Below are 120,976 nucleotides of genomic sequence, written 5' to 3' on the forward strand. Positions count from 1 at the left end.
ACTAGATATTGATCCGTGCGACCGCACGGGTATTAATTTTTAGTTTTTATTTATTTATACTAAATAATATATTTGTAATATTTGATCGTTTTATATTGACTAAGGTAGGGGTGAATATTTGGGTATCCATTCGAATTCGGTTAAAATTTATTCGGATTTGAGTTTTTTTGAGTTTAAAGATTCTAACTCTATTCGAGTATTTATAACCTTTGGTTCCGGTTTGATTCAGATCTTTGCGGATTTGGTAACCCGTTTAAACTATTTTTAAATTTTCAAAATTTATATATTTTTAAATTTCTCTAAATCTAAAGCCAAAGTACCTAAGTTAAAAATTAAAAATAGGTTTAACTTGAATATTTGGATGAAGAAATAAATATATATTTTAAGTATTTTTGATGTTTTGATTATTGTCTATCTACTTTAAATGTTAACTTTTGATTATTTTTTATATTTCAAATATTTTAAACAACTTATGATAACTTATATCTTATAGATTAATTTGAAAAATAACTAACATATTGAAGTATATAAATATGATTTAAATATATTCGAATATCCAAAATATTTCGTTCGGATAAGGTTTGGTTATGGTTCTCTAGATACCAAGTTTGGATATTATCTAGTTTCGGTTCAAATTTGCTAATACTTTTTCGTTCAGATTTTTTAAATGAAAAATTGATATTATAATTTCCAGAATTGTTTGTCTAATAAAAACATATATTTTTTTTTGAATTTGACATTGATTTAATGGAGAAGTTAATGAAGTATATTAAATTCAAATTTAATTTTGGAAATCACATTAATCTAAGTGGAAAAGACAAAACATTAAAATAGGAAGTATCATTCAATTGTGTATTTAATTTAAATATAATTTTGGAAAACACATTAATCTAAGTGGAAAAGACATCATTAAAATATGAAGTATTATTTAATGTCAGTGGCATATCATTGTAATTAAAGTGAAAACTAATGAGTATTTTATATGGGTACTTCTCTTTTAATAATATATATCTTATTAAAGTAGAAGTACTTTAAGCTTTTGTTTGGTAATAGAGATAGGAGTCTTTAAAAAAATTAATTTTGTTTGGTAATAAAGATAGTAGAGAATTTATATTTTCCTTATTTAAATGATAAATTTAAGTATTTAATGTCTTTTCCTAAATTAAATAATAGATTTCTTTAATAGAATGAATCTTAACCAAAATAAATTTCCTTATAGATTTTTTGTTAACATTATATTTTTCAATATTTATTAATAAAAATAATAAAATAAAAATCACACATCAAAATCAATTTATATATCATATAAATAAAATATAAAATATTTATTTATAAATTGTTAGTATAACACTTTTATAATATAAGTCCAATTATTTATAAATATTAGATTTTTATATGATAAATTGTGATATAATAGACGATTAAAATCACATAATATAATTATTTAAAGTAATAAATAAAAATTTTGTTTTAAAATGTTATACTAACAATTATGTAATACATATTAATTTACATATATATAGATATTATCATTAGAACCAAGAAAAAAATAAAGTGAAAGCAAATATTTATACGGCCACGGGTCAAACTATAAAAATAAAAAACAATGGCGTAAGAATTTTTTTTAACAAATTTATTTTAATTTCAAATATGTTTATATATTTTATTTATGTATAAATTATTTTATTTTTTATTAATAATGCTAAGATTTTGGAATTGGAAAAATTATGATCAATCTCTATATTATTTTAATTAGGAATTTAAAATTTATATCAAAATACTTTTTTAAATTTTTAATTTTTATTATAACTACAAATGTTAATTTTCAATCTAAATTTATGTTTAAATATTACAAATATATCATTTATAAATAAAAAATTAAAAACATAAAATAAATATTCGCCCGGTTGGGCGGGTCAAGATCTAGTAGATATTATGGCTTTACGAGGGTTGCCATTAATTTAGAAGACTAAACTACAGTAGTATAGATTTTAAAAAATCGGCGACAAATGTCGAAAAAAGATACTCAAAAAGGATTCAATTTTTTTCCCAAAAACAGAGTCCGGTGACTTGTATTTGCTCAAATGGTCAATAGTACTAATGAACTTAATTAATCAAACGAATTACCGTTTTATAAGTAATTTTAATTGGCGGGACGATCGAGTCATATGATTGAAGAATGAGCGCCTGGATGATACGTGGCGGTGGATGGAGTGATGGAAACACGTGATTGGCGGTGGGATTCTTCTTGCATGTGTCCCAACAGCTGTTGTTGAGCAAGTCTTTAGTTAAAAGTTAAAACTTAAAAGTAACTGTTTATACATACTAAAATTCGACATGGCCTGGATTCATTATATTTGCGTTCGTGTTTAGTTTCACCTCCACGCTCATAGCCGGCGCGTGTGTCCATTTCTACCCCCCGATCACTGGAGTTAGGCGGTATATAACGACGGGGAACGAACGAAGCTGAGAAGCGCCAACATTACAAATTTACTAATCACGACATAACTTCTACAGTGACACGGTTCAAAAAAAATTTCTTCAATTTTACAGTATGTCTTTCGGCCAGTAACCTTAAAACAAAACAAAAAAAACAAAATGATGAGGTAAATAGAAAAATAAGAATGAAGTATTTAAATCAACTCGAAAATTTGATGATGATGAAAAACTGCGATGGACATGAAAACTGACAAATTATACTTGTTTGTGTTTACCAAAACTAGATAAGAATGAAGTATAAGTGTTTACCTAAACTAGATTACCGATCTCTATCTTGTGCTCTTCTGATATGTTTTTGTAAAAGCTCTTTGCTAAGTCGTTTTGAGATCTTTGCCTCCTAGCAGCTTCTACAAATTCAGATTCACTCGTTATGATTCTCTAACACAGATTTCATGCAAAAGTTGCTCCAAAAAGTATGCAATAATAAGAAACAAGAAATCTTGAAAGGTATGTGCTGTCAACTAGTGACTAGCAAGTGGTTGGCATGTAGGCATATCAACAACAAAATTTAGTGTATAATAATCTTTTATGCGATATTGCTAATGTGTTTCAATCCAACATTTTTCAGAATACAAACTTCATGAGTTTCTTTTTCTTTTGGATAACATAAGCTACAAGCGTATAACATAATAGTGCAATGATATATACATATATGAACCACTTGATAATATTTATTTCCCAAATTCTTGGTGAAAGAGATATATAGTCACAGAGAACCTGTTCACAACCTCTGCTAGTTTGTGATTGTCAATTTTTCATAAAAGAATGCTATTTTATATAACATTTATTATCCGCTTATAGTTTGTTATAACCAATCGATGAAGAGAAGAATTTAAATACGTCACATTAAAGTTAAGATTGACAATGAGATGGAAAAGTTTATCCAACCAATCTAATTGGTCTTTATCTAGTTGATCACTAGGGCTCATTTCAAGATAAGTCTACAATCCGTGTAGCTAGTGGGCTCCAAAATTGAAATATCAACCACTGTCGTATGATCACATCAACGAAGCAAGTGGTAATGAAAAGATAATTGTGAATTAACATTTTGGGGATATCGGATCTCGTATGAATACTGGAGTAACTAATCTTTGTAGCACAGTTAAACCAAATTGTGTTTTGTTATCCAGATGATTGTATTCGGCTGATCATTTCACTATTGATTAGTTGAATATTTATAAGACGTATATACTCCCTCATTTGACGTAACTTTGTTTGTTGGATTACATAATCATTTTGTCTTTAGATCCACTGACCATAAAATGATTTGCAGTCCTAAGTATTGATATTGTAATCGGTCCGATGAATAGTGTCTCACCCCTGTCCATATATATTTATATATGAGTACATATTACAAAAATACTCCATCATCAATATTCATCTTGAAATCAATTTTCTTTCTCGCATTTATAAAGTTGGGTGTTTTAGCTGAGATATGTTGTCGAGGAGAATATCATGTTTTGGAGAATCACATAATGATAAATTAGTCTTGTTCATGCTTAGATAATGATGTTCTTTTTCTTCTTCTGAAACACAGATAATGATGTTCTTAATTATAGGGTTTAATTCAGATAAGTGATGTTCTCATAGTTAATTTACTAGTTATTTTGGTCCAACCTGCATGATTATGTGGTTTTTATATACAATGCTAGCTGCTAGCCGATATTGATCGTGCGCATAATGACCATTGTTATAAATCCAATATATGGAGCGTCATAGTTTGACAATAATAAAAAATGATGTATTGTATCATCTTTTTGAAGTTTACATTGCTTGCATCATTTTTTTTTGTTTGCATCATCTTTTTACATATTGGTAATGTGTTACAAACTTGCCACAACTTGTAGCTAGGTAGTTTAAATATCATAAAGTAAATGTAAATTTATGATTTGCTTAACAAACTGCTATATTATTATAGAATGGTAAAATTAAGTTGGAAGATATATAATCTCGTTTGTCAAAAAAAAGATATATAATCTCATTATCTAGAGCTCGCGCGAACCTTATTTAAGAGGAATTTTTTTTGACAATAATAATACAATAGTTTCCTGAACTGAGAAAAAAAAACTATGGATTAAAAAAAAAAGTCTGGAGTTTTCTCGTAAACATAGCATTAATATGACCAAGAACATGTTCGCATTTAAGAAAACATTAACTGGCCAGCTACGTACCAATATTAAATCGTTACACTATTAATTTAATGAACTTTTAACAAACCAATTAGACAGGTTTTGTTAATTGATTGGTCTATTATACAGGGAAATTTGTTTTTGAGTAGAATTGCTCCATGCTCAACAGCTATTGGTCGTTATATATCTACCTCTCATGAATGGATGATTATCCAATTACTGGTTCCCATCAGAAAATAATACAATCCATTACCTATTGTCTGTAAGAAAACTCTCCATTCAAGATATAAAGGGAGTAGCTAATATGTTTTAGGAAAAAAAATTGTTTCTTAAATATTCATATTATACATTTCAATGTATATAATAATATCTAAGTAAATTTCAAAGACATTAATAGTGTTTACTAAATTTTGATTGGCTAAAAATAGTTAAATACAAAAATAATGTATTTATTATCAAAAAATTACATATTTTTTTAATAAGTGGAAACTTTAGAATATACTCCTTCCGTTTCGAAGTAATATATATTCTAGAGTTTTCACACTTATTAAGAAAAAACGTAAATTTTTAATAAATACAATATTTTCGTGTTTAGCTATTTTCTATGATTTTTAACCAAATAAAAATCCAGTAAACACAATTAATATCTTTAAAATTTACAATTTGCCATTATTATATACATTGAAAATGTAAAATATGGATCTTTTAGAAACAAAAATTTTTTTAAAAAAATATGGATCATTTTGAAATGGAGGGAGTATATTATTTTGCAATGGGGAGAATTATACATTTATAAAGATGTGGAAGTTTTTTTTGTAAATCAAAAACATAAGGGCTAACTGGAAAAAAAACTTACATGAGGACAAAAGAATAGTTCATCGTTATTTCAAAGATATATGCAACTTGCAACACTGTATCTGTGAATATTATAGGAACATTCCATGTGGTCTGTTTCCAAGAAACATCAACTAAAATTATTATGTAGAGCCAGTAAAGCTAATCACATGATTATTACATATTCAACCAAAAATATATATATACACTTTATGATCCAACGATTACACGAGTTTGATTATTTTCTCCCCATTTGGCCATTTATTCGACTAGATCGGCTTAACTCATCATGGAAGGCTTTTTTTTTTAATTATTGTGTAAGATTTTGGTGTACCAAATTAAGATTCTAGGCAACTAAAAAAAGTTGTTTAGAAAATTGGACTTTTTTATTTTGTTGGCCAAAACTATATAACGTTATAAATCACAGAATTAGTTCAAACTTCATGTTGAATATGGGCTGCAGAGCTAGGTTTAATGGGTGTATATACAATTCCGGTTGAGACCAATTGGGCTCTAGGATTTACCTACTTTTTGAGTTTCTTATCATGCACAACTTTTTCTTTTGTCTAACAACTATATTACTTCAAATAGTCTTACATATTGCTAAAAAAGTTTCGAGCAGAAAGAAAAGCTGCTGTGACTAGTCCATAAGCAGCTATATTACAAAGCCGAGAAACATACATAAACGAGATAGAAGACAGGAACTACTCAACATGGCATGGAGGATTCCAGCTTGAAGAGAAATCACAGATTTGTTTCCTATGATTAACTTGATTAGACTTTTTGAATCTGATAAACAGACTACGTCAAACACCTTGTTCAATGGCAGTTTTTTTTTTTTTGAACTTTTGTTCAATGGCAGCTTGCAATCTAGCTTTAAGTGCCTTTGCTTCCGAAACGAGAACAGAGACCACAACATCACACGACAATGAGCCTTGGAGTACAGTAGATCCCGACGGGTCATAACAGATCCACCCCAAACCTCCTGCACCAGATGCACCATTCCAAGCAGCATCCGAATAACAAAGAAAAGAGTTTTGAGGTACCTGAGTTTGAGTAACCTTAGCGGAGCAGTCTTTAGACGAAACCAAATTGTGCTTTATATTAGCCTTCGAGTCTTGTCACTCTTTGGCATTTTTCACTCCTTTTAGAAACACCTCAGTTTCACTGACCGATGTTCAATTCAGGAACAGAGAAGAAGAAATTGCTAGTATACTATAGCTGTGGTCGATCCAGTGTCTTAAAATTGCTAACATTTGAGGGTGAAATCACAAAAGTAGCCGTATAATTAACACTATGGCCAAAACTTATCATCATTTGTATCCAGTATCGCCCCTGAGTGGAAGCGGTAGAAGCATTGGCGACTTAACATGATCGTATATAGTTCTAGAAGTAAGATACCGGCCATGTGTTTCAGTTCTTAATTGTAACCCATTACCACTTCAGTTGTTTTTAAAAACATTTTAGAACAAGATATATTCGTGTGTTTAGGAAACCTTACTGAAATAGAAAATAACTCATAGAGCTTATAATGCAAAAGACTAAAGAAAGAGAGAAGCTTTGTTTGTCTTCAAAAACTAAATCAAACATTTGATTTCATAAAATATCTAATGGAGGCTGCTTCTATGAGCAGCAAAGTTAACCAATAGATTACACACATTTATATATGAAATCTATCTTGCTATAACCCTATATACAATGAGCTAATGGGTTTGAATTACTTCTTGGGCTTGACTCTCTAATAGTTTTTTGGTGTGAATTATCAATTACCACTTCAGTTTCTCCACATGATCATATAGAGTTCTAGAAGTAACATATAAGAACATGTAATTCGTATTGAATGTGACAGGTAAGAGTCAACATAAGTTACCATATACAACGGTGCAGAAACATTTATAACTTGTGTAGAGGACCATATATAAGTGTCTGTAGTGTGGTCCTCGCGAAATTTAGTAATATAATTACAACGTTATGCATGTGATTCTGCATGCATGGACAGTTGTGCTGCTGTTAATTCATACGTACAACATAAATAAATACACACTCAGTGTACAACAGAAGCAACTAGACTTTTTCTGTTTCTCTCAGTATACAACAGTAACAACTAACAAGTAACAACTAACAACAATACTACTCCAAAACAAACTCCGGAACTTGATTTTAAGCTAGGAATATACTAGGGGACTAAGTTCAAAAAATATATATTCTAGGGCCGGACTATTATGGTTATTGGTGGGATTGGGACAAGTCACTTATAAACCCAAGGGACCTCCCATTTCTTCCCTTATATAAGGAATGTTTTCCCTTTCTTCCCTCTTCTTTCCTCTGTTTTGTGGTCCCCCCCTCTCTTAAGGGATCTCTTAAGGGATACTGATAATGTTACTCTTAATAGTTCCAATCGTATTTCAGAATTCCATGTATTTCAGTATTTGTCAATGTGGGTGGGGTCAATATAATTTATGAAAACTAGTTTAGTGTAATGTATGATGAAAAAATACGTACTGTCATTTTTTTGACTCCAGATATGCTAATTTCACATCTTAATTATTTATATGAAATCTTAAACTAGAGCAAAACGACTTTCTCTTACGGAGACAAACTCTATGCTAATTTCACATCTTAATTATTTATATGAAATCTTTTTTTTTTTGAACTTAAACTAGAGCAAAACGACTTTCTCTTACCTAGACAATCTCTATGTCATACATTGGTCAAGGGTTTATCATTACTAATTTAAAAAAAAAACATGTACAAAACACAAACACAAACATGGTCGCTGTTGAATATTCCGAAATCTTTTTTTTTGAAACTTAAACATTCCGAAATCTTCAAAATTTAAATATATGTACAAAAACAAATGTGATGACTTTTGAATATTCCGAAATATTCAAAATTTAACATATGTACAAAAACAAACATGGTGTGTTAACATTCCGAACTATTCGTATTTATTGCCTAGCTCATACGTATCTAGTTAATTAGCTGCAGCTAGTTTATTCGATATTGTAATATTTGAAGTGTATTTTTTATAATAGTACGCGTACGCATGTCGAAACACAACACTACAAGGAATAAAACAACATTTGTTACATAAATTGACGTTTTTCATTACACATATCAAGACTTTTCAACACATTACAACACAGCGAAGTTACTAATTTTAATACAACTTTTTCCACCCCGTAGACTTGATGATATTAGTTAATTATTGAAAGGTAAAACCGGAACAGAAAAATATGGATCGACTACAACCATAGTGCTACTCCCAACACAAGTATCACAAGAAAACTCATTGTAAAACGCTCTTGCCTTCCTTAATATATAGCTTATGGAACATTTCATGTACCAAAACAAGCTTAATTGAGCAACTTCACGTCTCAAATCTCCATATTCTGTTGTGATTACCGACTTACCGTCTTTGCGGTTGAGGTTGCACAGCTTCGCATGTTCTTGTTGACTCGTCTGCTCTTCTTTAACTGGCTGATCTTCCGTAAACAATACTGAATTAGCTAGAGGGGATAAGTTTTTAAGGTCATTATGATAAATTTCAGTAAGCGTTTTGCCAGGACAAGCATTGTTGAACATGTTATCGGTTATGGATTTTGATGGTCGGGGCTTGTTTTTGTTGCATTTACGAGGTTTTAGGGTTGTAATTGAGATTTTGGAGCGGTGGACTTGAGCGATGATGATGAATTTAGTAGCCATGAGAGTGTTTTTTTTCTTGATAAGTATGAGGCTGTTGAGTGTGCTTGCCAATGGTATGAAGTGATTGGTGTTGAATTGCTCTTTCGGTCCTTTATTAAGATATTTATATGCACACGTCTATACATACACATCATTCATGTATGGTATGTATATGTGTTAAACGTTTGGTGTAAATATTCTTTTTTCTAAACATTAAACCAAAAACCGTGATTTGTTGATGGGCATATCTTAAAAGGATAGAATCATGGTAAATAAAAAAATGATTGGTTTTGGTCTAAGCGTACAATGTTAATAAAGTGGCAATTTTGAGCTTTCGCAATCTTTGGTTGTGTATTACCTAACAATTTAAGAGGCAGAAACCTATAAAGAATACTAAAGTCCACAAATTGTGAAATATAAAATACGATAACTAGTTAACTACTTATATATAATATGATCATTACTAGTTCGAAATACGAACAGTAATTGGAGATTCTTGGACTACTCTCACATTTGGTTAATTACGTCTGGATTTTGATATGGTTCGAGTTCTAATAAAACATCATCTAAACTTTATACAATTTTAATTTTCTATTGTTTTCTTCTTTTCATTTTGCTTATCTAATTCAAAAATGTACATTTTAGAGTTAACACTTAACATAAAACGAGGAGTGAATCTTTGTTTCTTCATTTTCGACTCAAAAGTTAAGTCGAGTGTTTTCAGACTAAAGATTCAGTTTCCACGTCCGTACTGTACGGACGGGGTTTGATGTGTGATTTTACATTTCTACATGCTATATTACGCATATATGTTGAATCATGCATACATATGTGCATATTCTATTTAGACGGTAGATCATGTGGTCTATATTGCTGGATCTCAATAGGTGAAAAGGGGGACCATGAAAGCTGGATGAAAATGAAATGTACTTTCCATTGACAAATGACTTTACCTCTTCCATTTCACAAATTCTTTTTTACTATAAATGAATTTAATTATAGAATATATAGAATAATTCAATTCACACGTTATAACAGAAGAACCTAGAATCTATGGAACTTCGATACGGATATAGAAAGTATGGTCCATACCCACGTGCAAATTGTTTGGTATCTGTATGTTTCCTTTGTTCCTTTCACTAAAAAGGCCGGTGATCTTACGCATTGTTATGTTTCACAGATCCCAGCGTTTCGGGTAATCGACTCTCTCAAATTACCCCAAACTCGGATAAATTTTTTCAGTCGTCAAGACTCAAGTGTGTACAAATTACGTAACATCCGACCCATTGCGAGACTCCGTCTGATATTAACATTCCATAGCCGATTATTAACTCCTAAACTTTTAAAATAGTCGCTCATAATACAATTTCTTGGATAATGGCAAAACAACTTTAGTGACTGTGAGTACTATATATATATATATATATATATTTTTTTTTTTTTTCATGTATCCAATGCTCACTAACTTTCATATCATCTTTGTACACTGATTATATGAGTGGTTAAGTGAGTCTATTAGCTAAACTCAGACGCTTAAAAATGTATCAAGTAAAACTCGATCTAAACTCTCAATTAAGTAGAAGGAAGTGTTAAAAGTATCATGATTCCGTATCGTATTGTTTTTACATTTTCTCAAATCGATCTATGTTTAGGGTATTGATAAAGACAAAAGCATTAACAGTGGAGCAGAAATTTTTATTTCTTTTTTTAGAACACAATTCTTGTGTCTTTTCTACACTCTTTTATGTACATCTAAAATAGTAAATTTTCACCTCCGTGAAAGAAAAATAATGAATAAAAGTTGTGTATAAGATAAAAGAAACAAGAATGTTGTTGAATTAGTTTGATACCATTAGAAAGCGTTACCTTTAGAATAATCTCCATAGGCAAAAAATTATGTACATCTTGAGAAAACTTTCCGGTAACCATGGCCGGCAACGTATCTGGCTATAATTAGTTCTAAACTGCTCCGACGAAAACTGGCTTAGCTCTCTGAAGCACAAGGGGAAGAAAAACACAGAGAAATCAATACTTTCAGTCAAAACAGAGAGATTAAGGAAGACGAAATATAAGTGGAGTTTGAAGACGTGTTTACAATACTTTCAGTCAAACAGGAGATGTGAGGAAGTGACTTGCAGGAAGAGTTTAGGGAGATACAGAAGATCCGCCATTGATCAGTATCGAAGAATGAATGAAGCTGTCGTTGAGCCACGCCATGGGGGAGAGAGAGAGAGATTGTGCCGAAGGCGGAGGCGATTGGGCAAAACCCAGGGTTCAGGCTTGGGAGACGCGAACGAGATCGAGATAAATGGGCCTTCGAATGGAAGGCCCATTATAATAACATGTATATGATGTACCGAGTAAATGGGCTTAAATCTGGGAATTATAGCTCACAATGAATGAAATTTGTGTTCTTTTCCGTTTCAATCCTCCTACATGTGATTTGGGCTTTCACTCGGTTGTTGTTTTACTTTTCTGTAAATAAATGCAAATCATTGTTCATACAATTAGAATTCCATATCGACCTAATGTGATTGTGATGGAACCGTAGTTAGGATAATTTTTTTTTATGGATTTCTCAAATTTTTGAGAAACTCATATATTTTAATATTAATATATTTGTTTAGAGATTCAAGTTGTGAATTCTCCTTTGCCGATGCACTGACAATTCACACACTTGAGAAACTTTGTTTGAGAACCTGCAACAGATAAGAAAACATTGAATTTAAAATCACGTTGCTAAAAGCTTGTCAATAATTCGCCTTTGCCGATCACAAGTGTTCTACGGAAAACTATTTTACATGGATTTTTGAGAAAAGAAACTTTTCGTTTGACTTTAGAAATGTAACGGTGTGACATGACATGACATACCCCCACATTGTCGGTTTTAATCTAATCATGAAGAAAATAATGCTATCACCTTATGGAATGAACCTTTAGCATATGGTTCACGTGAAAACAAACTGACTCAGGGATCAGGCCAACTTGCAGTGTTGTCATTCGTACCTATGCGATGTATACTTTTTTGGTGTAAATGTTAAAATGCGATGCGATGTATACTTTATTAGACAACATGCTTTTGTCACAATGTTATCATACTGCCACTCGTTGTACTCTAATTAGTTCAATAATATCCATGGTTAAATTTTTTTTTTTGTATTCGACTGATGTTAGTTGTATATTTGCTCTTGTATATATGATAACTATGGAACATACTCGCGGTGAAAAGCTTTATTAGTAAGCTAGACGAAAATAATCGATCAACAACAAGAAAGCTGCAACTTCACAAGCTGCAATTCAACGTATATAAAAACTTCACATGCTGCATAGTTGTATTTTATTTTGTCGGCAAACTATTATATAATCTTATAAAGTTGTACAGTACAACAGTTCTATTTGTATAGGAGAAACAACATAATTTTGGAAATTATATCTTGCATGAATTTTTATTTGTGCCTTTTGATGAGCATTAAATTGTAACGAACTTATATTTTTTGGTAAAATAACGAACTTATATATTCAACGTATCTAGCATACATTAGCTTGATGTCTCCGATCTTGAAGTTTATGGGTGAATTTTGATGGCTACGAACATTTAAATGTAAAATTTCATTTTTCGTCTAAAATGAAGTAAACAAATATAGAATAAAAATACTTCAAGTTTATTCTATTTATTGTTTTATAATAGAATAAAAAAACTTATTTCATTTGTGAAGTAAACTTCGTTACGAAATAAAATATATATGAAGTTGGGTTGAATCACTTTTTATTCCATATTCTATTTTTTTCTAAGCGAAATTGGAAATATCCTAAACCTTGCATATAACATTTTTGAATCTTTTTTTTTTGAAAACAGGCTTTTAGAGTTTAATTAAAAATGTTTTTTTAAATGTGTTTAACACCTTTGAATCTTTTTTTTTTTGAGAAAATACCTTTGAATCTTCACAGTAAGGTTTTGGTTCTATCAATATTTAGGCTCTATAGTGGAGGTTGAACCCTTTATTGGACCGTATACGGTCCAACCAATTACAAATCTGTGCTTTCATGACACCCATCAATACAATTAAAACAGCAGACATTTTTCAGACATCCCCTTGATTTTTTAAACTATTTACAAGAGTGCCATTACCATTTAATTTTAATTAATAAGTTATAGAAATTAGTTATAACAACCAAATAAATAGCTGATATATAAAAATAAATTGCAGACCCCACCTTATTTATAATCGAAAATATATGGTAAGTTATAATATGTTAATTTTTTTGTATTTACTGTCCACCTCAGAATATATCAATTATTCTCAATATGTAATCCTAATTAAATGAATATTTGAGTACATATTTCTATAAGTATAATAATATTACTATAATAGTATACTTATTTGATATAATATTTACCAAACATTTAAAATAAATTTAATTTATTATTATATTCTTAGTAATAGTATTTTCCAAATTAAAAAAATAAAATCAACACCGGATTAATATTTATAAATATCTAAACAATTCCTATATCTTGGAGACATAAAAACTAAAACCAAATTAAAACCAAAATAAAAACCAAATGGATATCCAAATCAACAAAATAAAGTTTATATATTTTTAAAATGATAAAATTTAATTTTAAAATGATAAAATACTCTAAAACTACTATCTATAAACTGAACTACACGGAAAAAAAGATTTCCCTACTATTTTTATTCAAAAATTTTGAAATTATTTTTAATTTCTGCTAGGATAGAATCACCTGAATATTTTTTAGCCAAATATCTATTATATGATATAATATTTACCAAACATTTAAAATAAATTTAGTTTATTATTATGTTCTTAGTAATAGTATTTTCCAAATAAAAATAAAATAAAATCAACATCGGATTAATATTTATAATATCTAAACAAGTCCTATATCTTGGGGCAGAAAAACTACAACCAAATCAAAACCAAACTAAAAAACAAATGGATATCCAAATATTCAAAATACAGTCTGTATATTTTCAAAATATTTATTATATTTAATTTTAAAATGATAAAATATTCTAAAATACTATCTATAAACTGAACTACACAAAAACGGATTTCCCTACTATTTCTATCCAAAATATTTGAAATTATTTTTAATTTTATGCTAAAATAGAATCACCCGAATATTTTTTTTCCAAAGTATCTAAATTTATCCGACTTATCCATTATTTTTTTCTGAAATTTCAAAAAACATCATTTTACCCTAATTACTCTAAGTTATCCAAAAAAAAAAAGAACCGGGCCATAGTCGAATTGAACTCAAAATTTTAATGGTTTTCCAAACCAAACCGGAAACCAAATTAACCAAACCAAAATCAAATACAAATTCATAAATAACCGAACAATTCTTATATTTCTACCCAAAAGATGAATTTTCATACTATTTTTTATCCAAAATATTTAAAATTATTTTATTTTTCTGCTAGAATAGAATCACTCGATTACTCTTTAGCTAAAATATCTATATTTATCTGAATTATCCGTTATTTTTCCAAAAAATCGATCATTTTTACCCCAATTACTCTAAATTATCTAAAAACAAGAACCGGACCATAGTCGAATTGAACTCAAAATTTTAACGGGTTCTTAACATTGTTATTCGAACCAAACCGAAAACTAAGTTAACCAAACCAAAATCAAATTCAAATTCATAAATAACCGAACGATTCTTATATTTCTTGAATCAAGAAATGTAAATCAAACTGGAATGAATCTGAAAACAAAAAAATACAAATTAGAACCAAACCGAAAACCAAATGCGTACAAACATATTAGTAAGCAAATAAATAGGGTAATAAATATGTCAACAAAAATAATCCCGCGTTTTCTAAGCGCGGGTCAAAATATAGTCAATACAATTAAAACAGCAGCTTTTTTTGACATCTCCTTAGTTTTTGCGAAGTATTTACAAGAATACCACTCTCTTTTAATTTTAAATAAATAAATAGAGAAATTAGTTATAACTACCAAACATTAATCTGCTATTTCCTTAAATAAGTTATACATATATTTTTCATTCTATGATGTCATTGATAACACATCACTAAAAGAAAATACGTTACCTATATTTTCTCCCCTATATACTAACATATCTTATTACCATAATCTACTATCATTACCATTTAATAGAAACAGATTTTATGGTTTTCAAATATCGTAAAAGAAGTCAGAAACAAGAAGTCAAGTTGGCCGAACATTTAACTTACACCAACCCAACAATGTGTTAACTTTTTTTGTAAACCGTGTTAAAAGAAGTAAAAAAGACAAAAGCTAATAGAAACTAAATTAGTTGTACATTTATTTATATGAAAACACAATTCACTACGTACGACAAAGCCTATAAATACTAACATTTTGTACATAAACTAAATCACTAATTATTTTAGAAAAATAGATCTAAACGGGTTAAAAATTTTAAAAGGGATCAGTCAAAAAGAAAATGGATTTGAATAGGATGGATTTATCTATTATAACATTTGTGACAAAGTAACAAAGACATTTTTAAAAAAAAAGTTTATAGCGTAAAACATCCCGCACTTTAAAGTGCGGGTAAAAATCTAGTGATCCTTATAAAAACACAGCGAAATGTGTTTCCTTTGACTATAACTGTCTCGCCTGAGCTGTTTTTATATCGTTTCTTCTCTCTTTCTCATGTTACAATGAGTCTTATGAGCGGGATCTTGTCCGGATATCTAATATTAACGGGAGCCGCTTCAGACCACCTCTATAATTTCTCATATTCATTTCCCATGTTTTAAAGGGAAAAATTTATATATATTGTAGCTAGTGTATCTATCTTATTAAAACAGGAACATTACAACTTCTTCTAGGTGGATTTTTAAAGATGGACCTCATATATTTAAATTAAATGTCTCATTCTTTATATATAATACGTACCATAGTCTAACTTTGCATTGATGTATTTCCTTAAATACAATTCTTCTTTTTGTCCATATTCCATATATGATTTTTACATTTATTACATGTCGATTTAAATAAGATATATACTAAGAATACTAAAAAATATTAATCGTTCTATAATTACCCTATATAATTCATTTTAAATTGATCAGTATATTTTCATTGGCCATATTAATTTTATTAGTACGAATAATATTAGGTAAATAAGTCATAGACACATACATAAAGATATGACTATTCTTATAACTACGTTGGGCCTAATCTACTTTCTAAAACAAATAACACATAGCTTCCTATATTATATTGTATAGAATATAGTAATATTGTATAATATTATACTTATACAATAATACTAAAAACAAACCAAACTGAAATATAATATATATCGAAAATGCTTTGAACCATTACACACAAAATATATTAGACTTCAGAGATAAAATTCACTTTGATATTACGTAATAATTATTTTAAAAATTAAATTTCGTAATGTAAAAAAACATAAGTTTTATATAAAATTTTGCGTTACAATAAAAAGACACAACTCGCGCTTGCAAAATGTTATTTTTACATATGAAAGACAGTTTTGATATTGTTCTTTAAACACAAAATTGAATTATACAAACTCGATACTACATAAAACTAAACAATATAGAATACATTTTAAAAATAAAACCCGTGCGGGTGTGCATATGTTTATATAATATATAAATATATTATGTTACACATATTTTCATATAAATAATACCCCAATGTAAGTTTTGTATGATAAATGTTGAAAATACAAAATATATAGCACTATATATTTTAAATAATACAGAAAAAATCTACTTTACGTTATCATAAAATTTAAAAATCAAATTTAGTAATTAAACACATTGCTTATTTAAACACATTAGTACACATTGTTATTTATCAAAATTTTATATTAATACACATTGGCGATCATGTATAACATTTAGTAAAAACAAAAATAAAAAAATGACTCCCGCTCGGTCGAGCGGGTCATGATCTAGTTATTTTGTAAAGCAGAGATGCTCAACAATATCAGCTAGTGTGTTGTTGAATAGTTGCTCGCTTGGTCGACGATGAATCGGAGTCAGCTCCCAAAATCTCGCTGGATGAGCAAATGGTTGGCTTTTTCTCGTTTTTTTCATTATTTGTATATTTTACCATATAACATTTCCACATAAGTGAAAACTAAATAAAGACATCTAAGGAGACATTTAAAAAGATACAAATCATACAGTCAACATTTATTTGTTTATTTTAATATTAGTTTTGTCTTTGTTTTCTTATACTACATCACATATGTCATATCTTATTTATGGAGCAATGAATAAAATTATTTATTTCTCAATTTTTTTTTCTTTTTTGGAAATTTATTTTATCATCAATGTTCAGCAGTATGTCTATATACTATTGCCTACAGTTAATTATTTTGATGCTTTCTATATTTATGGGTCTTACTGGTAACATTTATTAAAGTGCATGTGTTAAACATTTGATATTATGAGTTGATACCACTATCCTTTATGACTTCTTAGTTTTTGTAAACCTATTTCACTACTGTTTATTTGCTCTTTTTCTCCTTATCATTTCTATCACCAACTGGATCCAATACAAAAATATCACACAGAAAAAGAAAAATATCAGTCAAATGTTAGTTTATAAAATTTGACTTGTCCACATTCATATTCACACTATTATATTTTTATTGAATTTATTTTTCCACATTCACGTTATTATTTAGTGTATATATATATACTATGTTATTAAATTACTATATTTACGTCAAAATAGTACTAAACGTTCATACTCTTTATCTTTATCTTACCGTTCGCCATCTTTAATCATCTCCGAAAGACACCGTTTGTCTTTAAAAACTTTTAAAAGCATGTCTTATTTTTAGAAAAATAAAAAGATCGCCACGTTGCAGAAGACTTGTATTTATTCTACTTTAAGAGCATCATTATCCCAAAGACCCATCTAGGAGTTCTTAATTTTTTTTTTAATACTTTTTAGTGGTAAATGTGAATTAGGAGACAGCACTGAGAGACCCTAATATTATTGTGCTCCAATGGGAGTCTCCTATTTAGGGGTTCTTAAAAAAATTAAACATTGATGTGATCAAATGTATCATCAATTGATTCATCTAAGGTGTTTTGAGAAGAAAATAAGACAACAAGAAAAAACCTAAAAAGTTTCACGGACATAAACCTAAAGAGTTTCACGTACAACAAGTATGTATCATCAATGGCACACGGACCTGCACTGCTTGTTGGCATGGTGAGGCAGTGACAAGTCTTGCTGCTCACAGACATAACCTAAAGAGTGAGAACACAAGAGTTGATGAGAATCAGTCTGTCAAAGAAAAAAGAACACAAGAGTTGATGAGAAGCAGAACGTACCTTCTTCCTGTTTCTGAACTGGATATAGCTGCACGGTTGCTGTTTCCTGCATTTGCTACCATTAGAGGTAGTACATCGCTCATATCCGTGTAGCCATCTCCACCAAAAACACCAACAGCAGTTTGCATTGTTCTACATATAAACCAAAACATTGATAAACAATGTTAACATCTTCAATATATTAGTGTAAGAGGAAGTCAATAGCACACTGGTACTAGTAACTCTAGTAAGTTCAACATCTACATAATAAACCCACATGAGATTAATATGAAAGATCGACAGATGTCTAAAAGGGTACCTCATGGAGACGAGATGACCAACTCGATCTTCCTGTGAAGTCCACTGGAACGAGGTGCTAAAAGAGGTGAATTCATGAAACGTATGAGACACTAGCAAACTGTGATATCTGTAACGAAACTACATGAAATTATAAAGTGATCGATATAAACAAAGACAGAGACATAAACTATCGCAAGAATGATTAACAAACAAAGACAGAGACATAACCGAGTTGAATCAGGAGACATAAAAAACACAAGAGACGCATGCAACACAACAAACAAATCAATATAAAAACGAATGATTCAGACACAAAAGGAAAAAAAACTTAGCTTTTTCTTTCGGTTTGATTTCGTCGAGGATAGTCACGGGCCGGAGAGAGAGGTGGAGTGAAACTTGATCTACGTGAGCGATCGTGGAGATCGAGAGGGAGGCGGAGTCGTCGAGGAGAGCGACGGAGACACGGATTCGTCGACGAGATCGAGAGAGAGAGAGAAGCGGAATCGTCGAGGAGAGCGAGGGAGACGCGGATTCGTCGACGAGAGAGAGGCGATGATTCCATCGATAGAGACTCCGGCTGATGCCGTCGACGAGAGGGAGATATCATCGTCGCCGAGAGGTCACCGTTTCGCTTTCGGGTTCGCCTTGAGAGAAAGAGAGAAGACGAGACGGTTGTGAGAGAGAGAGATGTTGAATGAATGACACGTGCCCCCTGAAACCCGTTTCTTGTGTGTCTTCATTAAGGGACGTATATTGCTTAATTAGCTAATTTTTATTTTTTTTTTAAACCAAAAAGACATAAATACGCGGATAGGAAACCGCGATAAAGATACTCTAATATTGCCAACAAGAAGAAATGATTTCTTAGTTTATTTGTGATAAATACACCGCCCAAACAGAAAGAGGTCACTCACACAAACACCTTGAGCTCTCTCTACCATACAAACAAAAGAAGCCAAAATCTCCAGCGGAGAGATTATGGCGGGACAGTCGCGAAAATGGATGATTCTGGTGGCGACGATTTGGATTCAGGCTTTCACCGGGACCAACTTCGATTTCTCGGCTTACTCTTCAGATTTGAAGTCGGTCTTGGAGATTTCGCAGGTGCAGCTTAACTACCTCGCCGTGGCTTCCGATCTTGGGAAGGTGTTCGGGTGGTCTTCGGGGCTTGCGCTGATGTACTTCCCGCTTTGGACGGTGCTCTTCGCGGCGGCGTCTATGGGATTCGTCGGTTATGGAGTACAGTGGCTCGTCATCACTAACTTCATCTCTTTGCCTTATATGATGGTAACCCACTCTTCTTTCTACTTTTCTTTTTGATGAGACTGCTTTTTATTCATTTTAAAATTATTTTATATCTTGCTGTTGTTGGCAACCACTACTTTATAATAATATAAAAAAGTTAGAAAGAAAATCATGATTCGGCATGATTCTTTACTATTTAGTCTTTCGTTTTTTTTTTTGACAAAATATTTAATCTTTCGTTATTCATAGAGAACTCGTGAAGAATGAAATAGAAAAGTTGAGATTTGTATAAACCAGAAACTATCTTCATTGTTGATAAATTAAATATTGGTTACTCAAAAAAAGAGAAGTTATATTATGAAACTGTGTGTTTTTTCTAAAAAAAAGTTCTTATCTACTACTCTCTTTTTTGAAACACTTCTTATCAATACTCTCTTTTATTGAGAAATACAAAATAAAAGTGCAGAGAATATAATATAGTCTACAAAAATTATCTTTTTTTTTTGAGAAAAGGCTTACAAAAATTATCTTCGTTGTTGTTTGTTGAGAAATTGGAATATAATATAGCCACTTCATAGTTAAATGTACAAGTGCATTTTAATATATACTGTAAATTACTATGAAATTTGATTATACAGTTTCAAAAAAAAAAGTTTGATTATATGATTTATTTTGTAAAATTATTAAATCTGATATGATAAAAGTTATCAAACTGCGATATTTTTTTCTGAAGTATAAGGCATTGTTCTCTCTCTCTAATCAGAAGTAGTTATGTGGAAAGTTTAGGGAATTTTATACTCCATCCATCTGTTTCTAAATGTAAGATGATTAAGATAATTTTTGATGTTTCAAAATATAAGATGTATTCAATAATTTATGTAATTTTTGACTTTATTAAAAACTGTGCAACCAATCATATATTGTAATATATTTTGTAATTGATTAGTTTAATTTTAAGTTATATTTCTATTGATATTTTCTAAAAAAAGTAACTTTCTTAATACTAGAGTTTTTACCCAAAAAATCTTAAATATTGAAATGGAAGGAGTATTTCTTTGACATGACTTTCTTGTTAGTTGCTATATATCTTAGTGTTATTCATATGTTCATACATATAATTTTGTCACAATTCACAAATGAGACTAAACCAAACCTTTTCGAGTCACAAACTGGGTGACAATTGATTGGTAGTTCATAATTGTTTCTTTTGTTTGTCGATTTATCTTATCTTTTTCCTTGGTAAATACATTTAACCTTTAGGAATTTCCATAAAACTTGCTGGTCCAACAAGTCTTCTCTTGGCATGTTCGGACGTGTTTCGTGGTTGATGGCTAATTGGGTATTTCGAAAATCTGCAACTATTTTATAATTTAAAATATGACGTCAAAAAAGGGAAATTTGTTTATGTATCCTTTATATAAAATTCTTATTGTCTATCATATATAGATATGCAAAAAAATGGCCACCGGATTTATTTATTAACTGTCATTTTCTGAGTAAGATGTTTGTGGTTGAGAAAAATCAACGAAGTAGATATACAAAAATTGAACGTGACGTGCTTAGTAGTTTAAAACTTTATGTTGTCTTTCACTTTATCAAATAAATTTTAGTAGTTATTTTGCATTTTTTTCTTATTTCTTGTCTCTGAAGAAACGTTGATTAAGTGTTGGCTTGCTTCTTTACAGGTGTTTCTCTGTTGCCTACTTGCTGGTCTAAGTATCTGTTGGTTCAATACAGTCTGTTTTGTGCTATGCATCAGCAACTTCCCTGCCAACCGAGCACTTGCTCTTTCCCTCACAGTAAGCTTCAACGGTGTAAGCGCTGCTTTGTACACTCTTGCTTACAACGCAATCAACCCAACCTCTCCAGAGCTGTACCTTCTCTTAAACGCTCTCATACCTCTCGTCGTTTCCTTCACTGCAATCATCCCGATCCTTCGCCAACCGCCTTTCGAGCCTCTTCCACCAGATGGAGTTCGCCGTGACTCTCTCATGTTTCTACTGCTCAACATTCTCGCCGCTCTAAACGGTGTTTACCTCCTTCTATTTGAGTCAAACTCCTCTGATATAACCTCTGCTCGTCTCCTCTTTGGTGGAGCAATCATTCTCTTGTTCCTCCCTTTATGTATCCCCGGTTTGGTCATCGCCCGTAACTGGTATGATCGCACCATCCACACGAGCTTCCGCCTAGAAGGTTCCGGTTTCATTCTTGTTGATCCTGATGAGCTTGAGTTGCATAAAGGGATGCTTGCACATGAAGCCAATAGAGAGAGCTACCAGTTGCTAAACGACGACGTTGTGCAAAACCTTGTTATTAAGACTACACCTCCAGAGGAAGGTGACACTGATGAGTCTTGTTGCAAGAAGCTTATCACAAGAGGCCAGCTTGAGATATTGGGAACTGAACATTCTTTGTCGCAGCTCTTACGCAGAGCTGACTTCTGGTTCTACTATATTGCGTATTTCTGCGGTGGAACTATCGGTCTTGTGTACAGCAACAACCTCGGACAGATTGCTCAGTCTTTAGGACAAAGCTCAAAGACCACAACTCTTGTCACACTTTATTCTTCTTTCTCATTCTTTGGAAGATTACTCTCTGCAACACCAGACTATATCCGAGCGTAAGTGCATTTGATTAGGCCTACTGAAATTTATTAATTTTCCGTATTTATTAATTTATCAAATATTAATTTACAGAGTCTATGGTTTGTTTGGTTTGGCGGGTTTTAATTTGGTTTAAGTTTTTCAGGAAGGTTTATTTTGCAAGAACCGGGTGGTTAGCTATCGCGCTTTTACCAACACCAATAGCTCTTTTCTTACTCGCATCATCAGGAACCGCGTCAGCATTACAAGCGGGAACAGCACTGATAGGTCTAAGCTCCGGGTTCATATTCGCAGCAGCGGTTTCCATCACATCAGAGCTTTTTGGACCGAACAGTGTTGGCGTTAACCACAACATCTTGATCACAAACATACCGATAGGATCGTTGATCTATGGATTCTTGGCTGCATTGGTCTATGACTCGCATGGTTTGACTGGGATCAGATCGATGAAAGATTCCGTCGTGTGTATGGGACGGGGTTGCTATTACTTGACCTTCGTGTGGTGGGGATGCTTGTCGGTTCTTGGACTTGCTTCGAGTCTTGTGTTGTATATTAGGACCAGAAGAGCTTATCAACGGTTTGAACAAGCTCGGATAAGTTCAAGCATTGATTCATAGATACTTGCCTCAGTCCCCAACGCTTGTGTATATCAGTAATTGTAGGACATACATTATACAGACGTATTAATGGATGGACTGTTATGGATTTTGGCTGATAATTTTGAACACTATTACAAATTATGAGAATTATGAAATCGACTGTTTATAATCGATAACTTTTAATTGTCGTACGAGGATTAACATTTGATACTTGCACTACAACATTAGTTTTATGTAAAACTACTTTTTGACGGTTCTATATTTGTACTATATTAGAGAGTTTACGCCAATGATTTACATTACTGATAAGAAATTGCATTTTAGATTTGAGCTTCAAACTTCTGGATATAAAGTACTATAATTAACCTTTAATCAAAGGCTTTTGGCTGATAAATTCAATAGCTATTTCTTTTACTCAATCTCGAGTTTATATAAAATAAATTAAAATTATTTTTCTCGAGAAAGCAATGTATTCAAATGAGCAATCTCGTGTAACCGTTAATTATGTAATTGGTTACATTATAAATACTCACTTTTTCATTACAGATAAATATATATTAAAATATTGATAAATCAAAGGCTTTTAGCCGATAAATTCAATAGCTATTTAAAAATGATTTTGCTCGAGAAAGCAATATATTTAAATGAGCAATCTCGTGTAGCCGTTAATTATGTAATTGGTTACATTATAAATACTCACTTGTTCATTACAGATAAATATATATATTAAATATTGATAAATCAAAGATACTCGAGTAATGAAAACTATACTTAACTAATTTAGGGGTAAATACAAAAGCTCTGATCCTTAATACAGAGGAAAAGCCTCTCATAAGCCAAAGCCATCTTACTCGCCGTAAACATCTCCGCCGCATACTCCTTACATTTACTCCCTCTCTCAGCCAACCTCTCCGCTCCTTCCGCCACCGCAACCTCCATAACCGCCGTCAAAGCCTCCACATTCGGCGCAAACATAAACCCAAACTCATCATTCACCACAATACTTCTCTTTATGCTCGCGTACCTCGACGCCATCACCGGTTTACCACTCAACATCGCTTCCATCAAAGTCAAATCAAGACCTTGTGGTCTAAGCGTTGGATTCACAAACAAATCGATCCCGTTGTAGAAACCCTTGAGCTCATTTGGGTTCAGAGATCCCAAAATAGTAACTTTCTCGCCTAAGTCCTTGTAACGTTGCTCCCATGGCCCTGATCCTGCTACCGCAAGGTGAACATTTGAATGTGTTTCGATTAGTTTTGCGAAAGCTTCGTAAAGAATAGGATGTCCCTTGTCTTTGACCAATCTCCCTGCGGCTCCTAAGACAATAGTCGATGAGTTTTCTTGTAACCCTAGTTTTGACCTAAACAGAGAACGTAGCCTCTTGTCTGATTTGAACCCATTTTCGTCGACTCCGTTGAGGATCACATGAACCCTTTTCTCCGGGATTTGGTAAACGTCTCTCAGCATTTCCCCGCAGCTATCGCTGATTGCGATGTGATGAGCGTAGTTGTGGAAGAATCTGATTTCATCTAGTATCTTGGGAAGGAAGGCACCGTATAGGCTTGCGTTGAAGCCTTGTGATCTTGGTTCGCCTGGTTTACGGATTAGGTCTTGGTAAATGCTCGATTGTAAGCTCTCTAATGCAATGCCGTGCCACGAGACGGCTAGGTTTGGAACCTCTCTGGCGATCCAGTGCGGTAAAGCCACGCTTTCCGTGTGGACCACGTCAAATGGTTCTTTTTTGTTTTCTTCTTGGTAAAGCTCCCATGCTTTGTTGTATCGCCATTTCCCTGGCTCAGCGTCGCCGTGAGAATGGATTGTAGGGTTTGTGGTTTTGTCGGAAGCTGGAGTGATTCTGTTGGTTTCAGGGGAAGGGTCTAAAGGAGAGGTGAAAACGTGGACATGGTGTCCACGGCGGGCTAAAGCGGTGTAGAGAGTGAAGGCATGGCGTTCCATACCGCCGGGATTGGGCCCGGTGGGCCATTTCCTGGAGAAAACCGCGAGTTTTAGGGTTTTGGGAGGAGGGTTGGTTAAGGAGAAAGCAAGGCGGTTCCATGCAAATTGGGCTGTTTGGAGATCGCCAGACCACGGTGGCTGGTTTGAGTCGGAGGAGGGGGAGACTGCGGCGGTTATGGAGGAGCAAGTAGAGGAGGTGCGGAGGAGGAAGAGAGCCGGTATGGTGAAGAGGACGGTGAAGAAAAGGAAAGTGCAAAGGCTGAAATGAGAGTTAGATTTCTTGAGTTTGGTTTGTGAAGCCATTGTTTGATCTGATGTTGTGTCCGTTTGTTCAACTAGATGATAGATAAAAGGCAAATTGTGATTCCTCATCTTTGACAAATCAATTACAAACTTACAATATAAGTAAAATGATAAAGTGGAAGTGATGGTCCAATAAAGTTAGATTCATTTTTATAACATTTTAATTTAGTGGTTTGGTAACGTCTAAATATGACCAAGAAAGAAACGTGGGCCTGGAGGCTTCAATCACCACTTTAGTTGTACATATGGGAAATGTTCATGTGACTTGTTGCGTGACATTTTTACACATAAACAATGTGAACACTCCTAATTATGATGCAAAGATTAAAATAATAATAGTATGGTATGTTGAGGAATTAAACATCTACCATACTATATAGGTCAATGGTCTAAAAACATTGTTAAGGTCCGAAGCAAAACTATTTAGTTAGTGTGTTTGGCCTCCACTTTTTGACTTTTTGATTGCGATATATTCATTTTTCTAATGCGGATTTGTTGGTATTTTACAACTCAAGCATTTGACTTTCTTAACTTTTAAGACTATACATTTCGTTGTATAGTATAAATCATGCATAGAATTAATGCATATGCGGTGGCAAATGAACTGATAATGCACTTGTATTGGAACTTTACTTCAAGGTTGATAGAATCTTATTAATTATTTTACATGCAAGAGATATTTTCGTAATAAGTTCACATTGGAACTTTACTTCAAGGCTCAATGAATCTTATCACAAGTCAAACTTTAGCTTTTACATTTTCAAGAATACTTCCCAAGAAAAAAAATCTGATTTGATATTGTTGTAGGGGTGAAACTCTTTTCCTGAGAAACATAACTCACAATAGAGATTCAGTTCTCCATTCTTGACATTTGCTTAAGATTAGCCATTTGAATATATATAATTTCTATACATTGTTTCTATAGTTCACTTGCAAAAGAGTTATCTTCTTTCCTTTGATCTTTTCTCGTTCTTATGGACAAAAATGACTTATTTTCTGATTTATAAAACAGTAAGTCTTAGAAGATGTGTAATGATTTGTTCTATTTAAACTGAAGATTGAAATTCCTTTCTTTTCTTAAAAAACTGATGTTTCTAAACTTCTTTGCCAATTTCTTCAGTGCACATAATCAATTGATGGAATATTTATGGATGTCTCTAGCTTGATAATTGATATAAGTCATACTGCATTTCAGAGGATGTATAGACTTAGATTGCTCAAGATCCACTGTCCAACTTCTGTAAATCATTACAAGGTTTGTCTACCTGAAGGCCTCCATTCTATGTCTGATGCATTATTTCTACAAGATTCACAACGTCCTAACACAAGGATAAAATGCGAGAATCTGTGTCCATAAACCTTCACTCTGCTATTCAAGAATCAAGGTTAGGTTTTACAAAAAAAAATAATCAAGGTTAGATGGATCTTAAATGCTTCTGAATTTAGATAATTTTCAACTAAGATAAGATACTCACGGTTCTTGTTTCAGCAGAGAAGCTGTAGAAGAATTCTTACCATCATTTGAATATCAATCAAACAACGGAATATCACAAGAAAGCTGGACATGGGCCACTGTTATTCTGCTCCCCTCATCCATTTTACACCCATTGGTGTTGATATTATATGTGCTGGTATCCTTGTTCTTTTGTAATGCTTACCTGGTGGATAACCTGAAGACATATGCTTGCTTGCTTCGGTGATGAGACTAGATCTTGGTGGAAACTCTTTCACTCAGATTCCAAAAAGCATTAAGGAGTTTCGTAAACTACATAGCCTTAGATTACGCCATTGCAGAAAAATCGAACCATTACCTGAACTTCCTAGAAATCTAGTAGTCTTGAACACCCATGGTTGCTTGTCTCTCAAATCACTTCCAACGAGTTTCGAGCAGTTCCCAAGGCACTTCACATTCAATAATTGGTTTAATCTGTCCCCAAAAATGGTTAAAAAATATATAGGAAAAGTTTTTGATAGTGTTGAAGGCACGTCCAAGGGAATTCTGCAGGTATCATCTCTATTCCTGCTTATGTCTCTTTATGCCTCTCTTTTTTGTCTATATTTCCCCACATACGTTTTTGGACTAAATTTTCGCATACACATATGATATTTTTAAGCTTCACTGGAACATGAACAAGAACAAGAACAAATCAACATTTCTGCATTTAGCATCTATATACCTGCCTCTGCAGGCCACCAATCCTAGGTTAATCTTCAAGCTGGTTCTTCTGTAAGGATACAACTAGCTCCTTGCATGTTAAATACTCAATCAGGCTTTGTTTTATCAGTAGTAGTTGAATTTTGGAATAGTTATAGCAACACTTATGGTTTTGCCATCAAGTGTATATGCAAGAAAACTATAACATTTCTCTCACCTGATGTGATTTTGGGCTGATTTATGTAGTTATGGACACGAAAAATGATGAGTCAGCAAATAAAGCTGACTATGGGAGATCCATGTACGTAAGAAAATCAAGCTTGAAGTTCAATAATTAAGTCTCATACTTAGTCTTCTCTTTTTAATTTTTTTGTTTTATGCAAATAATCAGATCACTACTTCACTTCATGTTTTGTAGGAATCTTTTCCATTATGCATTTGTTTCCAAGTTTGTAGGAACGTGTAGTTCCAATTCGTTTTTTATATAAATAAAAAGAAACCAAAAAGGAAAGCAGAGAAATTTGCCTGAAGTTATTGTGTGTTCTTTTGCAATTGTTTTATGATCAACAATTATAACCTACAACATAGGTTTATCAAAAAACATTCAGAAATTAACTCATTATGTTAGTTAATACAAGCTAAAAAGATTCATAAGCAATGTTTTCTTTGCTGGCCAGAAAGAGTGACAGAAAGTTATAGTACTAAATGCAATAAGCTTGCATGCAATGAATATTTGTTTCAAGAACTTTCTCTCTCTCTATGCATTCTCTTCCTTACACTGATTTTATGATTTTATATCTATTGAATATCTAGTTTTTAGCAAGTTTAGTTTTCTTATAAATAAGTTGTAATTTTTTTTGAAACGAATAAAAGTTGAGTTTTTATTTTTGGAACATTGAGAGTGATTCTCAAACTTCTTTTTGATCATAATGTGTCATATCCATTGGTCAAATCTTTTTTGATTGTTGGTGTATAATATCCTTCAGTCTAACTCAATCTAACTTGGTGCGTTATATTCAAGAGTGATTGTTATATGGTAAATCAGAAGCCTCCTCAACTTATGTATGATCTTTTGATCCAAGTTGGTCGTTTGTTGCTTTTTGTCTCATTCGATGTAAGGTTTATCCTTACCAATTTCAAAGGCAATTTCAAAGTGTATTCTTTTAGAGGTTTTCATCATTACCTAGATTAGAGAGAATTTCCAGTTGTTGGGCTAAGGAATCCACCACTGTTCGAAGTAATCATATGTTTGTTTTTGGGAGTGTGAAAATGCATCATGTTGAAGCCATTAACCATGATTTTCTGTTTGATTCAGTTACTTTTGAATTCCATCCTGTCAATTCGGAGAACCAGCTTTTCTAGGTGATAGCTGCACAGTGATGAGATGTGGAGTCTATTTAATCACTGATGTGACATGTAATACAACTCTTAGCGCAATCCAGGGGGCTTTCTACTTTTCTAGCATGGAGCAAGTGGCACCACCATATAAGAGATGTCGATTGAAGGGAGCTATTGAAATTGTTATTCTAAGCTTAAGAAAAAAGAAGCGAGAAATGAGCGTCCCTACATTCAAAAACTTTTCTAAGGTAAAACCATGTCCCTGAGAGTTCTTTGAGCCCCATAGGCCTCATATTGTGGCCGGTAAAAGCTAGTAGTTGCAGACTTTAATTTTGCTTCCTTCAGCCTCATCATACATTTAACTTGTCCAAGGAACTGGTCCAAAGAACTTGAACCTGATGCTGTTCTTATCTCAGGTTCCGTATGTGGGTGATTTCTTTCCTTACTCAATTCCTTTCCAACTATTTTCACAGGTAAAACATCTGTGCAGATCGTATGTGCACACTGGGAACTGTGCAGTGGGTCCTAGCTGTTCTTTATCTCAACAAAAAAAAGTGCTCTCGGAGCCGAACCTGAAAGTTTTTTTCCATCAGGCTGTTCCTGTAACTCCACTCTCGACTTGGATTATATATCTAAAAAGGTCCGCTCTCGGCCATTATCTTCCATTCCTTCCGAGAGTCCGCACATGGATATGCTAGGACTTTCTTCATGTGGTAAGCCATCAGATAAGGCGTGGAAACATCAACTGAGAAACCCAAAAGACTCTCAGAAACTTCTGGTAAAGACACCATTGATACAGAGCAGCAATAAGAGTAAGCTTTGTGTCAAAAAGAGTTGTGAAGCTTTGGTGACTGTAATGGAGAATCAGTACATATTTTTGTCTCCAACTCTCGAGCATTATTTCTATAGCAGAGGTAAATTTAATCATACCCGATTTGGTTTGTATTCATACTATAAATAACCTTATAACTGTCCAGCTTCTTGCGTGGATCCAGTGGCGCATATGGAATCGTTATACAAGAGATGCTGATTAATTAGTGTACAGACTTCATGAGAGAGGAAACGAGAACAGAGTGTCTCTGCAGACGAACAGTTATAAGGTAAAACATTTGATACTTCCATTGACTTGCATATAACTAGGTAGGCTTCTGATGCAATTTTGAAGGCAAACAGATATATTTAATGCTGATATGTACTACGTATAGCTTCTGACCCTTACATAACTGTTTTGACTCTTTGCTTCTTCCTCGATAACTGATGGTTTTACGGATATGAATGATGATTTAAATGGGCAGGCTCGTTGGAGAAAAACGACCGGAGTTTAGTTTTGTCAATGGGGGATATATTAGAGTAACGTGGAAGCACCGTATTGATATAGTTCATCTGCTAGAGAGACGAGACCATTGATACAGAACAAGGAAGAAGAGCAATTTGTAAGGATTTGATGATTGGTAATGAAGAACCAGTATTTATACCTAACAGTAAACTATACCATGAAAGCTATATTAACACAGATAATCGGATTATATAACAATTATATAAATATTTCTTTTTGGTAAATGACGTGGATATCAAATCCACCGTCAATTAAATATTCGCAGTGAACCCGCACTGCTCAACACCACCACTCTCGGACCATCGCACCGAGTCTCGACCCAGAGAGTTTCCTCAGTCCTCCACAACTCTCCCTTCGCGATCTTACTTCTCTCCAGATCCAAAATCTCACCATTCTCGTCGCAAAAGAGAACTACAATCTCGATTCGATTCGATTCGAAATTCAACTATTCCCCAGATCACATTTTTGTTTCGGTTCATGATATTGATTCCGTGAGAGACCTTAACATGGATTCGCATCCTTCCTTGATCGGAAGGTCCATCGGCAACAGCAACCGATCCAGCGTAGATCTCGGCCGTTCAATGCCTTCCTCCCCTTCCCCCTCATCGCTAACCAAATCCATCTCCGATGCGAGCAGCCAGAGCCTCTCCTCGATCCTCAACAACCCCCACGGAGGCAAATCCGGCGTCTACGGCACCGACGCCTCCTGGGTCGGCTGGTGGTCCTCCTCCACCTCCGTAGCTCCCTCCGAGTTCGCCCCCGTCGCTTCCGCCAAGCTCCCCGGGTCGGACCTCTCCAGATCCGACTTCCACGGATACGTCTCCTCGATCTCCGACTCCCACGCCAGGTTCGAGGACATCATCAACCACGCCAGGGAGGAGAGCTCGGGGCTCGATCAGGAGAGCCACGTGTCCGGTCTGGCTTCGTGTCTCCGCGAGGTCCCTTCGCTCTACTTCAAGGAGGATTTCGCGTTGGAGGACGGGGCAACGTTTCGCTCCGCGTGTCCCTTTTCGAGCTTGACGGAGAATCGGGCGCTTCAGGAGAAGCTGTCGCAGTATCTCGATGTGGTGGAGTTGCATCTCGTGAAGGAGATCTCGGTGAGGTCGGATTCGTTCTTCGAGGCGCAGGGGCAGTTGCAGGATTTGAATGGGAAGATTGTTGAAGGGTGTAGTAGGATCCGTGAGTTGAAAGAGACGATTCGGCTTCTTGATAGGAATCTGGTGGATTCTGCTCGGCAGATTCAGGAGCTGAGCTCGACTAGGATTAATATGTTGGAGCTGCAGCGTAAACTGAGGGTCATTTTGTATGTTAACCAAGCTCTCTCTGCACTCAAATTGGTATGTTTTTTCTTACTGATTCGCTTAGAGTAGTGTCAAGTTAGCTACTTTTGTTTTTTTTTTTTCCTTTTTCGTGATAGATGTTTGATTCTTTATTGTTGTTCAGCTTGTTGCGTCCGCAGATTGTGCTGGAGCGTTGGATATAACTGACGATCTCCAAAACTTGTTGGTATGTTAGCTGTGATTTATGTTGGATACTTTTAGATGATCTTTCGTAAGAAGCTAAAATTGTTTTATATCCTTTCTAGGCGGGGGATGAGCTAACTGGTCTACATTGCTTCCGTCATCTTCGAGATCATGTCACTACTTCCATAGAATCCATAAACAGGTGGGTCTGTTTCTAGGTTATGATAAGTTGATAACTGATTAAAATAGGCTGTGTTCAGTTTGACTTTGTACTGCTCTTTTAGGAGAATCGTTTAAATTGTATATGCTTTTGTTTCAACGACAGTGAAGTGATTCTTATGGTCGTGTATTAGAATGAGAACACATTGAGACTCAGTCGGATTTCATGTTAATTGTGCCAAGTAGCTTACCAAACCAGCCAACTAATTATGAGCTAGTGATAATGTTTTTAGTTTTATTGTTGAGCCTCTTGGATTTTCTCAGGTAGCGAAGGCAGTTGATATTTTGAATAATGCTTACAGGGTGTTACAGCTCTGTTTTTTTTCTTCTGTGACATTCTCTGGCAGCTATGGTTTATTCATAGCAAATAGTATCTCTGTAATCTGCAAAGGTCAATGCTTCTTACTGTAAATCAATCATTTCATGCGGCAGACATTTTCTCCGTCCGATGATTATGAATATACCCAAGCTTGTAGGCATTTGTGTCAATTAAATGCTTAGTATATTGATTTTCTTTACTAGTACTGTTTCGTGAAGATTTATTAGTTCACTGTTTTTCTATCACTCTCTTTTATTCGTTTATTTGGTCAAATATCTGATGGCTTGTTGATTTTTTTCTTTGTAGCATTCTCACAGCTGAATTTATGCGAATCTCAATACACAATACTGGGGAAATAGATGTACTGGTTTTATCTGCAGCAAAAAAACGGGGATCCATATCTTCTAACGGGGAGACCGGTGATGAAGTAAGACTGAATAGATCTTTACCTGTGAGAAGCGGTAGATCAATCGGAAAATAAGTGGAACAATATCCAGCATGACTCTTAATATTAATCTTCACGTTTGCAGGTTAAGCTAGAAGAAGAAGATACGTCTACCTTATGTGATCGGCTTCTTCCTCTAGTGATTGGATTGCTAAGAACGGTGAGTGGCAGTTCCTTTATTTCTTTTCAACACATGCTAGCACTGAGGTTGACAATGTTTTTTTTTTAATTTTAATTTCTTCGTTAGTGCTGTCTCTGGTCATTATTGTTGGTTCGTATTAATTGTTTAGTCTGAATTGAGTTTCTCATTTGTTTTCCTTTGAACTGTTTATCGTAGGCAAAGTTCCCCTCAATTTTGAGGATGTATCGTGAGGCACTAACATCTGAAATGAAAAATGCAATCAAGAACGCAGTTGCTGAGCTGCTTCCAATTCTTGTTGCAAGATCGCTGGAATCTGATTTTTCACATGGGGAGCGCTCAGTAGATGTTGATGGTGAGATTATGACTATTATTACTATGTATTAATATTGTCATGTGATTTAGTCTATGCATGATACTTAGTGAAAATAAGTTTAGTACTGGAAAAATACTGTATATTTACATGTTTTTTGTTCTCTAACTTAGTAACTTGATCTGAGACCCGGATGAGACGTAGTATACATGGAAATAGTCACTTGATGAAGAATGTTCGCTGAATAGTAACCTATATTTTTATCCTGCTTTTAGGATAATGTATTTTACTTCGCTGGTAGTTTGTCTCTCCAGAATCATTCTTATTCCTAGTGCGTTTACAGGTGGTGGCTTATCTCTAGCGAGCAAGTTGAGGGCTCTGTCATCTGAGGCATTCGTTAATCTCTTAACTGCTATATATAGGATTGTTCAGGTAATATATGCATCAATTTTGAAATTCTAATTACTTAAACAAGCATTGTAGGAAGTGCTACATATATGTCTATATATGTTACACCTTTGGCAGCATCTTTATTTTGATTTTAATACATATACCTTATTGGGGATAGAACGTTCCACCCCCTGGTTAAGATGTAACATGATTTCATTTCATTTAGTGAATGCAGGCACATCTTGTTCGGGCTTCGGAAGTGAAAAAGGCAATTGAATGGATCCTCTGCAATATCGATGGACATTATGCAGCTGATTCCGTTGCAGCTGCAATTGCTGTCGGTGCAGTAGCAGCCGAATCAATCCAGGAAGCAGGTTTCCAAGGCGACCAATTTGTGTCTTCTCCATTGGGTAAGGCTACCTCAAAGGCTTCTCAGTTGCAGAGAAAATCAAGCGACACATCAAGCCTGATAAACATGTCAAGAAACTTCAGGTTTCTGGTTTATTTATGTATTCCAAATTGTCACGGTTGCCTGTAACACAAGCCTTTGTTATGCTTTGAACTAAATTAGGTTTTTTATTTTTCTCATCTATATAGGGCTGATGTCTTGAGAGAAAACACAGAAGCTGTTTTTGCGGCCTGTGAGGTTACTCATGCTAGATGGGCAAAGTTACTAGGAGTTCGTGCTCTTCTTCATCCAAAACTGAAATTGCAGGAGTTCATGAGCATTTATGATCTCACCCAAGAATTTATAACAGCTACAGAAAAGGTATTTGTTCAAAACTTTTCTTCATAAAAGAGATAGAAATTGCATTGCTTATTCTTGCGTCACATTTCACATTTTTATGGAAATTATCAGATTGGCGGACGGTTGGGATCTAGTATTCGTGGGACGCTGCAGTCACAAGCCAAAGCCTTTGTAGATTCCCAGCATGAAGCTCGGGTTAGTCTCTGTATATATACCTTTAGAAGTATTACAGAAAGGACATCTACATCTTTGTTTACTTTCATGGCTTACAAAAAATGAAAAAGTGAGAGAAAATAGTTATACTAAGAGCAATATGCCCAAAGCCATCTCTATACTAGTGCAGCAGAAAGGTTAAACTTACATTTGATAACAGAGTAGTGTTGAGATCTATTTACTTCATCCCATAGATGTATTTTCCGTAATCTATTTTACCATCTAACATTTTATATTGTCAAGTGTTCTGGTCGTTATTCTTAGTTTTATCTTGCTTTACTGTAGATGACAAAACTGAAAGCTGTCCTTGATCAAGAAACATGGGATGAGATCGATGTTCCCGAAGAATTCCAATCCATAATCAGTTCTCTTTTCGCATCCCAGGAGTTGATTTCTAGGAAAGCTGATGATGCTGATACTATAACATACCACAGAAACCCGCTCACTCCCAACGGGTCTCTCACTTCAGGAACTGAAGATCAAAATGAACTACGAAATAAAAACTCTGAATCTAGTGAAAGTCCTGCAGTCAGTAGTGCACAAGTGAAATCCACAGTTTCACCTGAGTCTCTTGAAAGAAGCAAGGCTGGTGTATCTTCAGTTGCGAATAATCAAAGTAATCAGAAGGCGCACGGAAAATCTAACCTTTTTTATCAAGGAGTTGGTTACCACATGGTAAACTGGTTAGTTTTCTTATTATGCATTTTAATGTTATATATATCTCTATCTATTTGTACCTTTTGCTAGGTTTGATTCCATTATGTCTACGTTTAGCTGCTGTCCCGGCTGTTAATTTTGCGTATGCTGATGCAAATCCTTTTATGTCTGCAGTGGGTTAATATTACTCAAGATGTTGTCAGAATACATTGATATGAGTAATTCTTTGCCAGCTTTGTCCTCGGAAGTTGTTCTTCGTGTTGTTGAAGTGTTGAGATTTTTCAACACTAGGACATGCCAACTTGTTCTGGGGGCTGGTGCTATGCAGGTATAAATATGCTTTAAATGTAGAAAATAGTAATGGTCATTGCTGATTAGTTTAATTGAGTTTTCTAATCAATGACCTGTGATCTATTGCGTAACCAGATGTTACCTGACCTATTTGTCTTTTGCAGCTGAACTTTTGGACATAAAAATTTGATTGTTTTTACGCAGAACAGATGTAATCTACTTTGATATTGACTGTTTGAATGGGCATTTTCATGCTATAGGTATCTGGTTTAAAGTCCATAAAGGCGAAACACTTGGCACTTGCAAGTCAAGTAATCGACTTCACTTACACTATTATTCCTGGTAGGTGATATTTTGTCATTTTTCCAACTTTGCAGATAAAATGTGTTGCGGAGTATAACTTATTGACATCATTTGATTATCCTCTGTAAAAGTCTCCATTTGTTAGCTGGTCTAAGCTGATCAGCTTAGTGTCTCCATTTGTTAGCTTCCCAATAATTTTGTTTAAATCATCCCTGTCTCATTTTCCATGTAAGGTGAGTTTCTGCATGACAGTTTTTTTTCTTCCTTTTTCTGGTGCTAGAATCCAGAAGAATTCTGTTTTCAAAAGTACCTGAGACGAGAAAGCCACTGTTGTCAGTAGAGATTGATAGAGTCGCTCAGGTATGTTTCTCTCTTTTTCTTCTGCTTTTTTTCTCTTTACTCTTACAGGTTTTAAGGTTTAGATATCGTTGCACGCCTGATAAGAAAGTAATTGAAAAAAATATTAACACCCGCTGTTTATCTCTATGTTCCTAGAATATAAGTGTTAAGATGGCGGTTTTAGTGTCCATCTACATTAATTCTGGTTTCTCGCCGATTTTCAGGATTATAGGGTTCATCGAGATGAAATATACGCAAAGCTGGTCCAGATAATGAGAGAAAGACTGTTGGCGCATCTTCATGGGTTGCCGAAAGTTGTTGAGAGCTGGAACAGACCGCCAGACAGCAATAAACAAACTAAAGAGTTTGCCTGGCCACTCACAAGGGTGATTTATTCTCATTCACTCATCTTATAAAGATAATAATATTTGTTTAAAGTGCATTTTGTTTTACAGGAAGTTGGCTACCTTCATCGGGTCTTATCCGAGACATTGCATGAAGCAGATGTTCAAGCCATCTTCAGGTGAGCATATACGCAGCTTTTTTAAGTCACTTATTTCGACTTTACACCTTGAGAGAGACATTTTTCAATGATTTTTGTAGGCAGGTGATTTCAATCATCCACACACAAACTTCTCAAACGCTTTCTAACTTGGAGATAAGCTCTCCAGAGGCAAAGAAAAGGTGGCTTTCTAACCTTTTTTTTTATTAAATAAACCAACTTAACTTGTGTAATAAAAATGCGTCTCGTTTTAACTAGGCTGAAGCTTCACGTTGAGCTTATCCTCAAATGCATCCGATCATTACCATCCGACAATGCCAATGAATCAGGCCTCGCAAACTGGGGACAACTAGATGAATTCTTTGCACAACACTTTAAAGAGGAAGAAGAGGGACGCGAAACTGAGTGATGAAGACGTCATTGTACATCAATTTGTTTCTTCTCACTTCTTATATTAAGTGAAAACAAATATCAGAATTTTGGTATGAGGATGGATTGCTCGTCTTGTAGATTTAACTTACAGGTAAGAAATTCCTTCCTTCTGCTGCCTCCATCTGCAACCAAAACACCGAATCAAATACAAAATTATAGTCTATAATTGTCTCATCGGGTTTTGTGGAAAGTGAACATTGTAGATCGTGAAAGCATAACCACCTTTTGTTCAGCTAGTTCTGATGGTTTGGACCTTTAGATGCAGGCTTATTACAGTTGTGGGCTCAGATGAACATTATATCAACATTTTCTCTTTTCGTTTGGATTTTCAGGTTTACCTCAATGTTGCTTTTTATAATCCCCTTCACATGCGAGTTGTAAATGTACGAGTGAGTGGTTGGACGAAAGTTTGTAAGAGAGGCAGTATATTTAGACGTGTATATTTCTTTATTTTCAGTGGGAGAAACTTTCAAAGTGCTGAGCATTATTGCATTGAGTTTTTCTCATTTTAATAAAATTGTTTTGAGGTTTATGGTATTGGCTTTCTAATAAAGTATAGAATTGGTTGTATGATAAGATTGATAGCAAGTTAAATATAAAAAAAGAAAAGAAAACTGTTAGGTGTATTTAAAAATGTTTGAAGACCGAGGTACCTAAAGAAAACCCTTATACCATGTGTGTATGCACGATCTCACAAAAATCATATCATCATTTGCATGATATTCAAAGAGGAGACTGTCACAAAGTATCAGAGGTATACCAGGATGTGAATACAAGCACATCTTAACTAAAACACAACGGAAGTTCCTTTAAATGCTAACAAGCAAAGCAAACGATTCCAAATACAATTTTATTTTGCTTTTAAGTGTTTGTAACTTTGTTCTGTTTCGGTATGTCTCACTTCCGTTTCTCCTAATCTGCCGTTTCCAGAGGTTCAAGTTCAAAGCAGCACATTGTTTGAACTTTAAACTCAGATTTTGATGTGCTGCTATCGTGGTCTTTGCTTTGGAAGATGCCATTTCAAGTTAACAATGAAGTTGGCAAGTTTTAGGATGTTTCTCATTTTTTTTACATTCACACTATGGTTTTTGTTGCTCATAAAAGTTACTAAAAATCATAAATTTTTTATATAACAATATATAATATAACATGTTCAAAAAACAATATCTAACGCAATAAGAATATTACAAAAAAAATTATTAACAAAATATTAAATTCTAATAAAAATTACATAAAATAACAAATTAGATAATGATATTTAATATAAATACAAAGTTAATTATTATAATTGTTTTCATAATGTTCACATATATAATCAACTTATGCATTTTAGAAGTGATAAATGAGATTTTCATCTTTTATTTCTAAATTAAGAAAGTTGTGGAATAATGTAATTAGGTTATTTGTATTTTGCATATATAAAAATTTTTAAGAACTAAAATGAGTGATACCTCTAAAAGTTAACAAGTTGTTTAAAAGATATATAATTAGAAGGACTAAAAATATGAAGCTTTAAATATGAACTTTTGAAAATTGAAAATTTTCTATTAGAAGTTTTGAAAGAGATTTTAGAGATCTCTTATTAGGGGAAAAAAACTACAAGTGACTGAGTGAGTCAATTCGACTCATTCTAGAGGATTAGTTGATAAGTTTTCAAAAGCGTTGATCAACCCTTTGATTACTCTTATAAAAATAAAAGTAATAATGCTTATTATTTACACGAACAACACTCTATCACATCAGATGATCACATATCTAGACAAAAATAATATACAAAGTTACATAAACTAAATAAGTTATATGATAACATCCATGAACTATTATATGTTATGTCGGTAACATCATCAGTTATGTTTTGATAATCTCAAAAGTGTATTGGAGTTGTAATCCGATAATTTCCCATGATGTTTAACATATTTTAACATATTATTTCATGTTCTTTTATTTAAAATGTTGCATTTTGAATAACTAATTTATGTGTGTTCACTTTGCTTTAATCTACGTGTGTTAATTTTTTTTATCATTTGAATATGTGCTATGTTCTGCTTTTAATATTAAACTAGACCATGTCGGGTGGGTGTTTATTTCATTTTTTATTTTTTTGGTTTATACGATTATTTTGTAATAGTTATTTGTAATATATTGAGTTTTTTTGTGTTTGTAATAACAATAAAATAAAATGTGTGGAAAATATTTTGTAATATATAAAAAAAGTTTAAAATGAACAATGATAGATTACATACGAAATATATAAATCAACTTAGTTAAACAATGATAGATTATATACAAAATAATTTTTTATTATATAAACAAAGTTTGACCCGCACATCTGTGTAGATGTTAATTTCTATTTTTTGTAAAAAAATATTATATTGTACGAATAATAGTCTATGTTTTTTGAATTTATTGAATAAAATAACTGTTTAATATGAAATTTTAATAGTTTATATTTATACTCTTCCACATTTATTATATTTAATTTTATTAGACTATTATTTATATAAAAATATACATAAAGTTCTGTATTTTCGTATACGTAGGTTTTACTAATGTAAATCAATTATTTCTTTGTTTTAATTATGTTATGTATTAAAGGTAGCAGAACATGGAAATACATATATTTGAGTTATGTATATCACCATATTATTAATATAAACCTCCACAGTAACAAAGAACATTATTTTTGAAAAGATATTCATTACATTTCTGTTATTATAAGCATCTTATATTTTAGAAAGTATTTTTCGTTTGGAAGCAATGGTAAACTGATTTGCCTAATTAATATCATTGGATTTTTTTAAAGAAAGTAAAAGAGATTTAAAAAATGATTTTAATAAAATAGAAAAAGATATAGATTGCTTAAATGTAGGGTTATTTAAATCATATAATAATAAGGAAACAACGAAACACGTTAGGGAAAACAATAATGATGGTTGTTATAAATCAGATCATTAATTAATATCGGATCATTTAATTAAATCATTAAAGTGAAATAAGGTTACAAAAAGTCACGTTTAATAATAGGTAGGTTAATTTAGCATTAATATGTGGAGGTCCAACTTTAAAATTCACATAGAAGAAGTTGTAATGTTTCTGTTTTAATAAGATAGATTTCAAATCCAATATATTTTCTGATATCAAATAATATTTTTTGATATTAACAACACAACACATTAGTAGTTTATGGATAGTTATATGATTTATATACTTAACAGAGTTTTTTTTTTGCTAAGTCTTAACAGAGTTTTAAATTATGATTTGTCCATATTTTATTATGTAGTGATGTATTGTTAGAACTTCTCCAACAATAAGTTATAATGAATGTCTATAATGATTTTTGAATTTTTTTGTTAAAAGAAAAAAAATTATAAAACTAGGAGAGAAAGTAAACAATAAGTTCTCAAAATTAGATTTTTAAGAGACTCCTAAGAACCAGGTCTTCATTTGGCAGCATTCAATTAGTGTAATTATTTAATTTTAGTTAAAATTTTAATTCTAATTTACAATATATTAAAATAATAATATTTTGGCATTAAGAACTTCTTTTTGAAGTGATCTGACCATCATTTTTCCCAACTGTAGAGCGTAGACCTCAGGTCCCTTGTTGACTTTATAGAGACCGATCTGAGAAGTGCTTTTTCTGCAACAGTGTAATCTAATCGCTGTGAAGTTTAGAGATCGTTATCTCGTCGATTTTTTTTTTGATTTCAGCATGTTCTTGTGGAACCCGAAGGACTGCATCAGTGATTTGGCTAATCGACCTGATCCAGATGATGGACCGAGACGGAGTACTGTCATCGGCAAATTTCGTAATGCAGCGGTTAAGGAGTTTGGTCCGAAGGATACTTCTGTCGACAAGACGAACTACCAGGTTTGTAGTTTCGTCTTCGCTTTCATTGACGTTAGGTTGATATACTGAAATCGTAGGGATTAGATTTTGTATAACATTTCCCCCAATCTATTGATCTTTTGCAGATAGTTTTGGAACTGGACACACGCGGTGATAAGTCCATACAGAAGAAGGTCATGGAGAAAGTTTCTGCACTAAGTGGTAAATTTACAAAAGCTTTCCGGTTTTTAGTTTTGTGAAGATAAGGAACAATGCCTAGTGATACAGCGATGCACAATCACGTTGTTACGCTTCTGAGATATGCGTGTGTCTTTTGTTTTGGGAGACGCAGTGCAGTACACTAAGCGTTGTGCTATTTCCTTCCTTGCTCGCAAATTGTAGTTGTGATTTGCCACTTGGAATTAACTTTTCTTCATTTACTTTGTAGTTGTAACTTGTAGTTATTTACAATCGTCAATCGAAACGGTTTAGTATATATTAACGATTTTTTATTTGTAGTGTACACTGGTTATTCCGTAATACTACTTTGCTTCGCTGTCTTATCTCCGAATATTCTGAGTTGCCTTTTTCTATTGCTTTTAGGAGTCTATGATGTATCCCTAGATACGGAGACTGACACGTTAATCATTAAAGGGGACACTAAACTACACATGGTAGTAGAAGAGGTGGGAAACTATTGCGATTGCATAAGCGCAAATATGAGTATCATGCAACCTGAGAAAGAAGATGAAAAGAGTGTTTTGGAAGGGAAGGTTTCTGCGGGAAATCTGCCGCCATCAACCTCAGGTTCAGGCGACTCAGGCTCAGAGATCAACACTCCAGTCGTCTCAGGAAAATCCATCATCACACCACCTAACGTGAGGAACCTAGATATGTATTGGTACTCCTTCCAGAATTTCCTTGACCAACGCAAGCGTCCATTGACTCTCTCTGGGTGCACAGCCAAAGACGCCATTGATTTTCTCTGCATGCGGCAGACTTCAGCCAACGCAGAGGTCCTTGTTCGCGGCCTCAGTGCTGCATGTGAGGCATACGGCATTACACCCAAGGAAAATCCTTTCCGCAGCCTACCTGTAATAACATACCTGAAGGAGACGAGGAGGATTACTCGAGAAGCAGACTGCGTATTAGTTTTTTGGTGCAGTGACAACCTTGACGAGGACGAGACACATTTCGTTGAAGCCATCTTGAAAGAGTTACTCGAGCAAGGGGTCACTCCTTTGACATACAGTCTTTCTCAGAGAGAGAACCTAGATGAGAAGATGATGCTTTACAGATCCAATGTTGGTATTATGGTAGTTTCGAATAGTTTTGCTTATAGTAGGCAGTCTCTGGATCATTTGGTGGCAATCATGGAATATTGTAAAGCAAAACACCTTGTTATTACTCCTTTATATCTCAAGGTAACACCTTCAGAAATTTTAGGTTGGGAAGGCCGTTTTGAACAAGTACTTCCGTCGTATTCAGATTTTGTCCAGGCAGACAGAATCCAGAAATGGAAGGCGGCTCTGACTGACATGGCATCCATTGATGGACATCAATGGTCAAAGGGGTAAACTGACTTCTCCTAGATGTCTCTTAGTATTTGTACAGTGTGGCACATGTTTCTCTGAATTTTTAAAAAGAAAATACCTAAGTGCTTACTAACATTTTGGAATATTCGGAGTTATCTTTATCAGCGTGGCGTTAATTGGGTTCTTCTGTTGTGGTTTTTTGTTTGTTTTCCAGGAGTCAGTTTATGCTTGCCAAGAAAGTAGTAAGGAACACATGCTTCAGGCTAGATTTGAAAAATAACAAGAACCTGGTCAGAATCTTAGCATTGTTAAATCACCCCCAGCCTTTAGATGCGGAAATTGAGGGAATCTGGGGCATGGCAGGAATAGGTAAGACATCCATTGCTAGAGAAATTTTTGAAATACTAGCTCCACAGTATGATTTGTGCTACTTTCTGCAAGACTTTCATCGTATGTGCAAGAGCAAAGGGTTGAGGCAAATGCGTGATGATTTCCTCTCCAAAGTATTTAGAGAAGAAAAACTAGGTATAGGCGCTTGTGATACAAAACCGAGTTTCATGAGGGAGTGGTTCCAGAAAAGAGCGATTCTCGTTGTTCTCGATGACGTGAGTAATGCAAGAGATGCAGAATATGTATTTGGAGGGTTTAGCTGGTTTTCTCGTGGGCACCGAATCATTTTAACCTCTAGGAGTAAACAAGTTCTTGTGCAGTGTAAGGTTAAAGAGCCCTACGAGATACAAAAGTTATACGAGTTTGAATCTTCTCGTCTCTGCAAAAGATATTTAAAAGAAGAAAGTGCCATCATTTCCGAACTAATGAGCTGCAGTAGCGGTATACCACTGGCTCTCAAGGTTTTGGTTTCCTCTGTATCAGAGCAGCATGTGAACGATATGAAGGAACATCTCCAAAGCTTGCGGATAAATCCTCCAACCAAGATTCAGGAAGCATTTCGGAGAAGCTTTGATGGACTGGACGAAAATGGAAAGAACTTATTTTTGGACCTTGCATGTTTTTTCAATGGGGAGAATAAAGATCATGTTGTGCAGTTACTTGATGCTTGCAGTTTTTTCACGTATTTGGGAATCTGTGATCTCATTGACGAGTCTCTCATTAGCCTTCTGGACAATAAAATAGAAATCCCTATTCCTTTTCAAGACATTGGTCGATTTATTGTTCATGAAGAAGACATGGATCCATGCGAACGCAGCAGATTGTGGGACTCTAACGACATCATTGATGTTCTGACAAACAATTCAGTAAGTTGACATGTGTTTGTTTCTTTTAGCACTCCAGATAACTTTATAGTTATCCTATAACGCTAATGTTACCCCACTTGTGTGATCGTTTTCGTCAGGGAACAGAAGCGATTGAGGGAATCTTCCTGGATGCGTCTGACTTAACCTGTGAATTAAGTCCTACTGTGTTTAGTAATATGTATAGACTTAGATTGCTGAAGTTTTATTGTTCCAACACCTCTGGGTACCAGTGCAAGCTAAGTCTACCACAAGGCCTCGACACTTTGCCTGATGAGCTAAGGCTACTTCACTGGGAGCATTACCCTCTGGATAACTTGCCTCAGAAATTTATTCCGGAGAACCTTGTAGAGATAAACATGCCGTATAGCAACATGGAGAAGTTATGGGAAGGGAAGAAAGTAAGTATTGACATGTTATGGTATTTTAAGCTACTTACATTATTTTCTCAAGCTTGCCATCTGATGACTCATCCTTGTTTATTTATGCTGTAAACAGAACCTCGAGAAGCTAAAGAAAATCAAACTGAGTCACTCCAGAAAATTAACTGATGTCCTGATGTTATCAGAAGCCATGAACCTTGAACATATTGATCTCGAAGGGTGTACGAGTCTGATTGATGCTAGCACATCTATTACTCACCTTGGGAAGCTTGTTTCGTTGAATATGAAAGACTGTTGTCGTTTGCAAAGTCTACCTTCCATGGTCGATTTAACTTCTCTCAAGGTTGTTAATTTGTCTGGCTGCTCAGAGCTCGAAGATATTCAGGGTTTTCCACCAAACCTAGAAGAGCTATATCTGGCTGGGACTCCCCTAAGGGAACTTCCGTTCTCAGTAGAGGATCTCAGTGAACTTAGTACGCTGGATCTGGAGAACTGCGTAAGGCTTCAGAAACTGCCATCTGGAGTAAGGAACTCGAGATCTATTGTCAATCTTAAACTGTCTGGCTGCACAAGTCTTGAGCTTGGGAAGCGGAAAAGGTGAGTGTGGAAGCGCAACGGAATTGGAAGGATGAATTTGTAAAAGAAGGAAACCATAGTCTGTAACATAAGTGAAGCAGTGAATTTCTAAGCCACAAAAGCCATATCCTTAAGTGACTTCCTATAAATAAGGCTATTGGCTCTCCAAGCTTTGTACGCCTCTATTCATGTGGTAAATGAAACATGTGTTGCCCCAACCAGTGCCTGAGAATCGGCTTGCCCTTTGTAATACAGTGAAACACTGTTGCTTCACACAGCGATTTTTTTACTTGAGATGGTTTACATACAGCTTTAGAAGCATGTGTATTCATCAAGGAGTGGATGGCTAATCAACAGAGCATGTTACCATTCTTCTCTTGAATTGATTGATGAATACACATGTGTTATGTGGGCTGCTGTACTGGATTAAACCCGAAGGGAAGACAAGGCTCGGCCCATCTAGAAGGCAGCTGATCTTATCACTAGCCAGCTGTCCCTAAAGAATAAAGAATAACACGTGAGGGACATCCCATGTGCTCCTAACGGCCTCGTCACCTGCGTGTGACTGAGGTTGGGGTTCTATTTATAGCTTGTTAAGAGTAGAGAGAAAGAAGTCACTGTAAGGAAGCCTGCTTGTGTTGTGCAAAAATGCCATTGCTACGGAGTCTAGTGAAGCAGAATGATAAGGTATTATCTAGCAAGAGGGAGACGAGAGACAAATCAAAACAGGGTTGTGTCGACCTTTTCTTGCTGGTGATGATTTGCCTCACTGGAATAATTGGTGCAAAGTTGTTAGTGGGAAATCAGGGCGTGGAAAAGCAATCCCAGAGTAGCAGGAAGAGAGACACATCTCCAAGGAAGTACATCGGAAGGAAAGTGAAATTTCGTATTGTCAGGAAGAAATGGTGTGTTCAACAGCTTCATGGGTGGCTAGTGGCCATTTTCAGAGGAAAGAAGATCACCTGGGTAAAGGCCTCTGTTAGGAACCACGAGGGGAGTCAAGGCTGCAAATACAAGAGGAAGAATGGTAGTGAGCTTCTTTGTATTTCTGCAACTCCTTTTAGTGTCAAAGTTTTATCAGTAGGTATGGAAAGAAAGATATGGTCTCAACGGCAGAAGAATACCAATGAAGGGAGGAGTTATAATTGCCTTTGGGATCATAAGATATGGTTGCTAAAAATCACTCAGCAGAAAAAGAAGAAGAAAATGATCAAGGCGAGGCAGTTTGCTGCCTTTACGAGAAGGAGAGCAGTGTCAATGTTTAAATATGGGGGTCAAAAAGAGTCTATCTCACTGGTCACTGTGGACCTGGCAGAGTTCTTGTTGGGGAGAAAGGATCATAAGGTACAAAGAGACATCAAGGAGCTGCTGTCTTGGGAAACAATGGAGACTGTAGCAAGGTATGGTGTGGTTGCTTGTCGGGTTACCCAAGAGTATGAAGACTCAACTCTGGATTCAGGTTACAACATGATATTTGGTTGGGTGATACCACTCTCAAAACATGCTCCGTTATATGGTAGAAAGCAACATCACATTGGTTGGGTTGAAATAAGATATCCCTTGAGAATTGCAGAAGGTGGAGAAGGCATAGTAAGGCAGATGGAGTTCACCTTACCGAACTACGAAGAGGATGCTGAGTTTACCGGATGTATGGTTGAGGATGCTGTCAAGAGAAACAGGCAAAGAGAGCGTTATGAGAATCTGTTTGATTTAGCCGTCAGTTATGTGCTCTTCGGTGCTCCTAGGCCACCAGAGCAATCAGTCATTGCAAAAAGTTTCAGAGATGCAATTGCCAGAGAAGCTGACTTCGACCTTGAGGACAAGGTCGGTTTCATTGGGGCCGGTAATGTTATGTGGGCTGCTGTACTGGATTAAACCCGAAGGGAAGACAAGGCTCGGCCCATCTAGAAGGCAGCTGATCTTATCACTAGCCAGCTGTCCCTAAAGAATAAAGAATAACACGTGAGGGACATCCCATGTGCTCCTAACGGCCTCGTCACCTGCGTGTGACTGAGGTTGGGGTTCTATTTATAGCTTGTTAAGAGTAGAGAGAAAGGTATCTAAGAAAGTAGATCAAAGTTGATAGGAGAGGTGAGAGAACTCTCCATAAACACTCTCAAAACCCTTGTAATCTCTTGATCTTTTGGGAATACAATCAGTGTTTCTTCATAGATCATTAGTTTTACATACTGCTCGTAACAACATGCTTCTAAAGCTTCTCGTAACTATCCCAAGAAAGAGCATGTTGTGCGAGTGTCTACAAAGACACCTTATTTTATGTGGTTTTCCTCTGGATATGTCCTTTGTTGTGCGAGTATCGCAAGAAAGGATTGGGCTTGGTTTCAACTGGTACGTTACTCCCAAACGAGTGTGAGTGACAAAAACTCTGGCCTTTTTGGAAAAGTCAACAAAGTTGTGCTGAATCCAAAAGATAATAAAGCTTTGTGGGAAAAATAATATTTATCTAACGCCTGAAAGTCTTGGTCTTCCCCAAAAGCCAGATCGTATAATGGCTTCAGCTTCGTCTTCCTCCAAGCGTCAGTTCGACGTGTTTGTGAGCTTCCGTGGTGCTGACACGCGTAACACCTTCACTTCTTACCTCCGTCAGTCCCTGCACCGGAAAGGCATAGATGCTTTCTTTGATGAGAAACTCCGGTGAGGTCAAGATCTCTCAGTCCTCTTTGACAGGATCGAGCAGTCCAAGATGTCCATCGTCGTCTTCTCGGAGAACTACGCCAACTCCACCTGGTGCTTGGAGGAACTCTGGAAGATAATGCAGTGCAGGGAGAAATGCGGTCATGGTGTGATACCCATCTTTTACAAAGTCAAGAAGTTTGATGTGGAGAATCAGAAAGGGAGCTTTGAGGCTCCTTTCAAGAACCCTAAAGAGAGTCTCAAGGGAGATGGGCAGAAAGTTGGGGCCTGGAAGGAAGCTCTGAGGGCTGCTTCCAATATACTAGGCTTTGTGCTTCCTGAAGAAAGGTAGTAAGTAGAATTAGTGATATTGATGCCTTCCACAGCTTTGTTTTGCTTGTTCTGTTTTTGTAAACTTGATTGACATTTGTGCAACTGGCAGGCCGGAGAGTGAGTTTGTTGAGAAAATAGCCAAGGAAACTTTCAGGATGCTGAATGATTTGTCTCCATGTGAGATCAGTGGTTTCCCGGGGATTGAATCACGTTCAAAGGAACTGGAGGATTTATTGATGTTTGATAATGAAAATTGTGTCCGTGCCATTGGGGTTCTCGGCATGACTGGAATCGGCAAGACAACGGTTGCTGACAGCGTATACAAACGAAGCCACCGCCAGTTTGATGGCTACTGCTTCCTTGAAGACGTTGACAAGGAGCTGGAATGGCATACGTTAAGTCATTTGCGGGAGAAACTCCTCTGCAAGTTATTGGATGAAGATGATTTGGATGTCAGAGCGCTTGGAAGATTGGAAGACTTTCTAAGGAACAAGAAGGTGTTTATTGTGCTGGATAATGTGACGAAAGAAAACCAAGTCAAAGATCTCATCGGACCGCTGGAGCAGTACCGGAAAGGAAGTAGAATTGTTATCACAACCAGAGACAAGAAACTTCTGCAGAACAACACTGATGCAACATATCTAGTTCCCCGGTTAAATGACAGGGAGGCTTTGGAGCTTTTCAGCCTTGGTGCATTTCCTGACAACCTCTACCCCACGGAAGAATATCTGGATCTATCAAACAAATTTGTTTATTATGCTAAAGGGCATCCGTCAGCTTTGAAGTTATTAGGCTCAGGTCTATGCCAGAAGGAAAAAACATACTGGATGGAGAAATGGGAGAGATTAAGGGTAATGCCAGACAAGGAGATCCAGAAAGAGCTAAAGAGGAGCTATGAAGAACTGGATGATGAACAGAGGAGCATATTCCTGGACATAGCATGTTTTTTCAGATCCGAAAAAGCAGACTTCGTTTCGAGCATTCTGAAATCAGACCGTGTCAATGCTGCAGCTGTGATGAGAGAACTTGAAGAGAAGTGTTTGGTGACCATTTCTTATAATCGGCTTGAGATGCATGATCTAATGCATGCAATGGGGAAGGAAATCGGATGTGAGTCGTCCATCAGAAGGGCAGGCAAACGTAGTAGATTGTGGAACCACAAAGATATTCGTCATGTGCTGGAGCAGAGAACGGTGAGTTCACTTATTCATTAGTCCTCCATCGATTTTCTATAGTAAATCATATCTACACTTGATAATGTCTCTGTGGTATTTTTTGTTTAATTATTTTGCTCTTTTTACCAGGGAACAGAATGTGTTAGAGGCATCTTTTTCAACATGTCTAATGTCGAAAAGATCAAACTAAGCCCTGACGTATTCATGAGGATGTCGAATCTCAAATTCCTGAAATTCCATAATTCTCATTGTTCTCAGTGGTGTGACAATGACCATAAGTTTCAGTTCTGCGAAGGGCTTGATCACTTTCCAGATGAGCTTGTGTACCTCCACTGGCAGGGGTATCCTTACAATTGCTTGCCATCGGAATTCAATCCAGAAGAACTTGTTGATCTTAATCTGCGTTATAGCCACATCAAACAACTGTGGGAAACTGAAAAGGTAACATCATCGGCTATAGATTTCTTTAAAGATTATCTAGTTTTTCTACTGATTGGTTATTTAATAATTGTCTACATTTGACAGAACACAGAAAATCTAAGATGGGTCGACCTCAGTCATTCAAAAGGCTTGCTGAACTTATCAGGTTTGTCCAAGGCCAAAAACCTTGAACGACTAGATCTTGAAGGCTGTACGAATTTGGCTGCGTTGAGCTCATCAATAGAACAGATGAACAAACTTATTTACTTGAACCTCAGAGAGTGCACAAGCCTAGAGAGTCTTCCAGAGGGAATCAACTTAAAGTCTCTGAAGACTCTGATCCTCAGTGGCTGCTCAAACCTTCAAAAGTTTCAAATCATTTCAGAAAATATTGAATCTCTTTATTTGGAAGGCTCGGCAATCGAACAAGTCGTTGAACACATCGAGAGTCTTTGCAATCTTATTTTACTGAACCTCAAGAATTGCCGCAGGTTGAAGTCTCTTCCCAACGATCTTTACAAGATGAAATCTCTTCAAGAACTGATTCTCTCTGGCTGTTCGGCGCTGGATAGTCTTCCACCCATCAAAGAGGAAATGGAATGCTTAGAGATTTTGCTTATGGATGGAACATCCATCAGACAGACACCTGAAAGGATTTGCTTGAGTAAACTCAAGCTGTTTTCGTTCTGTGGATCTAGCATAAAAGATTCTACATGGTTGGTATTGTTGCCTTTCTCAGGCGACTCTTTCTTATCGGATCTCTATCTCACCAATTGCAATATCTACAAACTGCCGGATAACTTTAGCTCCTTCCACTCGTTGCGATGTCTATGCTTAAGCAGAAACAATATAGAGACCCTACCTGAAAGCATCGAGAAACTTTATTCTCTGTTGTTGCTTGACTTGAAACATTGCCAGAAGCTCCATTCTCTCCCAGTTCTTCCACCTAATCTACAGTATGTAGATGCTCATGGATGTGCTTCTCTGGAAAAAGTTGCCAAACCAGTGACGCTTCCCTTGGTAACTGAGAGGATGCATACTACTTTCATATTCACGGATTGCTTCAAGCTCAACCGAGCTGAACAGGAAAGTATTGTAGATCAGGCCCAACTCAAGAGCCAGCTACTGGCAAGGACATCTCTTCAACATAATCACAAGGTCCATCTCTATTTTACTCTCTTGTTCCGGCGATACCTTTAATTATTCCATGATCATGCTTTAATGGTTTTCTTTGTAAACCATTTCAGGGACCAGTTACGGATCCTCTGGTTGCAGTTTGCTTTCCAGGAAGTGACATACCTTCATGTTTCTGTAATCAGAGAATGGGATCTTCCATAGAAACCGACCTGGTTTCACACTGGTGTAACAGTAAATTTATTGGAGTTTCCCTATGTGTTGTTGTCAGCTTCAAGGATCATGAAAGTTATTATGCCAACGGCTTATCTGTAAGATGCAAGTGCAACTTCAAAAATCAAAACGGTCAGTCTATCAGCTTTAGTTTCTGTCTTGGGGGATGGAACGAGTCATGTGGATCATCTTGTCATGAACCACGGAAACTTGGAACTGACCATGTTTTCATTAGTTATAACAAATGTAACGTTCCAGTCTCCCGGTGGAGTGAAGAGAGTAATGACGGTAACAGATGTCGTCCCACTAGTGGCACATTTGAATTTTACCTTACTGATGACACTGAAAGGAAACTAGAAAGCTGCAAGGTGATAAGGTGTGGGATGAGTTTGCTGTATGCTCCAGATGAGAACGACCGTGGATTCCAGGGAACACGGGTTACAGATATTGTGGAGCGTACATCGAGTGAAGCTTTTGTGCCCGTGAAAGGTCTGTCTCAGTCACAAGCTGGAGAAAGAAGGAATGGTATAATAAGAGATGAGATTGTGAGTGTTTGCTCCAAACCTGGAGGTCATTTTGGTCATGAAATCAACTAAAGGTAGTAGAGTGCTTAATGAATTATCTTTTCTTGAATTTCTCTTAGTAGCTTTCATAATTATATGTTAATCGCACGATTTACATTGAATTAGGAGCTTGAAGACGCTGCATTTCAGACCGTTTGGGTTTGTCGGGGAGTTTTTATCTAATTATCTGGCTGAAGTTTGATGTTGAGCTTATCTTGTTTCTTCCTTTGCATGACATGTATGTTAAGTTGCTTGAGTTTGGTGGGAATCACTGGTCCACAAGGTTCTATAATAAAGTGTTTGGAGGAGATATCTCCCCTTCCCCCAGGATAATGTGTTATGTAATGGATAAACAAAGTTTTTTCTTGATGTTATATAAGATGATTTGATGTTGATCAAAAAAAAAAAGTTGAGGTGAAAATTTCAAGCAAAAATATATGGATGTCCATGTTGTTGCTTTGTGTTAAAGCTCGTTGGATGGCCTGTTTGTAAGTTGGAACAAACATGTCATCAGATGACCAAGTCTTTATCTGTTGTTGTAACATGAATTGTCTTTAAGACCAACGCTCGGGTTCATGTACTACAAATGCAAGAGCCACCAATTAGGAATGGCAGTTTCAGCACAAAGCGATTTTCCTGAAATGCCAAAAAAAAAAGGCTCTCTGTTTATTGAGTTGTGTGTGTCGCAAGTTACAAAATTGTAGCTCTTCTCTGTATCCTCAGGTCACACCACGGTTTAAAGTTGCCATAAGAGAACCTTAAAGCTGAGAGAACTTTTACTTTGGTTGGTTACTACTTTGAACGACACCGTTTTGGATTGCGCAGAAACTCTCTCTCTCTCTCCCCCATGACCACCACCGTCGGGCTTCTTCGGTCTCTCCGCCGCCGAGAACTCCACGCAGCTTCTGTCTCTTCGGCGTATAGATTCGTATGAAACTCATTCGTTTCGCGATTTTCTTGAGAATTTGAGCTTCATTACCGAAAGGTTCACCTTTCTTGCTTTTGTAGAGTTCTGCTAGCGCCGGTGGTAGGACGACGGAACTCCGGTTAGACGGAGTCAAAGATATAATCGCCGTTGCGTCTGGTAAAGGCGGAGTTGGAAAGTCTTCGACTGCTGGTACTACTACTACATGAGACCTTTTGCTCCTCTGTTTTGTAAATTCTTGTGTTTCTCAAACTCTGTACAATGTGAGAATCTGTAAAACACTTTGGTTCATCTAGTTAACTTAGCTGTTGCGTTTGCCAACAAATGTGACCTGAAGATTGGATTGCTTGATGCTGATGTGTATGGACCATCTGTTCCTATCATGATGAACATCAATCAAAAGCCTCAAGTCAACCAAGGTAAATATAGATTATTAGATAGATAGGTACATCTTGCATTTTAAATTAGCGTTATTTTTTTTTAACTCTGTATATATTTGAAGATATGAAGATGATTCCTGTGGAGAACTATGGAGTTAAATGCATGTCAATGGGACTCCTTGTAGAAAAAGATGCACCACTTGTCTGGAGAGGTCCTATGGTCTGTGTTTCCTTTTCAATATCTTTCCTTTGTATTAGCTTATATGCAACAGCAACATAATCTTATGGGACTTACTTCTAGTTTAGTAATCAAGCTTGTGGTGTTCTTGTTACAGGTAATGAGTGCTCTTGCTAAGATGACAAGAGGAGTTGACTGGGGAGATCTCGATGTTCTTGTTGTTGATATGCCACCTGGAACCGGTGATGCTCAGATTACCATCTCCCAAAATCTTAAACTCTCAGGTGTGTGTGTGTGTGTGTTTTGTAGCATTAGATTTAGACAAGTAATGTAGTTACTCAGAGTGTGCTTATTATGTGTTTCCAGGTGCAGTGATTGTATCAACTCCACAAGATGTTGCGCTCGCTGATGCTAATCGAGGAATCTCCATGTTTGATAAAGTTAGAGTACCTGTATGGTCATCTGTGTCTCCCTTTACTATTTTTTTCTGTGCTTGGAAAACATAGCTTAGCTTCTTAACCTTTCTGCATATTTATACTAGTAGATTTTGGGGCTTGTGGAGAACATGAGTTGCTTCGTCTGTCCTCACTGTAACGAAGCTTCCTTCATATTTGGGAAAGAAGGAGCACGCCAGATGGCTGCAAAGAAGGGTCTGAAACTCATCGGTGCGGTAAATAATCTGAAACCAACACAGATGTTTGTTTGCTTGCTTTCTAGTGCTGTAGATTCTCTTAGTGGCCTTACAAGGTATCGTTTTTTTAATAGATTCCACTGGAAATGAAGATCAGAGAAGGTTCTGATGAAGGTGTTCCTGTGGTTGTCTCTTCGCCTGGTTCTGTAGTATCAAAAGCTTATGAAGATCTAGCTCAAAACGTGGTGAATGCACTCAAGGAGCTACGGAATAATCCAGAGAAGGAGATCCAGATGAAACTTAACGTTCCACGTTCTAGATCTAGCCGCTCATCATAGAGCAAGAGGCATATAAATCCAAGTTTTGTCTTTTGCTGCTTCACCTCTACTCAGATTACAGAGTACCAAATAGAGAATGTTTGCAATTGCTGAGAATACAAGAGAAGAATGTATCTTCAGAGGACATAGAAAGTAGAGACGTACTCTTTTTGAACAATGTGAAGGCTTTTTATTTATTAGATACGAAGTTGATGAATAAATCTAATAAGACATGTAAAGATCTTTCTTTTTATAAATGTAATGTTCTGAGATCACCAAATTATATATCTTCACAGTCCTCTTCTTCATCTTGAATCCTTGATCTTCAAATTCAAGATTATAACTCTTCTACTCCATACCAAACTCAAAACAAAACAAAGGAGTCATGTACCGTGTGCTCTTCACTATACATACTCTTTTAAAGATTTTTCTCACTTTTTTTGTGTAACTAGTAAATTACTCACTCTTAAGACGCGCGTGACATTCCAACGATTTGGATGGCGCGGAGTTGCACACGCGCCTAAAAACCCTAACGGTCAAAGCAACAACCAACAACCCCTCGTGCCATATAACAGTTTCTTTCACCTGTTCTTCTTCTACGCTTTCTCTCTAGACACTTCTCTCATCTCTGGCCATGGCTACTTCTCCAACTAATAAAGAAGAAGAAGGTGATGACGAAGAAGTACTAACAGAAGAGATTGATCTCGCCAAGAAGACGTAGTGCGAACAGAGCAAGACGAAGAACCCAAGGAAGAAGCTATGGAGAGCCTTGTTGATTCTGCTCGTGATCCCAGCATGGAAAACGAAGAGTCCGACCAAGGAATTGAGAATCAGAATCGTCAAGAAGACTCTATCACGGTAGAGATCCCAAACTCCATGATGATCAAGAACCCTTTTAAGTAATTATTAGAGCATAAAGCCTTTTGTCTCTGTTTTCCTCTGCTTCTTGTCCCACCATTAATACTGTTAGCATAGATTAGTCGTAGTAGTGATAATGTCTGTGGACTATTGTCTCTGTTTTTGCTCTGCTTCTTTTCCCACCATTGTTGTTGTATCATGTTAGTCGCAGTCTTGTTACTTACTGAATAATACTGATCCAAGACTTAACCAGGTTCGTAGGAGTGATGATGAAACGAGGGACCGTGGCTCAACATCATCTGCAAGTGATCAGAACCGTTCGTCTCAAATGCCTCATCTTGGACCAAGTGTGCCTCCTCCACATCAGCAGGATCTATCGGTTCAGAACCATCCCTCCTTTGGTTTGCCCCAGCCAATGATGCAGCAGAACCAGTTTCGAATTCAAGCTCCAGTGAGGCCAATGCTGCCACAGGACCAGTTTGTTGTCTATATAGGTCAAGTTCCAGTGAGGCCAATGATGTATTACCAGGAACAGGACCAGATTGTTCCCAACGTAGGCATAGGTCAACAAGCTCCTGTGAGGCCACCAGCGACGTACAACCAGGACCAGATTGTTCCCAACGTAGGCTTAGGTCAACAAGCTCCAATGAGGCCACCAGTGACGTACAACCAGGATCAGATTGTTCCCAGTCTAGGCCAACTAGAAACTCCAATGTGGCAGCCACCAGTGAGGCCAATGATGAACTACAACCAGCAGCAGCAATTCAACCAACGCTTTAGGTTCCCCGTTAATATGATTCAACACCAACCTTCTCCCAACGCAGCAGCAGCAGCACCACGGCCTGAGGTGAATCAGCAACTTCAGCCTCCAGCACAACAACAGCCAAGGCGGTCTCAGGGTTCTAACGCTGATGAACCATCGTCTTCTGGCCAACGTCAAGGCTAGAGCAGAAGAGGTTAGGTAAAAGTTTTAGAAAAAAAAAAGACTTCAGATTGATTTTGATAATTGTAAATGAAATATTGGTTACTGTTTGTTTAGTCGAAGATCTCAAAAGAAAGCGTTATATCAGGTTATCTCTGAGTGTTATCATGTTGGGTTGATTGCTGATGTTTCTCTGATGGTCGTTGAAGATGGTGAAGCAGTGGTTTAGATTTTCTTTTTTAGCTTAGAAGAACGGTTTTGAGCATGGAGAAGAGCTTTTAGGAGGTAGGTGAGTTTTTGGTTTAGTTTCCAGGTTCTTGGTAGATCCTTAAGAAATGTGAATATATAATGGGCAATACTACAATGTTTCTAACTTCTTACAGTTACGATGAAATTAGTTTGAATTTGGATGATAGTGGCACAAAACAGTAGAAAACAAAATATTAAAACTGATTCTTTGAGATCTTTTATTCCCTTAATTAACGTAGTTAGATATTCATCTACCATTTGATCAAAAAAAAAAAAAGATATTCATCTACCAAATTATTTTTAATAGAAACTTATCCAGTCTCTCACATATATTTGTATACAGTTTTTTTTTCTTTTTGTATACAGTTGTATGATCTCAGATTCGAATATGATTTGTATTTCCTTTTTCTCTTAGCTCGAATATATTGTTCGGTCACTTCAGTTTCTCATAACTCTTACTCAGAAGTTTATTGAATCCTTTCAATTTTATAATGTTTTTATGAAAAAAGTATTTATATGCAGAAATTTCTTTAAATTATAAAAGCTCTAAACAGCATAGAGTTAATTTCTAATACAATATCATATTTCTGGTTTTTAGTCATTTTTTCTTTCGTATACCACATTTAAAGATTAACAAATAAATATAAATTTGAAAGTAAAAAATATAAATAGTTACATTTATTTTCAGAACAAACAAAACTCGGCGAGGGCTCTGATAATACTTTTATTTGAAATCAGTGTTTTAGAAGGAAAGAAAAATAATAATAACAACTATGAGAGCAAGGGGATAGGGGTGATTGGGTGAATAGATGATGCGGGGCGGAGATATGTAACATATGTTTACTCTTGTGCTGACTAGACTGTTATTTTTAGTAAAAGAAAAATAAAAAGAATAAAAACGAGTACAACTTTTTTTTTTCTTTTTTTTTTACGAGTACAACTTTTCTCAGAAGAAGAAGAAGTTTTTTTTTTTTTTTTTGGGAAGAGTAAAGAATACGCTTGGCGTAATGTAACTGTCAATAGGAAACTAAAAATATATAAATATCAATCAAACTCTTTAGAAAATTTTCAGTTTCATCTTCTTTCTCTAAAGCTTTTCCTCTCTTTAAGGTATGAAACCTATTTGTCTCTCGCTTTGGTCCTTCTACAGTTCTACTACTCTCTGGCAAGATTATTTTATTAAAATTGGTTTTCTATTCTCACAAAACCCTAATCTGATTGGTCAGTAAGTTTTGACCTAACCAAACCCTATTTCATTGACTCTCCTCTGTGTTCGTTTTTCTCTATATATATAGGTGCTAAAACGTATCTTAAACAAGATGGAATGTAATAAGGATGAAGCTAAAAGGGCAATGGATATTGCAGAGAAGAAACTCTCCGAGAAAGATTGCGTTGGAGCCAAGAAATTCGTTACCAAGGCTCAAAACCTATACCCTCAACTTGATGGTCTGAATCAAGTGTCTACGATGATCCATGTCTACGCCTCAGCAACAAACAAGATCATCGGAGGAAAATTCCCTGACCTGTATGGAGTGCTCGGCGTTGATCCTCTCGCTGATGAAGAAGCTCTGAAGAAACAGTACAAGAAACTGGCTCTTTTGCTTCATCCTGATAAGAACAAGTTTAGAGGCGCGGAAGGTGCGTTTAAGGTGGTTTTGAATGTTTGGACTCTGTTATCTGACAAGGCTAAGAGAGCTGCTTATGATCAGAGGAGGAAGTTAAATAGTACTACTGGAATGCAGAAACCAGATTCACCAAGCCAACAACACAATAAGCCTGCAGCAACTGCGTCTTCTTTTAACGTGAATCAAAATGCTAAAGCTACAAGTGATCAGCCGCAGAGACCACCAACGTATGCACCCAAGCCAGGTTCTTCTAGTGCCAATCAAAATGCTAACCAGCCTGCAAGTGGACCGCAGAGACCACCACCGTCGTATGCACCCAAACCAGCTTCTACTAGTGCCAACCAAAGTGCTAACGCTAGAAGTAACCACCCTGCAAGTGGGCCGCACAGTCCACACAAACCAGCTTCTTCTAACGTGAATCAAAATGCTAGATATGGTATGGATCCAAATGCTAATAAGGCTGGTCCTGGTCCTGCTCCTGCTCCTACTTATGCTCCTGGTCCTGCTCCTGCTCCTACTTATGCTCCTGGTCCTGGTCCTGCTTATGCTTCTGGTCCTGCTCCTGCTAATGCTCCTGGTCCTGCTCCTGCCCGTACTTATGCTCCTGGTCCTGGTCCTGTGCCTTCTCCTACGCCTGTGAATTCATCAACAAAACAGATGTTTTGGACAATGTGCAATGGATGCAAGACAAGAAGCGAGTGTCGGAAGGATCTTTATCTTAACAAGACCATGCGTTGTCAAAACTGTGGACAGACTTACATTGCAACCGAGCAGAATCCATGGGACCGTTACGTGAGCTACTTAAACAAAGCACTATCTGATCTTCTACAGCGACGACAACAATGGAGTAGTAGTGCTCAAAATCAAGCAACGAACACAACCACAAACGTCGGAGCTTCTTCTTCTATCCCATTCGTTGGTGCAACCAAGAATACATGGGAAAGCTATGTGAGTCAAGTCAACTATACACTATCTCTTGTTGTTCAACAACAACAACAGTGGATTAATGCTAAATATCAAGCAGCAAACAACAAGACGAACGGAGGTTCTTCTACTTGTGGGACAAGTTATATTGATGCAACTCCACAAGGCAAGTTTGCTTTGCAGCAAGCATTCTCAACATTATCTCTTTATCTAAAACTACAACAACAATGGAGTGCCGGTGCAGCAAACAACAATGGGACGACTCCATCTGTTAGTGCAACAACCGGGACGAGTGTCCCACAGGCAAGTGTTGTGAGGCCAGGCGTCAACCTCTCATCATCATCATCATCTCCTCAACAACAGCAACAACAATGGGGTGGTGCTAAAATCCCAAAAGCAAACACATACACAAACGGAGCTTCTTCTTCTTCTTCGCCATATGTTGGTGCAACCGCAACAGCTCCACCTGGAAGTTTTGTGTGGCCTGGTGGCGTCAACCTCTCATCATCTCCTCAACAACAATGTGGTGCCCAAAACACAAGTAGTGGTACTAATTATCCTTCATCATCTTCTTCAATGAGAGGTTCTCAACCATCTGTTAGTGCAACCACGAAAATTCCACCGGGAAGTTTTGTGTCTCCAGGCGTCAACCACTCATCACCTCAACAACAACAACAACAACAACAACAACAACAACAATGGGGTGGTACTTATTATCCTTCATCTTCTTCTAGTAGTGTCCACCACAAGTGTTCAGTGTCAGCACCTTCTAATAGCGGAAATGCCGCAAAAAGAGGACTTGAGGATTCACAAGACGAAACACTTGCTACTATGGAGAGTTTTTTCAAGAAGCTGAGGAAAGATGTGGCTTAACAAGTAAAGACTTTAAAAATTATATCAATTTTAAAAGTTTCAGAGTCCTCCTACTTTATATCCTTTCAAGGATTATTTTATGATAATGTTATGAATCTTTTTTTTCATCGCTATGCTAAAAATATTGTAGAGAAAGTTTCTACTTTCATGGTTAATGAGTTTTTTTTTTCTTAATCCTAATTACATTTGTTCCTACTTTGTCATATATTTCTGAACTCAATTTTGCGCCTAGTACAGTATGTTCTTATCTACAGGGAAAACTTGTTTCTCGATTCTGTTAATGGCTGCTGATCACCACTGGTTGAAGGATAAGAATTACCTGGTCTGGAACAGTGTTGTTGTTATACTGTCTGAAACATCTCAAAGAGTTTTATATATATGTAGCAGCTCTGACTCCATTACTCCTTCATCCTATGTGGTCAGGTTCTTCAGAGAAGGGATGTGTTTACTAGGTAGTTCTAGCTAGAGATGATCAAATCGGAGGCCAGTCATCAGGCTTAGTAAAAGCAGAGCTGATCACTTCTTGTCCAGAAGAAAGAATGAGAAGATGGTTTGAGCCTGATACTACTTCATCAGAAACGATAAGGTGAGTGACTAGCTAGAACATCATATATGTTTGTTTCTTTTCAAGTATATTAACGCTAATTGCATTTCTATCTCCATGTCATTTTCGTCTGTTCTCTGATCTGTGGCCTTTTGAATGATTTTTTGTCTTCCAAGATGAAAGGATTGATATTTATATATGACTGCGTTTTTTTTTTTTGCATCCAAGTGCTAACACTAGAAGTAAAAAGACTGCAAGTGGATCACAAAAGCCAACTTAGCTTCTAGTGCCAATCAAAGTGCTAGTGGAGACGGTGTGCATCCAAGTGCTAACACTAGAAGTAAAAAGCGTGCAAGTGGGCCACAAAAGCCAACTTCTTCTTGTAAAAAGGCTGCTCCTGGTCCTGGTCCAGCGCCTGTGAATTCATCAAAGCAGAAGAAACACAGCATGTTTTGGACAATGTGCAAAGGGTGCAAAACAGGAAGCGAGTGTTTGAGGGATCTTTATCTTAACAAGACCATATATTGTCAAAACTGTGGACATGCTTGCATTGCAACCGAGCAAAATACATTGGACCGTTATGTGACCTACTTTAGCATAGCATTTACCTAATCTTCTACAACGACAACAACAACAATGGAATAGTGCTCAAAATCAAGCAACGAACAAAAACACAAACGGAGGAGCTTCTTCTTCTTCTTCTTGTTCCGGGACAAGTTGTTTCTCATTTGTTCGTTATATGACTCAAATCAACTACACAGTCGCTCTACTTGAACAGTAACAAGCAAAGTGGAGTGCTCAAAATCAAGCAGCAAAAAACAACAACAACACCAGCGGAGCTGAGACAAGTTCCTCCTCCTTCCCATATATAGGCGCAACTCTACAAGAGAAGTTTGCTTTGCAGCAAGTATACTTTGTCCTTTTCTTCTATTCTAAAGCTACAACAACAATAGAGTACTGATGGGACACCATCCGTTGGTGCCACAACCGGTGCCGAAGATCAAGCACAAGAAATATGTAAAAGAGGACGTGGGGAGGATTCACAAGAAACTATTGCTGCTATAGAGATGGTTTTCAAGAAGCTGAGGACAGATAATGTGGTTTAATAAGTTGCTGATGAGAGTCCTACTTTATATCATATTTCAAGGATTATCTATGAAATGTTATGATTTTTTTTTTATCTTTAATTATTCTGAAATATAAGAGAGGAGGTTTTTACTTTCATCGTCAATGAGTTTTTATCAGTCACATGTGTTTCTTTCATGTTTTGCCAAATATTTCTGAGCTCATTCTGCGCTTAATTAGTACAAGTATGTTGGAAGTAATAGCATGTTCTTTCTTATCCACTGGGAAAAACTTGTTTCTCCATGTCGTTTGTTAGATGCTGATCACCACTGGTTGGAGGATAAGAAACACCATTATAGCACAGCAGCTCCGTGTCTATTATTGCTCCTTCAGCCTATTATGTGGGTCAGGACTCAGGTACTCATCAGACCAGTTTGCTTCTGAGAAGGGATGTTTTATTAGTACTACATCTGTGAGAGAATATGGTGAAGGTAGCTTTTAAAAAACAAAACAAAAAATGTATTGGGCCGGGCCTGAAAACATATATTAAAAACATTTGAGAAAATAATAAAGCAAGAAACGTAGAGAGTGTGTGAAAAAAAAAGAGAAAAGCGCGGGAAAGGAAGAGAGGGAAAAAATAACTAATAGTTTCACTTTCAGTCCCTCAAATCTTCAAACGTTTGACGTTTAACCCAGTTACTCTTACGAAACCAGAATCAATCTCCTAATCGTTGGCATTATAATCGAGGCTCTTCGCTCACCTCTTCCTTCTTCTTCTTCTTCCGTTTCTCGCTTCTCTGGGTATAATCTCTCTAGAAAAATCGAATCTTGCAGCAAACTGAAACGGTCAAATAAGAAAGTAATGACAACTCTAAACTAGAGTTGGATTCTCCATCAGAATCTGTATTTTCTACTCATATTGGTAAGATGTGATTTTGCTTCTCAAAGATTCTTCTTTTCTTTGTGGGGTTTTGTGTATTGTTTCTATTCTCTTATCTTCTCTGCTTCAAAATCTGTTTTTGTTACAATCTGTGTGATATTCTCTGTAATCGCTTAGATATTGTAGCTTCAGAAATGTAGTGGTAATGACTAAGAGATTCTTCTTATGGTTTTTGCCTAGTTGAATCAAGATGGTACTTACTGGTGATATGTTTTACTTGCAAGGGATCCTTGTTGCTCTGTCACAACTGTTTCTGATTTCGTCTCGTTAGCTGTGGCCTAAGGACTTGTTCTTTTAACTTAACTGATTTTGCATGTATGGTTTTTCTGAAGAGACAGGTGAGATATAATAGGTTCTGTCTGAAGATTTCTCTGTTTTAAAGAGACAATGGAGTGCAACAAGGACGAAGCCATAAGGGCAATGGACATCGCCAAGAGGAAAGTCACAGAAAACGACTACAGCGGAGCGAAAACGTTCGCCGTCAAGGCTCAGAATCTGTACCCGCAGCTCGACGGTTTGAAGCAAGTGTTGATGCTGATCGATGTGTATATCTCGGCAGGTAACAAGATTAATGGAGGGGAGGAGCCTGATTGGTACGGAGTTCTTGGTGTGGATCCGTTGGCTGATGATGGGGTTGTGAAGAAACAGTACAGGAAGCTGGCGCTTCTGCTTCATCCTGATAAGAACAAGTGCGAAGGCGCGGAAGGTGCTTTTAAGTTGATTCTGGAAGCTTGGTCTCTGCTGTCTGATAAGGTTAAGCGGATTGCTTATGATCAGAAGAGGAGGGTGGTGGTGATGAAAGAGGTTAAACCGAGAAAGAGTCGGAAGCAGAAACAGGAACCTAAGGAGTCGAAGCAGCCAACAAAGAAGAAGCCACCAAAGGAGCCGAAACAACCTGCTGCAAAGAAGCAGCCACCAAAGCAGCCCAAACAACCAGCAAAGAAGCAGAAGCAACCACCCAAGCAGCAAGAGCAACCAGGAAATCAGCAAGAGCAACCAACAAACCAGCAAGAGCAGCCAACAAACCAGCAGGAGCAACCACCAAAGCAGCAGAGGCAACCATCATACCAGCAGGAGCAGCCACCAAAGCAGCAGAGGCAACCATCATACCAGCAGAAGCAACCACCGAAGCAGCAAGAGCAGCCAACAAACCAGCAAGAGCAACCAGCATACCAGCCGGAGCAACCACCAAAGCAGCATGAGCAACCAGCATACCAGCAGGAGCCAACAAACCAGCAGGAGCAACCAGCATACCAGCCGAAGCAACCACCATACCAGCCGGAACAACCACCAAAGCAGCAGGAGGAACCACCAAAGCAGCCCAAGCAACCACCAAATCAGCAGGAGCCAACAAACCAGCAGAAACAACCAGCAAACCAGCCTGAGCAACCAGCAAACCGGCAGGAGCAACAAGCAAACCAGCAGAAGCAACCAGCATACGAGCCGGAGCAACCACCAAAGCAGCATGAGCAACCAGCAAATCAGCAGAAGCAGCAACCACCATCGAACCCGCAGAAGCAGCAACCACCACCAAACCAGAAGAGACAACAACCGAGCCCACAGAAACCAAGCCAGCCAAGTTCAAGGGCATCTCGAAACGGTAGAGGTAGAAGCAACAAGCCCACTCCAAAAGTCAGTACCTTTTGGACAGTGTGCAACATATGCGAGACACAACAGGAGTATATAAGGGTTTACTATCTTAACAAGAAAGTGAAATGTACAAGTTGCAATGTGTCTTTTAAGGCAGCTGAGATTGAGAACACGAATGGTGCATCTCGTGGGAGAGATTCTTTATCAAGAAACCCCAGTTCAAACATGGCAAATCAAACAGAAGAAAGAGTAGTGGTTGAGAAGAGAGAAGACAAGGATGAAGAAGCTGCTAGAGAGAATGCAAACTCTGATTTCAAAGTAGAAGAAAGGGCTCGTAAGAAGCTGAAGACAGATGGGTCTTGCAGAGGCAAATAGTGGGTAAATCAAAGGTGGTTATATATATGAGTTCAACTTGAACATGAAATGACATCCTATCTCTTATGGCTATTATATATATATATGAATGTTTTGCATCTAAACTAGGAAAAGTACACTGGAACAAGGGAAGTTCTTCTTCTAACATCTTTAATGTGAACTGTCCAAACCTTTTTGTTTTGTTTGTTAAAAAAGTGTGCTTTGTACAAATTGGGACATAACAAAGTCATTGTCAAGTTCCAAAAATAGTCTAATTTAGCATAGTGTCTGGATTTGATTATTCAGATCCAATTAATTAATTGAATCCCACATTTATTTCATTGCCTATATAACATTGGTTTTATCTGAATTGAATATTCTCAGATAATTAATCAACTAAAGTGGGTCAACGTAAATGGTCACCTTTCCAATTAAAAAACAACAAAAATGGAAAAGATTTTATTTCCACCAAACACCATTTCCTTTTTCGTCCCTTAATTATCAAAACGTTCGACTTTTTCCCCAAAAGTTTCTAAACCATAATAAAATCACTTGTATGTCGGGAGGAGATATTTGTTTGTTTAGTTTGCCCTTTTCCTCCTTATTCTCTCGTTATCTCTAGGGCTCTAGGGCTTGACGAACGCAGCTGTTCTACGACGCGTTAGCTCTCTCTCTTCAAGTTCGCGATTAACCTGGTACGTAACACATCCACTTCAATCTCATTTAGGTTTTGCGAATTTCTTATGATCGTGTGCCATCTTTCGGATCTAGCCCTGAAACTCGCCCAGTTCAATTTTTTTTTCTCGAAATAGTTTCGTAAATTTGGGGGGGTTTTGGATCGAATCTCTCGGTGAAGAATTTAAAATTCCCATGGCGAATTGATTGAATTGAATATATCTCAATTCACTGTTATTTCAAATTCGGGAAAAGAGATTACCTTTTTCTTATCCAATTACAACTCCTTTTGACGCAGAGATTGAAAAAAAAAACCCCTCCCAAGCTATAAGTATCATACTTCAGTCTCTATCAGGTATGAATCTCACATCTCATGTAGTCAGGAAATCAATTTCAGTTTTTGGTAGCCTTTCGTAAGTGACACGCGCGCATTTTTGTTTTTGGTAGATTTGAGTTTTTTTGAGAAGAAAGATTGGAATGGCTGGAGTGTTGGGTGGGGAATGTTCATACAACGAGAGTGGCGTTTCATCGCATTCCAGGAATCCCAATGAGAACCAGGAAGAGGTTTCCCGATGGTATTTTGGAAGGAAAGAGATAGAGGAAGACTCGCCTTCGAGGTTGGATAAGATTGACTTGAAGAAGGAAACGTACCTCCGCAAGTCCTACTGTACGTTTTTGCAGGACTTGGGCATGAAATTGAAAGTGTAAGTATATCGTTCATCTTTTATTTTTACTTTCTGTTGTGCGTTTCCTTTACATATAGGTTTTATAGGATCCGAGTTCTGAAATAAACTTATAGGATTTGGCTTGGTAGAGGTCGTTTTAGGACATGAATAATAATAGTCCGAGTTATTGGCAGACGAAAAGGTGAAATCTGTGGGTTCACCTTGTGTTATATATTTCGACAGTCCTTTTAATGGCTCTGCAAAACTTAGTTTCTAGTGTGGTGTTGTACAATATACTTAATGTTAATCGTTCTTCATGATTAGTTTTATCTGCACTGTTAGCTTTCACTTTTGCCTCTCTCTCTATGAATCCGACTGATATAGTTACTTTCTCTTACAGTCCTCAGATTACGATTGCTACATCAATAATATTCTGCCATCGATTCTTCATTCGCCAGTCACATGCGAGGAATGACAGAAGGGTGAGTATCTATTCCTTTGCATGTTACCTTGTTGAATGCTTTAGAGATATGGGTCTACTCTTTTTTGTTCGAGTCAGTCTGCTGCACTCTTGTTTGCGTGAATTTGAGCGTTGAAATGGCTAATTGATGTTAGTTAATATTCTTTGTCTCCATATCTGCTAATTGCCTTTGTATACATAGAGAACAAACTAGCTGATGCACTTACTTCATGTATACTGATTTGCTGCAAAGATTTCTGTCATGATCCATATTATTTAAGAGCCTTCTTTTAGTCTACTTGGGTGTCGGGATCATTGCGTATAGTTCTTTGTACTGATATGTCTTTTTAAAGAAGAACGGTATTATGTACTACCACTAATACTGATCCCTTTTCCCCTTGTTTTCCTTCCTCCACACACAGACGATTGCTACAGTATGCATGTTCCTTGCTGGAAAAGTTGAAGAAACTCCAAGGCCGTTAAAAGATGTTATTGTTGTCTCCTATGAGATAATACACAAGAAGGATCCTGTTACTGCACAGAAAATCAAGCAAAAGGTCCCAACTCTTTTAAACCTTCTCTACTCCGTTGCTTGATGTTTAGCTAGCTCTAAGTGAATGTGCACGTTTCCCCGTATCTTCTCTTTCCTATGACATTTATATTGCACTTACACCTCTAGATTGTGCTTGTTCGTTGTTACTAATATCTGTGTTGGTCACTGTATCGATTACTTCTCTTCTGTGTGCTGAACTTATTCGACTATTTTGCATGCAGGAAGTATATGAGCAACAGAAAGAGCTTATCCTAATCGGCGAAAAGATTGTACTTTCTACATTGGGTTTTGACTTCAATGTAGATCATCCTTATAAACCTCTTGTAGAAGCAATAAAGAAATTTAAGGTCGCACAGAATGCTCTGGCCCAAGTTGCATGGAATTTTGTTAACGATGGGTACGTTAAAAAGTCTGTTAGATTCTTCAGTTAGATCTATGTGCCTTGTATTTTCGTCTTCATACAATGAAAAGATGCTTGCAGTCTGCGGACGTCACTCTGCCTGCAATTTAAGCCGCACCACATTGCGGCTGGTGCAATTTTTCTTGCTGCCAAGTTCCTTAAAGTGAAATTACCAGCGGATGGGGATAAGGTTTGGTGGCAAGAATTTGATGTCACACCTCGACAACTGGAGGGTAAGAGTACTATCTTTATTATGGAATTTCTGTTCGACTTGCGTGCTTTTTCTGGATATGAGGCTAACAGCTACTGCTTTTTTTACACTTCAGATGTGAGCAACCAAATGCTTGAGCTCTATGAGCAAAATAGTGTTCCTCCATCTCAAGGAAGCCAAGTCGAAAGTAGTATAGGTGGAGGATCGGCTCAACAAGTTGGTTCTAGGCCAATATCAGGTCGTCCAGCTCATGAGCATTCAAACTCTGACAACCCCGGGGGCTCGTCAAAAGCTACGCAAAACCAGAGCAATGATAATGGGAGTGGTGAGGCAGGTAGTGTCATTACCGAGCATACTGAAACTCATCAAGCCGATCAGTCTAGAACGAAAGTTGAGGCAGCTGGGAAGGACGAAACAGAGAGAATAGCTGCACATCTCCCAGATGAGACCGTCGCTCTTGATAAATCGAGGAGTGTTGTTAAGTCGGGTGATGCCCCGGTGAGTCAATCGCCGAAAGATATAAAATTGCTTAGAGATAAGGTGAAGGCTAGACTAGAGGCTAAGAAGTCCCAAGGTGAGAAGACGAAGAAAAAGGATGTGATAGATGAGGATGATTTGATAGAGAGAGAACTTGAAGATGTGGAAATAGCTGTTGACGATGCCAAAGACAACCAGAAGAAGATGGGTACAGAGCACGGCGAGATTCTCAATGAAGACAACTTGGTGGGCAACACCGAGGAAGGTGAGATGGTTGATGATGTTTCTTCGACGGAGCCTAGTCGGAAGAGAAAAATGGAAAGTCCTTGTGAAAAACAGCTTGGAGAAGGAAAGAAGCAACACATGGACAAGAGTGAGGATGCTGAAGGAGGTGAAAAGACAAGCCATAATAGTCATGGTGACCGGGACGCAAGAAGACACTCCCAAGAGAGGTAAAAGTGATCTGTTTGTTTTTTTTTGGAACATTCTCATGGGTCTCTAAGAGACATTTGGCAAACTTTGATTCCCAGCCATGCATGGTGTAGAACGAGCTGAGTGTATTTATAATGCTGGATTTATATTCTCTCCCTTATTCTTTGGTACTTGTACTACAAACATAATCCAACAGTTGAGAAACTAAATCAGCTTTACATCATCCATCAGAAACCTCCTATAGGCTAGGAACTCTTCAGATTTGATCGTTGTTTGCATTCCATTTGTATTATATATTATATATGGAAGAGAAGACCTCCTGGAGATTTTTTTGCCGATTCCTTTTGTTGAGTAAGACCTATGTACGAGTGTCTACAAAAGAGGGAAAAAGAAAACACTCGAAAGCCTCATTTTAGTTCGTTACAAGTTCTTGGCTGTATAGTTGGGATTCGGTTTGGTTTATTCAGTATTAAAAATACAACTATTTGGTTATTTGGACCGGTTCGGTTCTTAAAGGTAGAAAGCCGACCTAAAGTAGGAACAACAAAAGACCTAAAACCCCTCTCGGTGCCCCCCCTTTGTACCTTCATCTCTCCCTCGACCCGGCGGCTGAGTTAATTGTTCCGACACTACTATAGTCTCCAGAAACATTGCAAAAAAGGATTAAATACTTGTCTTATTAGTCTCTTACAAACTCTATTTTCGAGGTCACTTTTGGAGTCTACAATTCTCAGAACGAGCTATTTCTATTGCAAAACCTAAATGATGCAAGTTTTGTAGTATTCCCCTAAAACTGTTCCTTCTTTCCACTGACGTTCGCAGAAACTCATCTTCTTTTGTCGTTTTTTTTTTTTGTAAATTCCAGGTCGAGGATCTATGTGAAGAATCTGCCTAAAGAAGTGGAAGAAGCTCGTCTTCGAGATGTTTTTTCAAAGAAAGGAGAAATCACAGACGTTAAGTTATTACGCTCCATGTACTAATACTACTACTTCTATATTCAAAGTCGCTTTGATTTCATAACTAAGTTGTGTTTGTTTTTTTCAACGTTTTAAATTTGATTCACTGTCGTTTTTATTTGCAGGGAAGGTAGAAGTAGACAAATGGCTTTTATTGGGTTCCGTAGTGAACAAGAAGCTCAAGAAGCTATTAAGTATTTCCACAACTCGTACCTCGATACTTTCCGTATCTCTGTTAAGGTTTTGTCCCTTAAAGAACTGTTGATAGGCTCTCTTGTTTTCATCACCTGTGTGGTGGTTTTGAGTCTAACTTAGATTCTTGTTTTCAACTTATTAGATTGTTCGTAAGTGGACGTTACATGTGAAAAATATAGCTTTTGAGGCAACAGAGAAAGAAGTAAGACAGCTTTTCAGTCCATTAGGACAGGTAATATACAGTGCAATAGCTGAAGTGCTGTTTGGTCTGATAGCGCGTTTCAGTTTAAGAAGATTGTTTTCATTACTAACAAACAAACAAACAAACCACACTCAATTCATGTTTCTTTTGTTGATGCAGATCAAGGGTTTTAGGCTTCTTCCAAAGAGGCATTGTTGTAGTAATGCTCTTGTTGAGTTCATGACGAAGCAAGAAGCTTCAAACGCGAAAATGGCATTGTCGAACACCCATCTCTACGGACGCCATTTGGTAAGCCCTTTCGTTGCATTCTTATCTCTCTCTCTCTCTCTCAGGCCTCCTCTTCATGTGGATGCATTCTCGACTACTCTTAATCTGCCCGTCATTGCAGGTGATTGAGTGGGCTAGAGATGGAAATAGCTTGTAAGAGAAGAGGCGTCGTTCTTCTACTTGTTTTAGTATTTGTTTTTTCCCTAAATAGAGAGAAGTATGTTATATAGAGATAATTCTAGGAACAATTTCCAATTACATCTATAAAATTCAATTAAAACCGTTGAATCCATACTTCAAGTGCTTATAGACTTCTTCACTCTTCTAAATCTATACCCTCAACAATTAACAAAAACACGCGCATATAAAACAAACAAAAAAGATCCAAGAAGGACAACCTTGGGTAACAAGAAAAAAAGCTTACAAAGAGTTCAACGTCGGAGATAAACTGTGACAGCTCTCTGCAAAAGAACCTCGAAACAATGTTTCTTTCTTTCGATTAAGAGGAAATCGAATAATCAAAATCAAGAACAGATCTGTTGAGTAAGACGTATGTTTGCGTGTGGGGGGGGATCAAAGAAATAAAAACTCAAAAGCTCATTTTAGTTCGGTTACAAGTTGATCAAAAAGGAAAAAAAGTTCTTGGCTGTATAGTTGGGATTCGGTTTGGTGTATTCAAAATTAAAAAAAAATACTGTACAACTATTTGGTTAATTGGACCGGACCGGTTCGGTTCTAAATAAAATGTAGAAACCCCGACCTAAAGTAGGAAAAGCAAAAGACCTAAAAACCCTCTCGTCTTCCTTCCCCTTTATACTTGTTCCTTTTATCTCTCCCGGCTCGGCGGCTGAGTTCATTGTTCCGACACCACTAGAGAGTCTCCTTGCAATTCTCCCGTCCTGTCTTCGTCTCTTAGAAACCTTAGTTTCGAGGTACCTTTTGGAGTCTACAAGACGAGGTCTTTCTATTGCAAAACCAAAGAGGATGTAAGTATTGTAGTAATTCCCCTAAAAAACTGTTCCTTCTTTCTACTGAGCAAGTTAACACATATCTTGTTTCTTCGTAAACTCTAGGTCGAGGATCTGTGTGAAGAATCTGCCTAAAGAAGTGGCAGAGGCTCGTCTTCGAGATGTTTTCTCAAAGAAAGGAGAAATCACTGATGCTAAGTTATTGCGCTCCAGGTACACTAATACTAACTACTACTTCTATATTCTTAAACCTCGCTTTAATTTCACAATTTCCAAGCTTTAATTTTGATTCACTGTCATATCATTTTTATTTGCTACTCTGCAGCGAAGGTAAAAGTAGACAAATGGCCTTTATTGGATTCCGTAGCGAACAAGAAGCTCAAGAAGCTATTAAGTACTTCCACAACTCTTACCTTGATACTTTCCGTATCTCTGTTGAGGTTTGCCCCTTTGATAGACTCTCTTGTTTTCCACCTGTGTGCTGAGTTTTGAGTCTAAATTTATATATTCTTTGTTTTCAATAGATTGCTCGTAAAGTCGGAGACGACAACGCTCCCCGTCCCTGGAGTCGTCATTCACTCAAGAAACAAGAAAACAGTGGAAAGTCTTCAAACGGAGGAGGCTTAAACAAAAAGGAACAAGAGGTTGATGATGATCCTATGCGCCAGGAGTTTCTTGACGTTATGCTCAGGGGTAAGTCCAAGATTTGGTCCAACGACACGTCGGTTGCTCCATCCGTTAAAGTCTCTAAGAAAGAGAAGGTCTTGGTGAAGAAAGCGGACGAGCCTGTTGTTGTTTCCGAGGCTGCTAAGAGGTCATCAGATACTGAAAAGAGTAAAAAGAAGAAGGTTGTTGCTCCCACTGATGATGTTGATGATTTGGAGTACTTCAAGAGTAGGGTTAAGAAAAACCTGTCGGATTCGGACAGTGATAGTGAAACTGGTAGTGATGAAGATGAAGATGAAGCTGATGATGATGATGATGGTGAAGCTGACGCAGACGGCGATGATGGTGACACTCGTATCTTTCCCCTTGATGGCGATGATGATGAAGCTGGGGGAGCTGAGAATGATGGCGATGATGATGCCATGGAGGTAGAAGATGGCAAGATGGCTCAAGATTCAAAAGTTGACAGTGATGATGTTCTCCAGACTGGTCGCCTTTTCGTCCGGAACCTCCCTTACACTGCAACGTACTGGATCGTTTTGTTCACCTTCTGTTTTATATTTATCATTCTGTTGTTCGTCTCTGATTGCTGTTCAATAATATCATGACAACAGGGAAGAAGATCTTATGGAACATTTTAGCCCATTCGGTGAGATATCGGAGGTCCATCTTGTTGTTGACAGGGAGACAAAAAGGTCCAAAGGAGTTGCCTACATCCTCTACCAGGTTCCCGAACATGCAGCAAGGTATTATACCCGCCAACACGTAGCCTTATGGTTTTTTTTTTGGGTCTCTCCAGGACTTAGTGCATGGTTTTCAAGAGGTGGCATTATGTTGATGTTTACATGGTAGTTCAGGTTTTGAATAATTTTTGGATTGTGATGCAGGGCAATGGAGGTATTAGATAACGATTTTTTCCAGGGGCGGTTGCTGCATGTTTTGCCGTCCAAGCCTCGTATAACGTCTGATAAACAAGCGTCAGTGACCTGTCCCTTTCTAAGTTTCGGTCTTTAAACTTCCGGTGAACTTCCATTAGTTGTTTACCAATTACCGTGGCTTTTCTCAACAGGGATGACACTTCTAATCTGGCTAAAACATTCAAGCAAAAGAAGGAGGAACAAAGAAAGGCGTCTGAAGCCGGTGGAAACACAAAGGCTTGGAATAGTTTGTTCATGCGACAGGACACTGTATGTTTGTTTTAACTCTGTTTTTTTTTTTTTGCTTTGCTTGATGTTTTTTCCCATTTTTGTTGTTGTAGATTCTAGATAACACAGTCAGGATGTATGGCGTAAGCAAGAGCGAGCTACTTGACCGTGAATCTGATGATCCTGCTGTACGCTTAGCTCTGGCGGAAACGAAAGTGATTGCGGAGACCAAAGAATCCCTTGCTAAGGCTGGAGTAAATGTAGCTTCCTTGGAAGCGTTCGCTGCAGGGAAAGGCGACGAGAAGAACCGAAGCAAACATATCCTCTTGGTTAAGAACTTACCATTTGCTTCCACTGAAAAGGAACTGACACAAATGTTTGGAAAATTTGGAATAGAGAAAATTATTCTCCCTCCAACGAAGACGATGGCCTTGGTATGTTTCTTTCTCTGTGTTATAATACTTTTAAATATCTTCGACGAATAGTTTGCTTGTTATCTCACTAACCCTTTCTTACATGACCGCCAGGTTGTTTTCCTTGAACCGGCTGATGCACGTTCAGCTATTAAGAAGATGGCATACAAGCGTTACAAGTAAACATTAACTTATACATTGATCATAGTTAAACCAAACTGCCTCGTTAAATTTCTTATTACTACTGCAGAGATGCTCCCCTGTATCTGGAGTGGGCTCCCGCAGATATCCTTGAGCCGAAAGCACTTCCCGAGAAGAATGAAGAGAAGAGCGTTACTGGAGGAAATGATGTGAGAAGAGTCAACTTGGAACAGGAGGTTAACCTCGATCCTGACGTAACTGAGGTATGTCAAATTATGATAGCTGCGGAGGTTATGAAATCATATGCTCCGTAATGGCTTTGAAGATCTGCTTTTCTATCAATTATGTAGACGAACAAGTTACATATGTATCAGTTGAATTATTCTTGTTTGTAACATTTCCTCGTTGCATTATATTTTCAGTCAAATGTCCTTCATGTTACTAATCTGAGCTTCAAGACGACGGATGAGGGTTTGAAGACGCATTTGGAAGCCCTGGTGAAACATGGAAAGATTCTGAGTGTGAAGGTACGTTTTTTGTTCATTGGTGACACATGAACGACGTGCACTTAACTATTGAGTCTGTTTTAAATATTTTTCTTTATTAATCCATCATGAGCAGATAATGAAGCATGTAAAGAAAGGGAAGAATGTTTCAAGCGGTTATGGTTTTCTCGAATTCGACTCTGTAGAGACAGCGACCAGTGTCTGTAGAGATCTTCAGGGAACTTCTGTGGATGGGCATGCTTTGAAGTTGAGGTTTACAGAACACAAGCGGAGGGACACGGTTGCGAAAGGCTCAGAAAAAATTTCAACGAAGCTAAATGTGAAAAATGTACCTTTTGAGGCAACCGAGAAGGAACTAAGACAGCTTTTCAGTCCATTTGGACAGGTAAACAGTGCAATATAGCTTAAGTTTTCATCACAAGAAACCATATTGGCTCTCATGTTTCTTCATTGTTAACAGATCAAGGGCCTCAGGTATCCAAAGAGGAATTTTGGACAGCACGCAGGTTTTGCTTTCGTTGAATACATGACAAAGCAAGAAGCTTCAAACGCTAGGAAAGCATTGGCCAGTACACATTTGTACGGACGTCATTTGGTAAGCCTTATGTTTACACTCTTATCTCACTCTCTCTCTCTAGACTCTTCTTGTGGGACGCATACTTGACTCTTAAGTCTCTGCCGTTATTGCAGGTGACCGAATTTGCCAAAGATGACAATAGCATGGAAGAGAAGAGGCGTCGTTCTGCTGCTAAGTATGAGGAAAACGAAACTCCAAAGAGAAGGAAAACAGCTGAATAGCCCAACAACCCCTCTGTTAAAAAGTTGTGTTGAACCATGGTGTGATGAAGTCTGTCCACTGTGATTCTCCATGGTTGAAATTTTGCTCTGTACTGCCTTCATCTACTTGTTTGATTTTATTTGTGTTTTTAAGAGAGAAAAATGTGCGACAGACAGATACTCTATAGAATTTCTTGTTTTCAGAATGTGGTTGTTCTCAAAGTGAGTACAGGTGACCTGGATCACAAGGGATCAAAAATACTGAAAAAGAATGAAAAAAACACCATTAAGGCTATGAAGATGCCATTTGTAAGTTCATACGCTATGATATGGAGGCGTGAGATATATGTTAAGAATTAGACAATAGAGTTAGAGAGGTTACAAAACAAGCAGGGAATCAATTGAAACAAGAACATTGATCAAGCTTGATGATTCTGATTCAGATTCGTCGCAAGATAACCTCTCTGTGTCCGGTTTTTGCTAACTGATTCACATGCACGACCACACACGCATGTTACACTTCACCAATCACCATACCCACAAGTGTTGCTACTCTAGTATGGAAAAAAATATCTAATACTTAAAGTTATTCTCTTGTTATAAAACAACTGAATTGTCACTGTTCAATGACACACGGTTGATAAATAAAGAGAACTATTTTTGTTTCTTTATTCAATCTGATTTTAAAATTGTAACTCTGTTGGGAATAAACAAGACAAAGAAACCCCACAAGGGCATATGCTTCCAAGAATCCAATTTATGTCAAAAGTCACATTGTGACAATAATAAATTGTTTCTATATGACACTGATATCAAATTAGGATTCAGTGATTATTTAATTTGACAACCCCCACTCTCCCCACACAAGACCATATGCTATCCAGTGTATGAGACATTGAACTTCAAGTTTAAAAGAAAAATACACATGCTTCCAATTATGAGACAAACCTCAAAAGTCACATACTCATAATAAGAACAATGATACAGTATTTTATAAAATATTCATTGCTATTCCCAGACACACATGTCATGATTATGCTTAACATATTAAATACGAGTCGAATTAAATCCAGGAGCTAAGCTAATTAAATAAAGGTTAACTAAAGAGTAGTACCAATCCATAGGCTATCAGGTAGTTAATTAACACGAATCATATAAAATCCACAAGATAATTATGATTGAAACAACAGTCTTTTAACATAACAAACAACAGACAGCTACTACAGTCTAACATAACAAACAGCTACGATTATTCATTTACTATTTCTTCTTCATAGTTCCTCGCTTTCCTCTTCCTCTTGGTTATCCTCATCCTCATCGTCATCTCCATCTCCATCCTCATCCTCTTCCTCAGAGGTGCTTAAGCAATCATAACCTTCCTTAAGCACACGGTCAATGACACTGTCACTATCCATCACAGTAGAACGAATCATTGTGAGAGCTTCTTTAGCCTCCTCAAAAGGAGCATTGTCTGCGGGATAGACAGCAGTGAGAAATGACTCCAAGGTCTCCTTCTTGAAGAACTTCAAAAGCTGTCTAGCATTTGACCTCAGCTCATCTTTTCCCAGTTCTGCAGAACCGGTCAAGCCAGCGATTTCATCTTCATAGACTAACCCACCAATGTTGCTAAAATCTTTGATAAAAGTACGAAGACACCTAATCACAGCCTTGATCTGGTCTTTCGAGGTCCTCTGAAAAGACAGAAAAGATAATCGTTTTGATTCATTTCTCTGAGAGTTTAGAAAGAAACACTTTTTTTAGTATAGTAGTCTAGTCGCTTACCGTATCACGGATGAACAATCTGACATCCGAGTCAAGCTTCACCCCCAAACACTCCGTGTTATGTAAAACCATTTCCTTCAGAGTTTCAACCTCCATGACAGCTGCAGATGATGAGATGTTAGGGTTTTGCTAATCGGCGATGGAGAGGATTGATGAAATATAGAAAGTTTTCATTAGGGTTTTTGGTTTGATGTTCTTTATACATGTCTACTGGGCATTGACTCCGTTCTTTACTGGGCCCAATACAATAGCTTTGCCATAGGAATCGGAAAAGTGTCATTTGGTATTATGGGTTTTCACAAAAATGAGAATCGTTCAATGGAAAACTCTCTCTGTTCTATTTATTTATCTTTTATTTACTGTAAAAGAATATGTGAAAAATGGTTAATGATTATCTCATTTTTAACAATTAAGCAATTTTCAGAGTTCTGTTGATGACAAAGAAAAAGAAAACAATTTTCAGAGATGTAATGGCAATCCAGTTTCAATAATATGTTCCTTAGAAAATCAATTTAGAAATTTAATTTTTCTTGTTTCTGTTTTAAATGGCTAAATTTTCTATGAATTGATTGAGTTTTAAGTTTTTGGTTCTCTTTTTTTTCCCTATATAAGTGTCATTTCGACATTTTTCACAGTTTAAGAAAATGACGAAAATATACGTAAGTTGTTATTAATTACATTATTCTGATCAATAGTATTTGTGATAAATAAAATTATTTATAAAATCGATTAAATTTGTAATTAATTTTCAACTGAAAATAAGTATAATTTGCATTAAAATTGTTTATATAACAAGAAGAAAATGTTAGAATGATACTTATTATGAAATGGAGGAAGTAGCTCACTGGTATTTTTATCTTTACTTTCAAAAATAAAGTTGTTTTTTAAATCTTCTTCATAAATTTTTAATTCAGTCATATCCATTTTTTGGTTCGCTTTCTATAGTATTTTCTTAATTTTGTATATTAAGGATATTATGTTTCTTCTAATGTTTTATTATAATATGTATATATATATATATATATATGTAATGAACTTATATTTTTCTCGTACTAGTGGCTTCAGCTACTTCTGTCAATTTATTAGAGAGAAAAATGTGTTCAATACAGATATTTCTATCTTTAATATACAAAAGGTTGTTATTGAAAGAAAAAGAGGAAAAGGTAATGACAAGAAGAAGAAGAAGAAAGCAAAGGTGATAAGAGAAGATGTAGGCTTTATGTGGTTTTGTTCAAGAAGACCAGTAGATCACTGGATTAATTAAATACAATCAGTACAAATGAAGGTGGTCTTGGCATCAGAAGGTTGGAGGATCTTGAGCTTGTTTACCGGTTGAGAAGAGTCTGGAATTTCTTCTCTAGATCGGGTTCCTTATGGGTGGCTTGGTTACATAACGATGTGTTAGGGTTAGTGGTTGACGCCTGATGCTCAAAGGTTCTCTCCTACGGTTAAGAAGAGTATGCTTAAGCTGAAACCTATGATTGTAAATCTGATGGTTTGCTCACTCGGGAATGGTACCACTGCCTCCTTCTGGCATGATTCATGGACTCGGTTTGGCCCCTTAATTTCATTTATTGGGCATTAATTGTAGTTGGGTATCTCATGATGTGCACAAGACTTAAGAAGCTGCAGCGCATGAATGACCAACGTGGGAAACATTCACAAAGATGAAGCTTTTAGAGGGATTCTAATAGAATGGCAATTCTTTTTGGTACTGAATTCACTTGGAAATGAACTAACATATCACTCGTCAGTGATTTATTATTCTTCCTATTCTCTTTGGGCAAAATTATTGGTGATCAACTAATAAACTTAGAGGTTGCAAGGTTCTCTGGATACCAACCCCTACTAACGTCATTAGGCTGCAACCAAAAAGTAATCTCAACACCCACTAAAGCATTTGCAAGTTGATACAGGGCGTGAGATACAAGCATATAATAAGAGCACGAGATAATATTTAGTAACCATTGTCTTTACCACCACATGTTTTATTAACTAAGCTTAGAGAGGACAGATGATCAAGGGAGTTTGATTCAGATTTGTAAACGTTGCAAGCGTTCCTCAACTTGGGCTTTAGCTCTGGCTGCTCTTCTTCTTTTCTTAAACCTCGCAAAGGAAGTCTCGCTCTGCATCTTCTTCAAGAGATCAGGCTGACCTCTCACGAAATTTGCATTCGTAAACTTCATGTGCTTAGACCCCTTGACTCTTCTAAATCCCTACCCCAACAATCAACAACAGAAAAAAAAAACACGCATTCAAACAATGATCCAACAAATACACAAAGATATATTAAAGGAACAAGGAAAAACTTACAAAAAGTTCAACGTCGGAGATAAACTGTGACAACTCTCTGCAAAAGAATCTCGAAACAATCCTTTTTTCGATTAGCTCTTGGGGATTCCAGATGACGAAACCCTTGTTGCTTTTGCTCCATGAGATTATTGAATCCAACGAAGGATCATCCACCACCTCGTATATATCGCTGTAAAACGAACATAATCCCTTCGGATATTCGTGAACCATCTCTCCCCGACAAAGTTCCAGATCTGACTCAAACCCGAAGAAACCACTTACTACTTTATCTTAACTCATCATATATATATATATATATATATATTGACCTAGTTTCTTGGGCTATTATTGGGCTTCTAGTTATTATGGACCTGCCTTTTACCCATTGTGTTTGGGACTCGACCTGGTTTTTAGTTTCTTTGGGTTTCTACTTTACAAATCTACAAATCTCTGAGAATGTGCGAGTAATTAGAGAAAATCTATTATAAGCCCTATGTATTGTGTGTGATGTTGGAAAATGCATCCAAGAAAAATGATCAGAAATATATTTATTTTTTGGAAGAGTTTTAAATTTATTCATCTCAAAAGAACCTTTTTACAGAATATAACTGCTACTGTTTATAAAAATTAAAAAAAAAAAGCAAACTACTCATTCTTTATCTTCTTCCAAACCAAACCTCCATGGCCTTTTCATACTTTGCACCATTCTTCTTCCTAAGAGAAATGACTTTGTTTCTCACCAGCTTGTCTAACCTTGCGATCAAACATGTGACAGAATTCATGTGGGATGCATACTTGACTCTTAAGTCTCTGCCGTTATTGCAGGTGACCGAATTTGCCAAAGATGACAATAGCATGGAAGAGAAGAGGCGTCGCTCTGCTGCTAAGTATGAGGAAAACGAAACTCCAAAGAGAAGGAAAACAGCTGAATAGCCCAACACACCCTCTGTTAAAAAGTTGTGTTGAACCATGGTGTGATGAAGTCTGCCCACTGTGATTCTCCATGGTTGAAATTTTTGTTCTGTACTGGCTTCATCTACTTGTTTTTTCTTTTTCTTTTTTTATGATAGATAAATGTGTTAAACACAGAGATTTCTACAGAATTTCTAGAAACCTTTTCCAGTTGTTTAAAAAAGTTCACTTGAACAGATTCTCGCTGTATTTTTTGATCAATTAAAACTTGGAAAATCGGTTGATCAGTTGAATTACAGACAACTAGACCTGGATCACAATGGTGGCAAAACAAACAACTAAGGCTATGAATATACCATTTGTAACATGTGATGTGGAGGCGTGGAGATCTATGTCAAGAAAGTGAGATGATAGTTTTATAACCATTGTCTGCATGAAACATACAAATAGCTTAACAAAAAAGTCATTGAAACAAAAGAATATTAATGGTTCAGATTTGTAAACGTTGCAAGCGTTCCTCAACTTGAGCTTTAGCTCTGGCTGCTCTTCTTCTTTTCTTAAACCTAGCAAAGGAAGTCTCACTCTGCATCTTCTTCAAGAGATCAGGCTGACCTCTCACGAAATTAGCATTTGTATACTTCAAGTGCTTAGACCCCTTAACTCTTCTAAATCCCTAAACCCAACAATAAACACAAAAACAAAACACGCATATTATTAACAAAGATCCAAGAAATACACAAAAAGTACAACGTTGCGTGACAAAGAAAAAATGCTTACAAAAAGCTCAACGTCGGAGATAAACTGTGACAACTCTCTGCAAAAGAATCTCGTAACAATCTTTCTTTCGATTAGCTCTTTAGGATCCCAAATGACGAAACCTTTGTTGCTTTTGCTCCATGAGATTATCGAATCCAACGACGGATCATCCACCACCTCGTATATATCGCTGTAAAACGAATCCAATCCCTTTGGATATTCGTGAACCATCTCTTCACACTAAAGAACCGATGCGACGCGCTCTCAAACCCTAACTTGGGAGAAGAAAACACTAATCTTTAGTAATGATTTTAAACCAGCTTTCTTGGGATCTAAATAGCCAAATCGGTTTTCTTGGGATTAAAATTTGTTTCGGTTATTACCTGGTTTAGTATGATTTAAACCAGCTTGGACCGGGTCAACAAAAATATCGGAATGATTAAAAATTTAAAACAAGAGTGTAAAATAACTAACGGACTGACAACTACGATCATTATAAGTCCTTCAAATTGTTGGAGATTTGAATCTACTAGGAATGAATGAGGGGTTGCAGCCCCACAGATTTTCCTTGGCATTAACAACACTTTTGGTTGTTGTTAGTAAGAGATGTTGAGGGGGACATATTCATCGCAACCCATAAGAGATGAAGCTACCATTTAAATCTTTGACTGACAATTGGTTTGTGTTAGCAGTATGGTAGCACAGATGACAGTTTGATGATCATTATACAGAATAGCAATAGATCAAATATTGGTCAAGAAGAAATACATGTATCCTTTTCTAATATTATTTATTATTTTAATAAAGCCATCATCAAGCAACTGAAACAAGAAGAACAAACCCCATGTCAAGTGCTACATGTGATGTGATCAAATTTGTAGATGTCGGAAGCTACTCTCCAGTGGCGTTTTAGCTTCGGTTGAATGTCCCATAATTTGGTCGAACCTAATACGTACATCTTCGAGACAAGGTTGATCTCCCACAGAGCCGTTCTTCTCTGCTTGTGCTGCTCTAGCTTTGGCTGCCTTGATAGCTCTCTTCCTCCTATCCGAGGCAGCTTGGTAACGCAACCTAATCATAAGATGAGGTTTACCTCTCACAAAGTATTGCTCATGTCCAAATTCCAAGTGCTCATCAGACCCCTTAATTTTTACAAATCCCTACCAACCAGCAAGAAGCTCTAGATTTTAAAACCCCCCCCCCAAAAGATTCCAAAAAACTCGGTGATAACATATAAAAACAAAAATAAAAAATTACATGGGATTCAAGATCTTTGATAAAATGTGACAACTTGTTGCGAACGAATCTCTTGAGAATGTTTTTTGCGACTAGCTCTTTCGGATCCCATATGACGAAACTCTTGTTGCTTTTGCTCCATGAGATTATTGAATCCAGTGATGGATCATCCACCATCTCGTATACACCTGCGTAAAACCGAGGCATCGCCATCCACACCAGCGCTCTTCAAAACCCTAAAGCAAACGAATGCGAAAAATGATCCAAGATATCGAGACCAACCCTAATATCAAGAAGACAGAAGCTTGCCGCGTGCGAACCATGCATATCTTCTCTATTTCTTTTGGGCTATTTTTGGGTTTTTGCATTCATTTTCTTCTGCTCATTGGGCTTTTACGGATTACTAAGTACGTACCATTCATCATTTTTATAAATCCAACCACAAGAACCAGTCAGAATCGGCACAAACTGGGATACAAACCCCTTGCTGATGATAAGCTTCAAGTAAAGCTCAGCTTAAGAAGTAATCTATTATGGTTGTTGTTAGTCAGTGTTTTGAAAATCGGATCGGACCGGTTCGACCGTGACTCGCTGAAGAAGCCGAGTCCGGTTCGGTTTAAAACCCGGATTTGATAAAAACCAGTAAAACCGGTTGAAACCCGGTAAAACCGGTGACCCGGTTTAATTTTAAAACCCGGTTCTTGAAAATTAACATATAATTAAGTGTTTTTAATCATTACTAGCTAAAATTTAATATTTTATAATTAGTGTTCAACTATCACTATTTAATTGTTCTAAGAAAAATGTGAAAAATATATTTTTGACTCTCATATACTATTTTTATTTTACCATATTCTTAAAATTTGAAATGTTAGTTGTAAAAATAAATAAATATGATTGTTTTAGCTGTAAATCATTTGTTTTTTTTTTTTAATTTTTAGTTTACATACTAATCAGATTTATGTTTGTTGTTTATTTTGAGTTAATAAAAAAAGAATAGAGAAAGTATTATATGTAGAAGTAAAGTTTATATAGTAGAAATATATAATTATATATATATTTATATAAATGAAAAACCCGGTTCGACCGGTTGAACCGGTCTAACCAGTCAACCAGTAGCTTCATCGAGTCGGTGTCCGGTCCGGTTTTCAAAACATTGTTGTTATTAAATGACATATTCATCACAACTTAATAGAGAGGAAAGCGACCATTTAAAATATTACACAAAGTGACTCGACAAAGGTTTGATACAAAATAGCAAATAGAAGATCAAATATAGGTTAAACAAAACATCCATTGTTTTCTGGAAATTAAAACTCAAATTATTTTAGCAAAGTCTAAAGAGCAACTGGAACAGGTGATCAAATCCGTAGATGTCGGAAGCGATTCTCTAGTGGCGTTTCAGCGATCGTTGATGGTCGAAATATTTGCCTGTACCTCTTCTTTAAATCGTCGGCATGTATTATAATCCGAGGTTTATCTCTCACAGCGCCGTTCTTCTCTGCTTCAGCTCTAGCTTTGGCTTCCTTGGCACTTTTCTTCATCCTATTCATCGCAGCTTGGAGACGCATCTTGTTCAAAAGCTCAGGTTTACCTCTCACAAAGTACTGCTTATGTCCGAATTCCAGTTGTTCGTCAGACCCCTCGATTCTTACGAAACCCTACGTACCAAACAAAAGAAACTCAGATCCAAAACTCAGTGATAATCTTGTTGCATATACACGAAATAAAACTTACGTATTTGTCAAGTTCGGTGATAAACTGTGACAGGTTGCAGCAAAAGAATTTCTTAAGAATCCTTTTCTTGAATAGCTCTGTAGGATTCCAGATGACAAAACTCTTGTTGCTTTTGCTCCATGAGATTATTGAATCCAGTGAAGGATCATCCACAATCTCGTATACGTAGACGTGGAACTGATACATTCCGCCCGTCCCTAAACACGCTTCAAAACCCTAAAAACCTCCAAAGTGTAAACAAACAAACAAAAGATCTAGACACCAACGCTCATATCAATACACATCTCATATATCCACCTAGTTTAGTGGCCTGTTACTGGGCTTTTGCATTTGTTTTCTTAGACTAGATTTATGATATAGAAAAATGTAAAATTACTTTTCATATTTGAATTACTAAATTATTAAAATAATAAAAAATAATATTTCCTATCTATGTAATCTATTTTATATATAAAACTTAAATTATGAAAACTATATTACTGAAAATATTAAATTAATTTGAAATTGATTGTGATTTTAATTCAATGATTTATATATTTTAAAAAAAATATTCTTGTAAATAACAAAAATATGGATATATAAGTAAAACATTATGTTATTTTTTAGTGAATTGTGCTAATTTTTATGATATTAGAAACAGCAGATTGCTCCTACCGGCAGATCCTGGTGAAGAAAGAGGCAGACTGACCAGAGCTAAATGTTCTTCAGATAGTGACAAGAGTAAAATAGAACAAAGTTGTTACTCGCAAAGTCATAGTGTTTGCATTTTTAGAGTCACTCAAACTTGTGATTAATCAGGAAGCTCCAATACTTGAAAATACTTGGGTGATATGACAATTGGATACATACATAGTTCAAATATGAGCTAGACATCATATCTCAATATGAAATATCTTCATTTACAACCCTTTTTAATTGGTAAAATAAATGTCCACACAAGCAAAACAAAGCAAAGATATGCAAAACACAGAAGTCCATAACTCAATGTTGACTGAGCAGAAGGTCCCCTTTTTAAGGGAAGTGTATTCCATTACATATAACTAAGCACAACAAGATGAACTCACTGCCCTATCCATGGCCCTATCTGGTAGAACCATTCCTGTTGGGTTTTCTGTTGGTTGTACTCTCGGTAACCTTCTTGCTGTCCCGGTCAAAAGAGAAAGGTATATCAGCATTTAGTACTAGAAGCAAAAAAAAAAAAAAACTGTTTGGATTTTGAATCTTAAAGTGTAATGATAGCTCACCAATTTCATAGAATATCTCCTTGACATTAGCTGCGGTTTTTGCTGAAGTTTCCATGAAGAAAAGACCGTTCTCCTGAGCATATGTTTGTGCCTCCTACAAGAAAGACCATTAGTGTCAGGTATCAAAAGGGCAAATCTTGAGAAACGAGACTGTCTAGACTAATAAGAGACCAAAACATGAACAAAAAGACACACAAGGTAGCGGGATAAGTCAAGTCATATAAAAGCATTCTCCAAAGATGGCTAGAGAAAAGCACTTATAAATGCTTGATGACAGCCAGCTATCTATCTATACAAGAAGCTACACAGTGATTTGTTTGAGTGTGTGGGGTCTTTTTAGTTGGGAGCCCATCAAGTACATTGTAATTCACCTAACGGCTTTGTCCTGTCAAATGTGACCAGTGAGACACAAATAAAGCTGAACTACATGATGGATCAGCTATTAGGCTATTACATACACATCTCCACGTTAAACTTGACAGCAATATCCAAACATTACAATTAGAAAAATCAGTCCGGACAGAAGCATTGATTACCTCTGCGGAAACCTTCCTTGCATCTAATAAATCAGATTTGTTTCCAGCAAGGGCCATCACCATATTAGCGTTACCTACTCACACAAAAACACACATAAATAGTAAAACAAAGTCTATTTATAACCATAACTTATAGCTATAGACAAATACCTTGTGCCTGAAGTTCCTGAACCCATTTCTTTGCCCTCTCAAACGAGGCCTGAGAAGAGAGTAAGAAAATATCAAACGTAATTTAGAAGAAAGATCAACCACTGGATCAATAAATATTTGAAAACAGGTTTTCAAGAATTGGTACTTGGTTTGTAACGTCAAAGACAATGATAGCAGCAGCAGCACCCCTGTAGTACATAGGAGCCAAACTATGGTACCGTTCCTGACCAGCTGTATCCCATATCTCAAACTTTACAGTCGCATCGTTGACAGCTAGTGTTTGTGAGAAAAAAGCAGCACCGATGGTTGATTCCTATAGCCCAAAAGATCATCAAAATCAAGAAGAAGACACCAGAACGTGAAACAAACAACAAGGAAAGTAATACGACTGCCACAAACCTGAAACTCAACAAACTGATCTTTAACAAAGCGTAACACAAGGCTCGATTTCCCAGCGCCAACATCTCCAAGCAACACCTGAAAGCTTAAACCAAATTGAAAGCTTGAAACTTTCTTAAGACTTTAAGAAGCAGTAGCAGGATGCATCAAATCAAACATATGATTACAGACCATTACCAAAACAGAACAGTTCTAGTAATTACATAACTATACAGCTTCTATTAACATTTTTTTTTATAAGGGGCTCATCAATGTGGAGATAGATCACCTAAACCACACCTGTAGGATTCAGTCAATTGAATACTAGTAATAGTAAAGCTTTGTTCATTTAAAACATCCTATGTTGACAACAACTAGCTTAGCTAGAAGAGAATTTTTTTAACAACTGAGATCAAAATTCTCCAGATTAAACAACAGAATCACATCCAGAAACTGGAAAATGAATAATCAATCATCGGAGAAGGAGATTAAAAAAATTGGAACCACAAAAGGAATGGAGCTTGAATGAATGGAGTGAAACAAGAGACGGACCAATTTGGCGTTAATGGTCTTGTTTGCAGCGGTGGTAGCCATGATTGAGCTCAAGAGAGAGAGAGAGAGAGAGAGAGAGAGAGAGAGAGAGAGCTGGTGGGATGGAGGAAAGGAGATTTGAAGATCAAAAGACAGAGAGAACCCAAAAAGACGCGTCGTCGGCAACAACCACCCAATTTTCTGTATCTCTTTCCAGGAGCAAAACAAAATAAATGCACTCCTACTTATATAAAACATAAAATATTAAGTTTATACTAGATTCTGAGGGCGGGTATATTTTTGTTGAAAATATTAATTTTATGTCATGAATATTTTTATACTTGATAAATTATATTTGTTAAGAATTTTATGAAATTTATCTAAAATTATTGTATGAATAATTTTTGTTCTATGACCAAAATTTTGAAGACTCCAAATAATTTCTGATTCGTATTTTATGATTTTTGTTTATTAACCTGCTGTTAAACTTGTGAATTATTTCACAATGATTTTATTTTTAGTATTTTAATTTAAAGAAAAAGTTTAATATTTTTAAACTATTTTTTTGTCATTGACCCGTTATATATTGATAAAATCTGTTTTTGTGTATTTTAAAAAGTTCATATGATTTTTTATTTTAAATGAAACTATTTTTTAAAATATTTGAGAACATTCGGGTCTTCAGAATCTAGATTCTGACCCGCCCTTTCAAAAATACATGTATATTTTTTGTTTAACTTTTTCTAGATATTTAATTGTAATACTTGTATTTTTTTCTTAATCATATTTTTTGTAGTCATATATGTGTATAAATCTTAATCAAAACATATTTGATTTACTGTAGAAATAATAGTAATTTAAAGTTGGTCGGCATATACTCGTTTCTTTATAATTATAAATCCATTTTTTGTAATCATATTTATCTATTCAGATTAGGCCTAGGCATCCGGTCCTCAGATAAGGTCTTATTAGGTCCGCATCTTTCGGTTCCTGAAAATTTAGATCCATATAGATATCTATAGTTTTTCAGGTCTGCTCGGCCAGGATCTTGTCGAACTCTTATCGGTTCAAGTATATAATTCTAATATACATAAAACACTCGTAGTTTCAGTTTTATTTCGGATTCGGGTTGATTTGGGTATATAAGACTCGAAAAAAACCTGACATATCCAAACTGAATTTAAAAACTCAAAAAGTACCTGCAAATCTTAAAAATACCGGGAGAAAAATATATCTGAAACTTACACAAAATCAGATCCGAAAACTCGAAAGGTATCTCAAATTTTACCCAAACACCCAAATTATATTTTTGGAAATCTAAAATTTATCCGAAACCTGAAATTATACCTAAAAACCTGAATCCGAAATTTAAAAAAATATCTGAAATATCTAAAATACACACAATCATCCAAATTTACCTAATATATAATAATTTTTGAGTATTTCGAATACATGATTGGGTCTCTTGTAGGACGTAGATCCAAACCGAGACTTGTGGGTTCCCATAAAAAAAGATCCAATAAATATTTTAGCATAAACTCGAATCTGAACCTGTATTTTCGGATCCGTTCTAGTTTGGTTTTTCGGGTCCGGTAAAATGTTAGACCTATATTAGATCTTGATCTGTACTTGAAGCGCATATATAGTGTTGTTTTGTATTTTTTCTGTAAATATGTCTGAAATTAATTATTACTATTTTATTATTAACTTTCTAATCATAAATTTATGAATACAAATTGAAGATTTATTTTAAATTTTAAATATACTAATTTTTTAGTTTATTAAAATATTACAATACAAACTATAAATAATATACATATAATATATATATATATATACATATAGTTATGCTAAAGTATAACACATACCATAAAACCATAATTTTATATAAGAATTTGTATAGCATATTAATATATTTGTGCGTGTGTTTGATTTTTTTAAACATTAAAAAACAGAAGTTGTTTTCGTGATAATCTTAAAACGTGTAGTGGTGTAGTGGCAGTTACAATCTAATATGTCTTTGCAGATATCTATATGTTAAATATTGGCAGTTAATTATTAGGAAGACATGATTATAAATAAATGGACTAAACAATTATCAATTGGTCATGCTGGAAAATTAATAGTATTGATTTGAGTTACTAACTTAATTAGTAAAAAATATTTGTATCCACAAAATGATTCGAAGTTGATCCGAAAATCAGGATTATGGATCTGAATAGACCTCACCTATATTTTCGAACATGCCATAAAGTGCTATATCCGAAAAACCAACATCACATCAGATCCGCACCAAAAACCAAATAAGTATAAAAAACATATAAATATATATATTAGTCATAAGTATACTTATAATAATTTTAGTATTGAAATTAAAATTACAAAATCAAATAAAATGTTGATGCTATCCCGCACTTTTTCTCATATTTATTTAATTTTAGTTTGTGTTTGATTAATTATGATAACATTAATGTTTTTAGTTATTTGATTAATATTAATTATCATAATATTAAGTAACGATTTTGATCAACTATTAATTTATATATGCAGTTATTAAGTGACGGTTTCATGATATCCCAATTATTATGCAACTGAATGGCGGTTACATCCATTATATATATTTTGATCTAGTTAATAATTTTTTAAATATGTATCATTAATTAAAATAATAGTTGGACACAACTTTTATCAATTGGTCATGCTGAAGAATTAATAGAATAGATTACAAAAACAAATGTTACACGGCAAGTCAATATCACACGAAATCTACCTCCCAATAATATTATTATTATGTACACTTCGAATAAGTATTATGAAGGGTTAATAACATATTCTTGTTAACTTTAATAATCATCACACAGTAAAAGTTTTATAAACTAATACTCGATAAATTAATATATTTTTCCGATTGCAAATTAGACCAAGTAAAATATGAAATAAATCGATAAAATAATAAAATAATAATATTTTAAAAAATCTTACCAAATCCGATTAAAATTATAAATTAATAATTATAATATATATATATATATATATATATATATATATATATATATAAGTTTTATATATACATGAATAAGGCATTTTATTGTTTATTAATTTTTAAAATGAATTTTATTTTTAATTTTTATTTTTCATTTTTCATTTTGGTATTACTTTACCATACATGTAAGAACTCACTTTTTTACATCCATATGTATTCAACATACATACAATGTATCAAATAATATCATAAAAATAGATGGAAAATCATATCTCTAAAATATTTTTCCTTCTTTTAGAATAAAAGTTTATTTATTATTTTTTTGTAACTGATTAAAATTTTATTTAAATTAATAAATTATTATAGTTCCAACATTGTTAAGTTATACAGTTTTTAGTTTTTACTATATATCTTTCTCAAGAAAAAAAAAGATTCTAGGATTCTCATTCAAGCTCTACAATATTCTCAACCTTGGCAGAGATTACAGAAACACCTAGGCAGATTCTTGTAAGAAGAAGAAGAAGAAATCCCAACTGCATTAGTAGCGTGGTCTACTGACGTCTTGTGATAATCTTATACCAGAAGTTTAGTTTTGTTTGTATGGGCAAATTACATTATAAAAAAACCTTTGCTTATGAAGCTAAAACATTTTCTTCATAAGAGCTTCTTTATATTTACATCCAACAGAAGTCTTTCTTCACTGTCTTTTCTCAAGTGTTTTCTTCAGTCCCTTCACTATCTTACCAAACCACATCAAGTTCATTACACTCAAAGCAATCGGTACTACAAATACCAGCAGATAACCGAACGTATGCATCTCTACCACCTGCCAAATAATCCATATTGCTTAGTACTTACCGCTAACATTAACCAGAACCAACGGCAAAAGCTGAGTGTAAAGCTAGACCGTTCAGTTTACAAACCGGTTTTGATTTTACCGAAATCTAAGTTACCTGATCATAGTGTATGTAGACATGGTAAAACATGTAGATGAACAGAAGTATTCTTGCCGTCTGCAAACAAAAAACATGAAATCCTAAGACATCTTATAGATTTCAAACAAATTAACAAAATGTCTACAAAAACTCACCATCCAAGCCAATAAAATAGCAACTCCATTAATAAGATAAGCTTTAGACCGCTTCAAACCAGCAGTGTCAAGGAACCATCTAAGATTGATAGATGGTGTAGTCACTTCAGAGATTAGAACCATGTATGTGTAAAGCTGAGCCTCTTCTGAGAACAGAGAATACGCTACTGCTACTCCAGATAAGCTGTGATGGAAAATCTATAAAGGAAAACATCAAAGATTAATTGAACCAACGGAGAGAACACAAAAAGCTTTCTTGTGTCTACTACTTACATATTCTAATCCTCCTAAAGAAGGGTAAAGCCAAATGATCATTCCAAGATCAGCAAGAAAATAGCCAACTGATACCTATGACAAACACACCAAATGCTCATCAGGATAGGTTTTATAAAGAGAGATGAGAAATGAAAAAGATGAGAACTCACTCCTAAACCAAAGTTAGATAGAGGCGAGCTACGAAACACCATAAGGCCTTGAAGACTTGTTTGGTCAGAAAACAAATCAGAAAAGAACACAAAGTAGAGTGCCATGAATGATATAAATACCGCATGAACTGTGGAAATTCCCCTGCCAAAATGATAATAGACAAAGAACAAACATATAATCAGGCTTAAACAAAGAGCTTATCTAGTATATGGATACTCTCTCACCTGTTGTTCCATTCAATTCTCTTCATTTTTGTGAGAGCTGAGTATGATTTGATGTGAACTGAGCTGAATGAATCCGTAAGATCATAGACCTAAAGAGAGCGCCAAGCTACAGTGTTTAAAACAGAAAGAGAAACTAGAGTTTGCAATTCCAATATGAACTAACACTATAATTACCATTTTGCAGAGAAAGATTCCAGAAAGAACAGAAGTATAAGGAAGACATGGATCTGCTAACAGATAGCGCTTAACAAAACCCTCAGCCTGATTCTGGTAAGACTTGACGTCCATGATTGTCTTTAGTCCTCGATCTTATGTGGTGTGAATGGGGTTTAGTTCTTCCTCTCAAACTTAACGTCTTTCAAGCTTCATAAAAGAGAAAGAAACTCCATATAAGTCATTCTCTTAAAACCACATTGAATACAATGTTTAATACATCAAAAGAAAACATGAAAACGAAAGAAAGGAGATGAGAATTCTTACATTAACTTTCTCGAATATATTCGTATGCGCAAGAAGAAGACAAAGAAAGACTCTGTTTCTTGCTTTGTGTTTTGTTTATCAGAGAAAACCTCAAAGCCGGGACAACCTTAAAACTGTTAAACGAACAAGGATAGACCCAGAAGCAGAAGCAATCAACACGTGAACCGCAAAAAGATGCAGAAGAAACGCCAAGACGCTGATGAAGAGTAAGAGCAAGGACGTTACAGCGATGATATGGATGATGATACGGATAAAAGGGTATTTTTTCTTCAGAAGCTTCAAGAAATCATCCAAGTTAGTAAGTAGGAGATTTTTTTTTTACTCAATTACTTGAATCGCAAGAGGTGCTGTAACCGCAAAATTCACAAGTAGTTATCTTAAAAATATTCGGGAGAAAATATAAATAACGATTTTTCCTATTTATTTATTCCATTAATTAATCAACAAAGAGGTTTTGCTTGCAGAATGCTAGTAAGACGGTTTGAATTGTATTTTGCAAGAAAACTTAAGGGAGAAAGCTAATTAAGGAAAGAATCTAATAATAAATAAATAAAAAATATATATATCTTCTTTTGGTTTTGTCTTAGAAAAGGGGAAGTAGCTGGATTTTAGGATCAACCGAGTATGTCTTTATCTGCACAATATTTGGTATCTGGGTTATGAATTGTTTCGCCTTGAACACCAAGTAAAAAATAAGGAGAATAAATGTTTTATAGATTTTGTGAGTAAGATTGAACCAAAAGTTATAGTAATCTACATATATATATATTTATTATATATGTTAGGTTAGCATCTTCAAGCTAACCTAACTCATGTATAATTAATATTATTTATATATGAGTATATAGTTAGGTTACATTAATTATTTTTAAGATAATGCATATATAATTAAAATATTTACCTAGACTAAGAAAATTTAATATGTTTACCATTAATATTATTTAGTATTAGAATAAATTCAATATATGTTAATTTGCTGCAAAATGATTTTTCAAAAAACATATTCGTATACATAATTAAAATGAAAAAAAGCAATCTAAAAAATCCAAAACCTAAAGCAGTTTTACAAATCAAAACTAGTCCCCTGCGAACCATAAATGCAAGTAAATCAAGATTGACGTGGTCTATTTTCTAACATGTTGAACTAAAAGCATTTAGACCGTTGAAATATTTTGGAACTGGAACTAATTTTTTCTTTTTTGAAAAACACTTGTTCTTCAATATTTGGAATGTTTGGTAGGCTTGCTAGTTTGAAGATGCTAACCTAACATATATACGATTTAAGTTAACATCTTCAAGCTAACCTAACTCATATATAATTTATATTTTTTATATATGAATACATAGTTAGGCTACATTTATTATTTTTAAGATAATGCATATATAATTAAAATATTTATCTAGACTAAGAAAATTTTGAAAATTTAACGTTTACCATTAATATTATTTAGTATTAGAATAAATTCAATATATGTTAATTTGCTGCCAAATGATTTTTCGAAAAACATATTCGTATACATAATTAAAATGAAAAGAGAAAGCAATCTAAAAAATCCAAAACCTAAAGCAGTTTTACAAATCAAAACTAGTCCCCTGCGAACCATAAATGCAAGTAAATCAAGATTGACGTGGTCTATTTTCTAACATGTTGAACTAAAAGCATTTAGACCGGTGAAATATTTTGGAACTGGAACTAATTTTTTCTTTTTTGAAAAACACCTGTTCTTCAATATTTGGAATGTTTGGTAGGCTTGCTAGCTTGAAAATGCTAACCTAACATATATTGAGTTAATTCCAGTATGGAACGCTTGAAATTAACCTAATAAAGCAGTTAAACATCTTGTGAAAAATAAAAATATTAGAAAGGCAGAGCACAATACACATTCATAGCGAAGAAACTCACTGTTTCTTGCTGGTTTTATCGTGTAGACAATCAAAAGGAAGAACTCACCATTTTCATGGGTTTGAAGTCGTTTTATATCAGCTCATTTAATTCATATGCATGAGTATTTGTAACGCTCACTAATAATACGATTTTGTGGGATATTACTTTTTATCACTTTTGACACGTCCAAAATTGACAAGTGTTTGGTATTCGGAGGAAATATATCAGATTTAGGCTCCAAATAGTGATCAAAGAAATGTGTGGGAATAACTAATTCCTTAGCATTCTTTACAATTTACACCATTTACAAGGAATATTTGTTACCTATGATTCCTTAACATTCTTTAAAATTTATGGAATAAAAGACTACAATTATTCCTTATGAAATTAGAAGAGGAATGGATTTTCCTTTTCATTCCATTTTTCTTATTCCTTTTATTCTTTTTGTGGTTACCAGTGAGAGCTTTAGTATTTAAAGGCCAAAAGTTTGGAATCAATAAGAACCGAATCTGGAACCGATTCAAACCGAAATGGAAATATGGTCTAGTTTTGGTTAACTGTATACACCAAACCAAAAATTTGGATCACAGATTGATAAGAATCCTCCCACTACCGACATCGAAAAATATCACCGTAGGTTTCAAGATCAGCGATTATTTTCATATTCCTTTAGGGTTTGAAGAACGATGGCAGGTTCTGTGGGATATAACTTAATTTCTCAACTGCTTATATTTATTATAAACTCTATCGTTGTTTGGAAAATTTGAAAAATGTACTATACAACTAAAGGGATTTTGACAAGAATCTGGTGTGATTTATTAGTATACAACTAAAAAAAAAAAAACTAAAGGGATTTTGACAATTTTTGTGTGTTTGGTGTGATTTATTAGTATAGATTTAATGAAATTTTTGTTTAGTGTGTTATGTGAAAATGCATATAATAATATGTCAGCTGTTTTTTTTAAGAAACATTATAGTAATAACATATCATCTATTTTTGTGAAAGCATTTTGGTGACGATACATCATCAAAACTCCCTCTCAATGCTTAACTATAATATACATACTTAGATAAATAAAAGTTTTGAAGAATCAAAACTAATATAGTCATATTCACTCACTAATATTAAAAAAATATAAATATATGTTGGTATATAATATAAAATATTCATATATTTATTCACAACATACAAATTTTAGTTACAAATTATAATTTATGAGATTTATAAAAATTATAACAAATCGAACTGATATTATTATTTTTTTTTCAGTGTTTCAAAAACAAATTCTTATTAATAATGTTTATAAGATAAATAATTTAGTTTTATTATATAATTATTTTGACAAAGTGACCCATGTGAATAACAGTTTTGACACCGCACTGTAAGGTAAACTAGTTAGAGCTTCATCATCTTCAGAAGATGTCTTTTAATTTACATCATGATCCGGTCAAAGAGAGACTCGCATTTTTCGAGATGAGATCTGAAGATAGTAAACTTGTGCACAACTTCATCATCTGGTGCAGTAACAGGAGGGAAGAAAGCATTATAAAAGTACTGGAGGGTATGTTCCTTGAAGTGGTCCAGGAGGAGCTTGGCATTTGACCTTAGTGTATCATTGGTCAAATCTTTAGATATACTAACCAACATAGGTGGATTCACTCTACGATGTATCACCACCCTGTTTTTAGTTAAAGCACTCTCAAGACTGTCAATGCACTGGCCAATGCAAGTTATGGAAGCTATGAGCTCATCTTTGGAGGTGGTCTACAGTAAGAATATGAAACAAAAACAACTTTCTCTGAGACACTTCTAAATCAAAAAGGCCATATAAGCGATCCACGTAAAAATAATATAAGCGATTAAAAAAAGAAATATCACAGACAATAACATTGCTAAGAGCTCGCACCAACGTTTCTTACAAACTTACCGTTTTCTTGTTAAATTCTATCATTTCTTCGACTTTTGTCCTTATCCGTGATCTTAACTGCACGTTGGCCTCTCGCAATCCTAAGAACTCGTCGTAGAATTGATTGGAACCAGATGAAGAATTGATCGACTCCGACATTCTTTTAATTTCTTTTTTACTTGGTGTAAACCCAAAAAACTTTCTGGTAAGCTCTCTCTATTTATACGTGTATTTGGACTACTATTGGATTACCTTTTTAATTGTTTTTAAATCCATTACCTAAAATATGGTATTTATAATAATATTAAATATATGTGAATTACTGTCAATAGATTTTTAATAACATATTTATTTCTATATTACTAAAACAGAATCAGTAAAAAATCTGATTACAAAACTTCATAGTTGGAATGGATCATTACATTTATATAACTTTCTATTATTCACATACAACAAAATTAGTTACTAATAAATATATACCATAGTTTAACACATTAATTAAATATTTTGAAAATAAATATCTAAAAATATTTTAAATATTTTTCTAAAATTTTATTTTAATAATATATTTTAGTATCTTTTTATTTAAATGTAAACATTTCTTTCTTTTTAATAAGTACTTTAAATAATAAAAATTTGTACTTAATATTAACTAGTACTAGAAATGAATATTAATTAATTTTGATTTATAGAATAAGAAAACATTTCTATAGTATTTATATATACATAATATCGTATTCACAATAAAATTAGTATACCAGTTAATAAATATACAATAACTTAATGTATTTACCATAAATGTATAAATTAAAAAGTTAAAATTATTACATATACAAAATAACATATGTTCATTAAGTTTACAATATACTTCAACTTATTAAAATAAGTACTTAAATTTTATACATAATCTTCATATTCATAATTAAGTTATTACAACCATTAATATATAAAATGACTTAGTAAATTTATTAACTATTTATAAATTATAAATTACAGTTGTTACAAATACAGAATAACATATGTTCATAAATTTTACAATATACTTTAACTTAATAAAAGAAAATTTCTAAATTAATAAATATAGTATTTTAGTATACATATCTAAATTAGAATATTAGAAGATAATTTAGCATATTTGACAAAGAATTGTTGACATTAATATTATTTGATTTTATGGTACATCAAATTATAAGTTATGTTTTACAATTATACCGAAACGGGAAATATGGTTTAGTTTTGGTTAATTGTTTAAACCAAACCACAAAATTGGATGATTGATTGATAAGGAAATTTCTAACTAAGAGAAAACATCAAAGATAGAAATCTCTCTTCAATAATATATCATTTCGAGGAGAAAACTGAGAATATAAATAGTAAAAGCAAGCACAAATTGGATATCCAGGTTTTTAGAAATATTTGTAATCCGGTTATTTGGTGTCATAGATATCCGAAAAATTTGGAATTTATATAGAATATCTGATCAATTCGAAAAAATAAAAAAGTTTCCAAAATAATATAAAATAGTAAAAAATAATTTATTTCTTATGTAAATTATATATTAGTATTTGTTTTGTTTTACAGAATTACGGATATCCAATTTTTTTTTGTTTTGAATCGAAATAGATACCGAATTGAATCAAAATTTACTGATATTTTATTTACCCCTAGTGTTATACATCCACAAATATAATATTACAATAAAAATTCTATAAATTAATACTCGATAAATTAATAATCTCTATAAATTAATAAATTTTGTCGGTTTTAACTTGGACTGATTCTAATTTTGATACAAATTGAAAAAATAATAAGATAATAATTTCTAGAAAATTTATTATAAATATATGGTCCCATTAAAATTATAAATTAATGATATATATATATATACATATTTTATAGAAATGAGAACATATTATTATATTTAGTTGTTTTATATTCACAATAAAATTATTTTTATATTTTATTAACACTTAATTTGTTTTTGATGAGATTTAGTATTATTATATCTAAAACCATGTTAAGTTCTATGCAATATATATTATATACATCAAATAATATAATAAAATTATATAAATGTACAATTTCATAAAATAACAAATATATTTTTTATCCTAAAATAAAAATATTTTGAAAAATAATATAAATTAAAAAAAATTTATAAATTAATATCTCTGTAAATTAATAAAATTTTGAAGTTATGTCCGAGGTACTAGATACCACAAGTAAAGTGCAAAACCTCACAGTCGTTTCTGGTATATTGCAAAACTGAAGGGGCTTTCTTGTTATTTTTATCTGAATGCCAAGCCCTAACAAGGTTTAAGCAAAGTAACCCAGATTTGACGATGAACCCTTAAGAATCTCGTTGAAAATGGTGAATTGAAAAGCTCGCAATAAAATAAGCCTTCCTTCCGGGTAACGTCTCTTGTTCTGAGAAAGTAAGCGTCTTTTTTCTTCGGATGGATGCTGCGTCGATGCTTGTCCACAGCTCTGTATTTGATGGCGATTCATCTGCCGTGTAGCTAGCTGTTCAAGGTGGCAATGTTAATGCTCAGAACTCAGAAAAAGGTTTATAAATCGTTGAAAATGATTACCCATTTCACCAATTGCATAGCTTTCCTCCCCTCCTCTGTTCCTCGTCAGAGCCAAGCTCCTCAAAGGTTCGACCTTTCTCGTGTTTCGTTCACAGTTCGGTGTTTTCAGATTCAAAGCTGTGTCCTTAGTGATAAGTCTGAGTTACAACAGTCCTCTCAGTTACCTACTCGGTTTTTCGTTAATCCGGTTTCAAGGGGAACTAGGAACCAGGCTCAAGGAGCTCTTTTTGATTACTTGCATAGCACTAGAAGCTTTACTTTCACTGATGCAGAGCATATTAGCAAGAACTCGCCTCATTTCCTGTCGAGTTTGCTGTCCAAGATCGATGATAACGAGAGAGATGTCTCCAAGGCGTTGACTAGATACTTTAGGTACAACCCCATAAACGAGTTTGAACCGTTTTTCGAGAGTTTGGGTCTGTGCCCATCTGAGTTTGAGCAGTTTCTTCCTAAAAAGCTAATGTTTTTGAGTGATGATGGTGTCATGTTTGAGAATTTCAATGCTCTTTGCAACTACGGGGTCCCTCGTGGGAAGATTGGTCGTGTGTATAAAGAAGCAAGAGAGGTTTTCAGATACGAGTCTGGGGTGTTGGTGTCTAAACTCAGGGCTTATGAAGATTTGGGTCTGAGAAAGGGCACAGTTATCAAGTTGGTTAGTAGCTGTCCGTTGCTGCTTGTCGGTGGGGTTGATGGCGAGTTTGCTTCAGTGGTTGATAAGTTGAAGAGGTTACCAGTGGGATGTGATTGGCTCGGGAGAGACTTGTCTGACAGTAAAACGTATAGCTGGGGTAGGATTCTGGAGACGATGGAGTTTCTTGAGAAAATGGGATGTAAAGAGGAGAAGCTGAGTAGTCTTCTGAAAACTTATCCTGCTTTGGTGATCGAAGGCTCTGGTAAGAAGTTCTGTGTTCTGTTTGGTAGGTTGTTTAAAGTGGGGCTTCAAGTGAATGAGATATACATGCTGTTTATAGACAACCCTGAGATGTTATCAGACAAATGCGTTAAAAACATTCGGAAGACGCTGGATTTCTTGATAGCTATTAGAATGGAAACGCATTTTATCAGAAAGATTCTGCTGAGTCACATGGAGCTTATCGGTTCATGCTCTCTGCAAGCACCTAGAACTGTTTGTATTAGCTTGAACGTTAGCCAAGAGGAGCTATGTCAGATGTTGAAGAAAGATCCTTTGAGACTGTTCAGCTTTGTATCTACAACAAAGAAGAGAAAAAGCAAACTTCTTTCGGAGGATGCGAGGAAATACGCGGAGAAGACTGCGTTTTTGGTGAGGCTAGGGTATTTAGAGAACTCGGACGAGATGGTGAAGGCTCTGAAACAGTTTCGAGGGAGGGGAGATCAGCTGCAGGAGAGGTTTGATTGCCTCGTGAAAGCCGGTTTAAACCACAATACGGTTGCAGAGATCATCAGGCACGCTCCAATCGTGCTTAACCTCTCTAAAGACGTCATAGAGAAGAAGATACATTCCTTAACCGAACTTCTTGGCTATCCAATTGAATCTCTGGTGAGTTTCCCTGCGTATCTGTGTTATGATTTGCAGAGAATACACCACAGATTCTCAATGTATTTGTGGTTGAGGGAAAGAGATGCAGCAAGGCCAATGCTATCACCGAGCACTATACTCACTTGCGGTGATGCCAGGTTTGTCAAGTATTTTGTCAATGTCCACCCTGAAGGTCCAGCCGTTTGGGAAAGTATAAACCAATCGTCTACATGAAGTGGAAGGTTACTTGACTTGATTACAACTGAGATTGTGAGGATATATGCTAATGAAACACTAAAAATGTGAGGTTTGTGATATGAATGCCAACTAATGAAACAAAAAGGGTGGGGTTCCAGAAAGCTGAAAGAGCAAGAGGTTCATTTGCATCTACCAGTGAAAGAAGGTATCTTCCAAGTCGCAAAACGTTGGTTCAGAGTTCAGAGATAACACTTATTTGTGCCTGATTTCACTGGAAGAGTTTGTTGGGGATCTTTCTTCTAAACCGAAGGACACAGTACTAATGGTTGGTCCAGAGTGTGTTACAAGAATGTGTTATACTAGTTACCTAGACCCTTGGAGGCACTAGTCATGAAATAACAGACGTTTGGTGTTCTGTATTGTCTTATAATCGAATGTTCTGTAGCAATTATAAAAATGCACACGTCATTACTCTTCTGTCAATACCTTAGTTTCAATTAATAAATTGTTTGGACTAGTTAGTGTACATACAAAATTCTGAAAGAGCAACAAAGGAAAAATCCTAATTTGGTGCATCTTGGTTCTCGATAGGAACTACCGCAGACACTTTCCTCCTAGGCTTAAGCTTCTCGATACCAACTTTGACTTGAGAGCAGTCGGTGGTCACAGTGCTGTTATCTTCTGATGATGTTCCTGCAACAGCTTTGTGTTTTCGTCGTTGTTTCTTCTCCTTTCCACTGTCTTCATTCTCATTCTCTCGTCTACATACATCTCCTGAGCATCTCTCTAATCCTTTTCTCCGCCTCTTTGGTTGTCTCTTTGTTTCACCACAAACTGCTTCACTCTCGCATTGTGCATCTGCCTTCTTCTGTCTGCATCTACACACACAAACAGGGGTCAATATAGTTCCACAAAGGCATTGAGTGCCTATGCAGAGCATTAGTAGCTGAGGAATATTCGATTAAACAAACCTTGTTTTGCGTTTCTTCTTCAGGACGGGTTCTGGCTCAAAAGATCTCTCGGCTAGTGCCAAAAAATCGCTTGCGACAAGATGAGGACGCTCTGATTCCCGATCAACAAAGTTACCTATGGTAGCTTCTCTTCGTAACCTTACAGCTTCTCTTTTTAGATACTTTAAGTGAGGATTTAAGGTCTCCCATCTCCTGGAGCATTGCTTGCTAGTACGAGAATACACATGTGAAGCTACTTTCGGCCAGTTACTAACTCCGTGTTCTTCAACTGCTTCATTGTACTTTGTAATCTCTTCCTCGGACCAGCTCCCAAAGTTTAGTCTGGGATCCAAAGAATCTTTCCATCTAGCTCGACACTGAGACTGCGTCCGTCCAGGAACAAACTGAGCAATTTTATTATAATTTTTAGCTCCAAAGAATGTCAAAGCTACTCTCAGACGTTTGTCTTCCTCTGAGCTCCACTTGGCTTCCTTTGAATTTGATTTCCCTACCCTTTTCCTGCTTGGGACAAGCGATTTTTTCCATCTGAAAGTGTAAGAGAACAACACAAGGGAATAAGATACTACTTTAAGTAAAGCGTATTAAGGTTATGTTATAAATCATAATCCCACATCGACTAAAGATGGACTTGATGGGTAGTTTATAAACGCGGTTCTGTTTGAATTTTTTTTTTAGTATACTGTTATATCACTGACCTGTTAGAGCATTGAGTTCCAGTTCTTCCGTCCATTTCATTTGCAACAGATTGCCAGTCTTTTTCGCCAAACAAGCTTACTGCAGCACGGAGTTGGTCATCTTCTTCTGGAGTCCATTCTCTTCTCAATATGTCTGTATTCAAGCTTCTCTGGTATCGAGCCAGACATTGAAACGGGGTCCTGTTTGTCCCTAGTGATACCGCAACGTCAAGCCAATCTGTAACACTCTTGTTTTGTGTTACTAAGCGTATGTAATCGTCCTCTGCTGCAGTCCACGGACCATGGTTAATCAATGGATCTTCCGAGCTCATCCACCTGCAACGTGGTAGAGCACAGATTAAGAAAACACAAACTTTAGTTCATCTTTAGTAAATGAGAGTTCAGATATAGGAGGAACTTACCGGGCTTCACATTCTGCAGCAGAACGGTTCTTAATATCCAATTGATCCCAATTAACTTTGGGAAGAAACTGCCTAATCATTTCTGGTGTGATCTCAAGATTACTTACCGATTCAAGAATGGTGTCTATATCATCTGAACATCCTTCCAAATCACTGTTAAGAAGAAAAAAAATCACTATTAATTTTTAAAGGGTACTTTAGCAAAAGGAGGAAGAGAAAAGCAGAGTACCTGGAGCGTTCAGTAGCTTCACGAATGAGTGTTTCTTGAAGCTGTTGTTTGAGACCTTTTGCAAGATCTTCGTTCTCCTTAGCAGACCAATTCGTACGACACACCGAAACTGGATACTCCTCTAATACCATCCTATAACTTGCAACACAAGGATTCTCTAACGGACCCAACGTCTTTTCACCTTTACCCTACACACAAAACATTTTTTCCCCCATCAGAGGCAGAGCAGAGCAATTATAAGATCAAAAGCGCGTATTTTACTTACCTGATCAGAGCTATTATCATGATGAGTGCTAGGTTTTCTTGCTGAGATAAGTTCGAAACGTGGGTCTTTACCCTGAGAAAACGCCTGTTGCTTCATCCTTCTCTTGCACGCAACCGTTAAACCATCGATAATCTTAACGTCCTTCCGAAGCTTCTCGTTCTTCTCAATCGTAGCTTCGATTTCTCCGAGTTTCGTTCGGAGAAACTTCTGGTACGACCTGTTCTTCCTGATCGCGTCGACAAAGGCTTGTGCTGATTCAGGGAAAGTAGTACTTGAAGCAGCTAGGGTAAGAGAAGGTGGCTGAGTACTGGAAGTGCTGCTTTCACCTTTTACATCCTCTGAAAAGCTTTCACAAGTGTTAGACCTACTCAATATTTCGCTTGAAGGAGGTTCATTACACGTGGCATGTACCTGCTGCTTGGGAGAAGACTCATTCATGAAAGTTAATCCTTCCACACCTGCAGAAACGTCAAACAAAGATTGTTTGTCATAAAGTCTTTCACCTGAGAACAAACAAAAAAAGTCATAATTGAGCTCACCTGAGAATCGCTTACAAATAGCGACAAGTGTTTCATCGTTATCTTCGTCGTCCATGGGAAGTGCCAATTGGTTGTTGAGACTCCGAAGCATCTCGAAGTCGTCGTCGTCATCACTCTCTGAATCCTCCGAGGTCAGTGATGATGATGATGATAATAAACCCATCGGATGATCCGTGGCCGACGAAGCTAGTTGGGTCTTAATGCTTCGAAGCATCTCGAAATCTTCTTCTTCGTTTTCAGAATCCGAATGCATCCCTCCTCCGCCAGAATTGGAATCGGTGACGATACATGCGCGTCTTAACTCTTCGAGATCTTCGCAGATATCATCATCATCATCATCATCATCTACGTCAGACTCGTACATGCTTACGCGATCCATCATGTTAAATCAATGAAACGAACAAATCGATTGAATTCGAAATTGAACCGACGAAGATATGCAAGAGAAAGGTTTATGGCGAGAAGAAGAAGAAGAAGGATCAAGGTTTTCTTCCTTAGCTGAGAATTGAATTAGGGCTTTTATATGGCGGTAACTGAAAACAAATAGTCGGGTCAGGTCGGATTTTCCGTGATGCTTATTTATCTAATGGGCTTTTGGCCCATATATTCTCACTCTCCAAATATTCAAAAGCCTCCAAATAAAGAAAGACAAAAGATATGTATTTGAAATAAGAAGGTATTCAAAAAATATTATGAAAACCTATATTATTAGCGAATAGCGAGTAAGGCATTTTCGACAAGTATATATGTCTATTTCTTTGTGATTTTTCAGCATATGAATGAAACATATAATTTCTGTGTAATAATTTATGGGACCATTTGTAAGTTTTATATAATTTAAGAAAAAAGTAGTCTCCAAAGAGGAAGAAAAAAACATAAGGTGCCTCTTTGGATTGACACAAGATGACATGAAATATTTACCTTTACTTGAGCCCACCTTTTAAAAAAAAACAGAAGGTGCCTCATCATAAATTGCTTTACATCGAAGTTCAAATGCTCGCATTTAAATTAGTTAATCTAATCTCATTTTTCTATGCGGTATTAGAAGAAGCAGATGATGTTGTTGTGATACAATTTCATATGCCTCCTTTTGTGATTTGTATTGCCATTCGATCTCTTATGTTATCGTTGTTTGTTTGGCTATCAATAACCTCTTTGTATCCTCCTCCATTGGAGTATAAAAATATTTTAGATTAATGCAAGTTTGGTATCAAAAAGAAAATCTCATTTTTCTTTGTGCACAAAATAATAATCTCTCATTTTTCTTCGTCTGTTGAAACAAAGTAGACATAAACCAATAGACTACAATCAAATTGGAGAGTGATAATAATACTCTTAGGTGATATGTTCAATGCAGAGAAAAGTTTTCGAATCATAGTTTTATCTATTAGATTAATCTATTATATTTTTGATGAAATTTTAACATTATAAAAAGATCAACATTTTATAAGATAGCATCATTTGCTATTTGGGCGCCATAACATTAGGACATGCATTATATGAGATATTTTCAAACAATTCATATACTCGATTTTCCAAATTGATGTCTTTTAGATTAATAATGAACTAGTTAATGGATCTAGATGGTGTCTCTAGAATAATATGAAATATTTTATACTTGGTTGAAAAAATGTTATAGGAGTTTACTGGCATTTCATGAAAGAACTGGATGACCATTGATGTGCTATTTCCACATATAAAGCCAAAATATTTTCAAAGATGAGTGAAATTCTTTAAGTTGGGTTTAGACTATGTTTACAAGCTTAGAGATCGATTAAAAATTTTTTGTATTTTTATGTGCCAATTCATTTTATGTTAACTTACAGTATGACACTCACTTTTATGTTGGGCTAGACTATTTTCATCCTCAAAGAACTGAAGACAAAGACTATAGCCTCCTGTAGAGAAGTTGGTTCTGCATTTTCCATCTGAAATTGAAATTGTTTTAAATAATTGGAACATTCATATGAAATAAGAGTATCATATATGAGAGTGTACAAACCTTGAAGGTGTTCTTACAGTGCTTCCGACAAACACCACACCTATGTTGACGAACTGAATGATACAACTTCTTCATATGCGTAACAATGCAATTCTGTGTTTTGTACTTTTTGTAGGAGACAAAGCATTCGAAACTGCCAAACATAAAATTAGCATATTCTTATTTGCTCCAAGATTCCTGATTGTTCATGTTGTTTATTGCACATTCTCTTGTACAGTCTCATCGAAGCAACACAGTTCTCAAATAACGTGTATTTCTTCTCATGTTGGATACCGTAACTGCGAGAAACAGCTTATATCCCATGATCAATCAAAGTTTAAAGCATCCAATACAACCCAAAAAAATAATTTAATAAGAATTAACATGGTAAGATTTTCAAATGCGTGGCTTACAAGATGACACTCACTTTTATGTTGTGCTAGACTATTTTCATCCTCAAAGAACTGAAGACAAAGACTACAACCTCCTGTAGAGAAGTCGGTTCTGCATTTTCCATCTGGAATTGAAATTGTTTTAAATAATCGGAACAGTCATATGAAAAATGAAATAAGAGTATCATATATGAGAGTGTACAGACCTTGAATGTGTTCCCAAACACTATTGGCGAACACTATTGGCACTTCAGGAAAGAACTTGATGGCCATTGGTTTGCTATGTCCACATATTGTGCAAAATATTCTTAAAGATAACTGAAATTCTTGAGTGTTTGGATGCGTTCAAATTGGATTTTGACTATGTTTGCAAGCTTAGAGATTGGTTTGAGCAAGATCCAATGGAGTTGGCAACAGTCGGTGTCATCAACCTTGAACTCGAGTTTGAAGACGGAGATGGATACAGAAACATGGAAACAATATTGATCTTCATGATCTTCATGATATTTAATTCAAGCTGTGTTTGAAATTCTTCAGAAGGATTGCTCATCAAAAGTCTAATGGGATATAACTCATTCACCATCAAAAGGCAGATTTCTGAAAAGAATCTCGAGTTATGTATTATGATAGTGGACATACAAAGTGAAAAATTGAGTGGAGGTAAAGTTTTCAAGTGGGTTCAGCACATAACTTAGACATTTCAAACCTTGAATTGAGTTGAAATGATCAGCTCTAGAGAGAGTAGAAGCATAAAAGCTTTGAACAGTAATGGAATTTCACGCAGTTGTTATTTAACTCTCGCCGAAACTTTGTCATTCTATTATGAGAGCTATAGTATCTTCTATGGTCGTTCTCTATGATTTCAGGTTCTTTATTCAACTTATGTTATCTCTTCCATCTGCTGTTATTTTCATTGACAAAGAAAGAGCATGTGAAGTGATTTTGTTATTTCTGAAAAGAATCTCGAGTTATGATATTTTGGCAGCGACATACAGAGTGAAAAATTGAGTGGGAATAAAGTTTTCAAGTGGATTCAGCACACAGCTTAGACATTTCATAAAACCTTGAATTGAATTGAAATGATATTAGAACTTGCTATTATTTACGTGCTAACAGTTGCTTTTGATAGACGAAAACTGATTCTCTTTACATGTAAAAGCGTTTTGAAAGACTTGTGGTCCTCCATCTAGAATTCAAGCAAAAATGATCGGCTCTAGAGAAGAGTAGAAGCTTAAAAGCTTTGAACAGTAACAAAATCTCACGCAGTTATTATTTAATTCTCACCGAAACTTTGTCATTCTATTATGAGAGCTATAGTATCTTCTACGGTCTTCCTCTATGATTTCAGGTTCTATGTTCAACTTGTCTTATATCTTCTATCTACTGTTATTTTCATTGACAAAGAAAGAGCATGTGAAGGTATTCTATCAAGATATGACATGCATAGTTTGAGATGTTATTTTCTTCCATCTCTTGTTTTACACCCTTATGGTTTTATACACGCATAGTACTTCTTAATGTAGAGATTGTCTTAAGTCTAGATTTATGCCTATAGCGGTTGGATTTTGGCAGATATTGCTCAAATCTCATAGAACATGTTTTTTTTTTTGGATTTTTTTAAACACTTTTATTTCAAAATACGATTTCATATTAGGCTATAACCAAAGTCATACAGTTTTAAGAGCAGATTCTAAAGTGCAATGATCATAATGGAACAAGAAACTACCAAAGCATTACTTTGGTTGACTTTAGAGAGAGGTACAATGTAGCTTCTACATGAGTCTTCAACGGTTTCCATGTCCTCTGTTTCCTCATCGCGGATTGCAACTCTCATTCCATACCCTTTTCCGAGGGTTTAACAAGTCCCTGGAAGTGTCAAAAAGTCTATTAGACCAGAAACTTTCGCCCAAATCCAATTGATATTCTTCTTCTCCTTTTAAGAGGCAAGCTGATTCGAGTCCAAATCAATCTCATGTATTCTGCTACTTTCCTTGCGAACCACGATTGAGGTCTTAGTGACTGAAGACTCTGTCTGTTGCTTTGTCGGGACAGACTCTGTAGACGAGACTGATTGTTTCATTGACACAAATAACACTGTTGGGGACTTGTACATGTTCTCTAGCGCTGAAATAGTAGCTAAAGATACTAGGTTATCCACATCAGTAGAATTAACCTTGCTAACCTCATCACAACAAGATGTATCTTCTTTTGGTGTAGCTGGCTTATCTGAAGCAGGAGCGTGCGAAATATATTGCTGAGAGTTAGATGCTTGTACCGTTGGACATAGTTTCTTGAGCTTGAGAGTATTCTAATATACATTTCAAAAATCAATTCCATTTAATACAAACCATGTCCTAAAACCAAAATGGGATCTCCAATCTTTTTACTATAAAAATAGCTAAACTAACAACATTCTCCAAGAAGTCTCATTACTGGCATTAATTTATGGCACATAATCATGTTTGGTTCTCTAAGGAACCTCTAAGAGAAGAATCAGGTGAAGAAACAGAGAGACAAGACCGTGCAATCTTAGCCTGTTTGTCTTTATTATAAGCCTTTTTAACATCATTCTTCAGCTCCTTATATCTCATCCTCTTCCATCTCCTCTCTTTCACCGAACCTTTCTCCGGATGCGACATATCAGGTATGTCCTCGTCCATATAATCATCCATGTACTTGTCTAGAACCTCAGAACAAGATGGAAAATACCTCCTACCTGTCTCAACTGCAACAGTTTCAAAATCAGTCAGAGAATACGAGTTGAAGAGAGAGCTTCAAAAGGGTAAAAAGGCCTTGAGATTTTTACCTGTTTTCATGAGTGCTTCCATACGAGTAAGCAGTCTTTTGGTTTGCATATACGGCGTTTCATTCAGGTCGACCTGAGTCAAGTTTCCTGTTGCACCATTTGACGGCGGTGGAACAGGAAAACCTGTGAACTCGCTAGTCCCTTCAACATTAGCAATGTCCATAGCTACATCAGCTTCTGTCGGGAAGAACAGCTGAGCAAGTCCCACTGCAAACAACCAACACATACAGTAAGAGTCATCAACCTTAATGCTACAACACATATGTGTATACTCATCTGGTTAATACCTCGCTTTTCTAAGTACAATAGCCTCATTTGAAGATCCTCAGGCATAGAATGAGAACAAGTAGGTGTATCACCACCACTAGCCAATGGATTCCTTCTAATCTCCCTCTCCAATATATCAATACACAACCGATCTTTACTAGCTTCATCCCCCTTTGCGGTTTTCGTATAGTAATCTTTAGGCCTAGTCAGTCTCCTACATATATTAACCGCACTGCGTCCATCAAAGGTAAAGTCCGAAGCATTAGCTCCTTTCTTAAGCAACGATATGATAATCGACGGCTCTCTACGCATGGCAGCGTAATGAAGAACTGTATATCCCCTTGAGTTTCTGTAATTTACATCAGCCATGTCTAGAGCTAGAACCTCAGCCACAACTTTTGGATCACTGTACGCCACTACGTAGTGCAGACCATTGGCTTGGTCTAGAGTTGTATCTGACTCGGTCAAAAGAAGCTTCACTAGCTCAACATCGTCTGAATCCAATGCCTTGAGCACTTTCCCTGTTCTCTCTACCAATTTATCAGCCGCCTCGTCTGTGCTCGTTGACTTGACTCGAAGCTTCTTGATTTTTTCAGATACTTCGAGAGGAAGCTCCTTCTCTATGTAGAATCTGTCTAGATCAGATCTGGCTACTCTCTCTATGCATTGATCAAGAAGCTGAGTCAAGTCGCAATGGAACGCGACTAAGAGAATTGGAAGAACATTCTCCACTAGTGACTTCTCAACATAGTTACAAAGCCTCCTCTGCAGACACATAAACGAACATTAACATCTAAAACAAATCAAGAAGAGATTAGTTTATATTATCTCTCAGACCTGAAACGATGAAACCAGCTCTGTGATTTGGAACGTATGCGAAGCGTACATCAGCTCAACAGCGAAATCAATGGCGGGTTTACAAGAATCATGAGCACAGCCCGTGTCAACACAAGTGGAAACCTCCACAGGAAAAGGCTTTAGCTTCCCAGTGTATACATAGTTCAAGAAATGCAGGAAAGCCTCTCTCCCCACGTTTCCATGAGGCAACAGATCTTTCATATGATACTTTGGTTTCTCCTCGCTCTTTGCATCTCTATCTTTCTTGAACAGCTCGAAGAAAAACTTGCTCCTAGCAGCTAAAAGGCATCTGTGAACACCCACCGCTCGAGCTTCTCCTTGGAATGTGATCTCTGCGTCGGTGTAGTCGCAATCTGAGCTGGTGAGAAGGTGCTCCAAGTCGGTGCTGAGCTTGGCTAAACTCGCGGCTTCGAGATTGGAGGATGATGAGTGGTGATTGGTGACAACAGAAGGATTGGATAAGTGGGAAGATGTGTAGCTTATAGATGAAGATGGCTCCATTGCAGTTGCTGCAGCCATGTTCTTTCTATAAATAACAATCAAAAAGGCTCTGTCTTTGCCTTTGCTTAGAGATACAAAACCCTAACTTTGATTCGAGTGACGAGAATCATCTGTTCTTGAGCTGTGGACGAGATCAATAAAGAGGAAACTAATCAACCCATGAAGAAAAGATCAAAACTTTATGGAAGACAAGAAGCCAAAATCGAGAAACAGTACCTTAGAGAAAGTCAACGAGGATGTCTGATGGAAGGAAGAACCCTAATTGAATCTTCAGCAAATGAGAGAAAGAATTGAGATTCTTCAAAAAGTTTTACAGATCGGATATTATTTGAAACAAGTGAGTATGGTCGGATGAAGATTTATGGTTGAGGTGAGATCTCAGGACGGAATAAGAGAAGAAGAATCTGAGGTTATCTTAATCTAACGGTGGGAAATGAAACAAGACTGGTCTTTGTTAAGAACAGAACAAAACAAAACTCAACGACTCAAGTTTTTACACTGTTCTGCAGAATTAGTGCAAAGAGCCAAAAGAAAGACAGAACAGTAATGTCTTTTGGTGACAAACTGACAGATTATATTGGGTCATCTCCTCCATGGGTCATGACGATACAAAAATCTTTCGGCCATTTCGAGACGACTTTGACTTGTTGTGAAGGGGTTGTGAAGTGGGACGATGACGTCTTTAATAACGTCAGCTTTTACAAAACACACACGAAATGAAAAAGTAAAATTAATTGATAATAAATTGGGAGGACCCTTCTTAGTTTATGTTATAATGTAGAAAAAAGTCTTGCCCAAAACTTAAGCTTGGTTTTGAAGAGAGCATGAATAATTGAATATCTCAAACCTTTTCTTCACTTACATAAGCATTTGATAATAGAAACAATTACATAACCAAGTTCATTTCATAAGTTCTTGAAAGATAAAAATGTATTAAATATTTTGATTTTTTTATTCTACATAGTGTACTATTCATATTTTGCTTAGTTTCCAAACAGAACAATCCACATTCCCAAAATCTATGGACCATTCAATAAAATATGGTTTATGGTACTTTTTTTCTAATTATGATTATTCGGCCAAATCCGCAGGAACATTATTCTTTCTTGTAAGATTTGTAAAATGAAATGATCAAAATTCTTCTTTCTATAATTGCAAATAGTTTCATTTTTAGTTCATCAATACCTCATCAATAATTTAAGCCCCCAACTTTTTTAGTTATTACATATTCATTTTATTTCTAAAAGATGATTTTTAGTGTTTTTCAACTTTTCATACATATTGAAAAAGATATTAAATTTTGATTATAAATATATAATTTTCTGTCATTAATTAGTTCTTACAAATTTAAACCTATAGAAATTTAAGCAACACAATTATTATTTTTGAAGTCTATAGTTTACTACTATTAATCCATAGAAAAGTGTAAAACTGTATTTTAAAAATAAAATATTTATCTTTACAAAAATAAAGGGAGTATAATACAAAAATGAAAAGTGGACCACTTGTTGTCAAAAAAAAAAAAAGTGGACCACTCAAAATATTCTCTTTTTATATAGTTGAAGCAAATAGTTTCAATCACAATTCATCTTTTTGAGTTCAATCAAGATGAATTGATAATAAATTGGGAGGACCCTTCTTAGTTTATGTTATAATGTAGAAAAAGTCTTGCCCAAAATTTAAGCTTGGTTTTGAAGAGAGCATGAATAATTGAATGTCTCAAACCTTTTCTTCCTTACATAAGCATTTGATAATAACCAAGTTCATTTCATAAATTCTTGAAAGATAAAAATGTATTAAATGTTTTGATATTTTTTATTCTACATAGTATACTATTCATATTTTGCTTAGTTTCCAAAGAGAAGAATCCACATTCCAAACATCTATATCAGAACATGGACCATTCAATAAAATAATGGTTTATGATAGTTTTTCTAATTATGATTATTCGGCCAAATCCGCAGGAACATTAGTCTTTCTTGTAAGATTTGTAAAATGAAATGATCAAAATTCTTCTTTCTATAATTGCAATTAGTTTCATTTTTAGTTCATGAAAACCTCATCAATAATTTAAGCCCCCAACTTATTTAGTTATTACATATTCATTTTATTTCTAAAAGATGATTTTTAGTGTTTTCATACGTATTGAAAAAGATATTAAATTTTGATTATAAATATATAATTTTCTGTGACTAATTCTTACAAATTTAAACCTATAGAAATTTAAGTAACACAATTATTATTTTTGAAGTCTATATTTTACTATTTATTAATTAATAGAAATCCGTAAAAAGTGTAAAACTGTATTTTTAAATTATTTATCTTTAAGAAACAAAAGGAGTATAATACAAAAATGAAAAGTGGACCACTCAAAATGTTCTTTTTTATATAGTTGAAGCAAATAGTTTCAATCACAATTCATCTTTTCAGTTCAATCAAGAAACCCCACCTTTGATACATATACACAATGAAAGTAGATTGATAAAAATACCACTTAAAATGTTCTTTTTTATATATATAGTTGAAGCAAATAGTTTCAATCTTTTGAGTTCAATCAAGAATCTAAAATCCCAACAATTTCTTCAGAGAGCAAGAGACTCTCTCGTTAAGCCTCTCTCCACCTTTCACTGGCTACTAAACTCTTCATAGTAATCATCACTTATAACCGCCACAAATCTCTCAAGCCAAGGAAGCTGGTGAAGATCTTTCATGGCTGCTTCAACATACGATGACTCTGTAGTACATGGAGGAGGAGGAGGAGGTGGTGGCGACTGATAAGTAGTATGGTGATCACTGAGACTAAACCCTCCACCCGCTAAGAACCGTTGGATCAGAGCAAGCTGAGATCTTTCTTGCTCAGAGTATGCATCCATTACCGTTGGAATTGAGCTGAATGTGTCCCAAGGCCATTGCTCAAGTTCTTGGATTGTGTTCTCAGACTCTGAGTTATCTTCATCTTCTTCCTCATCGTCCCAAAAAGCGCATGTGCAAGTCTGTTGCCCTTCTCTGTACTCTGCTCCACAACAGTAGCAAAACTCATGCCCACATCTGCCAGAACACACACACACAAAGAGAGATGTTTCAACATTGATGTGTAGCTACAGATATGAAACTATCATGTGAATGGTATGTCTTACCGACAAGTCATGTGGTTACAGCCTTGAGCAAGCTCGATCATTATACGGCATTGCTGACACCGTTTCCACCTCTTATACCTAGCCAAGCGATGCAACGTAATATCATCTGGATATCTTTCATCAACCGGAAGAATCTGAAACTCTTCACAGCTCATAGAATCATGCCAAGGAACACCACAGTCCACACACACAAACCTCTCACACAGTGGACACTTCACACAACATATATTCTCTGAAAGACTAGACGAGCTTGAGCTTGCACTTCCCGGTGACAGACACTCGCGCGGGTCTAACAGAAAAGAACAGTTGGGATACGGACAGTAGACCTTGCCGTTGTTGGTGCTACGCATGTTCGCTTCCTCGAATGAGTTGAAAGATGCGACGGGAAGAAAGGTTTTGCATTCTGCGGATGAGAGATAGTGCTTGCATTGCAGGTGAGGACACCTGATGGGAACTTCTGAAGAGTTTACTTTCCCTTCGACGTATGTTTTCATGCAGTGAGAACAGAACTTGTGAGTGCATTTCAATGTTAGCATCATCTCGGAGAGACGGTCTTCACAGCAGATGGAGCAGTTCTCAGCTGGTTTATCCACATCGAGGTTACACGACACGATTCCTACCGCTACTTGAGCCAAGGTTAGTGCTTGGTCAAGATCAGAGAAAGGAGCTAGCTTTAGAACAAACCCGTCAAGGTCACTTGTTTTCTCTAACACCCTTTCTCTTAAAGCTACTAAAAGAGGGGTTTCTAGCTTCTCCTCACAAGTTATCTGCAAAGCCATTTCATATAAACAACATGAGACCAAAGCTACAGAGAGTGATGGAACTTATTTGAAAGAGACTTTACCTGATTATAGAGCAACTCTGAGTCTGTTACAGCAACCAAAGAACAGAGATTGTTCTGCAAAGCTACTGTAAGACCATCGAGCAAAGCCAGATAGTTAGCTACAGACTCCTCAGCATAAAACTCCAGCTTCTTCTGCACCTGAATCAACTCAAAACCTCCTGATCTCTCCAACACAACACCAATTCCTGAATAACCAGAACTCGAATCTCCTCTTTCGGATAGAGAAACTCCTTTGAAGAACATCTTAACAGAGAACTCATCATCAAGTTCATCTTTTTTCTCCTCCTCCTTCTCCTCTGCTACTATAATAGCTGTATTATCATCACTTTCTTTTAACCAGACTTCTTCATCACCACAGCAGCTTCTAAAATCTTCCTCATCTCCTGTGTGGTTCAGTGGCAGCTCAACATCACCACCACAAGAAACCTCTTGATTCTCCATTTTGGGAACTACCTTCAAAAAAAGTTACAAACTTTCTTTACTTAGCAACAAACCAAGGAAAGCCCAAATCGGATCTGCAAATTTTATTGAACAAATTTGCAGATAAAGATTAAATCTTTGAGGATATCATCTAATCTCAATTCTTAAAAAAAAATCAAACTGAGGAGAGAGAGAGAAAAAAAATGAAAAAGAAATGAACTTTACGTTACAGATCAACAAAACAGCTAATCTTAACGAATCTAGTTCAACAGATCAGCTTATATCACAAGAAAATCATGCAGAAAAACAACAAAAGAAACAGCACACGATTGGTTCACCTACTAGAACCAAACCAGACACAACTCAATTATTATTACATAAACTTGAGTGAGTGGAAAACAAAATTAATTTAATTAAGAAACAAAAAAAATCACCAGATATATGGTAAATCAAAACGAGATCGGTTGAAATTAAAGATCATTAATCATAGAACAGAAACCCAGAAATCTCTTACCAGTAAAAAAAAAAGTGGAGGGAGGAACTAAAATCACCAAAAAAAAGGGAAAATCTAAGCTGAAATCTTCAAAAACCTCAGCTTTTTCCCTTTATTTGCATTGTTTTGGATATTTCGACTGGTTATTGTGGAGAGGAGACGAAGACGAAAACGAAGAAGAATCGGTTTTCTGGTCTTTTTGCTCTCTCTTGGAATGGCGTAAGTGAAAAGTTTTTACTTTATTTTTGTTTCTTTATTTCTTTATTCTCTCTTTTTTGGTTAATTAATTTATTTATTTATTTTAATTTGCTTTAAAAAAAAAAGTTCAGTGCTTGGTTTGTTTCTCTTTGCTGTCATTCTCGTACTGTGTTGCAAGTTTTTACATTTTTCAACGGTTTCACTGTTAAAGCAAATACTTAATTAGGAAAAAAAAGAATTAAGACCATTAAGTAACTGAACCAATAATAGGCACAAATTAAATAATTGAACTTGTAATCGAATTGGATTAGGCCCTGAAGAATTATAGCTCAAGAAATCAAAGAAGCACATGGACTTTGTCTCCTCTTAATAGAGAAAAAGCTGTAACTTCATTTTTAAAAAATTCTTTCTCTGACTTTTAACATCCAATAGTTATATTCCCACTATTGCTTTGAATAAAGATAACAAAAAAATAAGTTAAAATAAATATATATTGCTGCAACAGAAGACACTCAAGGACAATTGTGGCAGCAAGAAGTTTGAAAATGGAGACATCAATCATTACCTTAATTATTTTAAACTTAATTCAAATAGGGCTTAACTAGCTTTATACGAATGATGTGGCAAAGGAACAAATAGAAGAAATAAACATAACATATGTGATTACTAAAAGAATAAACTAAATTAATCTAACTTGTAGATATATTTATAGTTATGAACTTAATTATGATGCGTTAGTCTTAACCAAGATGTTGATTTTTCTTTTGTAACATCTCCCTTTCATTGACTTGAAACTGAGTGATGATCAACTCAAACATGTAGAAATGATATGATACATGATGGAACACAAAATAAAGTTTTTAAAAGCTTAACATAAAAGAAAGTTACAAAGGAAGAGTTATGTTTAATGCCCTTAACTAGAACATGAGCTGCTTAGTTAGTGTTCAAATAACTTCTACATCTACAAACTTACTTTACCACTATTGATTATCTTATTCCCATTGATAAGAATTGTCACTCATTTGTTGTCTCCTTGGAAGATAACACGCTGGTGTCCTCTTATTCAGGAATGTTGCATATTTACTTCCTCCACTTCGGCCTACTTCAAAATAGAGAACCATCTGAATCTCATTATGGCATATGATATAAGACTCACATAAGAGAGAATACGTACTGTGGTTTTTTGTACCTTTGTGAGAAAATAGTCAAAATACTACAATATCATATGGCTTATTGAGACAAAGCAATGTGGCCCAACATCAATATATGGGCTACTCAGATTTGTTTCTGAATAAACCTAATTTAGATATCCACTAACTCGGATGGTACAATTTTTTGTTTGACGTCGGATTTTAGTGATTCCTAAAATAGTTGTAATATCCCGAGTTATGATATGTGAAAAGGCTTAAAAGAATTGATTTAGCTACATATATCACCAAAGTTGATTTACTTTTTTCGTCCCACATCCATTTAGAACTCCAAAATTAAGCGTGCTTGAACTGTAGTAGTGGAAAGATGGGTGATCTATCGGAAAGTGATTCGCGATACCGTGTAAGTGAGGCCAAAACATGAAAAAAGATCGGGTAATGATTGCAGGGTCAGTAAACAATGATTTCGAGCCTTGAAAAATTAACGACCGACCGTCGGATATGATGGGACCCACGGACCGAGAGAACGGGCATAGGTGACCTCTTAGTCATCAACGGTCGGGGCGTTACAATACTAATGAAAATTTGTAGTAGGATATAGCGACTTGTAAACAACTGAGACGACAATAAAAATTCAATCACTAATCTAAGAGAAAGTTATTACAGGTTTGGAACATACTAAATTAAACAATGTCGGTAATCCAATATTAATCTGACCCTTATAATAAGAGTCTTATAATAATACCAATTTGGCCTAAAAAAAACAATTTCCCCATAATAATAAGACGAATGTTTGGGATGATCCACACCTTCCACCCGATTAAACAAAAACATGATAATGCTCAATAATTCATTTTTAATATCTGGCAATGTACATACAGAAATTCACAATCACTAGAATCAACATTCTGATTCTCCAATGTAATCTTCTTCTTCTATTGATTTTGTCAATTAGATTATATTTAGACTTTCCATATCAGCACCGAGAATAAGCCGGCAAATATTCTATTTCCTATATAAACCAACCAAAACACAACATTTATTTCATCAAACACCATATACTATAAACTAATCTCCAAACTATAATGGTTACTACCAAAACAGTCATGAACTTCGTCTACATCCTCCTCATCATATTCACCTTTACCGTATCTCCGGCCATCTCAACGGCCCCGGAAAGTTGCGACAGCGGCTCGGAGAATCCATGCATCAACAAAGCGAAGGCTTTACCACTCAAAATCATAGCCATTGTAGCCATCTTTACGACAAGCTTGATAGGCGTAATGACTCCTCTTTTCAGCGGTTACATTTCGTTCCTCCGTCCTGACGGCAACGGTTTTATGATCGTTAAGTGTTTCTCTTCTGGAATCATACTCGGAACCGGTTTCATGCACGTCCTGCCTCACGCTTTCGAGATGTTGTCATCGGAATGTCTTAGTGATGATCCGTGGCATAAGTTTCCTTTCGCAGGATTTGTTGCTATGTTGTCCGGTTTAGTCACTCTAGCTATTGACTCCGTTACTACCAGCCTTTATACCGTTAAGAACGTAGTCAGACCAGTGGTAGTTGACGAGTATGGCATTGATCAGGAGAAGGCGATTCACTGTGTAGGTCACAACCACAGCCACGGTCATGGTGTTTTGCTATCACCTACTAAAGATGATGGACCTTCCGATCCACAGCTTTTACGGTACCGTATCATTGCCATGGTTAGTACCAATGTTCAAGAAATCTTAGACGATAATTATGCGTGGACTAATGTCTGGGCGGACGCCTACTGATTCTTATAGAACATACTTAGTACATATATGGAACCAAATTGAGATGATCGTCGACGTAGCATTTTAATTAAAAAGTTATATTGATACATGTTGCACCACATTAAACCATTTTTGAATTTCATGAATAGGTATTGGAGCTTGGGATTTTATTTCATTCCGTGGTCATTGGACTATCTTTAGGAGCATCTAATGATGCATGTACCATTAAAGGACTCATCATTGCTCTTTGCTTCCATCACATGTTCGAAGGCGCGGGTCTCGGTGGATGTATACTCCTGGTATAGATATAAATACATATATGTATATGCATGTGTCTCATATCAAATTATCAACTACAAGTTTATATTCCGATGTATATAATTTATGTGAAACAGGCAGATTTTACCAATGTGAAGAAGTTTTTGATGGCATTCTTGTTCGCTGGAACAACACCTTGTGGTATCTTACTTGGAGTCGCATCGTCGAGCATTTATAGAGATAATAGTCCAACCGCATTGATCACGATTGGGCTGTTAAATGCTTGCTCGGCCGGAATGCTCATCTACATGGCACTCGTCGACCTTCTAGCTACCGAGTTCATGGGATCAATGCTCCAAGGTAGCATCAAACTTCAGATCAAGTGCTTCGCGGCTGCATTGCTAGGCTGCACCGTAATGTCGGTCGTTGCCAAGTGGGGTTAATTATACACTCAGTGTAATTAATAAATTATTTGATTTATTATATTCAAGGGGACGGGGAAAATGATTCGCATTTTTACAATTGAGCGTTTATCTTTTAATTAAAACACTAGAGCTTGCGGATGTTGTTTAATTTTTTTGGCTAAAAATTTAAATATTGGCATGTTTTAATTGTCTATACAAGATGTTTGCTCATACTGCTCTTTGATATTTTCTAGTGTAGTTATGTATAAAGCATACATTCAGATATTTGTGTACTACTATTTTCAAAAACACATGATGTCTCATAGCAAAAATATATGCTATGTTTTCACTTTTATATAGATCAAAATTTGCTTTATATGCCAAATAATAATTTATACCCATGTCATATACATATTCATATGCTAGGATCAACTCTAATGAGTCTTTACCAGTTGTGGTGTGTTGTTTCCATGAGTGAATCAACTTCACTTGAATTCACCGTCCAGATTTCAAAGGTTTTACATCATTGAGCAAAATAAAACGTCTATTAGTCAATATTTTTTGGGTATGTTTTAAATGAGAAAAAGTTAATGGTTGATGCTGGGTTTTTATATAGAGATGCAATCAACTTTTATCTTCTTATCAGTAGAAATTCGAATATATTTTTGATAGCTAGCAAGGATAATATCATATGTTGGGTATCTGACTAATTATAAGATAATGAGAAATTTTGGAATATCCTGATTCCTAACATACCAGTGATTGCCAATCGGAGAATATTTAATTATGGTTGCTTGAAAATCAGATGGTTTCTTAGAACAATAGTGAAGACTTTTTTTAATATGGAATTTTCTTTTGTTTATAAATATTGTAGTAAACAAATCATGATTGTCGTATATTATTTTGGAATATTCTGGTGTTTTATTTTCTTACATAATGTTTTATAATTTGGTGAAATGGTGAAGTTATTTTAATTATAATTATGAGATTTTATTTTATAATTTTATTTATTAAATGTCTGATTTAAATTTTGGCTTTGTCTATACCCAATATTATCTCTACACAACTTAGAAATTTACAGAGAAAAGTGTGTATTTTAGACTTTTGTTTGTAATTTTTAAAGCTAATTAAAAATCTAAGGAAATCGCAAACCTGCAGATAGACTCTTTCTACAAAAATATTCAAATGGATCGTAAAGCATGAATTTATATCCGCGTTAGATGAACAGAACAATGTGATTTAGTTTCGTGCATCAGAAAGATCGAATACGGAACGTGTTAGTGTCTCAAACTTGTCCACTACCACTTAACCACAAAGCTCATTTACTGCATTTTACATTTTAGTAATATTTTGGAATGGTAATATAAATATTGCAATTGTGTAAAATTTAAAATTACATTTCAATTTGAGATTGTCTCTAACCAATCAAAAAATATATTTTTAGTTAATGCACATCTATACTATTATTTACGAAATAATTTTTCGCATTCGAGTTATCACGTTAAAAGTTAGAGCGGTTAAAGTTAATGATACCAGATTTTTAATATATAATTAAAATGAATTTAGAATAATCAGATTATTTTAAAAAAAAAATCATATATATTCTGCTGTTATCTTAAAATAATTATTTATGTTATAAAAGTGAAAAATAAAATATAAAATAATTTGTTAAACTGAACTTATATTAACAAAATGATTTTTTTAAATAAGATAATTCTTATATATTGTTTTGTTATCTTATAAGTTTCATATTCAAATTCTAAAGTTATTAAAGTCAATTTATTTTGACTCAGACTTTAAATTCTTTAAAATCCTAACAGTTTTCGTTAAATTTCTCACCGCCGAAATAAATATCTTGTTTTTATAACAAATTAGAAACGAATTTCGGATCAGATTTGGATCCCGCATAATAATTTCCATAATATTTTCAAAAAAAAAAAAAAATTCCATAACCCTACGAAAGTAGTTATTATTTAGTCAAAGTTTCAAATATAGGCATTTTGTCACGTCGGTGGAGTACCAGTGACTCGGTAGCGGTCCTGAATTATGTTGGGCTGGAAAGCATTAAACTTTTTGGGGCCACCACATATTCATTTATTGAAAAATTAGAAAAATGTTCATCATAAGAATTGAACCTGTCATCTATAGAACAAAAGACAGTATTTCCTCTACATCAAGTATAGTGTAAGTATCCATAAAGCTTTGATGAACTGAAAATATCCATAAAGTTTTGAAGGCTAGAAGCACTCCATTCCGGGCGGGCACTGACGTGCTGCGCGCTCGTCCAACTAAATGTAAACGTGGAAACTAAAGCGACGTGACGCTTCGTGCTCGTTCAACTTAACTATATCAAAACGTGGGAACTAAAGTGACAGACAGGTAAACAATAATGTAATTCCAAGTTGATGTCCTTATTATTTATTGGTTACTGTATTTCGAAAAATAAAACAAAACAAAAAATAAGTATAAATAACAGAATTTGACTTGCTAGGAGGCATGCCTGGATAATTGGAGGCATGGACAGTATTGATTATACAGGATATATTTATATTTTCTTTTTAAAACTTGATTGTATTTTATATTACTATGATTCTTATGATTACTTTCATGACAATCAATTATGTATACTTCTGTTTAACCGTACACAATTGATTTCTTCGTTTTTTCTTCATCCTGCAGACGACAACTTTTCATGATTTTAATGTTTAACTTTCTCACCATTCTTAGAAGTTAGAACATTTACAGATCATATCCAGACAAAAATAAAAGATATGTAAGACAAAGAAAACCTTTAATTTTCTTTTGTTTCAAAGAAGAAAACCCTATAATTTGAAACAAATAAAACCTTTGAGAGACATCAAAAGAATATGCATGCCACTGAAATGGATTGGAATTCAAGAGAAGTGATAATAGTCGACTCTTGCCCTTTCTCAAAGAAAAAAAAAGAAGATAATAGTCAGACTTTTTTCTCTTTAAGTCAATTTTTTCAAATATTCTGCCAATGAATAAAATTTACTATAACCTGCATAATCTTCTAATATTTCATGTCCTCGTGTATGGTGTATTCAACTGAGAGTTACGGGTGATTTGTATTAAAATAATAAATCTACTATTATTCAAACATGAATTTTAAAAACTCATTTATAATCAACTTTTTATTGAATTTTACATTTGATAAAGTACTATGAAATCCACTATTATTAAAAATATTTTAAATTGTAGAGTTTTTAAGTTTTAAGTGATTTTAGAGCATTTAGATAGAGTTTCTTAGTTAAAAAAATAAAACTCAAATCTCATGATTTTAGTTGATATTTTAAAATACTTTAACAAAAATCATCTTAAACTCTACAATTAATTGAAATAACTTAAATTTTAGATTCGATACATCCCCAGGATATGTATATAGCTTTTCAGTTTTCACTAACCATTGAACCGTTTATAGTTAGGCCAATCATCACATAGGTTCTCATAAATTAATCAATGACACCATATGGCCATGTAAAAAAAATCTCGGACATAACTTATATGATTAAAAGACAAATTGACATAAAACATTATACGCGAGTTCATGGAAATATATATATATATATATGAGAAATTGTACATCAACAAGTTTTGTTCTATATAGTTTTTTTAATACAAAGTTGTTCTATATAGTTATAAATCAAACATTGAAGATATATGATTCAAACTTTTTTTTTGCTTCTGTCATGACCAAATTAAATTAATAATTATACATGCACTGTTTACAAAACTTGATGATCTTCTGCAATACTGCGAGATAATAAAAATTTAAAATAGATTTTCTTATTATTATTTATTAAATATTAGTATAGAATTAAAATTTTCTGTATCTAAATTTACTAGTTTTATAAAATTCATTGGACTCTCTCGTTCATTACTTTATATAAAATTAATAAAATAAAAAGTAATTTATAATCTATGATAAATT

The 120,976-nt window shown here is 35.4% G+C and overlaps 24 protein-coding genes, 1 long non-coding RNA gene and 1 other non-coding gene across 32 annotated transcripts; 12 read left to right on the forward strand and 14 right to left on the reverse strand.

The window, feature by feature from the left end:
* Nucleotides 1-1,926: 1,926 nt before the first annotated feature.
* Nucleotides 1,927-3,143, reverse strand: LOC108839652 (uncharacterized). Its single transcript, XR_008938243.1, has 3 exons — nucleotides 2,749-3,143; nucleotides 2,327-2,573; nucleotides 1,927-2,266 (listed from the first exon to the last, which is right to left on the reverse strand). It is a non-coding gene; the product is annotated as an uncharacterized LOC108839652 (long non-coding RNA).
* Nucleotides 3,144-8,534: 5,391 nt separating this feature from the next.
* On the reverse strand, nucleotides 8,535-9,255 carry LOC108839648 (uncharacterized). The gene has a single exon (XM_018612403.2). The coding sequence runs from the start codon at nucleotides 9,165-9,167 to the stop codon at nucleotides 8,664-8,666; it is 504 nt and encodes a 167-aa protein (XP_018467905.2). The 5' UTR covers nucleotides 9,168-9,255; the 3' UTR covers nucleotides 8,535-8,663.
* An 8,960-nt stretch (nucleotides 9,256-18,215) lies between these two features.
* LOC108839650 (uncharacterized) lies at nucleotides 18,216-19,615 on the reverse strand. Its single transcript, XR_001947700.2, has 3 exons — nucleotides 18,798-19,615; nucleotides 18,500-18,631; nucleotides 18,216-18,415 (listed from the first exon to the last, which is right to left on the reverse strand). It is a non-coding gene; the product is annotated as an uncharacterized LOC108839650 (transcript).
* Nucleotides 19,616-19,621: 6 nt separating this feature from the next.
* LOC108839642 (protein NUCLEAR FUSION DEFECTIVE 4) lies at nucleotides 19,622-23,344 on the forward strand. The gene is made up of 3 exons (XM_018612397.2): nucleotides 19,622-20,065; nucleotides 21,709-22,643; nucleotides 22,772-23,344. The coding sequence occupies exons 1-3, from the start codon at nucleotides 19,757-19,759 to the stop codon at nucleotides 23,241-23,243; spliced, it is 1,716 nt and encodes a 571-aa protein (XP_018467899.1). The 5' UTR covers nucleotides 19,622-19,756; the 3' UTR covers nucleotides 23,244-23,344.
* Nucleotides 23,345-23,981: 637 nt separating this feature from the next.
* Nucleotides 23,982-25,579, reverse strand: LOC108839643 (uncharacterized). The gene has a single exon (XM_018612398.2). It carries the CDS (start codon nucleotides 25,554-25,556, stop codon nucleotides 24,006-24,008), a length of 1,551 nt encoding a protein of 516 aa, XP_018467900.2. The 5' UTR covers nucleotides 25,557-25,579; the 3' UTR covers nucleotides 23,982-24,005.
* A 5,026-nt stretch (nucleotides 25,580-30,605) lies between these two features.
* LOC108839639 (vacuolar protein sorting-associated protein 54, chloroplastic) lies at nucleotides 30,606-37,583 on the forward strand. Of its 2 annotated transcripts, XR_001947699.2 has the most exons (19): nucleotides 30,606-31,653; nucleotides 31,760-31,822; nucleotides 31,902-31,981; nucleotides 32,624-32,744; nucleotides 32,848-32,922; nucleotides 33,100-33,256; nucleotides 33,558-33,646; nucleotides 33,840-34,096; nucleotides 34,202-34,373; nucleotides 34,464-34,547; nucleotides 34,851-35,248; nucleotides 35,397-35,550; nucleotides 35,774-35,855; nucleotides 36,097-36,176; nucleotides 36,380-36,541; nucleotides 36,611-36,678; nucleotides 36,759-36,839; nucleotides 36,916-37,180; nucleotides 37,422-37,583. XR_001947699.2 is itself a non-coding variant. In XM_018612395.2 (18 exons), exons 1-18 carry the CDS (start codon nucleotides 30,823-30,825, stop codon nucleotides 37,064-37,066), a joined length of 3,105 nt encoding a protein of 1,034 aa, XP_018467897.2. In that variant the 5' UTR covers nucleotides 30,606-30,822; the 3' UTR covers nucleotides 37,067-37,404. The 2 variants fall into 2 exon arrangements, 1 of the variants encoding a protein (XP_018467897.2); XM_018612395.2 differs by lacking the exon at nucleotides 37,422-37,583 and having other exon boundaries at nucleotides 36,916-37,404.
* A 3,090-nt stretch (nucleotides 37,584-40,673) lies between these two features.
* LOC108842057 (disease resistance protein RPP2A) lies at nucleotides 40,674-46,836 on the forward strand. Of its 2 annotated transcripts, XM_057003081.1 has the most exons (7): nucleotides 40,674-40,960; nucleotides 41,065-41,140; nucleotides 41,522-42,491; nucleotides 42,668-42,822; nucleotides 42,895-43,709; nucleotides 43,808-44,107; nucleotides 44,205-46,836. In XM_057003081.1, exons 1-7 carry the CDS (start codon nucleotides 40,802-40,804, stop codon nucleotides 44,688-44,690), a joined length of 2,961 nt encoding a protein of 986 aa, XP_056859061.1. In that variant the 5' UTR covers nucleotides 40,674-40,801; the 3' UTR covers nucleotides 44,691-46,836. The 2 variants fall into 2 exon arrangements, with proteins under 2 accessions (XP_056859061.1, XP_018470367.2); XM_018614865.2 differs by having other exon boundaries at nucleotides 42,668-43,709.
* A 113-nt stretch (nucleotides 46,837-46,949) lies between these two features.
* Nucleotides 46,950-51,531, forward strand: LOC108843500 (disease resistance protein RPP2B-like). Its single transcript, XM_057003080.1, has 6 exons — nucleotides 46,950-47,647; nucleotides 47,742-48,825; nucleotides 48,937-49,248; nucleotides 49,333-50,385; nucleotides 50,475-51,172; nucleotides 51,264-51,531. Exons 1-5 carry the CDS (start codon nucleotides 47,370-47,372, stop codon nucleotides 51,168-51,170), a joined length of 3,423 nt encoding a protein of 1,140 aa, XP_056859060.1. The 5' UTR covers nucleotides 46,950-47,369; the 3' UTR covers nucleotides 51,171-51,172; nucleotides 51,264-51,531.
* A 309-nt stretch (nucleotides 51,532-51,840) lies between these two features.
* On the forward strand, nucleotides 51,841-53,782 carry LOC108839429 (iron-sulfur protein required for NADH dehydrogenase, mitochondrial). The gene is made up of 8 exons (XM_018612193.2): nucleotides 51,841-52,065; nucleotides 52,146-52,254; nucleotides 52,359-52,481; nucleotides 52,565-52,662; nucleotides 52,778-52,904; nucleotides 52,987-53,072; nucleotides 53,165-53,290; nucleotides 53,386-53,782. The coding sequence occupies exons 1-8, from the start codon at nucleotides 51,985-51,987 to the stop codon at nucleotides 53,587-53,589; spliced, it is 954 nt and encodes a 317-aa protein (XP_018467695.1). The 5' UTR covers nucleotides 51,841-51,984; the 3' UTR covers nucleotides 53,590-53,782.
* A 3,134-nt stretch (nucleotides 53,783-56,916) lies between these two features.
* Nucleotides 56,917-59,019, forward strand: LOC108839431 (uncharacterized). The gene has a single exon (XM_018612194.1). It carries the CDS (start codon nucleotides 56,917-56,919, stop codon nucleotides 59,017-59,019), a length of 2,103 nt encoding a protein of 700 aa, XP_018467696.1.
* A 2,376-nt stretch (nucleotides 59,020-61,395) lies between these two features.
* LOC108841921 (uncharacterized) lies at nucleotides 61,396-63,765 on the forward strand. 2 transcript variants are annotated; one of them, XM_018614704.2, is made up of 2 exons: nucleotides 61,396-61,550; nucleotides 61,907-63,765. In XM_018614704.2, the coding sequence occupies exon 2, from the start codon at nucleotides 61,956-61,958 to the stop codon at nucleotides 63,531-63,533; it is 1,578 nt and encodes a 525-aa protein (XP_018470206.1). In that variant the 5' UTR covers nucleotides 61,396-61,550; nucleotides 61,907-61,955; the 3' UTR covers nucleotides 63,534-63,765. The 2 variants fall into 2 exon arrangements, with proteins under 2 accessions (XP_018470206.1, XP_018470205.1); XM_018614703.2 differs by having other exon boundaries at nucleotides 61,397-61,550; nucleotides 61,901-63,765.
* Nucleotides 63,766-64,055: 290 nt separating this feature from the next.
* On the forward strand, nucleotides 64,056-67,540 carry LOC108841922 (cyclin-T1-4-like). Its single transcript, XM_018614705.2, has 8 exons — nucleotides 64,056-64,207; nucleotides 64,486-64,542; nucleotides 64,635-64,891; nucleotides 65,253-65,334; nucleotides 65,735-65,869; nucleotides 66,087-66,262; nucleotides 66,347-66,498; nucleotides 66,592-67,540. Exons 3-8 carry the CDS (start codon nucleotides 64,665-64,667, stop codon nucleotides 67,407-67,409), a joined length of 1,590 nt encoding a protein of 529 aa, XP_018470207.1. The 5' UTR covers nucleotides 64,056-64,207; nucleotides 64,486-64,542; nucleotides 64,635-64,664; the 3' UTR covers nucleotides 67,410-67,540.
* A 203-nt stretch (nucleotides 67,541-67,743) lies between these two features.
* On the forward strand, nucleotides 67,744-69,297 carry LOC108841066 (multiple RNA-binding domain-containing protein 1-like). Its single transcript, XM_018613848.2, has 6 exons — nucleotides 67,744-68,152; nucleotides 68,251-68,358; nucleotides 68,467-68,581; nucleotides 68,679-68,768; nucleotides 68,898-69,026; nucleotides 69,127-69,297. Exons 1-6 carry the CDS (start codon nucleotides 68,148-68,150, stop codon nucleotides 69,160-69,162), a joined length of 483 nt encoding a protein of 160 aa, XP_018469350.1. The 5' UTR covers nucleotides 67,744-68,147; the 3' UTR covers nucleotides 69,163-69,297.
* A 490-nt stretch (nucleotides 69,298-69,787) lies between these two features.
* On the forward strand, nucleotides 69,788-73,827 carry LOC108841916 (uncharacterized). The gene is made up of 14 exons (XM_018614698.2): nucleotides 69,788-69,991; nucleotides 70,079-70,186; nucleotides 70,299-70,413; nucleotides 70,498-71,165; nucleotides 71,254-71,385; nucleotides 71,527-71,616; nucleotides 71,709-71,826; nucleotides 71,898-72,218; nucleotides 72,312-72,376; nucleotides 72,448-72,601; nucleotides 72,761-72,865; nucleotides 72,960-73,229; nucleotides 73,305-73,439; nucleotides 73,535-73,827. Coding segments are annotated over exons 1-14 (2,391 nt in total). The 5' UTR covers nucleotides 69,788-69,989; the 3' UTR covers nucleotides 73,643-73,827.
* A 949-nt stretch (nucleotides 73,828-74,776) lies between these two features.
* On the reverse strand, nucleotides 74,777-75,576 carry LOC108841917 (uncharacterized). The gene is made up of 2 exons (XM_018614699.2): nucleotides 75,404-75,576; nucleotides 74,777-75,312 (listed from the first exon to the last, which is right to left on the reverse strand). The coding sequence occupies exons 1-2, from the start codon at nucleotides 75,497-75,499 to the stop codon at nucleotides 74,893-74,895; spliced, it is 516 nt and encodes a 171-aa protein (XP_018470201.1). The 5' UTR covers nucleotides 75,500-75,576; the 3' UTR covers nucleotides 74,777-74,892.
* A 1,700-nt stretch (nucleotides 75,577-77,276) lies between these two features.
* Nucleotides 77,277-77,977, reverse strand: LOC108841918 (heat stress transcription factor A-4a). The gene is made up of 2 exons (XM_018614700.1): nucleotides 77,717-77,977; nucleotides 77,277-77,619 (listed from the first exon to the last, which is right to left on the reverse strand). The coding sequence occupies exons 1-2, from the start codon at nucleotides 77,924-77,926 to the stop codon at nucleotides 77,437-77,439; spliced, it is 393 nt and encodes a 130-aa protein (XP_018470202.1). The 5' UTR covers nucleotides 77,927-77,977; the 3' UTR covers nucleotides 77,277-77,436.
* A 1,024-nt stretch (nucleotides 77,978-79,001) lies between these two features.
* Nucleotides 79,002-79,672, reverse strand: LOC108841919 (heat stress transcription factor A-4a-like). The gene is made up of 2 exons (XM_018614702.2): nucleotides 79,385-79,672; nucleotides 79,002-79,280 (listed from the first exon to the last, which is right to left on the reverse strand). Exons 1-2 carry the CDS (start codon nucleotides 79,592-79,594, stop codon nucleotides 79,098-79,100), a joined length of 393 nt encoding a protein of 130 aa, XP_018470204.1. The 5' UTR covers nucleotides 79,595-79,672; the 3' UTR covers nucleotides 79,002-79,097.
* A 425-nt stretch (nucleotides 79,673-80,097) lies between these two features.
* LOC130504437 (heat stress transcription factor A-4a-like) lies at nucleotides 80,098-80,896 on the reverse strand. The gene is made up of 2 exons (XM_056999049.1): nucleotides 80,621-80,896; nucleotides 80,098-80,523 (listed from the first exon to the last, which is right to left on the reverse strand). Exons 1-2 carry the CDS (start codon nucleotides 80,810-80,812, stop codon nucleotides 80,233-80,235), a joined length of 483 nt encoding a protein of 160 aa, XP_056855029.1. The 5' UTR covers nucleotides 80,813-80,896; the 3' UTR covers nucleotides 80,098-80,232.
* An 899-nt stretch (nucleotides 80,897-81,795) lies between these two features.
* LOC108841356 (heat stress transcription factor A-4a-like) lies at nucleotides 81,796-82,607 on the reverse strand. The gene is made up of 2 exons (XM_018614122.2): nucleotides 82,337-82,607; nucleotides 81,796-82,260 (listed from the first exon to the last, which is right to left on the reverse strand). The coding sequence occupies exons 1-2, from the start codon at nucleotides 82,520-82,522 to the stop codon at nucleotides 81,961-81,963; spliced, it is 486 nt and encodes a 161-aa protein (XP_018469624.2). The 5' UTR covers nucleotides 82,523-82,607; the 3' UTR covers nucleotides 81,796-81,960.
* Nucleotides 82,608-83,144: 537 nt separating this feature from the next.
* Nucleotides 83,145-85,401, reverse strand: LOC108823126 (ras-related protein RABF2b). Of its 2 annotated transcripts, XM_057003083.1 has the most exons (8): nucleotides 85,280-85,401; nucleotides 85,197-85,249; nucleotides 84,666-84,743; nucleotides 84,412-84,579; nucleotides 84,267-84,315; nucleotides 84,117-84,190; nucleotides 83,581-83,674; nucleotides 83,145-83,477 (listed from the first exon to the last, which is right to left on the reverse strand). In XM_057003083.1, exons 2-8 carry the CDS (start codon nucleotides 85,236-85,238, stop codon nucleotides 83,377-83,379), a joined length of 606 nt encoding a protein of 201 aa, XP_056859063.1. In that variant the 5' UTR covers nucleotides 85,239-85,249; nucleotides 85,280-85,401; the 3' UTR covers nucleotides 83,145-83,376. The 2 variants fall into 2 exon arrangements, with proteins under 2 accessions (XP_056859063.1, XP_018451899.1); XM_018596397.2 differs by having other exon boundaries at nucleotides 85,197-85,392.
* Nucleotides 85,402-88,579: 3,178 nt separating this feature from the next.
* On the reverse strand, nucleotides 88,580-91,135 carry LOC108840242 (uncharacterized). Its single transcript, XM_018613080.2, has 9 exons — nucleotides 90,604-91,135; nucleotides 90,379-90,491; nucleotides 90,073-90,261; nucleotides 89,899-89,987; nucleotides 89,674-89,815; nucleotides 89,522-89,596; nucleotides 89,249-89,446; nucleotides 89,112-89,171; nucleotides 88,580-88,984 (listed from the first exon to the last, which is right to left on the reverse strand). The coding sequence occupies exons 3-9, from the start codon at nucleotides 90,184-90,186 to the stop codon at nucleotides 88,856-88,858; spliced, it is 807 nt and encodes a 268-aa protein (XP_018468582.2). The 5' UTR covers nucleotides 90,187-90,261; nucleotides 90,379-90,491; nucleotides 90,604-91,135; the 3' UTR covers nucleotides 88,580-88,855.
* Nucleotides 91,136-96,476: 5,341 nt separating this feature from the next.
* LOC108827127 (transcription termination factor MTEF18, mitochondrial) lies at nucleotides 96,477-98,974 on the forward strand. Its single transcript, XM_018600482.2, has one exon. The coding sequence runs from the start codon at nucleotides 96,709-96,711 to the stop codon at nucleotides 98,491-98,493; it is 1,785 nt and encodes a 594-aa protein (XP_018455984.1). The 5' UTR covers nucleotides 96,477-96,708; the 3' UTR covers nucleotides 98,494-98,974.
* LOC108839435 (uncharacterized) lies at nucleotides 98,906-102,035 on the reverse strand. 2 transcript variants are annotated; one of them, XM_057003085.1, is made up of 7 exons: nucleotides 101,558-102,035; nucleotides 101,019-101,476; nucleotides 100,754-100,941; nucleotides 100,525-100,677; nucleotides 100,124-100,438; nucleotides 99,429-99,953; nucleotides 98,906-99,329 (listed from the first exon to the last, which is right to left on the reverse strand). In XM_057003085.1, the coding sequence occupies exons 1-7, from the start codon at nucleotides 101,937-101,939 to the stop codon at nucleotides 99,020-99,022; spliced, it is 2,331 nt and encodes a 776-aa protein (XP_056859065.1). In that variant the 5' UTR covers nucleotides 101,940-102,035; the 3' UTR covers nucleotides 98,906-99,019. The 2 variants fall into 2 exon arrangements, with proteins under 2 accessions (XP_056859065.1, XP_056859064.1); XM_057003084.1 differs by having other exon boundaries at nucleotides 98,906-99,335.
* Nucleotides 102,036-106,227: 4,192 nt separating this feature from the next.
* On the reverse strand, nucleotides 106,228-109,001 carry LOC108843163 (regulatory protein NPR4). The gene is made up of 5 exons (XM_018616279.2): nucleotides 108,579-109,001; nucleotides 107,841-108,483; nucleotides 107,024-107,768; nucleotides 106,737-106,943; nucleotides 106,228-106,655 (listed from the first exon to the last, which is right to left on the reverse strand). The coding sequence occupies exons 2-5, from the start codon at nucleotides 108,378-108,380 to the stop codon at nucleotides 106,387-106,389; spliced, it is 1,761 nt and encodes a 586-aa protein (XP_018471781.1). The 5' UTR covers nucleotides 108,381-108,483; nucleotides 108,579-109,001; the 3' UTR covers nucleotides 106,228-106,386.
* A 1,849-nt stretch (nucleotides 109,002-110,850) lies between these two features.
* On the reverse strand, nucleotides 110,851-113,478 carry LOC108843043 (E3 ubiquitin-protein ligase RSL1). Of its 2 annotated transcripts, none has more exons than XM_018616128.2 (4): nucleotides 113,278-113,478; nucleotides 112,344-112,792; nucleotides 111,500-112,266; nucleotides 110,851-111,410 (listed from the first exon to the last, which is right to left on the reverse strand). In XM_018616128.2, the coding sequence occupies exons 2-4, from the start codon at nucleotides 112,782-112,784 to the stop codon at nucleotides 110,987-110,989; spliced, it is 1,632 nt and encodes a 543-aa protein (XP_018471630.1). In that variant the 5' UTR covers nucleotides 112,785-112,792; nucleotides 113,278-113,478; the 3' UTR covers nucleotides 110,851-110,986. The 2 variants fall into 2 exon arrangements, with proteins under 2 accessions (XP_018471630.1, XP_018471631.1); XM_018616129.2 differs by having other exon boundaries at nucleotides 112,344-112,796.
* Nucleotides 113,479-115,585: 2,107 nt separating this feature from the next.
* On the forward strand, nucleotides 115,586-117,280 carry LOC108839436 (fe(2+) transport protein 2-like). The gene is made up of 3 exons (XM_018612198.2): nucleotides 115,586-116,311; nucleotides 116,512-116,661; nucleotides 116,758-117,280. The coding sequence occupies exons 1-3, from the start codon at nucleotides 115,688-115,690 to the stop codon at nucleotides 117,061-117,063; spliced, it is 1,080 nt and encodes a 359-aa protein (XP_018467700.1). The 5' UTR covers nucleotides 115,586-115,687; the 3' UTR covers nucleotides 117,064-117,280.
* Nucleotides 117,281-120,976: the final 3,696 nt, after the last annotated feature.

Source organism: Raphanus sativus, chromosome 2 (genome assembly GCF_000801105.2).
Source record: "Raphanus sativus cultivar WK10039 chromosome 2, ASM80110v3, whole genome shotgun sequence".
NCBI classification, from domain to species: Eukaryota; Viridiplantae; Streptophyta; class Magnoliopsida; order Brassicales; family Brassicaceae; genus Raphanus; species Raphanus sativus.

Coding starts and splice junctions, on each gene's coding strand:
- LOC108839648 (XM_018612403.2), bottom strand. CDS start 9,167: ATGGCTACTAAATTCATCATCATCGCTCAAGTCCACCGCTCCAAAATC.
- LOC108839642 (XM_018612397.2), top strand. CDS start 19,757: ATGGCGGGACAGTCGCGAAAATGGATGATTCTGGTGGCGACGATTTGG. Junction 20,066..21,708: donor TCTCTTTGCCTTATATGATG/GTAACCCACTCT, acceptor GCTTCTTTACAG/GTGTTTCTCTGTTGCCTACT. Junction 22,644..22,771: donor ACACCAGACTATATCCGAGC/GTAAGTGCATTT, acceptor TAAGTTTTTCAG/GAAGGTTTATTTTGCAAGAA.
- LOC108839643 (XM_018612398.2), bottom strand. CDS start 25,556: ATGAGGAATCACAATTTGCCTTTTATCTATCATCTAGTTGAACAAACG.
- LOC108839639 (XM_018612395.2), top strand. CDS start 30,823: ATGGATTCGCATCCTTCCTTGATCGGAAGGTCCATCGGCAACAGCAAC. Junction 36,177..36,379: donor AGATTGATAGAGTCGCTCAG/GTATGTTTCTCT, acceptor GCCGATTTTCAG/GATTATAGGGTTCATCGAGA. Junction 36,542..36,610: donor TTGCCTGGCCACTCACAAGG/GTGATTTATTCT, acceptor TTTGTTTTACAG/GAAGTTGGCTACCTTCATCG.
- LOC108842057 (XM_018614865.2), top strand. CDS start 40,802: ATGTTCTTGTGGAACCCGAAGGACTGCATCAGTGATTTGGCTAATCGA. Junction 42,492..42,667: donor GGACATCAATGGTCAAAGGG/GTAAACTGACTT, acceptor TTTGTTTTCCAG/GAGTCAGTTTATGCTTGCCA. Junction 43,710..43,807: donor ATGTTCTGACAAACAATTCA/GTAAGTTGACAT, acceptor CGTTTTCGTCAG/GGAACAGAAGCGATTGAGGG.
- LOC108843500 (XM_057003080.1), top strand. CDS start 47,370: ATGTCCATCGTCGTCTTCTCGGAGAACTACGCCAACTCCACCTGGTGC. Junction 47,648..47,741: donor TTTGTGCTTCCTGAAGAAAG/GTAGTAAGTAGA, acceptor TGCAACTGGCAG/GCCGGAGAGTGAGTTTGTTG. Junction 50,386..50,474: donor CTCTTCAACATAATCACAAG/GTCCATCTCTAT, acceptor AAACCATTTCAG/GGACCAGTTACGGATCCTCT.
- LOC108839429 (XM_018612193.2), top strand. CDS start 51,985: ATGACCACCACCGTCGGGCTTCTTCGGTCTCTCCGCCGCCGAGAACTC. Junction 52,255..52,358: donor TGGAAAGTCTTCGACTGCTG/GTACTACTACTA, acceptor TGGTTCATCTAG/TTAACTTAGCTGTTGCGTTT. Junction 52,482..52,564: donor AAAGCCTCAAGTCAACCAAG/GTAAATATAGAT, acceptor ATATATTTGAAG/ATATGAAGATGATTCCTGTG.
- LOC108839431 (XM_018612194.1), top strand. CDS start 56,917: ATGGAATGTAATAAGGATGAAGCTAAAAGGGCAATGGATATTGCAGAG.
- LOC108841921 (XM_018614704.2), top strand. CDS start 61,956: ATGGAGTGCAACAAGGACGAAGCCATAAGGGCAATGGACATCGCCAAG.
- LOC108841922 (XM_018614705.2), top strand. CDS start 64,665: ATGGCTGGAGTGTTGGGTGGGGAATGTTCATACAACGAGAGTGGCGTT. Junction 64,892..65,252: donor TTGGGCATGAAATTGAAAGT/GTAAGTATATCG, acceptor TTTCTCTTACAG/TCCTCAGATTACGATTGCTA. Junction 65,335..65,734: donor ATGCGAGGAATGACAGAAGG/GTGAGTATCTAT, acceptor CTCCACACACAG/ACGATTGCTACAGTATGCAT.
- LOC108841066 (XM_018613848.2), top strand. Junction 68,359..68,466: donor GTTAAGTTATTACGCTCCAT/GTACTAATACTA, acceptor TTTTATTTGCAG/GGAAGGTAGAAGTAGACAAA. Junction 68,582..68,678: donor CTTTCCGTATCTCTGTTAAG/GTTTTGTCCCTT, acceptor TCAACTTATTAG/ATTGTTCGTAAGTGGACGTT.
- LOC108841916 (XM_018614698.2), top strand. Junction 70,414..70,497: donor CTTTCCGTATCTCTGTTGAG/GTTTGCCCCTTT, acceptor TGTTTTCAATAG/ATTGCTCGTAAAGTCGGAGA. Junction 72,602..72,760: donor TCGATCCTGACGTAACTGAG/GTATGTCAAATT, acceptor TTATATTTTCAG/TCAAATGTCCTTCATGTTAC.
- LOC108841917 (XM_018614699.2), bottom strand. CDS start 75,499: ATGGAGGTTGAAACTCTGAAGGAAATGGTTTTACATAACACGGAGTGT. Junction 75,313..75,403: donor GATTGTTCATCCGTGATACG/GTAAGCGACTAG, acceptor CTGTCTTTTCAG/AGGACCTCGAAAGACCAGAT.
- LOC108841918 (XM_018614700.1), bottom strand. CDS start 77,926: ATGGTTCACGAATATCCGAAGGGATTATGTTCGTTTTACAGCGATATA. Junction 77,620..77,716: donor TCTCCGACGTTGAACTTTTT/GTAAGTTTTTCC, acceptor TTGTTGGGGTAG/GGATTTAGAAGAGTCAAGGG.
- LOC108841919 (XM_018614702.2), bottom strand. CDS start 79,594: ATGGTTCACGAATATCCAAAGGGATTGGATTCGTTTTACAGCGATATA. Junction 79,281..79,384: donor TCTCCGACGTTGAGCTTTTT/GTAAGCATTTTT, acceptor TGTTGGGTTTAG/GGATTTAGAAGAGTTAAGGG.
- LOC130504437 (XM_056999049.1), bottom strand. CDS start 80,812: ATGGCGATGCCTCGGTTTTACGCAGGTGTATACGAGATGGTGGATGAT. Junction 80,524..80,620: donor TCAAAGATCTTGAATCCCAT/GTAATTTTTTAT, acceptor GCTGGTTGGTAG/GGATTTGTAAAAATTAAGGG.
- LOC108841356 (XM_018614122.2), bottom strand. CDS start 82,522: ATGTATCAGTTCCACGTCTACGTATACGAGATTGTGGATGATCCTTCA. Junction 82,261..82,336: donor TCACCGAACTTGACAAATAC/GTAAGTTTTATT, acceptor TTTGGTACGTAG/GGTTTCGTAAGAATCGAGGG.
- LOC108823126 (XM_057003083.1), bottom strand. CDS start 85,238: ATGGCTACCACCGCTGCAAACAAGACCATTAACGCCAAATTG. Junction 84,744..85,196: donor AGACCATTAACGCCAAATTG/GTCCGTCTCTTG, acceptor TTAAGCTTTCAG/GTGTTGCTTGGAGATGTTGG. Junction 84,191..84,266: donor TCAGGAACTTCAGGCACAAG/GTATTTGTCTAT, acceptor TTGTGTGAGTAG/GTAACGCTAATATGGTGATG.
- LOC108840242 (XM_018613080.2), bottom strand. CDS start 90,186: ATGGACGTCAAGTCTTACCAGAATCAGGCTGAGGGTTTTGTTAAGCGC. Junction 89,597..89,673: donor TATCTAACTTTGGTTTAGGA/GTGAGTTCTCAT, acceptor TGTTTGTCATAG/GTATCAGTTGGCTATTTTCT. Junction 89,447..89,521: donor CTTTAGGAGGATTAGAATAT/GTAAGTAGTAGA, acceptor TTTCCTTTATAG/ATTTTCCATCACAGCTTATC.
- LOC108827127 (XM_018600482.2), top strand. CDS start 96,709: ATGTTAATGCTCAGAACTCAGAAAAAGGTTTATAAATCGTTGAAAATG.
- LOC108839435 (XM_057003084.1), bottom strand. CDS start 101,939: ATGATGGATCGCGTAAGCATGTACGAGTCTGACGTAGATGATGATGAT. Junction 100,942..101,018: donor ATGATAATAGCTCTGATCAG/GTAAGTAAAATA, acceptor TTTTGTGTGTAG/GGTAAAGGTGAAAAGACGTT. Junction 99,336..99,428: donor AAGAAGAAACGCAAAACAAG/GTTTGTTTAATC, acceptor TTGTGTGTGTAG/ATGCAGACAGAAGAAGGCAG.
- LOC108843163 (XM_018616279.2), bottom strand. CDS start 108,380: ATGGCTGCAGCAACTGCAATGGAGCCATCTTCATCTATAAGCTACACA. Junction 107,769..107,840: donor AGCTGGTTTCATCGTTTCAG/GTCTGAGAGATA, acceptor ATGTGTCTGCAG/AGGAGGCTTTGTAACTATGT. Junction 106,656..106,736: donor GGAAGCACTCATGAAAACAG/GTAAAAATCTCA, acceptor AAACTGTTGCAG/TTGAGACAGGTAGGAGGTAT.
- LOC108843043 (XM_018616128.2), bottom strand. CDS start 112,784: ATGGAGAATCAAGAGGTTTCTTGTGGTGGTGATGTTGAGCTGCCACTG. Junction 112,267..112,343: donor CAGAGTTGCTCTATAATCAG/GTAAAGTCTCTT, acceptor ATGGCTTTGCAG/ATAACTTGTGAGGAGAAGCT. Junction 111,411..111,499: donor TGTAACCACATGACTTGTCG/GTAAGACATACC, acceptor GTGTTCTGGCAG/ATGTGGGCATGAGTTTTGCT.
- LOC108839436 (XM_018612198.2), top strand. CDS start 115,688: ATGGTTACTACCAAAACAGTCATGAACTTCGTCTACATCCTCCTCATC. Junction 116,312..116,511: donor GGTACCGTATCATTGCCATG/GTTAGTACCAAT, acceptor TTTCATGAATAG/GTATTGGAGCTTGGGATTTT. Junction 116,662..116,757: donor TCGGTGGATGTATACTCCTG/GTATAGATATAA, acceptor TATGTGAAACAG/GCAGATTTTACCAATGTGAA.